The sequence below is a fragment of the Plecotus auritus genome (assembly GCF_963455305.1).
Source record: "Plecotus auritus genome assembly, chromosome: 4".
Taxonomy (NCBI): Eukaryota; Metazoa; Chordata; class Mammalia; order Chiroptera; family Vespertilionidae; genus Plecotus; species Plecotus auritus.
The window spans coordinates 169,333,454-169,477,632 of record NC_137775.1 but is presented as its reverse complement, the minus strand read 5'-3'; positions in this window follow the sequence as shown (position 1 = coordinate 169,477,632).

Below are 144,179 nucleotides of genomic sequence, written 5' to 3'. Positions count from 1 at the left end.
AGGCTTGGCTCTACTCAAGGCTACAATGTTTCAATTATAGAAGATAAATAAATTCCAGATACCAGGGCCTCCGCTTGGGTCGCCGGGGGGCATGGCTGGCATGCAAACCACCACAGGCCCCTTGCCCAGGCCACCCAACACCCCAAGGGAACCCACACCCTGATCCAGGACACCCTTCAGGGAAAACAGGCTGGCCCCCACCCATGTACCAGACCTCTATCCTATCTAATAAAAGAATAGTATGCAAATTGACCATCACTCCAACACAAGATGGATGCCTCCATGTGGTCAAAGATCCTGCCCCCATGTGGACACATGATGGCCGCCACAAGAAGGCCAGCAGGGGAGGGCAATTGGGAGGTACCAGGCCTGCAAGGGAGGGCAGTTGTGGGCAATCAGGCCAGCAGGGGAGGGCAGTTGGGAGGGACCAGGCCTGCAAGGGAGGGCAGTTGGGGGCGATCAAGCCTGCAGGGGAGGGCAGTTGGGGGCGATCAAGCCTGCAGGGGAGGGCAGTTAGGGGTGACCAGGCCTGCAGGGGAGGGCAGTTAGGGTTGACCAGGTCTGCAGGGGAGGGCAGTTAGGGGCAATCAGGCTGGCAGGGGAGGAGTTAGGCATCAATCAAGCTGTCAGAGGAGTGGTTAGGGGGTGATCAGGCTGGCAGGCAAAAGTGGTTAAGGGCAATCAGGAAGGCAGGCAGGTGAGCAGTTGGGAGCCAGCAGTCCTGGATTGTGAGAGGGTTGTCCGACTGCCCATTTAGGCCCGATCCAGGTAGGATCGGACCTAAACGGGCAGGTGGACATCCCTCGAGGGGTCCCAGATTGGAGAGGGTGCAGGCTGGGCTGAGGGACACCCCTCCCCCGTGCACGAATTTCATGCACCGGGCCTTTAGCAAGTAATAAAGCAAAAGGCAAGATCAGAGGTTGAGTGTTTTGTGTCTGTCAAAAATGAAATACAGTAGTCCCCCCCTTATCTGTGGGTGATAAATTCCAAGACCCCCAGTGGATGCCTGCAACCAGGAATAGTATCAAACCCTGTATATGCTACCTTTTTTTTTTTTTTTCTATAGATGCATGCCTTTTACTTAAACAAAGCACTATAGTTTCTCTTTGGCATATTTGAATTGCCAGCATCACTATTCTTTTGGGGGCCATTATTAAGTAAAATAAGGGTTAGTTCAATACAAACACTGCCATACCAAGATAGTTGATCTGATACCCCAGAGGACCACCAAATGATTAAGAGGTAGGAAGCATATACAGCCTGGATAAGCCGGACCAAGGGATAAGTAAATGCTGGTAGGGACAGAGTGGGACGACCAGAGATTTCATCACATTACTCAGAATAGCATGCAACTTAAAACTTAGGATGATTTATTTCTGGAATTTTCATTTAATATTTGCGGACTATGGCTGGCCATGGGTAATTGAATCATGGCAAGTGACACTGTGGAAACAGTGTTATCAGTTTTAGTGAAATTTTAAAAATTGTCTAGGGTAGCCGTGGGCAAACTACGGCCCGCTGGCCGGATCCGGCCCGTTCAGCTGTTCTATCCGGCCCGCGGAGCTGAAAGAGCGGAGGTTTCTCTTGCTCTCCCCTCCACTCCTTTACTTTGAATTTGTATTAGTTCCCACAAACACTCCATCCATGCTTTTGTTCCAGCCCTCCGGTCCAGTTTAAGAACCCATTGTGGCCCTCGAGTCAAAAAGTTTGCCCACCCCTGAGGGGATCTTAATTGCCCAAACTATAGTCTGGTATTATTTTTCTAATCAGGAAACATTTTGGTGGTCAGGTTTAGCACTGAGGGTTTTCAGAGTATCAGAGTGGCTTCCCAAATTTAGAGCCTCAGTTAGCAGTAGAGTGGAGACTGCCAAGCCTTAGGATTAATCTATCTCACTCGGTCTGCCCCTCCTGATGGCCATGGCTGTCATGGTGAAAGATGAACTCTCTTGTACTTGGACTGTTAATGTAAACGAGCTCTATTTCATTTTGAGATGTCTTGATTGAGAATTCTTGAGATGACTCAGGTCAATTTTCTGAGAGGTTACAACTAATTTAAAACTTACTAGTGAGTATAAATAGCTTCAGATGATCGTTTAAACATGACATATGTTACTCTTGGGTTGAATTTCATTTGCTGCTCCCAAACCAGTTATTTAGTTTTGTTTTCTTAAGTTATTCCAGAAACCTTACAAGGTCCCGACTAACCAATGCATAAATTTCCCTCTTAGTACAGACATTTTAGAGATACATTGAATTGCAGTGTGTAGTACAGTTCCCTTGAGCACCCCACTGGCAAATCTTTTGTGTCCTGAGAATTGCTTAATTATTCTTTTCCTTTTTCCCTATCTTTTAATCAGACTCTCGCCCTATGATTTCCTTGGTTTTATTAATGGAACTGCATGAAAAATGTAATCAAAATCCTCCTTTGCAAGTTTAAACAAATTAAACCTGTTTTCTCTTCATTGTATAATTTGTCTTTTATATTGTTTTATTTTTGTGGTGATCTTGTCAAAACACAAACTCATATTATGTTTTCAAAGACTTAAAATATATTGTGGACCTGAAAATTCACTCACCATCCCTGTTAACATTACTTTTCTGTCATTTAAAAAATATTTTTCTTTGGTGACATGAATAGTGTTTCATAGATATGTTATTGGCTAGAAAGAAGATATTTTTTTTTTCAGAGCAGGACTCTAGGTAAATAATTTTTGATTATTTGTTCTCACTGCTTTATTGAGGAGCACTCTATAAACTCATTTGACTTTTAGGAGTCTGAATAGGTTGCCATCCTGATATGCTCCCCTAGAAGGAAATCTTTCACAGAAGGTTTTTGCCAGAGTGTCTGTAGATAGAGAGTAGGGTATTTACTGAACCTAAAAGAATTTGTCATATCACTGTCTTTTTCCTATTAATGCATACACAATTGCCAGAACGTGGTCTAAGACTTGCTTTCATTGTAACACATCAACTGACTACAAAGGTGTAGAAGAAAGCATGTTAACGCTCCGCCTCAAATCACTTGAGTCTACTGACATTATCTAAAGAACTTGATAAAATTGGATAGCTAAAGTGGCCTAGATAGTATGTTATGTGCAACATACTATATATAGTATGCTAATATGGTATATACCATATCATACTATAGTATATGTCATGCATACTATGGTATATATCAGACTATACCATAGTATAAACTGCATGATTTCTGTCATATATTATTTCTACATTATAACATGATAGTCTACAATATGCTGATAAATGATTAACCCCTGGTTTGGGAGGAGGAAAGGAAATTGGACTGTTGGCAATTTCTGTGCCTTAGGTACTCCTACAGCCTGAGCTGTTGAAGTGACACCACGGCTCAGGGAGTTGGACAGAAGTTACATAACTGGCTCTCAAGGGCTGCTAAGAGCTGGCTCCAGTAAGAGTTGGCTCCAAAACACTACTGTTTGATTTTTTTTAGAAGCCAATTATAAGGAATAGGCATTTTCATTTTTTGAGGAGACTAATTTGAAAGTAACCTATAAAAGTTTCACTACCATTCAGTTAAAACTCAGGAACAAAAACACACATAAAATTGTACCACTTTGAACTTTTATCATGAAATTTGACAAGCATTCTTAGTTTGTCTATGTTGTTTCCCTATTTCCCCCATGTTAAAATAGAGAAAATTCATAAATACGTATTTCATTTTAATAGAAACATAATAAGAAATTGGTACATCACAAAAGTGTATTGTTGTACATTGTCACCCAATATAACAAATATATATGTTCCTGGCTTTGAGACAAGATCTTTTAGTAGAAAAGTGAAGACTCTGAAACTTTAATACTCTAAGTTACTCGAGGGGAATGCATTAACCTCCCCTTGTCACTCTGGAATCTTTGTGTGTCTGCCCCAGGCAACAGCACAAAGTGGTTGATAGCTACAGTCTGAGATATAGACTGACACTTTATGCGGCAGCAGTCAAGAATGAGTTATTTCAATCTGTGCTAGTGCGGCTGGAAAATTTACCTTCACAGGGCAGGAATCCCATTTCAATCTGTCATGATACACTGCACTGCTCCTGCATGAGCCTGAGCATCAATGCCACATAGTCGCTCACATTCCTAAACTCTCAAAATCAGCTGCCAATGCTAAATATCAAAACAGATAAATCATTTAAACATTAATATTTTCTTATGGGAATGAAAATGCTAAAATGAATTGAGGTGTGTGAGGACAAATGCATACATACCAGTGAAGATGTTCTTTTCTTCCTTTTATTTACAACTAGAGGCCTGATGCATGAAAATTCGTGCAAGAGTAGGTCTTCCTTCCCCTGGCTGCCAGCACCGGCTTCCCTCTGGCACCTGCGCTTCCCTCCTCTGGCTGCCGGCAGGCACCTGGGACCTGGGCTGGCATCCCTCCGGCCCCGGCTTCATCAGGAAGGATGTCCGGAATGATGTCCAGAAGACATCCAGTCTAATTAGCATATTGCCCTTTTGTTATTATAGATTACTTCTAAGCTTCATCAATGCTTGAAAATGCTAGTGTTTAAAATTATTCCATTCCTTATATGTCACAAATTTTAAAAACCATACATTAGTACAGCAAGAATTTAATCTGTATGCCAAAACCGGTTTGGCTCAGTGGATAGAGCGTCGGCCTGTGGACTGAAGGGTCCCGGGTTCAATTCCGGTCAAGGGCATGTACCTTGGTTGCGGGCACATCCCCAGTGGGGGGTGTGCAGGAGGCAGCTGATCGATGTCTCTCTCTCATCGATGTTTCTAGCTCTCTATCCCTCTCCCTTCCTCTCTGTGAAATATCAATAAAATATATTTAAAAAAAAAAGAATTTAATCGGTAACTATGTGAGATAAAGTAAAAAGAAAATAGTCACTTGAATAATTATTTAAAGTTACTGTTTGGATCATTCACTTCAGAGAATCTGCTTTGTCTAAAATTGCTGTCATTAAGTAACCTTGATATAGGTTTTTCTTTTGCTTTATTAGGGATTATTCATTGGGCCTCAACCCCAGAGTATGTGAATGGATTTTGATGAATATGTGAATATTTTAATTATATAAAAAATTTGTAAATATTGGTAGTTTTTGCATTTATATGAAGATATTTCCAAGCCTTTATCAGTTTATCACAGGGAAATGTGACCTTCAGAAGTTAGGAACCAATATTGGAGTCTGTATATCCAATAATAGAATTAATAGAATAAATGGCCACACACACACACAGAAATATGAGTACTAAATTAATGTCACCCATCAACCTGGCGTGATAGTATTTTCCTTTTTGCCTGGGCTGATAGTGCCACCAGTGAAATCATACCACTGATTTGGACAGAAAAGCCTGGGTACAGCTATTAGGAAAACAAAAGTAAAGCTGCATGAACATTAACAACAGAAAAGACACTATCCTGATTCCACTCGCACATTATCACAGATAAGCTTCCCAGCTGGGATAGTTAGCACTTCTGACACAAAAATAAGAAAATATAGGGCAATAGAGGACAATTGTAATCTGACTGAGGTAAAAAAAAAAAAAAAAAAAAAAAGGAGATTTAAGAAGTAAAGGGGTCTATGAGATCAAGAATAAGGCAAAAGCATCCAAGCATGGGCCTCATACAAATTAGAACAAAATAGTTCATAATAAAAAATTATTTAAAATGTTTGCCTCAGTTGGTTTATTAAAAATTCATTTAAAATTTGTACTGATGACTTATTAATTCTGACATTCTAACTTCCAGTTATTGATGTGACAAAAATCAATCTATTTTTTGCCTTTCTTTGGTTATTTCCTTGAGATAAACTAAACACTTCCTTTTCTCCCTCTCAGTGAGTATAGATGTCCATTCCATGGATGGAGGGCGTGGCAGGACACGAAACAGGATAAAATTGTGCAAATCCACAGCAGTTTCCTTATTTAATTTGAGGGGTTATGAACTTCTGCACTGTTCTACAGACACAGAAAATAAGTAGGGCATTCCAAACTCATAAAACTACCTTTCTTTGTTAGCCATGTTACACCTATGTTCCTGCTTGTGTCTAGTCTTATGTTAGCCCAGTCTTGCTTTAAATTTTAAACAGTCCAAATCCATAACCATTGACCATATGCTTAACATTTGAAAATATTAAATATTACTCTAGGGTAATAACAATATGGAATAACATGGCTTAAGGTCTTTTCAATAAAATATTTTGTACAGTTGTAGTTTGCTTTGGATTTGTTGCTTCTTGAATTAGGAATCCTTTGTAAATCCTATTGATACCGTTGTAATAGCCTGGTTATTATTTAACAGGAAAGGAGCAAAGGGGAGACTAGGTAATATAGGCATGCCATTTGGACAGCTCTGCCAGGAAGCTGCAGTTAACATTCTCCAACTCTGTTCCCCGCAGATTGCTGAGGGAAGGGACTGGACAACTGAAGCATGCCCAGTAAGGTCTGGGTGAGGTGGGAAGATGCTTACCTGTCAGTTCTCATGTGGGATCAAATCAGTGGCCAGAATCCAAGTAGCCACTGAAGGGTGCAAAATCTGAGATACTTGACTCCTGGAAAGAAAGTTCTCTCTCTTGCTCTCTTGGCTCTTGGTCCTCTTGCTCTGTTGAGGCTCCTGTTGCAGGAGGCATGCTCCCCTGCATTCGCCCACGTGGCTCATGGCCCTGTGGGACCCACACAGTGGGCTAATGGACCGAATCTAGCCTGATGCTCTACCAGACTCAACTCCACCGTGGAACGGGAACTCTGGACACTGGATTTGCTTCTAGCTTTCTTGATGCCCTGGATGCATCTTTTCCAGGACTGGGTTAAGGGAATGGGACTTTACAAAGGAGGGATATAATTTCATGCCAATAAAAACCACTCATTCTCCTGTGCGAGTCTTAGACAATTCCTTTTCTCAAGATATCACAAAAACCCCACTCCCACTAGTGACAGAGAAATTCCACCCACCCATTTCTCTAGCAACACTATGACCTATTTTTGTTTATGTCAAAAAAGGGCATTTTCATCCTAAGAGCAGTGTGATAATTTAGTCTACAATAGCTTTGATTCAGTCGAAGTTGAGCTTGAGTTCTGATTTTATGAATTCAGTTGCCGAAATAAGAGGCAGCTGGAATGACTTAGCTACTGTGCTTTACTAATTATTTCACAGACACACCATATAAACCAAGAACCTAAGGAAACACCATGTGCGTCCCATGCAGTTGCAAACTATTTCACCAGACCCACGCTCTTTAATGTTTGTGCCTTAAGCATTTTTAGCTCTTTGGAGCTTTATAGAGACGGAGAACGCCAGACTCCACTCCATGCAAATCAGAATCTGTTTCGTGACTAGATGTCTGGGGAGGAGACTAACCCTTTCTCACACTCACCAGAATGCAGCTCCTAAGCCCTTCTTCCCTTACATGGTAGTGATTCAGCCTTCACCACTGTCTGAATTCTGAGATATTGTTGTCGAATTGGCATCCTGGAAAGGTCTTCATTCTCCTGTGCTGTCTCTATTTAATAACTTCCACTTTTGTACATTTCAATTTCTGTGTGTGAACACTGAGATAAATAGCTGGAGTCTTTAAGCAAGGGAGACAACAACTAAAAGCAACAATGGGAACTTGTTCAGTTATAGCTACAGCAATATATAGGTCTTTCCAAAAGCAGCAGTTACATTGTGCAGGCAGTGATAAATGTGAAACGATAAATTCTGGAAATAGTGGTAGTAAATAGATAGAAACAAGAGTGGTTCACATATAAGGATATGAAGTATACTCTCTTTCTATTTTGCCAAAAATGAACTTCATATATTTTGTGGACTAGAGAGGTGTTTTAAAGAGAACAAATTCATAACCAATTGCCATCTAGAATTGTCTATATTTATAAATGGTCAATAAAGTACTTTAATTAAGACATATATCATTTTTAGCTTACATGTTTACTTCTTTGTATTATTTTATAAAATGTCCCAGATAAGAAAGAATATAAAGGCTTTTTTATTTCATTTAAAATTTCCAACATAATGTACTATACTTTTTCAAGTCTTCAGTGATAGTTATTTTCAAACCGCTTTAAGTGCATGTTTGTAAGTGTATTTATAATTTGCTCAATCATGTTTTTTTTATTAACTTTTTTCTTGGACAAAAAGAAGCTGGAAAAAGGAAGATAAATGCTTAACATATTTTCTAATTTCATATATATATTTTCTAATCTATCTATCTATCTATCTATATAGATTTATGCCTACATTAATACCTAAAATTAACAAGATAGAACCAAGAAAATAATTTGTTTCATCAAAGTAATTTTTGATGCTCTAATTAAGGTTTTAGTTACCTTAGTCAATCAGACATAAATGTTAACCAAAACTATAAAAATAAAATTACCTTATTTTCATTAGACTATAATTTGTTTAATAATGTTTGATAAATTTCTTAATAAAATTTATTTTTATTTTTGACCAAATAAATTATGCTATTAGTACACTTTATTTTTATTTTTCATTCTATCTTCTGTTTTTTCTCCTTCTAAATTAATAATTGCTAACAATTTATTTTAGTTTTAAGGTTTATGATACTATATGTAAACTAATTTATTTTTAAATGTCTTCCCTCTTTATTATATTTATTTGAAAATCATCTTCATCTCTTTAACTTTCTAAAACATTTAAAAAGTGGGAAATGCATAGCAAATTAGAGAAATGGTGTTGATGTCATTTCACTAAAGAGGACTTTCAAAGGGAGAAATTTATTTGGGAAAGAAATTGTTTGAGGAGTTACACAATATTTTGGAAAAATAACAAGGCCTACAAATTTAATTATTTTTCTTCCCTCAAAAATATTAAAAGATAGAATATTGATAAAGGAAAGAATGAGGGTGAGAAAGGTTAGAGGAAGTACCAAAGAGAGGAGAGAGAGGCAAGGAGACAGATGAGAAGGGAAAACAGGAATGTAGGCTCTGACCCTTTTAACATTTATTAATGGTGTGACCTTGAATAAGTTTCCTTGCTTTTCTAAACCGTTTTTGGACCCACTCTTATACTTTACCCTGCAAAAAACATAGGGAAAATATTTGAAAGTAGCATACAATAAGAGAAAAAGAGCAACTTAATACAACCTGTACTCATTGGTTGGAATCTATACTTTCCACCAATCAATATAGCAAAGTCAAGTTCTGATGGAGGTATTTCCATCAAACCCTACCAGAAACACTCTTCAAACAGCACAGTTTTCCTTATCAGTTAATTCTTTTCTAGAGTTTGTTACATTTCACACAAGGTCTTTCATATTACCTTTTCTCTTCTGGGGTTAAGCAATTTCATTTCAGAATGTAAATGTTTTTGTACTAATATAGAGCAATCCAACATTCCTCCTTTTGTGAATAGACTCTAGCTTTTGTTTTGGGAGCCTTCATTCCAAACCACACTGCAATTTTTAATTTTCTTACTAAAGTAAATGTATTAAATAATCTTATCCTCTTTAATTATTATTAAATGTGAAAATTGGATTCTGCTAAAAGTGGGCTAATTAACTATCCATGTCAATAGCCATATACTTATAATCAGTGTTATGGTACAAAGTTCATTTTAGAGTCAAAGGGATTCAGATTCAATTTGGGCCAAGCCAGATTGGTGGTTACAAAATAGTCATGGGGATGTAAAGAACAGCACAGAAAATATAGTCAATAATATTGCAATAACTATGGATGGTGCCAGTTGGTTACTGGAAATATCAGGGAGATCACATTGTAAAGTATATGATTGTCTAACCACTATTCTATACACCTGAAACCAATACAAAATAATATTGAATGTAAAATGTAATTGAAAAAATAAATAGAAACCAATATTGGAGGGTTCTGAAGATTAAGTGGGGAAAAAAACATATAAAAATGCCTAGAACAGTTCGTAACATATCATTGGCACTTGATAGTTATGAAGAAATGGCAGGGCAAACTTACTAGTATATAGTTAAGAAAAGAATTCAGCACAGGACTTGGGTCCTGTACACTTTTCAGACAACTTTTCTCTGTACAAGGAGCAATTCTTTATATACAAAGGTTGGTCTCCTGTCTCGCGCAGCTTTATATATATATATATAGACTAGAAGCCCGGTGCATGAAATTTGTGCATGGGGGGTGTGTCCCTCAGCCCAGCCTGAACCCTCTCCAATCTGGGACCCCTCGAGGGATGTCCGACTGCCGTTTCAGCCCAATCTCAGTAGGATCGGGCCTAAACGGTTAGTCGGACATCCCTCTCACAATCCAGGACTGCTGGCTCCCAACTGCTCGCCTGCCTGCCTTCCTGATTGCCCCTAACCACTTCTGCCTGCCAGCCTGATCACCCCCTAACCACTCCTCTGACAGCCTGATTGATGCCTAACTGCTCCCCTGCCAGTGGGTTTTCCCCTAACTGCCCTCCCCTGCAGGCCTGGTCACCCCCAACTGCTCTCCCCTGCAGGCCTGGGTCTCCCCCAACTGCCCTTCCCTGCAGGCCCGGTCGCCCTCAACTTCCCTCCTCTGCCAGCCTGGTCATCCCAAACTGCCCTACCCTGCAGGCTGATCGCCCCCAACTGCCCTCTCTGGCAGGCCTGGTCCCTCCCAACTTCCCTCCCCTGCTGGCCATCTTGTGGTGGCCATCTTGTGTCCACATAAGGGCAGGATGTTTGACCACATGGGGGCAGCCATCTTATGTGTTGGAGTGATAGTCAATGTGCATATTACTCTTATTAGAATAGATAGGATAGAGGCCTGGTGCACAGGTGGGGGTGGGGGCCAGCTGGTTTGCCCTGAAGAGTGTCCCGGATCAGGGTGGGAGTTCCCTTGGGGCATGGGTCAGCCTGGGTGAGGGGCCTGTGGTGGTTTTCAGGCCGGCCACACACCCCCGGTGACCCAAGCAGAGGCCCTGGTATCTGGGATTTATTTATCTTCTACAATTGAAACTTTGTAGCCTTGAGTGGAGACCAAGGCAGGCCAGGACTGCGCGAGCTTGGCTTCCTCCACCACTGGGGGCAACCCAAGCCTCCTGCTCTCTCTAGCTCCATGACTGCCGCCATTTTTTGTTGGGATTTATTTATCTTCTATAATTGAAACTTTGTAGCCTTGAGTGGAGGCCTGGGCCTGCCAGGGTGTGCAGAAAGCTAGGCTTCCTCCATTGTCGGGGAAACCCAAGCCTCCTGTTCTCTCCGTGGCCACAGACATCTTGGTTGGGTTAATTATCATACTCGCTCCTGATTGGCTGGTGGGCGTGGTTTGTGGGTGTAGCAGAGTGATGGTTAATTTGCATATTACTCTTTTATTAGATAGGATTACTAGAGGCCCATTGCATGAAGATTTGTGCAATAGGCCTTCCTTACACTGGCTGCCAGCACCAGTTTTCTTCCGGCACCCGGGACCCAGGCCTTCACTCCAGCCGCAGGGGAGAAGCCAAGCCTCTTCAGTCTTCAGTCTTCAGTCTTTGCTCGGCAGAGCCTTCAGTCTTCGCTCCATGCCTGCATATGCAAATTAACCCGCCATCTTTGTTGGGTTAATTTGCATACTCACTCCTGATTGGTTAGTTGGTTTCATGGAGGTACGGTCAATTTGCATATTTCTCTTTTATTAGTGTAGATATGGATTGTGGTCGGCACAAGAGGCATTTTGCAGGAAATCTTGGGCTTTTGCACTTTCCATTGAGGAAAATAAAAATGCATTCAATATGTTTCAGAGGTTAAAACACTGAGATTGGTAAACCTTTAAATTGCAGTTCTCCCAATTTTTTTTACAGGTTCTGTGATTTAAAAAAAGAATATTCAAATCTAGAGCACTCATACTTTTTACATTAAATCTATTGATTAAGCAATTCTTATACATGCACTGATTTATCAATCATGAGGCTTTTAAGATATGCACATGAACATTTAATGTGTTCTTTCTCAAATCAAAATGTATTCATTATTTAAAGAACATTGTTATAAATAGAAAATAGCAGCTAATGAAAGATGTTAAGTTATACAAAAAAGTTTTCATATAAATTTAGTCAAATATTAACACAACAAACCCTGTATTACCTAGAAGTCTGTTGTGAACATTACTAATTTCAAGTGTACCTATTTTCTTGATAAAAATCTTATTAAATACATATTTCCTTTCTGCAATGGTTTGATGTAAGTCACACACTCTTCTATGATTGGCATATTGTACCATATTGTCTTTAATTCTAGTCATTATAACGAAAGAAAATGGTGAATTCAGGCCAGACGTAAACTTTCAAAAACAGTTTTTTAAAATTCTACAGCAAAATAAGTCAGCCTTAGGTGTGTTTACCATACAGAGAAAACTATTTTCTAACTTTTAAAGTGGCATCCTTGACATCATGAGATACAGTGTGATTTAAAACCAGTGACTTTCGGTGTCTCCTCTGTTAACAGACTACAGGTAGGAGGGCTTAGGCTATAAACACGCATTCTAAACTTCCGTTACGATGACTTCATAAGAATACTTTTGATGCATCCCCTCAGATTCAGCGATAGATAAAATATAAGTAGAAACCAGAAAGAAATAGGCTCAGTATCGAATAAAAATAAAATGAAGCTACGGAATCATAAGCTGGGTTGAACCATGGAATCACAGAGTTCTTGGTTAAAAAACGACAATAATAACTGGTGTTTTCATTCCTTCAATGTAAAAATAGTTTTTATAATAATTTCCTGGTCCATGGCTTAAAGCTCAGGGGGACCTCCTTACTTGTGAAAGGGTAATGTTAAACAAAGAAAGAAAGAAACAAAAAGATACTGTTTCTTTTTTTAAAATATATTTTATTGATATTTTATAGAGAGGAAGGGAGAGGGATAGTTAGAAACATCGATCAGCTGCCTCTGGCACACCTCCTACTGGGGATGTGCCCACAACCCAGGTAGATGCCCTTGACTGGAATCGAACCTGGGACCTTTCAGTCCACAGGCCAAAGCTTTATCCACTGAGCCAAACCGGTCAGGGCCAAAAAGATACTGTTTCCAACCACCCTCTGGAGGTGGACCCAGAAAAGCAGGAAGACAAAGCCATTCAATCTAAAACTATACTGAGCAATCCGAGGCTGCAGAACCTAGATCTGAGCCAGCCTTGATTTAATCTCAGCACAAGAACCTCAAAATTCAACCTTAAAACCTGTTTGTGACTGGATGGTCTGGAGAGAAGATAGAGGGACCATACAAATATTAGAAAGGGAGAAATAAAAGCAAACAAAGAAAAGTGAATAGGAAAAACAACCTCCTAAACACGCCTCTTTACCAAAATTTGACATGTATAAAAAAACAATGTTTATAACAAATGTTTATAACAAAATCAACAATCTGAAAATGCATAAATTCCAGAAAAAAAATAGTTTTATAAAGATATATAAGACTTACATATGTATACATGTAAATTGCTCAATGAGATAAATTTAGGATGAGCTTCAATTTAATAGAAAACTACAAAAAAAAAGATAAACCAAAATAAAATAAAAGAAAAGTGAGATAGTTAGAAAGTTAATTAGAAATCTTGGGAAAAATATAAAAACATGCAATTAATAATATTTAATCTGTACTGGACAAATAAAGTAGTAGTGACTGGGGAAAATATAGGAATTAATTTAAAATGTACTTTTGAATTTGTCTAGAATTCAACATGTGTGGATAAAGTTAAATAAAAATTAATAAAAGATGAATCAATATTTTATAGCTATACTATCCAGTATAGCAGTCAGTAGTGACATGTGATTACTTAAGTGTAAATTTATTAAAATTAAATAAAATTTCAGCTCCTCCGTCATAGTAGTACTTTTTAATGCTCAATAGCTCTTGGCTAATATACCAGAAAACGCATATATAGAACATTTCCATCATCACTAAAAGTTGTTTTGGAGAATACTGCTACACAAAGAGTAGAGGATAAAATGGGAGATCCAAATGTCCATTAAAATGGATGGGAAAGATTGGTGGAGAAGTGATATTTGAGCAAGTGTTGTCTAGCCTTTTGCTATTGTGAGATTGAAAATAAATCTACATTTCCAAGAAGCAAAAGTAAATATGAATCTTAACCCAAACTAACTAATGAATATTATGATTAGGGAGAGAAATCTTGAAAGCTGTCAGAAGTTATGACAGAGCACCTAAGGAGCAGCAATAGGAAAGGCAGCTGATCTGGCGTTAGTAACCACCGATGCCAGAAAACTCAGTAGCAATGTTGTCAAGATGCTGAAGGAAATTACCTTCAGACTTAGAAGTTTATATGCAAGCAAACTAGTAGTCAAGGTTGAGGGCAAAATAAAGACATTTCCTACCATACACAAAGTATGAGAACTTTCTACTCTCAGACCAACACTAACAGTAATTTGCATTTTTTAAATGATGTATTTTCACAACTAATAATAAAACATAATAACAGTTAAGATTATAAAGCATGTACTATATGTCAGCCTAATTACCTTAGTTGTTCCTTAAAAAGAAAACACACACACATACACACAATGTGAGTTGGTATAGTACAATATTTTCTAGGTAAAGATGAAGACAGTAGGCATAGAGAATCAGCAGCTAATAATATATTGTGAAGCTACAATTCAAACAGACACCTAGCTCCACAGATAATTCCCTTTTCAACTATGTTAATTTACTAGAAACCCAGATGTGGTAGCTTAAAGGAAAAATGAAAAGACAAAAATTCAAAAATAAGCTTTTTAGGAAGAAAAAAACAAACCCAGAGATAAAAAGTAAGAATACTAAAATACTAATACTAATTCATATACTTCGTATCACTTGAAATCTTAGATGAAGAGTTCATGTCATGCTGCATAAAATTATGATTAAATTGACTTAAGAAAAAAAATTTGAAATGGCCTCTGTTAGTCAGGATTCTGACAGTAACAGTATTATGCAAAGGTCTAAGGGAACAGAACTTACAGAGTCCCTTTACAGAGACCTGGCAGGGGTCAAGCAGCCAACCCCAATGGGAAAGTCCACAAGTGGCAACAGATGGAACCTCTAGTGAATTTTAAATACATTGTTTACCTTTGAGTTTAAACATAACTGTAAATGTACTCTTCTTAAATGCAGGTGGGATATAAACCGTCATTGCCTATGGCAATTGTGTTCATGAAATCTTTTCTAATTTTCACTAATTCCTGTTTCTCAGAGTATGAGTTATCATTAATTATTTTGAAGGTTACAAGAATTAGAGAAAAATCAATCTTGTTAATAAATTGCCCTTAAAATTTGAAGTATTTAATTCAATCTTCCTTCAAGTTTATTATTTTGTATTATTAAAAAACATGCTGTTATAATTTGATGGCTTATAATTCTCTATAAAGACAGCTTGATATACAAAAAAATATATAGTCCATCCTAGCTAATGCTGGGTCCATAGTATAGATAAGTCTTTTTTCCCCTGAAACTCTGTGAATTTCCTTTCCTAGCCTTTTCAAGGACAATGGTAGGTGTGCCAAAAAGCACTGAGCCACAGCACATCCTTGATGGATTTCCCAAGTTCATCCTCTCTAAAACAAGTGTAATTCAGATTCAATTCCTTGACATGAAGCAACATTACAACATGCTTTGAGTAATTTTTACGTGTTATGTCAATTAGAGAGCTCAGGGTCACTGATTATAGAGCTAGATGTTACTAATTACAAAGCCTTCTAATGGTAATTAAAAATCTATTATAATTAATGACAAAATATTAAAAGGAGTCAGTTATCTCAGCATTTGGAGCATTTTACATAAATTAGTACACCTTACTTCCCATTACCAGTCTAAATGGATTAAACATCATCTTGAGGAAAGGTTCTATGGTTGAATTTAATGAAAAGTGGAATGGAGAAATGAAGCAAGGGTCTGAATAATTTAGTATCTTTGTTCTCTAATTCTCCTTGAAATATTGAGATATTTAGTATGTGTGTGTATATATACTGTATGTATATATATACATTCATGAAAATTCTAACATTATTTTTAACGTATTAATGCAAAATTTTATTTGTTAATTTTAATCATTTAAATTAACATATCTGTTTGCTCAATCATGAAGCCCAAACTTTCATTTACCTTTTACTTATCTGTACTTTCTCTAGGTCAGTCCTCAGGGACACAATTTCTGAGTTATGTGGGGAAAGTCCTTTAAAATTGTGTAATTGAAAGAATAATAAAGATTATGTAGGAATAATGAAATAGAACTAAGGCATATACCCAGTGATACTATCAGAGAGAAAACTCTGACTCTAAGAACAATTGCAATAAACTGAGTGAAAAACGTAAGGAAGACTTTTTTCAAGACTTTCAGAGTAGGGAAGAGAGATTGAATTCAACTCTCTTGAAACAAAAAGTGAGAGAGTAGTGAGCTTGGGGGAAGTACTGGAAGACTTTTGGGGTGAGGTAAGGGCCTCATCTTTCTTGATGATTACATTTCAAAGGGATGGAACCCAGGTCTTTGAAAATGATATCCCTAGGTTATAAACTAGCAAGAGACTGGGAGAGGATGTACATTTCAAAGGAGCAGAGAAACAATTTTTAATTGCGTGTGCCCTGAAGTAAATGACCTAAGAAAAGGGAGGCCGGGGACCTGGAGTCAGGAAAAAGGCTGTTTAAAGTTCAGTGGAGCTAAAGAGAACTCTGAGGCCCTCCTGGTCAGCTCTGGGTATTCACAGCACTCTCTAACTTAAAATAATAGTGGGTCTTCTTTCTAACAGGAGACAGTAAATTTCTTATCTGAGTGTGAATCAGCAATCTTCCAGCTAATTTACAAACTTTAAACATAAACTTTTGGACAATCACATAAGGATGTGGAGTTTTGTAGGAAAAGTCATTCAACTAAGAAATTGCTATTTTAAAATGAGTAATTCAACCAAAATTGACCAGAAAATTCATAAATACCCGGCCAAAGAACATCCGTCTTCCACCGTTACTCATTTTTTTCTAAGATTAGTACACATTATAAATAAAAATAAGGTTAGCATTTTCTGTGTTATTAACATTAGCATTTTCTGAAATAAAATAGTAAATTGATCTTAATTTTCATAATTGTTTCCCTTATTAATACTGGAAAAGCCCAGAAAATTATCTAATTTTGAAACAAACAAACAAAAATGTCAAGTAGAATATCTGTAGGAATATTGCTGCTACAAATTATTCAGGTTGGATTTTGATCTATTCATTGCTCCTGCAATTTCTCAATTCAATGTACACTTGTGATGTATTCTTGGTGGTGCAAATAAGAGCAACCCTAAGGAACTTTGAGTTCCTTAAAGTCTTTAATTTATTGGGATATCATCATGAAGGAAATGTTCAGAATAGACATAAGCATAGAGGAAGCACTGTGCGCCTTTCCCGGGATGGGGGACAGTCACAAAGATAATATGCAGTATATGAAGGTCACAAACAAGATCATTTTTGTGTTATATCAGGCCTGTTCTCATTCTTTCACACAGCTGTTTCCATTGACATAAAAAGTGCTACCTAAATACAGCACCAGGAAATTATTTCTGAAATGAAACAACATGATCTTTACTCAAGCACAGCAAGAAAGCATGATTGATATACTGCAACTGCCTCTGGTGAACGAAGGTCAGATGAAGAAATAACTACTAAGTTGTTATAAATGGAAAAAAAAAACTACAGGGAAAAAAAAGTTAGCAACATTTCATTAGAAGTTTCATCCCCAAATTAGGAGTTTGTCAGAACAAATTGATAACCATGTTTAAATTTAATTTTCTTTAAGTTTTAAAAAATTATGGCATAACAGGATGTTTAGATTCACATTAGGAAAATTTTCCAATATTTTGAAAATTGAAAATAAAAAAAGAAAGTCATAGATTATACATTATTGCTCATAAGGGAAAAGAATTATCTTGGCCATTACAATATAGAAGTTTTACTTTAAGGAACTTTTCTTCAACTAAAGATTTTAGACTCATATTTTAGGCACTTATAGTAACAGCTTTGTTTATTTATTCTGCTATGATTAACTACTGCCCATCATTAAAAAACATAATAACCAATAGTTTAGATAGTTCCTTTTAAAGGAAAGCTGTCCATATAAAAACACAAAGGAGATGGACAACACTGGGTGAAACAGTTTAACATTTACTGATCGTACTGGAGCTTATTTTTTCTCATTGTGTTATGTAATTGAAGGAGTTATAACTCTTCTTCAAACTGACTGTAATTATCAATATGACTCAGAAATTTTACCTTACCTAAAATGTCTACAGTAGAGTTATAGTTCTTTCTCAAGCATTGCCTCTCTCCAGCATCTTTATAGAAAACAACAAAAGATTCATAACATTACTTCCTCCAAGTCAAATCGGGTGAATCTGGAGACCAGAAATGTAGTTAAAACAGTGATTTATTAGCTATGCTGAGTGTTAGGCACTTGATAAACTTTAAAAACTTCCAATACCTGGTTTGCACTCAATTCCAATTAAACAGAACATCTGGACGTGGATGTGAGGCACTAGAGTTCTTTTGTAGGGTCTTCAGGTGGATTAAATATGAAATAAAGTATGAAAACCACTGAGTTAAAAGACATTTATTGAACTTCTAAACATCGAATGATAGAATAACCCTTATTTAGATATCGTGACACCTACATTTTTGGGGGATGCAGTTGTAAACTAGGTAACTAAGGAATAAGGATGCTACTAAAGGTTTTGATGAAATAAACAAGATGTATGGAAAATTTGCTTTAAACTTGAGTTCTTGATAATACATTGTATTTTATAGTAAAATATTCCCAAAATTGCATGGGCCAAACTTACATAAAAAACATACATAACCGTTGCTTATCTGAAATTCAAATGTTACTGGGCACCCTAATCCGTCAATACTGGCTTGAACACTTCAGTTATTATTATTATCATTATTATTATTTATTATAAGGTATGCTCAGTGATATCAATATAAATTACAAAAAGTGTCAATATCATATTTTTCCCTCAGTTACCTTTAAACAAACACTGCTTCAAGCCAAAGCATGAAATCTCAACTACTATCTGCTATTTAAATCCAATTTATGTGTACTTAGAAGCTTTATTTATAACTAGCCCTTAGTGGTATATAATCTCTGATGTTTTAATTAAATTTCAGTACAAACAATTTAAAATAATATTGTGCTACTTTGATTTCATTGAAGTATATGAGTCCTGCTTTGTTAGGGTGGAAAGTTACAGAGAAGCAAAAATTACCAGGCTTAACATAGATTAAGAACCCTGTGGCACCTTCACTGATCTTCACACCCAGAGCTGCCCGTGAAGTGGTGCTGCCGAGATTGGATTGCTCCTGCATGCTCCCTCAGTGATCTTTATTTTTTAATAAGACTGTTCATTATAGCTAGTTCCTCATGTTGGAGCCATTAGATATTTATATGAAATAGCAAATCATTATCTCAGTTGCATTCTGAACACTTGGGAATGCTTTTAAGTGAGGATGATTTTCCCGTCTTCATTTTGCACACATTAGTGCCTATGTGCCTGTTCAGCTTTATTTCTGTTCAGGTTCTTTATCCTATTTTTCAACTTTATTGTGTTAAAGTGGCTGATAAACAGTGTAGCTGACTGCTAGATAGGAGTGGCCTCAAAGACAGTAATTTCAAAAATATAGTGTCTTGAGAAGCAGACAGTAGTTGATATCTCAATTGCTCGCTCTCTCTCTCTCTCTCTCTCTCTCTATATATATATATATATATATATATATATATGATATATATGTATGTATATATCCTATATAATAAAAGGCCAGCGACTGTAACGGCGTAACAACCAGAATGACCGATCGACCAGTCACTATGAGGTGCATTGACCACCTCTTGGTCCCTCCCCCCAGCCCACAGGCTCAGATTGCTGGATGGCCAACGGGGAACCATGGGGAACCAGGGTGGGTGGTGGCGGGGTGGGACTGGGGACTGGCGAGAGGGTAGAAGATGGCCCTGATTGCAGGCTAGGCCTAGGGATCCTACCCACGCATGATTTCGGGCACTGGGCCTCTAGTATATGTAATAAAAGGCCAGTGACCGTTACGGCAGAACGACCAGATCGCCCTGACACTGTGATGCACATTGACCACCAGGGGGCAGAGGCTCAATGCAGGAGCTCCCCCCTGGTGGTCAGTGCGCTCCCACAGCTGGAGCACCTGGCAAGAGCAGCGGCAGTGATATAAGCCTCTTCCGCCTCTGTGGCAGCGTTAAGGAGCGGCAAGCCAAGCAGTAAGGAGCAAGTAGGTGGGCCGTCAGACATCCCCTGAGGGGTCCCAGATTGTGAGAGGGTGCAGGCTGGGCTGAGGGGCCCCCCTGCCCCAACATGAATTTCATGCATCAGGACTCTAGTTGGTTAATAAGATTAAATAGGTTTCAAGTGTACAATTCTATGATATAGCATCTGTATATTGCATTGTGTGTCCACCACCCAAAGTCAAATCTTCTTCTATCATCATGTAATTTTACCTCATTTACTCTTTACTACCCCACCCACCCTTCTTCCCTCTGCTATCATACTGTTGTCTGTCTATGAGAATTGTTTTTGTTTTTGTTTCTGTCTCAATATAACACAGAAGTTCTGTGGGAGCAAGGGCCTTGGTTATGTTTCAGTCTCTTATACATAGCCACATGTGTAACCTAACCATTGCACTGGAGGTGCTCAATAGCTTTCGTTGAATGAGTAAATGAATTAAGGAGCCCAAAACTACTATAAGATGTGGTGGGCTCCACGATGTGGCAGGCCAGGGCTAAGAATATCTCCTGTTTGAGAGATATTCCTTGTATGGTGTGAGTAGAAAGTTAAAAAGACAAATGTCAGCGCCCTGTTGCAGTAGGAATGGTGAGAGGTGGGAAGTTTTTCTAATGAACCAGTGTTAGGGCTCATCAGCTGCATTCTTAGCACAAAAGAAATGCAGGAAAAAGTTGCTGGTGGTATACCCAGCAGGGCAGAATGTGTCTCTAATTATTAGCCAAATCCTCAGGTACATTAAGGGTAGTTGGCTTTTGCTACTCCAGAGGACTGGGCTATAAAAAAATGATATAAAATACAATGGAAGTCTGTTGACATAGCAGGAATTCCAGCTGTTTGTATCTACCCTCCTTTGTTTTAAAAGACAGGATTTTTGCACGGTGGATATCAGTTCTAGTAAAGAAGCACGTTATGATGAGGGATTGGTATCCTGTATCCTAGTTGTGCTCTTACACTGATATTCTCAGGAAAATATCTGTTACAAAATGAACATTTTTATCTTGTCTGTATGACTATGGCACTAAATTTACATCCTCAAACACACATTCCACTTCAAATAGCCTTTCCACAAAGGTCTGGGCCTACATTTTCTTCCAGACTGAATCAGCTCTTTTGGAAATAATCATGCTTCTTTCCCTTGGCGATGGTGACAGTGATAAAGAGGAGAATGATGAATCTATAAAACCATATGTGCAGAGGAAAAAGTGCTACAGAGAAGAATCACTATCATAAAATGGACAAAGATGAAAGGTAGCAAAATGATTTAAGTAAAAATTAATGGTGACAATGTTAGAGGCGGTTTAAAATTTCAGCTAATGGTTCAAAGTCTGAGAAGTGAGGGGACAGGGGGTTCAAGTACACTGATGACTGGCTGTATGTCTGACACACTGCTAGCCACTTCACATGCATAAATCAAGGCATTTCAGAGTTATTGAGGTGAATATAATCACCTCTACAATATAGTGATTTAGGGGGAAAAGGGTGCAAATCCTTGAAATAACTTGTCTAAAGCCACACGGCAAATAAGTTGTACAGACAGGATTTAAATCAGGTAGGCAAGTGACTCCCAAATCCACCTTTTATACCACATTCTGGTGTCAATGTAAAATATGGCCTCACATCTTTGGGTTATAGTAATTTATTGACATCCAATAAAAGGTTTTCAAAGCTATTGGAAGTATTTTAAAATCAACATGACTCTCAATATATTCTCTATGCTCCTACTTTAGCAAGCATAAAATCACTTGAAAGTCATGTATGTAAAATAAAGGGAAGCCACTCCCCTAATATTAATTAAGGCATTTGTTCTAATCATATTCAATAAGGATTAAATTATTTTGTCTTTCACAAGTCAGAAAAAATAAATTTATAAGGAACTTTGAAGAGCTCAAACCTACTTGAACAAATCTGAAATATTCCCACAAAGGGGGTGAATTATAGATGGAATAATTAAGATTAACACTCAGAGACTCTTCTCTAGCAGAAAAGTTGTTAAAACATTGAAGTGGACTTGCAGGATGATTGTAGAACTCCGGGTCTGGAGGCCTTTTAACATACATCAATATGTGAGGGACGGCTTCTGACGTTTCACTTCGCTGAATTATCTTTAATTTTGCCTTGTGCTTGTACTGGCACAGAATAATTTACAGTAAAACTTTTTATTCTGTGCTCTTATTATTCCTACCTGTTCTCACTGGCATCATACTAGTTCTAATGCATTGATAAACTTGCTATTTTCCCTCTGGTCTCTCTGACTCTGGTCTGTCTCAAATTTTTCTTCCATTCTTTCCATATCACACCAACATTAAATGATTCCTGTGAATTCATTGATTTTATCAAGTCACTTGATTGTGTTAAAACCAATGGCTATGGCTCCTTATTGCCTACAACTATACTTGTTAAAGTTGTACATAGTGAGAACAGAAAAAAAGGGATAAAGTTTAATAGTCAAATGACTATGAGACTACTGGAAATTTTACAGTATAAATTCTTAGAACATTTAGAAGGACAGAAAATTATGTTTGGCTTAAGGAGACTTCATTCAAAAGTATCTACTGTATCTCCAAGAATTATTGATGTTTCACGGGGCAGTTTGGAAAAGGTGGGTTTCTAGATCTTATCATTTAGAATTTAAAGTCCTACCCTTCCAGTTATGTCTAACTTTACCCCTTTAATTTATCTTGTTTATTTAGTATCTTGCTGTCTAAATACATTTTGCAATGTCCCACCTTCTTATCTTGCACATACAATTTCATCTGTCCAGAAAGTTCCACCATTATCAGTTCTACGTACCTTTATTTTATTTTTGTTTGTTTGTTTTTTGTTTTTATTAATTAAAGTATTACATATAGTACATATCAGTTCTATGTATCTTTAAATCTCACCTAATTTATTCTTATTTATATAGTCTTTCCTAACTGGCTCAGTGACATCATTGTCTTTCCTAAATACTGAAACCACTATGTACACAGAATCTTGTAGTTATTTTACTATGTGTTTGCATCTGAGTTACCAGTATAGGTTAATTACCATGAAGTTAGCAACCACGCACAATGTTTTGTACATTTTCCATAGTTTAGTAGTATATTAGACCTCCAATAACTGAAGGGAATTAAGTACAATATAAGAATTTCTATTTAGATAAAATATTTCCAATTATTATTAGTATTAGATTAATAAGGTGATATTATATCATTCTAATTAAATTTTTAAAGAAAGTGTTAGTTATACTAACCAATGTCATAGAGAAAATATCTCAAAGTGTTTCAAGAAAAGTACTTTCAATAATTTCTACTCCAGGTTAAATTCTGACAACTTTTTTTATGATATCTGAGATAATTCACACATAGTATAGACATAGATTATACAAAATTTGCCTACAGTGGGAGTGAATATTTTTTTTTACTCATAGCAAGTGAGTGTGTGATGACAAGAAGAATAGATAGGAACATTATGAGCACAGAATAAAAAAATATCTGATAGTAAATTAAATATAAAAATATAAACACAAGGCAAAGTTAAAGGTAATTCAGTGAAGGAAAACATCAAAACTCGTCCCTCACATATCGATGTGTGTTAAGAGGCCTCCTCCGGAACAGGAGTTCTACACCCATCATGAAACTTCACTTCAATGTTTTAAACTTTTTCCTATGTGTTTCTGAGGAAAAGCAACTCCACAGACATGGTATATTTATGCAAATGCTGTGCAAAAGCTTATTTTATAAGAACAAAATATACACAATTACACTGAAGACTGATAGATGTAATAAAAAAGCTTTAAAATAAAAATATTCTATGCACCTTATATACACATATTCTAAAAAATTCATATTTTTGTAAATGTTGGTCTATTAGTTGTCTTTGAAGTTTTATTAACAAACCACTAACCAAAACAAACTTTATTAATGAAACATAACATCCAAAACAATTTTTTAAAATGACATGCAGGATTAACAGCAGACCTAGAACAAAATTTTATTATCCTGACATGATTACAATGCAGATATAATCTATTTATTTTCTTAATTGGACTAGACTGTAATTTATACTCTAAGGTATTTCCCTCACTAACAGGAAATCAAATTTATAGACTATCTGGAAAGTAGATATATGTGCTATACATTAGCACTCAACAACATTGTAAAGTTATACAGAGTCATATGCTGACATGTTTGGTTTGCTAATGTCTTGCCTCCATGAAAGTGAGTAGAAATGACATTTAAAACTCCAAAGCAACATCTGAATCTTTGTGTGTTTCACTGTTGTCATGCTCAATTTTGCTTAATCCTGAAAAATGTTCAGGTATCCACTTTTCTTTTCCATTTCATCTAGACATAATTAGTTTTCTATTAATTTTGGCACACAACTCAGTGACCTATGCTCCAAGGCTGCATCTCAAATCCCCCATAAATCAGTGATTGCAGTATTTCTAAAGCATTTTGCCTGTGGGACATTTATATGGAAGGTATTCTATTTCTTATTTCACCAATGGAAGCACCTTGTCTCACACAATAGCCCCATTTCTGAGGATGTTTGTCCCTTCAAATAGCATATCCATACCTCTTTTCAAGTGGTTCATACACAACAAAGGAATCTATACATATAAAGAGGTAATATGCTAATTGTCCATTAAGGTGTCCCAGTAACGACCAATTTGCATATTGACAGACCAGCAGGAGGCTGCGTGTGCAGCAGGAGGCGGCCAGCCGGAGCCAAGTTCCTGGGGGTCTGAGGAGAGTGCCTGACAGGAGCCTAGACTGCAAAGAAGGAAGAGAAAGCAGCCACGGGGAGCTCTTCCAATCCCCCTGTATGGACACCCTACCCCAGCCCCCGCACCCCCGGGGTGACGGGGAGGCTAACCAAATGGGGAGAAGACCCAGCCTCGGGGTAGCTGCAGCCCACACCTCCAACTCCAGATCTCTTCCCCTGCCACCCCTGCCAGGGGCGCCCACAACAATAGCACGCTGGCGACCACCCATCAGCGCCCCGGAGGCACCCGGGGCCTGCCACTGCCTGGCCCCCTCTGCTGGGGCAAGACACGCCTCTCCTCCCTACAACTCCAGACCTGGGTGGAGGCAGGGCTGAGCGGCCCCCCAGGGTCAGACCCTTCTCCCCAACAGCAGCAGCGCTGTCTCTGCAGCAGAAGTGCACTGAACCTCGCTGGGGGCACAGCTAAACCCGCCCTCCTAGCCCGCCTGGTCTGCCCTGGCGGGGCCCCCACCCCGCTCCAGGAGATTGGAGCCCCGCCCTGAGCAGGTACAGCTGCGAAACAGCCACATACAATTTAAAGAATGGCACCAAGTGAGAAGGTTTGACAGTTACACCCCCTTTGGCTTTGCCACCCCGCTAGCGCCTCCCATTACGCCCTGCCCCCCAACCAGCGCCTCCAAGGATGACCACCGCTACAAGGCTGCTGGCCAGAGCCTGCCCCTCCAAGGCCTGCAAAACCCTCTGCAAAGCTTCCATAGCTGCAGTCCCAGGAAACAATCATGCCCTCCTCCCCTAATCAGCACCTGCTACCTGCAAGGGTACCTGTGAGCTTAAAAATAACAATCCCTTCCCGTTTAGACATCACTTACTTGATGAAACATTTCTAGGTTTATTAGCTCAGAACCTCCTCATGACAACCCAGTGAGGTAGGTGGAGAAGAGATTACATTTCCCATGGTATAGGCATATGTATTCAGCAATGAAGCTCAGAGTGGAAAACTGTCAAGCCCAGTGGTTCCCAAGGTGCAGTACATGCCCCACAGGGGGGCAATTTGATTTTAAGTGGGGGCAATTCGAGAATGAGTTAACAGTGAAGTTTTTGCATTTTTTATGGTTCTAGGGGGCCTCATCTACAGCGTATCCTACATAATAAAAGGCTAATATGCAAATGACCGAATGGTGGAATGACCAGTCACTATGATGCACGCTGACCACCAGGGGGCAACATTCAATGCAGGATCTGCCCCCTGGTGGTCAGTGTGCTCCCACAGGGGGAGCGCCACTCAGCCAGAAGCCGGGCTCATGGCTGGTGATCACAGCGGCAGTGGTGGGAGCCTCTCCCGTCGCCGTGGCAATGCTAAGGACATCCTCCCAGGGCTCCTGGACTGTGAGAGGGCGCAGGCCAGGCTGAGGGACCCACTCCCCAAGTGCACGAATTTCGTGCACCAGGCCTCTAGTATTTTTATAATGTGGTTGTATCCTGTAAGAAGCTAGCACAGTCACTGGTTAAGAAACTAAAATTTGCTTTTTTTTTTTTTTTTTTTTGCAAAGTACCTCACAGACACTGATAACAGAGATGTAGGAGATATATTTAGTTTGAAGCTGAGAAGTCATGTTAAACAAGGGCAGGACTCTTCCACTGGATTTCTCAGAACCTCAGTTTTCTCATTTGTAAAATGGGACTATTAATATCTTCGTTATGTGGATAAGTGTAGCATTGAATGAGATAATGCAACTAAACCATGTATCAGAATGTCTAGCACAATATCAGTACTTAATAAATGGTAGTTGTCATAGTTATTCCTAGTAATATGGGAAGTGTGATTTAAATTATGTTTATAAGCTTTAAGAGATTGGAAACTATTTCATTACTTATTTGAATCAAGAATTTCTATTAAATAGACATTTAATAAGTATGAATTCAGATGTTTTCTTGGTGTTGATTAAGCAAAAATTATTTTGTTGAATTCTTGTGCTGCTCCAGGCAGCCTACTAAGTGTTTAGGATAAAATTCTGGAGAGAAATCCATCCTGATGGAAAGTAAGAGATAGACATTAATGATAGCACAATAGTATACAAATAACTGATATATAATTATAAATGCTACATATTACATATATGCAAATATATACAATAGCTACTAGGTAGCAAATATTGACTATGTGTGAAGAGCTATGCTAAATATTTCAAATTTATTACTATATTTACATTAACATGGCCAAAATGAGCAAAGGAAATTCACCCATTAATACTTCATTTAAAGTTGTCAAGCTTAAAAAATAGATATAGCAGGCTTTTTGCTTCAAATAACCCTGCAACAAGGCCATTTACTGCATGAATGCCATTTTAGTTTGACAATCACTAAAAATTATTGTCTGCACGTGATATAAATATATTAGGACCATATGCTGTGACCTTATGTCTATGTATTTTGTATTATAAGCACCGTAGACCATGGGTTCAACACACTCCTTATTTATTACTACCCACTTAAACCAGATAATTTTACTTTTTTTTCTTGGGTTGTTTTGTGGGAAACTATTGTAAAAATAGATCCTATAGCACCAAAAAGGTCTCAAACAATTGCTACTGCTAATCTTTCAACCTACGTTGATGCTTATTCATGTAGAGTCTTTTTGATCTCTTTCTGAGTGCCCTGAGACCAACATTTTCTCACTTCCAAAAAGAGTAGGAAGAAAACTCCTGAAAATGCAAATATACTAGCTATACTGTAGAATATACTTCTAAAAATCAACTTGGTTAGAAATGTAGACAAGTAAGTTTGATTTTGAAAAACTGAAATATTTGGGAAAATATTAAAAGGTAATAAAAATAAGATGAAATCTAGAGTTACATATATATTCCATGAACTTAACCTACACCTGATCTAAGCAGAAATTGTAAGATTTAATTTTTTTTTTTTTTTTTTTTTTTTTTTTTTTTTTTTTTAGGAAATGGAGGCACTTGGGCTACATTAAAAACTAGTGATCGGAAGACAGGTTTATTCATTAGCTTAAAAGACCTGGTTTTTACCTTATTAGTATTATTTTAAAGGTACAGCTAAGGACTAATGAACATAATTTTAGATAGTTCATTCTTTTCATAATAGTATTATATCCTCCCCATATTTTCTTTTATATAATTCTGGGAGAGATAGTAATGTTACTAACATTTTAGGAGACATTATTTTGGACAAAGGACCAGAGATATAGAGTTTTTAAGACTAATAAGAAGGGGAGGAGGCAGAGCTGAGAGAAAAAAAGTCTCATTTTATCCAAGGCTCAATCCATATAATTCTCTATCCTGGAAACATTGGATTTTGTTTTCAAAGTACCACCTATCCTTTCCAGATCACAGTAAAATCAGAATTCAACTGAAAAAGGCAATATTTATTTTGTTTGGTTACTTTTAAACCTAATCTTATATGTATCCTTTGGAATGTTACATATTTATGTTCTCAGGCATTCTAGAAATTTTAGTTCACAATCTTGGAAGGAGAGAAACGCATAATGAAAACAAACTCATTTAATTGCACGAGTCCTCTTTTGTGACTAACTTAATGGCTTCCATTCCCAGAAGTGCCTAATGAATTATGAAGGTATTTTTCTTGAGCACAATAAACAATGTCTAAGGGACACCTTATGTTCTATCCACACCCTAGACATCAATTAAACCTCTGTGAGCCTGGCTGGAAGTGGCTGCCAGGATCAAGTAAGACAAGATAGGAAGTAGTGATGGGAGGGAGACTTTACATAGTTCTCTTTTCAAAGGCAATATCTATCCTATTTTGTATTTTATTGGCTGTAACAGTGCTGATGCTTGACTGACCCAGGATTTCAGAGTGCGTCTCTGCTCACAAGCATTGTACAGAAAACCAGAAGCCACATTCTGCTCTCTGAACAATGATCCCCTTGTTTTCCAAAGTAGGATAGCTCAACATTTCAGACCTCTCTAATCTTTTCCTTATTGGTGATTGCATTTTCAATTTATGCCAGTGGGATTGTGGAGACTGCCTCTAAATCCCTGGGAGGGAAAAAAAATGAACTTCTTAATTTTTCCTGAACTCGGGTGACAAGCCAATTTTTCCTTTTCCATTTGCAGGTGACAAAAAGAGCCTCATGACTAGGCATTATCTTGAAAATCTCTGTGAATTAATAAATCTAATCTAGGTATCATAGAGCTATTTCACTGAGAGGAGGTGCTCCGCTGGCATAGACATTCAGCAGACAGTTCTATTGGAGGAGACAACGAAGCAAAAACCTTTAAATTATTTTTACTAGAAATGAATGGCTCAGAAGTTCCACACATGAATGTACACACACAGCATGCATAGAGACACGAACATATTGATAAAAGACTTCCTAGTTGTCAGGCACTATCCAGGGTTTGTGGGAGTAGGACCTTATACTATTAGGAGACACTCTTTGAAGAAAAACAATTACAAATGTAAACATATAAAATAAGATATAAGTATGTATTTTGTTCAAGTTTATAAATCCTAAGAAGTTGAAATTCCAATAAACAGGCAATATCAGAAATATTACGACATCCAAAAATAATGTATTGTTATTAATATTACTTAGTTGTCCAACATGTCTATACTTTTTTTAAGCTGCATATCCTTTGCCTCTTTAAATATTTTCTATCGAGAGAAATAGAAAGTAAATTCAGTCAAGTATGCTTGATTGAAATAAAAGTTATTGATAACTTAGGAAAGTCTTTCCTAGCTTCACAACTTTCTCTTGGTGATGCCACATCTTTAGTTGCTCTGCAGTTACTAGTTTAGGCAATGGTTCTTGCCCTGAGACTTTTCCACACATTTGATTTGGTAGTCGTGGTTTCCCATGACCCTTACAGAAGAGTTTGTTATCTTGGTCCTCCATTCTAACCCATTCCTATCCTAACCCCACTCTTGCCTCCCTCGGTTGATCTGCACAGGCCATTTCACATGGAACCTTAGTGGAGAGGTCTCTCTTGCTCATATCTTTCTCCGTGGGATCAAAGGGGCTCAACCCCACTTTTATCCCTTGAGGACTCACAGAGACAGATGATTATTAAGGACCTGGTGAAGACGGAGGCACTGGATGGCAGCCTCAAGATCACTACCAGGGTAGATAGACTGTGACACTGAGGGTGGGCAGTGTTTTGTATCTGGCACAGTTTGGGGTTTTTGCTCCAACCCTCCCCGCAACTGTCCCACATCCCTGGAGTAAAGCACGCTACTCTTTAAAGAGGCCTGTCCTAGTGAAGGGCTTTGAAATTTAAGCTTCATTAATTTCTCAGCAGATTCTCCTCTCGTAAAATTACTGGTAACAGTGTGAGGTCTCAGATGCCATCAAGTATTAAAACCTGTACTTTTTTTTTTAACCCATACCACATTAAACGTTGTACTACTGGGACTCACATCTCTCACGATTTGGTGGCTATTCCAATACAGCACAATGTCTCCTTATCTGGGACATTCTGACATAATGAACACTTGCTGGATAATATCTTTTTGAGAATTATCCTTATAGCTAGTGTTGTAATTATCGATGAAATCAGCAATGTGAACTGTGAATCAAAAGTGATTTCCCAAGGAACTGGTAGGTTTCTGATCTGGGATTAAATTTTCTCATAGTAAAGGGGGAGAATAAAACAGTCTATCAATAATAAAGTAGGAAATAAATTACAAGGCAAACCAAGAGTCAAGTTAGCAAGAAATATTTCCCCTAGTCTTCATTTCTACAAATGTGTGAGATTAGAGAGAAGACAACAATCATTGATCAGGAGTCATGAAATCATATTTTGTGACCTTCCTTTTTACTTTATAAGGTCTTTCTCTAACCCCCTATTGCATCCCTTTGTGAGCAGAAAATAGGTTATTCAACACAGACGATTATTATTAGAAAAGTAGGGCAGATGGTCCTCAATAAATGCCATCTCTTGGTATTCATACCCTTGTATATCCACTCCCCTTCTGTGTGGGGCAGACCTGTGACTTGCTTCTAATCAATAGACTATGGCAAACATGGTAGGACATTATGCCTGTGGATGGATTGTGTAGAATTCCGACAGGCATCTTGCTAGCACATTCTCTCCCTTGCTGGCTTTTATGAAGCAAGTTGCCATGTTGCGAGCTGCTCTGTGGAGAGGCACACGCGGCAAAGAACTGAGGGCATCTTCCAGCTGACATCCAGCATGGAAATAAAATACTCAGTCTGACAACCAGCAAAGAACTGATCCCTGACAACAACCATGTGACCTTCCAAATGGGTTCTTCCCCAGCTGACATTTCAGATGAGACCTGAGCCCTGGACAATAGCTTGATTGCCTTGTGGGAGATTCTAAAAACGGAAAATTCTGTGAAACTGAACTCAGATAAATGACCCACAGAAATTATGAGATAAATAAGTAAATTTTTCTTAAGCTGCCAAGGCTGTGGAAGTAACACAATAATATATAACTATTAAAAACCATTAGAAGTCTTCATAATACAATAACATTGAGTAAAATGAAATGTTGCCTTTGAGTTAGTTTACTATTCAACTTTCTAAACCATTCTTTTAGCAACTTTATTTAGCCAAGTTTCTTCTTTGAAGTTTAAGTTTTCCAATTGTTCTACTCTCTTTGTATCTGTCATTATACATTTCTATATCAACTGCTCATCTTCTCTAGATCTAGGCATGTAACTCACCATTGTCCTCTTTGACATATGATTGGCTATTATTCTGAACACGATTCATGTTCAACATGGATATTCCAACCTACATTCCTTCATCTACAAAGATCGTTACGCTCGACTTTAACAACTTTCCACAGGGTCACCTTTTACCAACCAGAAGCATTATAATTCAGGAGATATTAAAGTAATTAAAAGTTAAAAATCTAGATTCAAACAGGCCTAGTGTTTAACCCATGCTGTGACGTTTTTCTCATCATGTGCTATTTTGCAAATTTTTTAAATTATCTAAGCCTCTATTACTTCAACTATAATATGAGAACAATAACTATCTTATTAGACTACCAGAGGTCCAATGCACGAAATTCCTGCAAGGGGCTCAGCCCTCGCAGCCAAGGCAGCTTGCCTCAGCCCTCGCAGCTGCGGCTTCGTCCAGCTGTCCAGTCTAATTAGCATATTACGCTTTTATTATTATAGATTTATGGAATTCCATGAGAATTCAGTGCATTTATGCCCTTTACTTCACTGCCTGAATATATGTTAGCAAGGTTCTTTCTGAGTTTAGAGTTTAATGGGAATATTCTTTCTGTCAATGTCAGAAATAATACATTCTTCCATTTTTTGCACCATAAAGTTCTTTGATGGCTTCCTATTTTTCAAATCCAGAAGCCTGCTCTAAATTTTATCTTCTTTCCAATATTTGTTCAACTATTACAACTGTATTCTCACCGATATTTTGTTGTTTTTTAAAAAATATGTATTGTTGAAAATATTACAGATGTCCCCAGCTTCATGATCTTGTGACCTAGGGCAGTGGTCGGCAAACTCATTAGTCAACAGAGCCAAATATCAACAATACAACGATTGAAATTTCTTTTGAGCCAAATTTTTTAAACTTAAACTTCTTCTAACGCCACTTCTTCAAAATAGACTCGCCCAGGCCGTGGTATTTTCTGGAAGAGCCACACGCAAGGGGCCAAAGAGCCATATGTGGCTTGCGAGCCACGGTTTGCCAACCACTGAGTCCTAGGGCAGTTGTATGGCCACTTGCCTCTGTTTCTTTAATCAAAAATGGGGATTTGTTACCTCAACTTCATAGAGTTGTTTTGAAGATTAAACAAGCTAATATATTCAAAGTGCATAGAATTCTGTGTACTCAGTTCATGGTAAGTACTATATAAGTATTTGTCAAATAAGCTTCTAATTTTTTTTAAATATCCTTAATCATTTCATCAGTATTGAGAGCATTGAAAAACCAAAGTAAACTGGATAATTTCCTTGTTTTTCAATCTCTAGGCATCAAAATAGTAATTTAATTATAAAATCTCCATGTTATTTCTCAATAGAGAGGGTATTCCTTAAAAGAGAGATACTTATACAAAAAGATCTATTTTAATTAACCATTACCTTATGATATCTCAAATACTAAAACCCACATTTTAAAAGGTAATATTTTAATTAATGTTAATAAAAGACAAAATAGTTTATGAAAAATTTAAAAATTTTGGTGAGACATTACCATTATATATAGTCAATAATTTAGGTATTAAGTTAGATTTAATATCAAGGTTACATCTATTTTCTGATCAAAGAAGAAATTATATTTTTCCTTAGGACTTAACAACTTCTACTTTGGTTTCCAGGGGAAATAAAGTAGAAAACAAGTAATTAATAAGTAAATAGAAATCATATTATAAATTAATCTAACTTCATTATTAATTTAAATATACTTTATTAAGTTTTGAGTCAATACTAGTTTTATATTATATTATGATACTTGACTTTAATTATTCAATTCACTGAATTTCATCTAGGGATAAATAGATGTATATGTATATCTATATCTCTATACCTTCACACATTGTATTTAACCCAGACTTACTCATTTTTGGTAGCTTGTAAGTTTTATAGCTTGGTAGTTATAATAGAGTAGGACATCTTTCAGATATATGTTTTGTTCAGGGATCAATACAGATTTTTGGGCCTTCCTTTCATACTGCATGAAGAATTTTGTGATGCTAATATCCTTGTCTGCTTTCTGTGATTATTTTGAACAACTTTTCATTTTTCAAGTTATTCTATGAAAAGAAAATAGGCTCTTTCCCCTTAAAGAGAACTCCCATCTGATATCTGTCTTGCAGAAAAGAAGCTGTTTTAAGCCAAATCCATTGAGATCCAGTGATAAGATCCTCTTACGTGTCACTGGGGCCTGTTCAACAGAATGTAATATTAAAGGTTAGGTTTCATTCTGCTCGAGTAGAATATCTTACCCAGGAAAACATGAGCAAAGACAGCCTGTAGAGATTTGACATGACAACCATTCTCCTCTTATTGAAGTACAGCTTAGACTGCAGATGTCCATTTATGGCTTATTTGAAAAGCTTTAACATTCTTTGAAGCTTTGAAAGTATATTTCCCAGGGAAAAACTTTTTTAAACTACAAGAATCTTCTTACCATTTTCATAGCTACAAGCATAACCCCACAGTATCCTGTTTCTTATTTCAGGGGTAAGTCATCAATTCCATTGTATCTATATTTTGCTAATGACCAAAAGACAACAGACAAACTTGAAGTCCTATGCCTTGCTAAGGAACATGTATTTCATTACAGATATAATTACCTGAGAGAATCAGATGTTTATAGAATGGATAACATTCTTCATTTTCATAATTATTACTACATGTAAAGATTTAGATTAGTGTCCTTTCCAAAGATTCTGTTTCTACACACATTGTGTGAAAAAAACATCTGAGTTGAGGAGAACTGCAGTAGTAGTTTGATTATTGATTATCATGCTTTATTTTAACTCTCATATAGTACCATAAAAGGATTAAATACAGCTTAAGTAATCTATTATTTAATGTGGTGAGAAGTTTTTTGAATCCCAATAAATATTTCATGTGAACTTGAAAATGAGAAATCAGACCAAAAGGAAATAGTAAAAAAAGCAGTATTCCATTTCTTTCTTAGAAAATGGAATTCTTTTGTGAAGGTTCTATATATTCATGTCCCTAAAAAAATTCATTTTTTTTTCATTCAGCTAGGGAAAAAAGATCACTAAAATATGATAGATGTTATTTTTGAGTGCTCATAAATAAAATTCTGCTAAATTACCCAATATGCATTACCCAATATGTTCACAACTGTCCTAAGATACAGACATTATTGTCATTCCAAAGGGAATTTCCAACAATGTAAAATATCTGCAAATATAGTTTTAGTTCCTTATTTTTCTGTTACCTGCAAAAACAAATAAACAAAAAAACAAAACAAAGAGAATTTCTTGTTCTCTCATCATAAGATATTTTCCAGTAGTAAGAGTTAGTAATTGAATGGTTAGATAAATATTAATAGAGCTCTAATTTATTGCCCAGTTAATTTTGGACACTGAAAACATAGCTGAGAGCAGATTAAAGCAGCGATTCTCAGAATTTAGTGTGCATAAAATTACATTGTTAAAACACAGATCCTGGGTACCACAGAGAAATTCTGGTCTGGTAGGTCTAGATGCTCACAGGTTGGTCTCTGGACTATAAATAGCATTGGCCACTATTGCTACTCTCCGGGTGCTTATAGTTTGGTAGACTTTTAAATATTAGTAATAATAAAATAATTACTACTTCACTCTATTATATATATATATATAATAAAACAAATATATATATAAAACCTTTTTTTAATCCTAACAATGACTGCAACATTATAAGACAGGGATTCAATTATTATTATCACTGTATACATATATACATGAAAACACACTTAATTAAGTAAATGAAGTATCTCTCCTAGTCAAATTAAGTGGTAGCAGCAGAACCAGAGTTTAAACCTAGTCTTTTCCCCTCAAACCAGTGTCATAATGATTGCATTATTTTCTGCCACATTTTATATTTATTCAAGCTTTTCATGTCAAAGGTAAAAAAACAACGAACAAAACATTTTCAGTATTTGATATGCCCAAATGACTGTTACTACAATCAAAGAGGTCAGGTGTTAACAAAAAATTATTATGAGCTTATACATGGTAAATCATCAGACAAATATATATATAACAGAGATTTTTATTCTGTATTTGTGATTAAAAGTCAACCTCATCTCTATCTCAGTATATACATTTGATTTGTAACATCAATTATTCAATAGGAAGTTGATTTCCAGGAATTTTTTAAAAAATTAGCTAGAGAATTATTTGCAATGTTTCTTTTAGAAACTTGAGGGTCTCAGGGGCACAAACAGCTGCTTTTAATATTTTGTAACCCAGCACCTATTCTACTATGTGTTAAATGTTCTGTAAATGTTGACTGGGTAAGCAAATCAAATTAGAGCGGATGAGCTTCCCATGGACAGCAGCCTTCTCACAAATGTCCTTTGGTAGAAAGTATTTATCTAAATTAACTCAAAATAATTTTGCAATGATACTGATTTCAAACGTAAGTTACTAATATGCTGCTTTTTTAAGACAAACTTTTTGTTTCTTTAAGAATATGCTAGTTAATTTATAGGTGGCATAAGTAACATGAGGCAGAGCAGTTGAGAAAGTAATGTTTTTCATGAATAACGGAGTAAACAGGGTCATAAAATCTGTATAAATTGTCACTTCTCAAATTTATGGCTGCCCTGGGGCTGAAGCAATTAAAACTTGAGTTTTAAGGAAAATTTGTCAAGATCCTTCTAAGTTAGTCTATATTTGCTTAACAGAAACTTACTTTTTACTTTTTAAAACATTTTTGGTCTGTGTATTTCTGATTAACTTATCCTGTTTTGCAATGCATTATCAAATAAGGAAATTGTGAGAACCTGCTGTTTGAATAACAATTTGCCCAGTGCCTAAGTGTCCATTGCTTTGGAGTTTGTAAGTAATTCCGGGTTGGGATCAAGGCCTCTTCTATCTCAACTTTGTAATGAAAGGGCGTTATCTGTTATCCTTTGAGCCTGGATTAGTTATTTCTTTAATTATTTTCTACTTCCTATGGAATCAAAGGAAAACAATATCCATACGTGATAGATCCTCCCTTCCCACAACTGGTGGGTGGAGTATGACGTAACTGGCCTCTGACGCAGGGACATCCCCAAGATATTGAACCACCAATCAGCGTGTGCTGAGTGCCCTGGGCCCCACCCCCTTCCTGTTCCTCCCGCTGAAAAGGTGTGTTCACCACTGCACATGTTGCTGTCTCCCCAGTCTGTGAGGCAGTCTGGCTGGGTCCTCCTTCTCCTCCTCCCCCTCGTCTAATCCTGGTGTTTCTACCCTCCTCCATAATGAATCTCGCTTGTTAGTGCAGAATAAACTTCCTCCTTTAACATGCCTTGGTCTCCGACTCCCGTTTCCTGCGCCTCGAACCTTACAATAGGTTTTCACCAAGATATCCTTTTATTAATTACAATCACTTTATTATTTTGGTGAATTAGTGATTACTGGAGAATTGTCTTAAACAAAGGCACTTAATCCTCTTTAAGTATCTACTTTACCAATCATTAAATGCTTTACAGTCCTAGAAAGCTCATCTCTAGACCTCATCCTAGGACTTACCAAATTCAAAGACAAAAGGGTACTTTTGTTGTTCTTTACAGTCATGTTTTCCAAACATTGTATTACCACTTTAGTTTTGCCGTATTGAGTATCAGTTTATTCTTTGATTATTTTCTTTACATTTCCAGAGTCTCTTCAATGAAGAAACCAAAGAAAAAACTGTTTGTGCCTAGAATCTCTACTTCGTTTCCCTCCTTAACCCAATTTCTTCCCAATGTTTCCTTCTGAATTAATTGGTTTGGCATTTATATGTACAATGATAGAGGTACTTCATTAAGTAGGCTGCACATTTTACAGACCACAGAAACTGTTATTTTATTTGGTGGCATGATCTTGCTCCCTGGATAAAATGTCCTTTTAAAAAGGTACTTATGAATACTATCAGAATTTTATATTCACAGTCAAACAATTGTCTAGAGATTACATTGATATATTAACATTACCATTTCAAAAAGTGAGCAACTTTAATGTTTTCAGGTGTCAATAGTCTGTTTAATTTTCAGCTGTTATGAAGCTAATATTTGTTTGTCATGATCACCTATACTTGGTTATTCGATGATCACATATAGGCATTACCACTTGTATACTCAGGAGCTCTCTAGACTAAAGTAGAAAGTTCACTTTTCTAGAAAGGTAGTTAAGCAACTTCTTAGAAATGTGGGTATGCCACACATATATGTAGTTCAGTTTCCATGGTAACTTTATTTTACTTTAGCAGCTCCAAAATAATAGGCATTGCATATGTATAGATTCAGTTGCCCAAACTTCAACCAATTTTTATTCAAATATACTTTCCACTCTCTCTAGAATAACCAAATCTAGCCGTTTTATATTCCAAAGTCTCTGACTTCCCAGAGAGCTAACAGCAGCCCCACCTTGGCTAACTTCTGTCACTGAAGCTCCAGTAATGGCTCTCTTTCTGTTCCTCATGAAAATCAAGTTCCTTGCTGCCTTCGAGTTTTTGCACTTGATTATTTCTCTAGACTGTTCCAGTGACTGTCAGTTTCTTTTCATCCTAGTCGCAAGATTGTGTAATAGTGCTGTGGTTTGGATGAAGTGGAAATGTCTTTCATTTAGACCCTAATTCAAATCCTGGCAATAAGTCTCAGGAGTTGTCTGACTTGGGGTTAAATTGCTAATGTGCCTAAGATTTTTTCAAATCTACAACATATGGGTGTAATTTGTACTGTTGTGATTATTTAGTTACTAATAACAGGAAAGGAGCAAAGGGAAGAAGGTATAAGCATGCCCAGTAAAGGTGACATAGGGGAGGTATTTGCTGTTGGTCACACCTGGGAACAAGTCATTGGCCAGAATGGGCATGGCCACTACAAGGGTGTGAATTTTGGGAATTTAATCCCCTAAACAAAGAAGTTTGCTGCCTTGGCTCTCATGGGACTCCTGTTACTTGGGGCAAGCTTTCCTGCATTCACCCACATGGCCCACTGCCATTTGGAACCCCCCTGTCCCCGACACACACAATGGACTAATAGACTGAAGCTAGCCCGATGCTGAACTGGACCCGGCTGCAACCTGGAAAGGAAACTCTGGACGCTGGCTTGTTTTTAGTTTTACTGAAACCCCAGCTATGCTTCTTCTATGACTGAAATGGGACTTTGGAAACTCAGGCATATAATTCCACATAAATAAAAATCACTCATCCTCCCGTGCAAGCCTCAGAAAATTCTTATTCTTGAGATATCATAAGGACTCCACCCCCAGCACCTAGTGAGGAGGAGGACACTCCAATTTCTCTGAAAACAAAACCACAACTTTCAGGGAGTTGATGTGATACTTAAATGTGAAAACAAAACAAAACAAAACAAAGCACATTTACATTAAGAATATTGGCAATTAAGAATGACTATTGATCCATCATCTGGAAACATTGATGTATCTGAAGGCTCTTTAGTTACCTAATCACCTTATGTAAGTCCACTTGCAGTGCAAGCCTTGATAGTTGGCTTTTCTTTTTGTAATACAAGTGACTGATTTAAGCTTTGATTGCTGTACATCCTATTCAAAGAGGCAATCACTTCAAAGATGGCTATCTCCAACAAACACATTGCCAGCCATGACCAGATAAAGAGCCAAAGTGTTCCACACACCTTCCCACCCCCCACCTCCAGGATTCTTTGCTTTAGAGTTCTTGGTTAATTTTGATAACTGACCATTTGAGCCACTTTTTTTTTTTCTTCCCATTTTTGTAAATTTCCACTTTTTTTTTTTTTGTTTTAAATTCAGCAATTAAGAGTTAGCCCTTAACATCTTAGGCCTCCAACCTGGACTCCAATAAAAGTAGAACCCCAAACCCATTCTCTCTCTCTCTCTCCGGCTCTCTCTCTCTCCCTCCCACCCTCCCAACCCTGAATGTGATCACCCTGTGTGACAGGTATGGCATGTAATTTCCAGGATCTATAAGTGATAAACCTTTTTCTCCAAAAATTTTTTCCTAATTTCCTGATAATTATTACTGAGGATGCCTTGTGATCACAATAGGAACTAAAAGGACTGGTCCAGCCATAACCTTGGTCATCAATAGGCTGAGATCAGCATATGACATCATTCTACCTTGACAGTATATCAGGACCAATCCTCCCCATATCAAAAACTCACCTGTACTATGCATTCAATTTTCTATCAGCATGGTGCAATTTCAGTTAGAAATGTGACCAATAAGATACATCATATATATAGCCAACCCGTTTATACATTGCAGTTTGATATTCATATCTATATTTTAACTCCCAAATATTACATGGAAATATGTTTTTAAAACATAAACTTCTAGTCTTTGAAGATAGCCTGAGTCCATCTTAAAATGAACTCACTATTTCAAATTTACTGACATGTATTAATTCAATTAGCCATCGAGGAAATATTTATAAAGGACTTTCTAAAATGCCAGGTACTCTGTCCAGTAAGCACTAGAGTTACAATACTCAGGGTGCAGTAGTAAATAGCTTACTTGGCCTATGCCCTCATTCAAAGCACATTCTACTGGAAAGATACACACATTACATGAATTAGTAAACAATGATTTTGTTAATTTTGTGATAAGTTATATCAAGGAAAACTATGAGAGACAATGGAAAGGTATAATGGAGGAAAATAATTCAATTCGTTCTGTTGGGAAAAGCTTCCCTGAGGATTTACTTTTGAACTAGACTTGAAGTATGAGTAAGAGTTAACAAGGTGAAAAGTGCGGGAAGACTTTTTCCGCCATGTTTCAAAGGTGTTATGTAACTGACATCAAAATGGTATAACTGTAGGGAAAGATCCTTATTACCCTTAACAAGCTAAGAATATTTTAAATTATGTGTCCAAATTTTGGAAATTTTCTACCAAATATAATACAGATCTTGTAATTACCTATATGTGAAATTAAAGTTTTTCTAGTGAAAAGTGGAAAGAAACCACAGGATACCACTTGGAGTCCAGGTGAAAGTTAAATTCAGAGCAATTGGTGTGATGAAAATTTTGATCTACTAAAGCTGGGCTTTGACATGAATACTTTTGACTTCATTTGTTATGGAAAGCATTTTAAGTAAGCAATAACTTTGGCAAATTAGCTCTTTAATAGGCCAGTTCAAGAAGGGTAACTAGTCTACCTAACTTGGGGCTGTTGCAGCAAGCAAGGAAAATTAATATTTAGAAATATAAATAAATGTGCCCATGAAGACTGTTTCCACTTATTGTTATTTTTTTCTATTCTCTAAATACTACTAAGCATCAAATTTGGCAAAGTAAAACTATAATTAATTTAATATTTTTCTTGCCCCTTCATCTGCACTTGAAAATAACTGTAACAAGTACATTTATGTCTCTGACAAAACGCCTTGACTTCTAATCCTAGTCAGACACACATCTTCTTTACAGATGAGCAAAAAGAGGAAATCTATAAATATATAAAAAGATGATGGGCTCATGATTGATTCTTCTCTTCCTTTTTGTTTTGCCCATTTTTAAATAAATCTATAATTAACATGTATTACTGTTTCAAAATAAGGAAAATGCTATATTTATAAAAACTTCCCTTTATACATCTAAGTAATTTATTTTGATTTAAAAATTATCAAAATTCATCAAGAGTTACAGATATATTTTTCTTCTAAAAATTATTTTTGGGCGTCTACCAGGTTCTAGTATATACCAGTTATCCCCAAGGGAGGGCAGTTTGGGAATGTATAGGGTAATCTTTAGGATTGTTTGCAGTAGTAAACTTAATACAAAAAGAACAAAATAAGAGTGACTTAGAAAAAAACTGCTGTTAATTTCTCTATCACATAATAGGCAAGATTAAACTTTATTTTTCTATTACATAAAATGAATGTAATTAAGCAATGCAAGGGTTGTATGGTGTCTCCACAAAGTTGGCATGGACTTTTGAGGTTCACTGATCTGCAACAGCTCATCTTCATGATCCAAAATAGTGGCTAGAGCACTAGCTATTATATCAAAGCTTCAAACAAGAGGATGGGGGAAGAGAATGAAGAAGCTTTTGTCGTCCTCTTCCTCTAAGGATAATTCATGATATTGTCACAGGACACTTCTACATACAATTCACTGGCAATTCCTAACAATATTTAAGAAAGCCTGGAATCTTTAGCCTGAACCAAGACCGGTAAAAATCAGATTTATTATTACCAAGAGAAAAAGCGATATTGAGAAGAAAGTAATAGATTGTGACATACCAACAAATATATCACTATCTCTGTTGTATAAGAGCACAGAGGCTAATAGGAATTTTTATGTACTTTTCTATATTAAGTTAATGCAAATAGAAGAATTAACATTTGCTGAGCATCCTCTATGTCAGACATGAGTATCCAGGTAAATATTTGTATTACCTTGCGAGATATGTTAAACCAAATAGGTGGAAGTGAAGAAGGACAATTTGCCTCTCTTGTAGCCTATGAGCTTAGTCACTGCTGTACTCACATACTGCTCAGGAAAGAGATTTACTGTTGCTACTGTTCTAGGATTGCTGAGAACTGGCAACGAATGAGAGTGGAATGATGTTGATGCGTTCTTCTGTGTTTATCAGAGGAGTATGAATTTATCAGAGCTAAGATGTCTCCTTACTTCCAGTTTCTGTTTTTGGGTTGTCAAATTGAAAAGATGACTCAAAAGCAAGCAGAAGGTATGAGGAGCCAGGATTAGCAAATTATTGAGGACATCTTCTGAATTTTTATCAGATCATCCAACATACTGGTTGAGAGGACCACCTGCCAAAATAGTTTCCCTCAATTTGAGCTGAATTATCTGGTTAAAATTCATGTCAACCCCATATGGAAAGGCTGAGAACACACAGCTAATTCAGTTCATGGGAGAACAGGCCTTTTTAAGCTGCCCCCTCCTATCCATAGCGAGTAGAATACAATGCCCATTCTCTGATTTGTTATATAGACTTCATTTTTAGGTTAATGCCTACTCATATCTTAGAAAATCAAAACAAAAGGAAAGTTTTATTCCATGTGTATTATGTTTCAGGCTGTGTTTATCTAGGGAGGCCTTTACTTTGTCCCCACTCTTTCCTTAAGTGGCAGCTCTCTTAAACTCTTGACAACTGACTACTGACACAGCCAACATCGGCAGGTTGGCATCTGAACACCCAAAGAAATAGCTTTTCCATGCTGGTCTCCACTTTTCAATAACATACAAATGAAGTGACCATCCCATTTCTACTCACCTCTTCTCCAAGGGGTAAAAATATGTTCCAACTAGAACCAATTGTATGTATTAAGTCAAACCTTTAAGAGTATATGGCCGATGGAGAAGAATTGATTCTTTAAAGTAAACTTGCTTTCTTATCTTCCTTGACTATTCACGTGACTAAGTTAAGTAGTCAGTTTAGGCAGACCTTTCAAGTTGTTACTCCCATAGGTATTACATTTACTTTATTATATGAGGATTAAGACAACTGCTTCTCAATGTCAATTTTGGCTCTGGAGTGCACATAACTCTACCCAATGCACTATGGGAGCTATGCACAGTCCTTATCCTGGAAGATATTATCAGCAAATGCAACAATTAAAATGTGAGCATCAACTTAACAAAAGGAAGATAAATGATCCGATCAAAAAATGGGCAAAGGACCTAAATAGACACTTTTCAAAAGAGGGCATACGGAAGGCCAAGAGACATATAAAAACATGCTCAAAGTCACTAATCATCCAAGAGATGCAAATCAAAATGACAATGAGGTACCATCTCACACCTGTCAGAATGGCTATCATCAACAAATCAACAAACAACAAGTGCTGGGGAGGATGTGGAGAAAAAGGAACCCTTGTGCACTGCTGGTGGGAATGCAGACTGGTGCAGCCACTGTGGAGAACAGTATGGAGTTTCCTCAAAAAGTTAAAAATGGAACTCCAATTTGACCCAGTAATCCCACTTCTAGGAATATATCCCAAGAAACCAGAAACACCAATCAGAAAGGATATATGCACCCTTGTGTTCATAGCAGCACAATTTGCAATAGCTAAGATTTGGAAACAACTTAAGTGCCCATCAGCAGATGAGTGGATTAAAAAACTGTGGTACATCTACACAATGGAATACTATGCCGCTATAAAAAAGAAGGAACTTTTACCATTTGCAACAGCATGGATGGAACTGGAGAACATTATGCTAAGCAAAATTAGCCAGTTGGAGATAGATAAATATCACATGATCTCAATCATATGTGGGATATAATGCTCAACATAATTTGATGAATAAGAATAGACCCAGAGACCAATGGCAGGGGATGGGGGGTTAGAGAGCAACCAAAGGACTTGTATGCATGCATATTAGCATAAACAATGGACACAGGCACTGGGGCAGTGGGGGCTTGCCTGGGGTTGGAATGGCTGGGGGAGGGCAGTCAAGCGGGGAAAAAGGAGACATAGGTAAAACTTTAGACAATAAAAAACAAACAAACAAATAAATAAATATAAATAAATAAAATATGAGTATCAACAGACTATAAAAAAAAGTGAGATAGATGTAACCAGAGACAAATAGCTAAAGCACGGAAACAAATACAACAGATGAGAAATATGAAACAACGAGAGAAATGAGAAGAGTGAAGGTTTGGTGGCTCCAGTGTATTGGTGGGATTGACTAACTTGCAATTAATATCAGGCTTGCATATGGTTAAGCACATAGAATTGTAGTGCTGCATCATTGGATAATGACTGTTTGGCCTGACTAAAGATGTATGAATCTTGATCTATCACTATACTGATTGAATTGAAACTCAAATACACTGATTGAATTTTAATACAATGACTTTATAGCCAGGGATTTATTTTATTCATAAGCAAAAAAAGGTAATTCTTCCAAATCCATGGGCATTCTTCTTGGAGCTCTGTTTAATTTGTATTACTGAGGACATTTTGTAAGAAAGTGTGTTTTACCTTAAACAGGACATTAAGATAAGCAAGCACTTATGTGTGATGATGTGCTTAGCAGCCTCAGAGACCACATAGGTTATAGAAGCTACTTAGGCATTTATTTTTCCACCCTTAGACAATTCCCTTGTTCTGGGAGCATTCACAGAGACCACCTCTGGTAATTGCTTCAAATGACCAAAAGTTGCGGTCAGAACTGCTCTTAGAGTCTTTCTGGTTCCCTGTACTTACAAACACGCTAAAGGGCACTTAATGAATAACCTTTTACTGATGTACCACCCTTTCATTACCACCTGGGCTTAGAAGCAAAAGACATAAAGGTGAGAATTGTTTCCTTAGTGGCTCAGCCCAGCCCTTCAATAGCAGTGGCACTTTGTAGATGGCATCTATCAGTGGGAGGAAAATTATACCTTAGGTCACTTTAGGCAGAGAAGACCATAAAATGAAACACTATAAAATCTTTGGGTTTATAATAGTACCATGTTATACATTCTCCCTGTGGAGAGACAGCGCTGGTGCCTGCTTTACCTTTACAATGTACACAGTGGAACAATGCACTAAGAATATCCTAACTCAGGAATTGTTTTTCCTATATTATTAAAGAAATCACTTACATGGTTGGGCACATGGATTTTGGATCTCACTGTGGGCGTCTTATAGAGAAAATGCCACACACACACACACACACACACACACACACACACACATTTTAATAAGATGTAGCCTATTTAAAAATAATAAAAAAAACCCAAAAGGTTTCTTGGTTTAGAAAATCCAAATCATCGATTTGTCTTGTGCTTGTTTCACAATAAAAATTCCCTCCCTGCCACCCTCCTGTCTTCCTTCCTTCCTCTCTCTTTCTTCCTCTCTCTCTCTCCCCCCTTCCCTTTCCCCTTCCTTCCTTCCTTCCTTCCTTCCTTCCTCCTTCCTTCCTTCCCTCTTTCCCTCTCTCTTTCCTCCTTTCCCCCTTCTTTTTTTTTCTCTCTTTATTTGTAATCCCACATGAATGGATTGGAGGGTGAGATACTAAGAGTATGACTATTTAAATGTGCCATGACTAAGAAGAAAGGTTCTTAAGGAACTGACTGGTGTCATATCTTCATCTGTGTGGTATGAAAGTGATATGACACGCATGGAGACAAGAACCAAGATCAAGGGAACCTAAGAGGTAAATCTCTGGCAATTCACATCAACTTTACAGAGGAGCTTTGACTTCCATAAGATGTGGAATTGGGGTTGAAAAATAATTTATCAACATAAAGAGGGCCAGCTAATATATAAGTTAGTACATACAAATATTGTGTATAATATTTTGTGTAACAGCCAGGAAATTAGAGAAATACTCCTCAAAATAGACCAAGTAACATTCCTTTAGTTGTGTTAAACTACAGAGATTAATTAAAGAGTGCTGAGAAATATTTGCTATCTCATGAATCTAAGTTACAGTGTAAGAGAAACACAAAGTTAGAGTCAATGCTAATATTTGCATTTCTGTCCATCATCCTGTATTAGACTTCTGTTGTCTATGTCCCTTCACACTCCTGTTAATCTTGTAAGATTGTTAAAAATGTACCACATATAAAGCTTGCTCCTGTTTCCCCATATGGATTAGTTTCGCTTTTGTATTTGTTATCAAAACACATTATATAATTATTTGTTTACATATTTGTCTCTTCCACTAAACTGTTAATAGCTCAAAATAGAGAATAAAGTCAAAGGTGTCATATATATATATTTGTATACCTGGCACTTAATGTGGTCCTTCAATAATATCTGAATGAATACATTAATTTCCATAAATTCAAACATAACTCAATCTAGAAGACACAAATATATTCAAACTCATAAGAATTATGGCTAGTTTCATAACCATAATTTTGTGTGATTGCTTGAAATAAGAGATATAACCAAACAAATGTACTGCCCTGGTTCTCCTCTTCTTAAATGACCTCCTATTTCTCTTACAAATCTCTTCCCATAATCAAGAAAAGAATGTGCTTGCCTCTTACTTTTGGGAAAATTAAGATTTTTATCAATAGTATAAATTTCAAGTACTCTTGCCATTTTCAAAGTATGAATTTGTTGTACATGCCTCTAGGTATCTGAATGGATTACTAGAAAGAACCTGGTAAAGTAGAGGTGCCCCTACTGTATCCAGATTCCTGGGGAAATATTTCTTGCAGTGTATAAAACACATTAACATAAACATTTGGATTTAAATGCATTTAAAGTTCATGGGCCTAGGTGAGAGGCTTAGTGATTTACTGGTGAAGATTTAGAGTGTTTTATTATTGTTCAGTCACATGAAGATGTTTTGTAGTGTCCAGGCACAATTTGTCTGTGCTCAGTCTCAGGAGCCACCTCTTCATGTTTTTCCCTTTCAAATGTGTTATAGCTGGCTAATTTCATATCTTTCACCAGGTGGAAAAGGTAGCAACCTTGCTATTACTCACAATGTCATACTCTTCAGAACCTGTTTGTATTGAAACAATATAGATCTTCTTGCTACCATAGTTCCCTAATACCATTTATTTAGTTCTGGTTACATCATTACTCATAACGCTGCACCATCCATCATGCTGCCCATGGAACTCACTTCTGATGATTCTCTCAAAGGATGTTCTTATACTGTTTTGAAGATGACCAAAAATGCAAGTTTCACCCAGAGAATGCAGAAAATTGTGAATGATAATTTGTTATCTGATCAAGTTAAATTTAGTGTATGAAGTTTTATAGACTAAACGTTGAACAGCACATCTTCTAACCATTAAATCATGAGGCTGTGATTACTTTAATATTAAAATGTGATCTTTTCTATATACTACTACCTGGGGGTATAAATGAGGGGTCTGTAGGTGGAGAGAGAAAAGGGGTCCCATTCACAAAAGAACACAAAGTCACCACATAAATTGGAGGCAACAGTGGACATTAATGAAAGTCTATTGACATATGGAAGGAACAATGATCTGGAAAGTCACTGGAAAGAAGAGGAATGACAGTACCTGGAAGACCACCAACACACGGTATAAAGCTGGCTGAGGGATAGTTGCCAGAGTTGGGTGAGGGGGTGGGGGACATAGTACTGGATAGGGGATGGCCATCATCACTTCTACCGCTCCAGGATACTGTATACCCAAGGTGTCATTGTTCTTGAAACACATGGGTAAGAGCCAACACAGGGACCCATGTCAGATTCAAGCCTAAGAGTCTGTGGCAGCAGATCAGAGCCCTGAACTCTTCCTGTGGTGAGAGTTATAGGCACCCCAAGTCTGCATGTCAAAGTCTAATCTCCTGTGATCCTTCCAGAGAAACACAAGGAGTCAAAGGGAGCAATTCACATACCCAGCTGCCTTCCTGGAACCTGGGCCTGGTGACCTGGCCAGAGTACCCTGAGATGACCCCACAGTTGTAAATGCTGGAGTCCACTGGTCATCTGAATGACTATGGGCTTAGGGTGCTCCACCCAGTCTGGGAATGGGGTGTTTGAGTGCCACCAGCTCAGCTTTTTAGAGACACTGGAGCAGGATGTAGAACATTTTGAAAAAGGCATTCCAAAGATTAGAAATCACCTGTAGAATGGGGCTCTGTTTGGTGGAGTCTAAGAACACTATTGTCTTTAAATTCTATGTCACCTCCAGTTTCTTCCATGGAGCAACACCTGTCCCCATGCTTTCATTTTTTCACAGCCTCCTTTTCTGTTGCACACCATCTGAAGCTCCCTCTCCGCACCTCCAACATATTCACATACATCCTTTCTTTCTCTCTCATATGTTATTTATAGAGATTCTGCCTCCTATTTCTACTTTTCACTGTTCATCAGGCTAAAGAAAGGTAAGAAAAAAGCATATTTTATATTGGCCTGCACCTAATTTATTGGTCAGAGAGACAAATGGCCAAGACAATGAGAAATAGGGCAATTGAACTGGATCCTATTCAGACTAATTAGAGGAAAAAATAAAGGATCTTTGCAAGGCTTTTTTTCTTTTTGTTTGTGCATGTGTGTGTTTGTTAGAAAGAGATAAGGCATGATAAAAGAATAACATGCAGGATAAGAATTATGGAATATGGATATTTAAAACACAAGAGAAATAACTTGGAATTTGTATGGAATTTGCAAAATGGAGAAAAATCACAACTATTCTTATTTAAAGATGTATTTAAATTTCAAAATCCCAAATAAATACGATTTCTTTGAATCCAGCACTATATGATACATAGAAAAATATAAATCATAGGTAAATAAGTAGGAAGCAAGATAATGCAAATCTTCCAAAGAAAGTTAAGATAACAGAGCAAGAGAGCTAATGATCAAGAGAAACCCAGAGTAGAAATGTTCACTCTAAGTTAAAATATTAGAATTCTAATTTAAAATTAGCTTTAGAGCTAGCACACCATCAGAGATTGTAGAGAACAGTCTTGATTTGACCCAGCTTCCTGCAATGAGATAGCTGACTAATGGCCACTGCAATCAGAATTAATTAACATCAATTTGTTTTTAATAAAAAGCTTCTGAAGCCCATTTTGATAATGAATGCTGTCTAGAGAAAAGTCAAACAATGCTTTCTGATAGATGTGTAGCCACAGCTATACATACTTGACCCCTATTTTACACAGCTGTGCCTCATTGATTTCTTCTGTTAAACTCCTGGATTGAGCCCTGAACAATGGTGGGAGCACTCATATATCTTCCACAGACTCAGTCTATGAACTGTAACCCTGCAACAGGGCCAGAGTGTTTCTGCACCTCCAACACTGGCTGTCTGTCCCGATGACATATCACCCAGCTACTATCCTTAATCACAAATAACCTCAAAAGTGTGACCATGGAATCAGGTTTTATGGGTACAAACGAATATAAAGACTTGGACAAGTACACCTGAGCTTCAAGTTAGTTGGCTTCAAATTTACATCCACATATAACTGGCTGATTACAAAAAGAACCACCATATTTAAGTAGAATTCAAAATAAAACAGGAAACAAAAATACTTGAATGCATGTCACCACAAATATGGAGCAAGAAAGGCTTTTTCATTACAGGAGAAGCTTATTTGTCAGTATCTCCTTTGAAAATTTCCCAAGACTTTAGAAAAAGCAGTTTACCTATTTACATTAACTTTTCTGAATGATGATAGTAGTAATATGCATGAGTGACTTAAATCAAGTACATGCCATCTCATACTACATTTCCCATATTTATTAAGAAATATATATATATATATATATATATATATATATATATATATATTTGTTTTTTCTTTATCTTTTTCCAAAAAGTTAATTCTTAGATGTGGGATTATTTTCTGAGTTATATATTTTTAAAGCTGTTAATGAGTGATGAAAATACAAAATATTTTAATTTGTGTACAGGATAAATTGGCAAAACATTAACAATTTGGCTAAATATAAATATTTGCTCACAGATATATGGAAAAAATGCTGTGAAGTCATTAACAAACACGTGCTCAGAAAACACCTTACAAAACAAAAAAATGTAGGATAGAAAACATTAAGCATTTATGATACCACTTATATAAAAAGCCATAATATTGATGACCACTTAAAATATCCCTAGTGGTGTGCAAACTCCATATTCATGACCTGATTTAACCCTCATGACTTTAGGGGGAAAAGATTTTATCCTTGACTTACAGATGAGGGAACTGAGGCTTTTGATACAAATTATGATTTCTGCATTATTGCTTCTTCTAGTTATAAGGCATGACTCTAAAAGTAATTTGATTTGTAGAAATAATACTCTTGAGTGTTTGTAATATGATAGGTAGTTTTCATTTGCCTCTCCAAATTCACCTTCCATTCTCCACTCTGCTCTGTATCCTGCAAGCTGACTTGTATGGAGTACATCAACTGCTCCCTGTGGCTTTAATGTATGTTGTCAGTGAGAGGCATCAATAGAAGGACTTACAAAGCCTTCTTTATCCTTCACCATCAGGTCTCCTACACATATGTTTAATTACTAATAACCTCTGTAAATTTTGTTGTCTTATTCCCATGTGGACTAACTGAAGAATTTAAGTAATATAGTTGATGTAATAGCAATTTTATATATTATTTCTAAGATATTATAAAGGAATATAGCCTTCAATATTATTTGAACAAGGATTATTTTGAACTGGTTATGTTAAAAAAAAAAAAAAAGTAGACGGGAGAAGTTCTGAAAACCAAGTAGAAGTTACCCTTTTGTATGAGACATTTACTAGTACATTAGTGAGGAAAATCTCCATTTGTAAGGGTGTCTCTCTCTTTGTATCAGGAAGAGAAGGATGATTCTAAAACTTTAGAGTCTCTTGTCAATGGAGACTGCAAGGACTTATATCTCTACCAGAGGCCCAGTGCATGAATTTGTGCTCGGGTGGGGTCCAGCAGCCAGCCCCGATGGATCAGGGTGATCTGGTCAGGCCGACCTCAGGGAGAGGCTGCTGGGGGTTGGCAGGCCAGTCCTACCCCCGATCCCGGTGGGGAGTTGATCGGGGATGGGGCTGGCCTCGGGGAGAGGCCCTGGGCGGTTGGCAGGCCAGCCCTGCCCTCGGGTCGAACTCAGATGGAACTCCCAGTCGAGGGGACAATTTGCATATTACCCTTTTGTTATATAGGATAACAACCTTACCCTGGTTTACTGTGTTGCCTGATAACCTTCTATAACTAGCTCCTTCTACTTCTTTTATCTTTAGCTGATGATGCATTTAAGGTGATGACCTGAGCCATTCCAGGAGGTTATGCAGTGGTTTTCCTGGGACCTCTCATGTATACCAGGAAGTATACATTTTTATTAAGCACCTTTTGTTGTTTGTTTGTTTTTTTGGTTTTTTTTTGGTCTTTTTTTTTTTTTTTTTTTTTTTGCCTGTTAATCAGTTTTTTTCTTACAAAGGCATCTTATTCAAGGGTAGAGGAAAAAAATCATTTTTACTCTTCTATACATCCAATATTCTAAACTTTAAAATGTACAGAGGTATTGTGTCTATAAATGCTAAACTCACTGGACAAAAGTTAACCCCATCAACCTCCAGAATTTCAGAAAAAAAAATGTTTTAGGCTACTTGGTCTAAATAGGGTTACAGATGACTTTTGAAAAAGCCAATAGTTAACTAGTCCACTACTGGCCTGGCAAGCATAAATGCACACACCCTTGCTATGGACACCAGAAGGGGAGAACAGAATTCTTGCTGTATTCTCCTAGTCAGACACCAAGAATCTACCTGATAATGATATGAGAATGGAGAGCAACCCAATTCTGTTGCCTTCTTGGGCATTCACATATAAGCAAGGCACAGGCAGTCCTAGCTCCTTGGTAAATGGTAAGAACATGCAATGGATTCGCTGGTAGAGCTTGCACAGTGAAGGGTAATCTCTGCTAAATTGAAAGGAAGCCACAAGGAAGGGAGTTTTAGCCATTGTTATTCCACTACTTGAGGGCTAAGAATTGTGTAAGCGTGGTCTGATTTCACAGAGCTCATCTGAAGAGATGCTCCTGTCCTTCTTTCTGAATGCCCCTCACGACCTCTCTTAAAAACAGGAAACATTTATTTTTGGCTAGAATGCCCCACTGTCATTATGATAGGATAGGTTTAAATGGGAAAGCACTGGAAAATCTGATCTAATCAATGCATTATAAATGATACATTGGACTGGATTAGAAAAATTAAAATTGTATCTCATCCGTTTTTCGAATCTAATTATATTTTTGTTGCCAGTATACTTTTTAACCTTGAACTCATTTCTTGAATAAAACAGTTGAAAGTTATATGTTAAATATTATAGAACAAACAATACAATTTAGAACTTTTTTTCTATAAATTAGGTAGTAATGCTTTGGATTTTTAAAAAGAAGCCTTCTGGAATATAAAATAAAAATGGATTTCAGCGATTTATATTCCCAATGCTTCCCTCATTTCAGCATTTCCCACTTTCCATCTTCCAGTTTGTTATTCAGTCTTTGTATTTCAAGGACATGTTGTGGAGCTAATGGGGCTCAGCCCTCAGGTTATTAAAACTCTGCCTGTCTTTCCTTTTCACAAACGTAGCCTCTCCTAGCTATTTCTGTCACTCGTTAGGGCCCCAATGTGCTATGTGAGACAACACTATGTAAACAAGATGCAGAGGGTCAAATGCTATGTTACCAGTGAAGAAAGCAGAGAGACATCAGAAAACCCAAGTGACAAACTGCAGGGAACAATAAATATTCCACAAGGTCTGGGCCTGTGTGGGGCTTCCATGGAGTGGTTTAACATTCAGAACCCCTGGGTTGTCTCTGGCTGCATTCGCCAGCAAGAGCGCTGCTCATTCGCACACAGCACCTCTTCTGCAGGTTCCCCTTGTTTTCCAAGCACCTAAAAGCTCAGGCCCCGCACTGCAGCCAACAAATCACAGAGCATGCCTGCGTTCCACTATGTATCAAAGTCTCTTAATATGCCAACAAAGTTCTGCAAGGTCAGGAAAACAGTTTATCAACCTTTTCTATATCTTATAGCCGCAATAAATTTATTCTAGTGTGGGGCCTATGAATATTTCAGATGCTCTGTGAGAAAACGCTTTGGCTTAAGATGGTCTGTGTACCCCAGACTTTGTGCTCCAGACAGAGCCATTGTTCTGTAGCCCACACTTTGATGGTTACTGCGTGCCAGTTACGGCACAGCTTTTCAAGGTGCTTTCTGCAATGTTTGCTGTTTAATAAATACAATTTTCATTTAGGAAAACACAGTTTGACTTCTTTTGTACACTGGATTTCTCTTTTATTCCTTTATGATGATGTGCTGTATTAAACTTTTAGTTAAAGAAACACAGAATTTATGTTTTCTCTCTAGCATCCTGTGGAAAATTTGTTTCTGTGTTTTCAGTTTGTGTCTATTTGTTTTTTCCTTCTCCTCTATTAATGAAAGAGATCACATTATAATTTAGGATCTAGAGAATTGTTATGTACTCAAGTAAAAAGTCTTCTATCTACTTTTCAGATTAGATGATATTAATATTTTTTTTCCATTTTCCAGATTAAGAAATGAGGAAAGTATTGCTCCTAAAGCCACAATTCTTCAGCCTGAAATATATTATACCTGTGAGGGAAATGAAATAGATAAGAGACCAAGAGAACTGTAGACTGTTGCTGTGTGTGTGTGTGTGTGTGTGTGTGTGTGTGTGTGTGTGAGAGAGAGAGAGAGAGAGAGAGAGAGAGAGAGGAGAGAGAGAGAGAGAGAGAGAGAGAGAGAGAGAGAGAGAGAGAGAGAGAGAGAGGTGACGTATGGGAAAATTACAAGTGTCATAATTAGACTCTGATATTGGTTCAGATGATTTGATTCTTATTTTTCTTACAACTTCATCAGGTTTCAAATTCTGGGAACTTTTCCTTTTTGTTACGATCTGTTCAAATTATTATTATTGTAAACCAGAAGATAGAGAATGATGCTAAAAAAGATAGAGATATTTGCTAATACTATATCATAGTTGCCATGTGAAAATCACAAACCATTCACACCAGAGCTGAGGGGCATGAGGTAGAATGGAGGTTGGGGGGCCAAAGTAAAGCTGCAAAGTGAAAGGAATTCAGTATTCAGATCCCAGTAATGTGTCAGCTAACCCATTAACATATGACTATGTTCACCATGCTGATAGGACAGTGCATTGTCTCCTGAAAACTGACATGGCGAATGCCTTCCGAAATAAGGACACAGACAAAAATCCCACACTCTGTTACCAGAGAAGTGTGTGGCGGCCTTGGACTTTATAGCTCCAATTTGCCCACTGACCTAACATCACAGAGCAAAGAGTAAGGCATTAACAAAGTGCAATGGCTCATTAAGCACTCACACAGTCCCCTGGCAGTGTTAAAATCTTGCCATTTACTGTGTCATTTCAAGTGTTGTTTCTTTATCAGCAAGGAGGGCCACAGAGAATGGGCCCAGTGGAAAAGAGTGTATATATAGTCCTGCACCATTAACTTCAGCTGACGGAATCAGTCCATCATATAAATGTGGCCCTATGTAAACAGTCTAATTCATAACAGGCTATTTCTTCTCTATCTTGTGAGGGATAAACCGGGGAAAAATGGTCTAAGGAGCAAACATCATAACACTTGGTACGGGAAAACTGTTCTTTACTTATTTTTAAAAAATATATTTTTATTGATTTCAGAAAGGAAGGGAACGGGAGAGAGAGATAGAAACATCAATGATGAAAGAGAATCATTGATTGGCTGCCTCCTACATGCCCCCTGGGAATCAAACCATGACCTCCTGGTTCATAGGTCAGCCACTGATCCACACTGGCTGGGCTACTTATTTTTTAATAAAGTAAAAACAGCATTTATGGAAAATGCTAAAAAGATTCATGTAGACCTTCATGGCTTATCAAAGAAAGCGAAATGATAAATTTTCTCTGATTGCTTAATCTTACAAAAGGAAGAATCTCATTAGCTAAAAAGCATAGGAATGTATTTTTAAGAGAAGGATAAGATTAATAGAATGTGATCTAAGAAAAACAATTTCATGAAAAGTTTGATCTTCTGGACCCATAACTTAAATGGTCTGTCTTGAAATGGAAAACTGCCATTTTCTGTGGGAAAAAAAAACACACAGACATTTCCAGAAAATCTGAAAACTGAGGATGATAAATAAACTTGCAGATAAAAAAAATGACACTCTGAATTTTACATTCTTAAAATAATCTTTTTTTTAATTTTTTAAAAATATATTTCTATTGATTTTTTTACAGAGGAAGGGAGAGAGAGATAGAAACATCAATGATGAGAGAGAATCATTGTTTGGCTGCTTCCTGCATGCCACCCCAGGCATGTGCCCTTGACCGGATTGAACCTGGGACCCTTTGGTCCACAGGCCAACTCTGTATCCACTGAGCCAAACCAGCTAGGGCTAAAATAATATTGTTAAAATTCCTAGGCTATTATATGTTACACTAGAGGCCAAGTGCATGAAATTTGTGCATGGGGCGGGGGGGAGGAGTGTGTCCCTCAGCCCAGCCTGCACCCTCTCCAATCTGGGATCCCTCTCACAATCCAGGACTGCTGGCTCCCAACTGGTTGCCTGCCTGCCTTCCTGATTGCCCCTAACCGCTTCTGCCTGCCAGCCTGATCACCCCCTAACCACTTCTCTGCCAGCCTGATTGATGCCTAACTGCTCCCCTGTCATCCTGACTGCCCCTAATAGCCCTCCCCTGCAGGCCTGGGTCCCCCCCAAATGCCCTTCCCTGCAGGCCTGGTCACCCCCAACTTCCCTCCTCTGCTGGCCTGGTCACCCCTAACTGCCCTCCCCTGCAGGCTTGATTGCCCCCAACTGCCCTCCCTTGCAGGCCTGGTGCCTCCCACTGCCCTCCCCTGCTGACCTGATCACCCACAACTGCCCTCCCTTGCAGGCCTGGTCCCTCCCAACTGCCCTCCCCTGCTGGCCATCTTGTAGTGGCCATCTTGTGTACACATGGGGGCAGCCATCTTTGACCACATGGGGGCAGCCATCTTGTGTGATGGAGTGACAGTCAATTTGCATATTACTCTTTTATTAGATAGGATAGAGGCCTGGTGCACGGGTGGGGGCCGGCTGGTTTTCCCTGAAGGGTGTCCCGGATCAGGGTGGGGGTTCCCTTGGGGCATGGGACGGCCTGGGCAAGGGGCCTTTGGTGGTTTGCAGGCTGGCCACGCCCCCCCAGTGACCCAAGTAGAGGCCCTGGTATCTGGGATTTATTTATCTTCTATAATTGAAACTTTATAGCCTTGAGCGGAGGCCAGGGCCAGCTAGAGCAGGCAAGACAAGCCTCCTGCCTGCTCCATGGCTGCAGCCATCTTGGTTGGGTTATTTTGCATACTTGCTCCTGAATGGCTGGTGAGCGTGGCTTGTGGGCATAGCAGAGGTACGATCAATTTCCATGTTTCTCTTTTATTAGTGTAGATTACTCAAATTTTAATAGCCATAATAAGATTAAAAACAAATTTCACTGTAGACCAGTCACTATTCTATATGCCTTAGAAATATTCAAGAAGAAACTAACACAGAGAGAGATAAGCAGTTTGTTAAAAGTTACAGTTACAAGTAATGCTGCCAGATTCCAAATCAAATCCTTACTCTGGTCTACTTCTTTAAAAAACGGTAAATGTTTTCTGTAAAGGGTCATCAGGTTCTCTGGTGTAGCATGAAAGCAGAAGTAGACGTTACATAAGCAAATAGCCACATCTGTGTTCCAATAAAACTTTGTTTACAAACAGGGGATAAGCCAGATGGACTGCCTGTGAAGACTCCTGGATTACTTAGCGATATTTCCTCAGGCTGAGATTCAGACAATATAGCCATTATCATCCTCATAAGAAAGTATTTCTAAAGTATTATCAGAAACCTCTTCACCTTAGACTTCTCTTTTATTTGAGTGTAGATCAGAATTCATCTCACTTAGAATCTTAACCTCTTTGATATCCAGCTCCATTCTTATCCACACACCAAGCCAGATCAATCAATCAATTCTACCCTGAAGTGACAATCATAGCATTCAGCTCTCCTTAATATCCTTGTTATTTTCTTTCTCTCATTATTATTTTCCCATTAAAAAATAAAACAGAACAAAACACAATGATAGCATTGCCATCCTAATGGTAATCATATATAGTCTGTAAAATGCCTTCCTTCAATTTGAAATAATCTGGCAACTTAAGTAAATAAGTGGTAACTTCTGCTGTAAGCGCAGTTTTCCCTGGCATCACTTTCAAAACAAGTAAAACTACTTCGGTGTCACTAGATTTATCTCAATTACTTACACAGTCTGGACGGAATCACCAAATCCCTCAAAATGTTCCCACCATCATCTGCCATTTTGATGGTAAATATTTTCTGTGAGATATAAAAGGGACTCTGTATCCCCCTGATCATGACAGCAACATCAAGGTTAGCTGCAAATTTTTTTTAAATATATTTTTATTGATTTTTTTACAGAGAGGAAGGAAGAGGGATAGAGAGTTAGAAACATCGATGAGAGAGAAACATCGATCAGCTGCCTCCTGCACACCCCCTACTGGGGATGTGCCTGCAACCAAGGTACATGCCCTTGACTGGAATCAAACCTGGGACCCTTGAGTCCGCAGGCTGACGCTCTACCCACTGAGCCAAACTGGTTAGGGCTAGCTGCAAACTTTTAACAGGACTTTGCTCAGCAGCAGAAGAACATCCGTGGAATCAGTGTCCTTGTGGGTAGAAGAAAGAAGGAAACCCCAATTGTCCCTTAGCAGGGCCTTCAATACCATGAGAAATAGGCCTTTACCCAGCATTATGTAAGCAGAGCCACTCAGCAACAGCAGACTTTCTGAATTTCTGAAATGCTCAATTTCCTTTCATTTCTAGAGGAGAGGAGATGCAGCTTATGGCACCAAGAAATGTAAGACCATGATATTCATTATGGGAATTCATTTTTATTTATCTTTATCTAATACATTATTATTAAAAAGAGCTCATTTAGTGTTATGCCAAGGATTTCTTTGAGAACTTTGTTGTCTATGTCCAAGGCGTATATTGGGCTAGTGGCATCTAAGTGATTATATGTTATCAGTGATGGTTGAGACAACTACTCTTAAAGTAAATTATTAAAAATGAAAGACACGTTTGTATTCTTTCAATTTTATAAATTATTTTTAGATCACCACACCATTCAAAAGGAAAGCATATGAAGTACAATCATGTCAATGATAATAAGACTAACTAAACCGAACATACCATTGCCCACCTTTACAAAGGAACTTAGAATCTTCTGATTGTCCCTTTCTCAATGCATTCCTTATTAATCCCCTAACAGAAGCAGCCATTAAACTGAATATTTTCTTTATTACTCTCTGGCTTCTCTCTCTTTTTTTAAGTGTTTTTATTGATTTTAGAGAGAGAAGAAGGTAGAGGGAGAGAGAGATCAAAACATCACTGATGACAGAGAATCACTAATTGGCTGCCTCCTGCACACCCTCTACTGGGGATTGAGCTTGCAACCTAGTAATGGAACATAGGTCGACACTCAATCACTGAGCCACACAGCCACACTGTAGGGTTCTCTTTAGAGCAGTGTTTCTCAATCTTGCTTGCATATTGAAATTACCTGGGAAGTCTAAAAAATACTGATGTTTGGGATCTACACTCAGAGGCCCTGCTGTTATTGGTCTAGAGTACACAGCCTTCAGACCCTGTAGCTAACTGGAGGATAATATTATTTTCCACCTAAAGCCTTATTTTTCACATAAAGTTCACAAAAGTTTAATGGAAGATACAGGCAAGCATTGTAAGATGCTCTGACTTGATTCTCCTCAGATTCGATTATGAAAAAAAATAATGCTGAAGTCATCCTTTATTAAGTCCTCATCTCCTTCCCCTCTTTCAAATGAGATTGCCTGGAAAATCTGGATTCCTGTTTATCTTCTCTGTCCCCTTTTATCTTCCATAGTCATTATTCCTTCTTGTTATCAATATTGAGCGTGGAACATTTGGGGGATGCAAAAGTTGATTGGGAGAGCAGGTTGCCTGTGGAGGAAAGTAGCAGCCAATGAGTTTGTCAAGTAGGAGAAGACCAGTTTATGCAGGATTTTGCAAGCCATACTGAAAGGACTGGATGGATTCAGTTAAGCAAATGACCACAATCACTGAAGAAGCGTCAATGTCCTCCTCCAAAGACCGCCAGCAATATACCCAGGGTTGATAAGCTAGGTGTTTTGTTGCAATGTGGGGAGGGAGGGCCACTTAACCATGGAGAACCATGGTCATCTCAGTAAGGGGAGTTAGGAAAATTCTAAAATAAGGTTGGCAATTTTGAGTGTTTGTGGAAGTAGAAGTTCACTGTAGACTGGATGCTGTCTGAAAGAGGGAGCAATTCTGTGACTGCTCATCTCAATAAACCTTATTCCAAGGAAAGCGACTAGAGCAAGGACAAAGCTGCCCTTGGTAAAGCAGCAGCCGTCACTCATTGCAGCTGAAACAGATATTGTGTGGTTTTAGTGACTTGTGCAGTGACCTTGTTTTATATTACTCTACGATGGTCTCAGAGTGACCTTGCCTGATGTTTACGCTGTCGGAGATTGTTTATGTCCAATTGGAGAAACGTATGGCCTCATTGTGAGCATCAGGCCAGTTCCTGGATGTTAAGATTGTTTGTTTCAGAGTTTAAGTGATCAAATTAATGATTTAACTTATAGAAATGTGTAGAATGATTTGAACTAAGGAGAGACTAAAAACAGAGATGCCAGAAAGAGATTATTTTAACAGGAATTAAAATCTTTGAGGTTTTTAACATCACACACTCTTAATTTCAGAGTTTGCATGAAAGACAGCTGATGTTTTAATGTGATGTAGTAACAAGATCATTCATTAGTTTATTCATAGTATACAGTAAATTTTTCATTAAATACTGGCAATGTCAAGAATTTATGTATTCTGAGGAATTAAAATAGAAAGCTGACCTTTTGAAATTAGGTTATTAAATGTTTCTCATTTAACTATGTTTCACAGTCCAGCTAAGTGTCCTAAATAAAACATGGTTTATGTGTATATTTATCTGTAGTGTGGTAAATGAAATGCTCATTTAATATACTAGCAATTCAGTAGCATGGGGATATTTTTAGAAATTTATTGTATGAACCTATGACATCTGAAAATAGAAAAAAGGCCATTTGATTTAATATAGCTGCTTTCATCAGAGATATTCAATGTATTTTTTCACAAGGCAAATTAAGCGAACAGTTATACTGGGCCATTCAGATACTATCTCACTATTGTAAAATAAAAAAGCCTAAATGTATTGTCCAGGTAAAAATAGTGAAACTACATTTTATGCTTAACAGAATTTGGAAACTTAATTGTCACAGTTCATTTATTATAGAAGATTTAGAGAGAAAAGCATGGACTCACACTCTTAATGTTTTTATGCCATTGGACTATTTAAACAAATCTGATTCTATGCATTGGATAAAACATTAAGTTTAATATATACAGAACAATTCCTTAAGTGTGGGAGTTAAGATTTATGAAGCCTGAATGCTCTCTTGGGAAGATTCTAAAACTCCATATATTGGCTAAAAACAAATTTTTTAGTTTTATATAGCAATTGGAAAATACCTTGCACTCTAAGAATTTGTTCCTTTTTCCTGTCCAGTCCAAATATCCAGCAGTGTGATATTGTAAACTATCTGGTATAATATTTTTCCTTTGTATACTCACATTCACCAATTTTATATTCTGGATCTTCGTACAATTTATCAAACAAATATCTGCCCTGTTAAGAAGGCTTCTAAAAGTAGGAAATTCAATTGGAAATTATAGAAGCACATGTTGTCATTTTGGATAATGATTTTTGTAAAATTAAGTAGCTAAAATAGATATTCAATAAATTGTAATCTAATACAAAGTATAATAAAAATAATATATTTCTTCCATATGCTCTTTTTAAAAAATTATTTATTGTTTAAAGTATTACATATGTCTCCCTTCTCCCCCATTGACCTCTCCCCGGTCATTCCCACCACCTCAGCACATGCCCTCAACCTCCTACTGTCTGTGTCTATGGGTTATGCTCATATGCATGCATACAATCCTTTGGTTGATTTCTCAACCTCCCCCACTACGATCCTCTGAGGTTGGATGGTCTGTTTGATGCTTCTATGTCTCTGAAACCACTTTAGTTCATCAGTTTATGTTGTTCATTATATTCCACAAATGAGTGAGATCATGTGATATCTATCTTTCTCTGACTGGCTTATTTCGCTTAGCATAATGCTCTCCAGGTTCATCCATGCTGTTGCAAATGGTAAGAGTTCCTTCCTTTTACAGCAGCATAGTATTCCATTGTGCAGATGTACCAGTTTTTTAATCCACTCATCTGCTGATGGGCACTTAGGCTGTTTCCAAATCTTAGCTATTGTAAATTGTGCTACTATGAACATAGGGGTGCATATGTCCTTTCTGATTGATGTTTCCGTTTTCTTGGGATATATTCCTAGAAGTGGAATGACTGGGTCAAATGGGAGTCCCATTTCTAATTTTTGGGGGAAACTCCATACTGTTTTCCACAGTGGCTGTACCAGTCTGCATTCCCACCAGCAGTGCATGAGGGTTCCTTTTTCTCCACATCCTCCCCAGCTCTTGTCATTTGTTGATTTGTTGATGATAGCCATTCTGACAGGTGTGAGATGGTACCTCATTGTTGTTTTGATTTGCATCTCTTGGATGGTTAGTGACTTTGAGTATGTTTTCATATGTCTCTTGGCCTTCTGTATGTCCTCTTTCAAAAGGGATGTATTTAGGTCCTTTGCCCATTTTTGATTGGATTGGTTATCTTTCTTTTGTTAAGTTGTATGAGTTCCCTATAAATGTTGGAGATTAAACCCTTATCAGAAATAACATTGGCAAATGTTCTCCCATGCCATGGGCTTTCTTGTTGTTTTGTTGATGGTTTCTTTTGCTGTGCGGAAGCTTTTTATTTTGATGTAGTCCCTTTTGTTTATTTCCTCTTTAGTTTCCATTGCCTTAGGAGCTGTATCGTTAAAGATATTGCTACGGCATATGTCTGCTATTTTGCTGCCTATGGAGTCTTCTAAGATTTTTATGGTTTCCCACCTTACGTTTAAGTCCTTTATCCATTTTGAATTTATTTTAGTGTATGGTGTAAGTTGGTGTTCTACTTTCATTTTTTTTTTGCAAGTGTCTATCCAATTTTCCTAACACCATTTATTGAAGAGACTGTCTTGACTCCATTGTATGCTCTTGCTTCCTTTGTGAAATATTAATTGAGCATAATGGCTTGGGTCGATTTCTTGGTTTTCTGTTCGGTTCCATTGGTCTCTACTAGTATGTCTGTTCTTGTGCCAGTACCAAGCAGTTTTTAGAACAGTGACTTTGTAATATAGCTTGATATATGGTATTGAGATCCCTCCAACTTTGTTCTTCTTTCTCAGGATTGCTGCAGCTATTTAGGGTCTTTTTAAAATTTTATTCCATATGAATTTTTGGAGAGTTTGTTCTAGGTCTGTGAATTATGCTGTTGGTATTTTAATGGGGATTGCATTGAATCTATAGATTGCTTTGGGCAGTATGGGCATTTTAATGATGTTTATTCTACAAATCTATGGGCACAGTATATTCTTCCATATTTTCTTTTTATTTCCCTCCAATCTTTTGTTTATCTCTCTTACTCACTTTGTGTCTCTCTGCTTCTTTTTCTCTGTTAGTTTACCTCTCAGTTTTTCTTTAAAATTATTTCAAATCTTCTATTTTTATTTGCTCCTAATTTATGTTTATTATGTGTGACTCTCCCACTTCCATCTCTCTTTCCTCATCTGTCTCCTTGGGCAATATTTTCAAATCCATTTACATCCTCTGGAGGTACTTATGTCCTCAACTAAGACATCTCATTTCAGATGTTTTACATTATCCTTGTGGTTTTGTTTGCTTGTTTTTTGTTTTATATTGTGGATAAAAGGGAATTGACACTTTAGTAGGAAAATGGTAGTTATCCCAATTGGAATATTTCCACACACCCTCCTACAAATAAAAGAACTGAAAAGAATATAGGTAGACAGATAGATGTTATTTTTGTTGCACTATTACTATCACTTTTTAACCTGAAAAGCAGCTAGCAAAATTTTTTTTAAATTTAAAAATAAATTAAAAATCTAAAAACCCAATAACAGAATTAAAAATCATCTTCGGAAGCAGTGGAACTAAATGATGAAAAATGAATAATGGGAATAATACAGAGAAATTTCTTCCAGGGATGCAAAGAAAATGTTATAAAAATAAAAATTATCAAAGAAACACTGAAAAAAGAATGGAAAAGGAGAATTAAAATGTGGCCTATTATGTTACTAAGGAAAGGACACAACTGAATAAAATACAAACTAATCACAGATATAACATGTGAACTTTCTTGAGGTAAATACAATTCTGAATGTATAGATTTAAAAGCTTTATTACATTGTAGAATGAATCAATACAAATAAATACATGCAGACTTTTTTGGATCTCTTGTTCTTAACCTCATCTATACAGTCTTGCCCTTAGGAAAAGCACAAAATGTCACAAAATAAGCTATTAGTATGAAGGGATTTTTTTTTTCATATTTTGACTGGCTTTCACATAAGTAATGGAGGAGGATTAATTCTCTCCACAAACTTTCTGAATGTACTCCACTGAAAATGCTCAAATAAGAATCTACCCCAACTATCCTTGCCTCCAGAATACATTTCATAAGAGAATAATACTGAGGACCAGAAAATGTCCTTTGTATATAATATACATTCTTCATTATAGTTTCACCATTGTCCCATCTTTGGTAAAGACAAACACAAGAGCACATATTTGAAGATTTCTTGATGTACCCTTTGCCTTCTAGTTCCAGGCTTTTAATCTTTAATTATATATCTCTTTTGCCAAAACATTATATACCATTGGGATAATTTGAGACAAATATACAATTGTCTCATCCTACCTACAAATATCAACAATAAAATATTGGAAAAAGAAACCCTTGTTCATCATCGCTAGGGATTTTTTTTTTTTAAATGTCAGCTTTCTGTGTGCTCACAAAAAATAGGAAAAAGAAAATTTCTTGTTTCAAATTGTGAGACTAAAATAATTCCTTAGCCTCTAATTATAGTTTAAAGATGAAGACTGTCCTGAAAATATAGAGATGTGAATATCCACCAGCTCTTTTTTTTAAAAGAAAAAATTTGTTCAGAAAAAGAAAGTTAAGTGCCATATGGATATCCTTTTCATTCCTTTATCACTTCCTGCCTTGAATTCCCTTCTATGAATGTGACTTCATCTGTGTTCAGTGTACAGCAGCTCCCAATGATTCAATGAAAGTGGGCAGTAAGAATCATGCAGCTGAAAAGAAAAATGAGACACCATTTCATCTATTCCCCTTAGTAGATTTATTTTACCCAAATCCCCTCTAGAGTTTTCATAAGGTCCTTTGGCAGAAATGCAAAACTCTTAGGAGAGTCATCATGCTTTTCTAAATCTCCACCATGATATTTATAAACTATTTTCATATGTAAGCGTAGACTATTTACCATCTGTTGTTTTCAGTTCCTGAGTAAAAATTTAATTACCACCACAACTTAAGTTTGCATTTTTCAGTTCTTCCCCTTTATTCTTTCTGGTGTTTTATACAGGGTAATTCTGTGTACCTTAAGAAGATGAATACCCAGGCCTAGTTAAGAGAAACCATCAATTAACATAACTATTTTCCCAAATAGTTTTTGGGGAAAACTGCACATAGCTAAAGTATAAAATTTGATAAATTTTGATATATGGATGCATCTGGGAAAGCATCATCATAATCAAAATAAGGAACATATTTATCATCCTCAAAAGTTTCTTGATGCCTCATTACAATCCCTGTCCTACTCCATTCCTGGGCAATACTGATCTTCTTTCCCTGTAGATCTAGTTGCTTATTGTGGTTTTATATGGGTGGAATCTTTTATTATGTATTCTTTTTATGTCCTTTCACTCAGCTTAATTATTTTCAGATTCACACATATTGTTGCATAAGTCAATATTTTATTGCTGGTTGGTATTCCATGGTATGAGCATACACAGTTTTTTAATCCATTTGTCTCTTAATGCAATTCAATTTTTAGTTTACATACAGGACTGCTATGCATATGAGTACCAGTTTTTGTATATTTATATAGATGCTCCTCAGCTTACGATGGGGTTATGTCCCAATAAACTCAGTGTAAATTGAAAATATTATAAGTCAAAAATGCATTTAATGCACTTAACCTATGGAATGGCATAACTTAGCCTAACTTAAGCATGCTCAGAATACTTTTATTAGCCTACAGTTAGCCAATTATCTTGAGTTTCTTCTCAAGAGTATTTGCTGCCTTCTTCTCACCAGAAGCAGGACACATATCTAGGTATTGTGCAAACATGATGAAATGCAAAAACACAAAAAACAATATTAAAAAAACACTGGCAACATGATACATCATAGATTACTGGTTGTTGACCTGCCTCATGTTGCGAGTAACTGGAAGCTTCTGTGGGCTGCCGTGCCCAGCACCATGGACAGTGTCATACTACATATTGCTAGCTTGGGAATCCATTCAAAGAATATTCACAAAATAGAACTGACAGAATTTGCTAATGGTTTGAATTTAGAGTATAAGGGGAAGTAAGGAGACAAAGATGCCTAAAGGTTTTTGGCCTGAACACTTGACAGGATGAAGTTACTATTTTAGAGATGGGCAGACCGTAGGAAGAGCAGGTTTGGGTGGAGAACAGTTTCATTTGGAAATTGAAGTTTGAGTTGCTTATAGGCCCTTGTATGAGAGGATGCTACAGCTACTTCCTTTTCTGAATGCAGGTAAAATATACTTCAGAAAATCTGTCTATGAGTAGATTACTCAATGGGTACACAGATACACTCCGTGGGTATTTGGAAGATATAGATTATAGATGACATAGATGTAGATGTAGATGTAGATGTAGATATAGATATAGATATAGATATAGATATAGATATAGATATAGATATAGATATAGATATAGATATTCCATTCGGAGATGATTTTGGTTGACTTAATTATTCTTCAGTTTTTTTCTTTGAAACTTAAACAACTTAAATTTCATTAAATATGGCAGTCTTAAAGCATGTTTATAATAAATTTAAAAAATTTCATCCATATATTTAGTACTTCCAATATATGCATAGTGTTGAAAATGATAGTCAATAAATGCCAACAATAGTTATATCCTAGGGATAGATATCAACTTTACATATTTATTTATTTTTATGTATTTGATTTTTAAAAACTCTTCTGTATTTTTTGCAATACTTTTCTTTTCAAAAGAAAACATAGTTTGTACAGCAGCAGTACATATATTAGATGTGAAGGAAAGAGTAAAATAGCTGAAACACACTTTAGAGGTTATAATGTCTCTAGGGAAATATGATTAAGCACAAGAGCACTCAGGTAATCACCAAACATGCACCTGCAGGCTCCATGCCTTCCTGTTGGGGGCACAATCTTGCTCCAGGAAACAAGTGAGCACTGAGAATCATCACAGCCTTTAAAAGAATGGAATCTTCAAAATAATTACAATAACCCTATTGTTTATTCACATAGAAAAACTATAACCACAGAATAATCCAGAACTAAAGATTAGGACCAAGTTAGAATAATGTCAACATTTTATAATTAACTAGAAAGAGACTGAGAAGGAGCAGCCACTGAAGTGTGCAATAACTAAAATTTTGCTTTTTCAGTTTTTCCTTTCCAAACCAATAGAAATCTTGGATAAACATAACAAATAATTTAAAAAAATTGTAAGAAAACAAAATTCTCAAGTACCAGAGGCAACACAAAGACAGAGCAGTGATTAGTATTTGATAGTATATGACTCCCAGGGTATCAGCCCACATATAGGCCTTAAAACTGCATGCTGGGATTAAAATGGCCATGCAGGGGCCAATGAAGTTATGTCTTGCCTATATAAGTTGCAAGCTGTAACTTAGCTTTCTGCTTTAAATTGGCACCCGCAAAGGGCTATTTTGCTTGTTCAATGTATTGGAACACACAATATTTGCTAGCCCAGGAAAGCAATAAGTAAACTGAAAATCTTCTTGGGGTCATGGGTGAATGAGGGACAGGGCTAAATCTAGCCCATAATAGTCTTTATACAAATTTTTTAAAAGGAGTAATGTATCCATCCTTCTCTGGGTGAATGTCTTCCCACACCAGGACACATAGCTTGGTTAGTGACACCACACTGAGTTTCTGCCACCAGTATCCCCTCAGCTGGGTTCTCTTGTCCAGGGTACAGTCTGCACAAATGTACGTGGAGTCTCTAAGAGAGGTTCACTCTGAAATCAGAAGACCAGCCATACCTTATTCCTAATGTATAAGAGGTCTGAGCTGAGACTTCAATATAAAAATCGGTATGAACAGATTAAAACCGTAAGTGCTCATATAGACAGAGACAAATTGCTCTTTACATTAGACTCTAAAATCCAGGTCGCCTCCTCTCACGGAAAATGGTTAGACAGAATAAACTCAACATAGAAAATCACAAACCACACAGGGAAAAATCAGCAGATGCAATCTTTGAGAGTATTTATGGCCCAAATACTAGAGAATAAAATAATCTGAATGAATTTAAAGGTAAGTATACCTGAAATTTTCAATGAGGGAGATTGAAATTATGAGGCAAAGAGGCCGTAAGGAAAAAAATAAGTTAAAGTTGTAATGAACCATCTACAAACCAGTGATATAGCCATGGTCAGGGGAGTTATGGCAAGTAGTCAGATTAACATTTCTGAAAATAAGATTAGTAAACTGGAAGAGATATCTAAAGAATGGCCCGGGAGGAAGACAGAGAATTAGAAAATAGAGAAGAGAAAGGAGGAGAGACAGAAGATAGAGAAAAGTTCCAACATCAACGTAATGTAATTTTTAAAAAGAGAAAATAGAAAAATAAATGGGGCAGCAGAGTTTTCACAAGTAGAAACTGAAAATGGGACCAAAGGAAGATAACTTGGAAGGGTCATACCTAATCTCACCTAGGTACTCGGTAATGAAACCACAGTTCATTAAAGCCACAGGGAAAAACTTCAAAGTGGGGAATTTGACTTACAGATATAACAAAAAATGTTCCTGCCAATTACACTGTCAGTAGACTTTTCATCCGTAATACTCAGACGCCAGGTTAAAAGGAATTAATATCTTCCAAGTGTGAAATTAAAATATTTTCAGTGTGTAATTCTATGTAGAGCTAAACTCTTATTTAAAGATGAGGGTGAAATCGAAATATGTTGACATTCTCATCATTGAAAACATGCATTGTATATTTACTTCAAAGTATTAATAATTTCTCTTTTTGCGCTTTCCCACTTTACATTAGATATTCATTTGATGTTTGCTTGTGTTTTTGTCCTCTTCTATCCATATGTAGGCCTGAGCTTCAAGCCTCTTCCTTTTTGGTTATACTCTACAACTGAGAGCTAGCCAGCGGTGTGTTGAAGTATTGTAAGAGCGCTGTGTAGAGAAGGGGGCGTGAACTGTTTCACTGTTCCATCCAACTTTTAGTCTCATATACTCCCTCAGCAAGCAGTCATCATAGACTGACAACAAAACCTTTTTTAAAATATGTATATATTTTTTATTGATTTCAGAGGGAAGGGAGAGGGAGAGAGAGATAGAAACATCAATGATGACAGAGGATCATCATTGATCAGTTGCCTCCAGCATGCCCCCCACTGGGGACTGAGCCAGAACCCTGGCATGTGCCCTGACCAGAATGTAAGCCTGACCTCCTGGTTCATAGGTCCATGAAGTGCTTCCAGCTCTTCTGGCTCCACCTCCTGCCTGTTCTGCAAGGCTGAGTGAGAGGAACCAAAGATACTTCCCATCAGGGAATGTCTTGTCCATTCAAGATCTTACCACTCTAATGAAAGCTCATTAGAAGAGCATTTCTAGGCTGAACATTCCTTTTAGCTAAGTCTATATCCTTCCTGGTTTTAAGGAGATCTGTGTCAGCTTCTTGTTTTATCCCAATTTACCTGTTGGATAGATATTCTTCATTATAAGGGATTTCAATTTTAATAAATTTTTTCTCTATGAATATAGAGTTTGATTCTTTGTGTTTTATTCATATTTTGTAGTATTTAATGCAGCTTGAGGTGTGGGAGTGGATTAAAAATATGTATCATCTTCATTCAAAGCTACAGTCTTTACATTTTGAGGCTTTTTTTATTTGATAAATTTTTGTACCGTAATTAATTTTCAAAGGGCAATATTATCTCAGCCAGTGGTTCTGAAAAGTTAAATAACGGTGGAAAAAAAGTCTTAATAGCTAGGTTTGTTCAGTGCCTACTGTGTGCCAGTCACCATATTAACTGCTTTAGCTGCATTATCTCATTCAATCCTTAAAAATTCCAATAGCATCATTACACTCATTTCACAGCTATGATTTGAGCCTGTACAGTGATGCTGCATAAGTGGTAACCTCACTGGTGCTATTTTTTGCATGAGCCAAGGAAATATACCTATAATTGCCTTAGGTTAGACAGACATTCTCAAGTCTCAAAATAAAATTAATTTAAATTGACTTGATTTAATGCAAAAAAATACTTTTGGAGAACTAAGAAATAGATACAGCAAAATCAAACTAATCATCCCCACATCAACCCTGTGCTCCCCGTAGTTATGTCCTTCCCTTCCTCCTTTAAACTAATCATTGTGAGTTTTTTTTTGTTTTTTAATTTTATTTATTGATTATGAGAGAGTGAGGAAGAGAGAGAGAGAGACATTAATTTGTTTGTCTACTTATTTGCACTGGTTGACTCTTGTATGTAACCGGGAATCAAACCCACAACCTTGATGTACTGGGACAGCTCTAACCAACTGAGCTCTTCAGTCAGGGTTTAAACAACTCCCAGTTAATGAGAGTAGCTGACCGAGTCAGAAATGAGTGAGTCCTCATTCATATTTTACCCCTCTGGAGTTTGGAGAGGAAATCTTTAGCACATTTTTGCTGTTTACAGGGGTGGAAAAATTATAGCACAAATTTGCTTCCTTAGGTGAGTGAGTGGAAAAGTAAAAAAGGATTAAGTGTGTAAGTAAACACAATGGTGAAAGACAAAGACTTTAGTATAGTAAAATCTCTTTCATTCAAAATAATCCAGATTTCATAATGACTTGCATATGGGCTCCATTAAAGCTCATCTTTACTTTTAAATTATAGGAATTGCTAAGCAAATTAATTTTTTAAATATGCTTATAGCATTTCACAATGCTCAAATAATAGAATCTTTTCAAGTACTACAATATCATCTTTCTGAGTAAAATAATACTGAGCTAATTTTCTGATCCCGATAGTGTCAGAACCTTCCACTTCTCTCTACTTTGATCTCCATTTGTTTAAATCCCTCCCTGCATGAAAGTGAAACAAACAACACTGCCTCCTTGGAAGTATCTAATCCAAGGTTTTTATTGACTCAGAAAATTTTAATTACAAGTACTTTATATTCTGCAATGAGATTAGCATGCAATAATTCTTATCCCTCTACAAGAGAACAGTCCTCATCTTGTGAAGATTTTATTTAATGATTAATCCTGCTTCAGTGCAGCATAGCATAGTCTGTTATTATGCCCAGATGGTTTCAGCTGACATGCCTCAGGGACAGAGGTCTGGGTACAGGTCTTTCTGCAGGAGGGGATATAGGAGGCAAGAGGCAGGAGGATAACCCATATAAGGACTTACATTTTGATATAGGTCACTCTAAATCATAACATTTGGATACAAGACGCATTCCTGTCATTTACAAGCTAGCACCTTGAGTGAATAACTTCAGTATTTGAGTTTTTAGATTTTTCATCTCATCTAATAAATAAGAGCATCAACTTAAAAATATATTTAATTTCTATAATTTTACTAATGTGTCACTTTCTAAAAATAAAAGTGTTGATGTTTTAATCCATAACTAGAAAAGAAAAATAATCTCATCACATAATTCACATTTTTATGTTCAGAAAAGTTTGGGGAAACTACTGATTTCTGAAATCTGTAACCTGACTGATGGTGCATTGTGTCTCAAATCTCCACTTGATAAGCAAAATGCATGTAAGCTCATTCAGCTTAGGTTTGTTTTTAAAAATCTGTCAAAGGACCACTTCATTACTAATGATTTGTGTCCCTACTAAAGTGCATTCATGCTTAGAATATTGCTATAATATATTGACAAAGGATTTTATTATTGCCAGTGTGCTAATTGAAACTGTTTATACCACAGTTAAGTAAAATAAAATTGAATAAATCCAGCATAGTAATCCAACCAATAAAATTTCCCATATATTTCTGGCCTTCAACTTCATGCAATTAAAACATAGCAGAAAGTTAGGACATTATATGAAGAACACAGGAAAAGAAAATATTCAATGAACAATTTTTAAACTATCTGTGATATTTTGGATGGAATACGTGATTACTATCTGAGAATCAAATTCAGAGAATATTTCAAGATTCTAAATTAAATTATTTCTAATATTTTGGGACAATAAGTATATATGCATTCATTCAAAAAATGTTAATTGGCCAAAACCGGTTTGGCTCAGTGGATAGAGCGTCAGCCTGCGGACTGAAGGGTCCCGGGTTCGATTCCGGTCAAGGGCATGTAACTTGGTTGCGGGCACATCCCCAGTGGGAGGTGTGCAGGAGGCAGCTGATCGATGTTTCTCTCTCATCGATGTTTCTGACTATCTATCCCTCTTCCTTCCTCTCTGTAAAAAAACCAATAAAATATATTAAAAAAAATGTTAATTGAGCATATATAATTTTGGAGGATGTAGTGATAAGCAAAATGTACAAAGTCATTTTCATGGAGCTGATGGTATAATGAGTACAAGTCATATGAACAAATAATTAAAGTACAGTAACACAAGGATACACCGTGACAGTGTAGGATTTTGGGAGCACTTGGTCAGGTGTGGTAGGAGAAGAACACAGAGGAACAATTGGTTACAGGTCAAAAAATAATTGAGCACTAAAGCGACTCCCTAAGGAGGAGTGCAATTAAACAGTAGAGAAGGAGGGGGAAGTGTGTGAGGGTGATGTGGGAAACAAAGAGCATGTGTAAAGGCCAAAGAAAGCTTGGTACAGTCACAAACCGGACACAGAGAAGTGAATTTAGACTTTGGTGAGTGAGGGCTCAGGTTGGAAGAGTTGAGCTTGGGAAGTAAAAATGGTTACACTAAGAAATAAATACCAAGGGGTAGCTCATCAGAAACCATTGTATTGGAACGCTCCAATTAGTTTCAATTTCCTGGTATCCAAGCTAACAGGGGAAATATGACTTTATTGTGTAATAGAGTATAGAGACCAACCCAGAGCATGAGTGCGAAGATACCATAGAAATATAAAGTAGAATCAAAATACTATATTTCCACATATTATAGAAATATATAGGGGCGCTGAAAAATATAGTGGTTCATTTCTGGACGGAAGCTGTAATAAACAATTGTGATGATTTTGCTGTCCACTTCCAATGAGATCTTTGATTATAACAAATGCACAGTGTTTGATCATATTTCTGGAAACATTCCTATCAGGAGGTCATGGTTTCATCCCAGGTCAGGGCATATGCCCAGGGCTGCAGGTTCGATCCCAGTGGGGGGCATGCAGGAGGCAGCTGATCAATGATTCTCTCTCATCATTGATGTTTCTATCTCTCTCTCCCTCTCCCTTCCTCTCTGAAATCAATAAAATATATTAAGTATATATGGTGTTATTAATAGATATCCTTCATTTATTTTATCTGCTATATAATAGTCTACGAATATACCATAAGTTATTTGTTCATTCTTTTGTAGGTAGACGTTATTTTGCATATTTGTCATCGACATTTAAGAGTGCTGCAGCATACATTCTTGTAAATGTCTTCTTGTCACAAATGTAAAAGCTTTCAGGTATTACTGTATTGTTCTAAAAAAACCAGTTGTCTCAATCGTTGCTCCCACCAGCAGGGCATGAGACTTTGTCTTGCTTCCAAATTTCATATATATGCCAATATAATGTGTATGTGATTGCACCATAGGGGGTTCATATTATTATTAAGCTCTATAACAGGTTAAAAGAATGTTTTGGTTGTTCAGTTAAATTACAAACTATAAGAAAGAAAACAGGAAAACATTAGGTGTACAAATTCAAAGATTCATACAAAGAATATGAGCCCACCATAAAATTACGGTAAAAGAGAACAGATTATAAAAGTTTTTGTAATTATAAAGAAATTGTGTGTGAATGGGGGGAAATGTCCCCCCATTCAAGAGCAAGTAGAGAAAAGTCAGCAACAAGAAAAGAGGCGGTAAGAAAAGAGGTGATAGAAAGGTGTCATTTCCATCGTCTCTGCTGATTTTGTGAAAATTTACAGTCACTTAATTACTGCTGAGGTTTAATCCATATTTTAATTGGCTCTGTTTTTCTTCTTTTGTGAAGTGCTTTATCATGTCTCTTGCCTATTTGCTAAATTGTGGTGTTTAATTATTTCCTAGTAATTGAAAAACTCCTTATAAAATAAAAATATAGACAGTCTTCCTTTTATACATATCACAAATTATTTCCCAAATCCTTGTTATCTATTTGCCTTTTTTTTACAAGCTTCATATATTTTCTTTCTTTTACATTATGTTTAGAAAATCCTCCAACAGGAAAAGATAAAACAAATACACACATATATCTTCTCCTACTATATATATGCTCGCATATTTCCATGAGTATACTGACTTAAAACATGACTTTTAAAAAAAAATCCATGTTTTCCATGCTTTTAAACATTTAACATATAGCAGAAGTTAGTTGTTCCTTTAACTTTTGAAAGAAAACTGGCATTTCTTCGAAATAGTTCTTTAATGTAATTTTCTGTATTTGAGTTTTTAGGTGTTCTAGTTCATAGCTGGCTTTATTGATTTGTATTTCACACAAAAATCATTTTTTTCCTAGATTTTAAAGTTTATTACTGGATAAGTCTGAAGATTACTATCTCCTATTTTTAAAATGTTTCAAACATCTGTGTTTATCTCCTCTTTTTCAATTGCTTTTCTTTAAAAAAATACTGTTCTTATTTCCACTATTCTCTCTTTACAATTTTCTTTTTTGTCTTAATTATCCCTTTGAGGTAGATGGGAATGATATCTGTTTCTTCAAAGAAAATCTTAAAATATCTTCAATAGTAAGTATGCCAGTTTCCTTGTTTACTAATTGATTAGTTTCTGTCATTTATAATTTTGATTCCTACCTTCTACTTTCTTTTGTACCATATTTCTAAATTCTTGAGGTAATGACTCAGTTTACTATTTTTCTTTTACTTGCAAAACTGTAGGGACACTTAGGGCACACCACATTTTCTGCCAAGTACAGTATCAGTTGAACACCATAACATAAAATATAGTATTGTGCTCTAATTATTTTCTAAGTGGAGTATAATTACACCTCTCATTTCCTTTTCAACTATGTTTTTAAGAAAATGCTTTTTTTTATTTTCTAAGTTTTGAAATTTCGCGGCCCACAGGTTGAGAACCGCTGCTGTAGAGCCTAACACCATCGGAAAACACAGATATTTACATTACGATTCATTAACAGTAGCAAAATTACAGTTATGAAGTAGCAACGAAAATAATTTTATGGTTGGGGGTCACCACAACATGAGGAACTGTATTAAAGGGTCGCAGCATTAGAAAGGTTGAGAACCACTGTTCTAAACTGTGTTTAAATATTTGTGTGTGTGGCAGTTTTACATGCCAGAAAATTTGACAGTGCTTTTAAAGAGATTAAAAGATTGAAAGCAACATAAAACAAATCAGCTTTAATAAATGTAGCTTTACCATTACATTTGAGCAATATTTCATATTGACAAAATGGGATTATAATAATTAAGATTTATTGAGTGCTTATCACGTGGCAGACACACTTTGATGTGATTCTCATGTATTTAATCCATGCAGAGCACACCTATAATCCAAGCACTATTAGTTCTGGTTTTTTTGTTTGTTTGTTTTTCATTTATCTTTATTGTTGAAAGTATTACAGATGTCCCCCATTTTCCCCATTGACTCCCTCCACCCTGCTCCTGCTCCCCACCACCCCCATAGGCCCTCACAACGTTATTGTCTGTGTCCATGGGTTATTATTTTGTTCATTAGTTTATATTGGTCATTAGATTCCACATATGAGTGAGATCATGTAATACTTGTCTTTTTCTGACTGGCTTATTTCACTTAGCAATACTATTAGTTCTATTTTAAATATGAGGAAAAATAAGGCACAGATGTTAAGTCTAGTTTATAAATTTTGAAATAATGTAATAATTATCTCCTCATATTGTTTTTTTTGTTTAAATAAAGTTACTTAAATGAGAAATGATTGGCGAAATAAGATATGTTATTATACGTTTTGAAAACTGGAAAATATGATATACTCATTCAATTTTTGATGTACCATACATTTATTGGGTATTTATTATGTACCAGACATTGTGTTAGGCCATAGAAATAAAAATTATTATGAAAGCATCCCCACCATCATGGGCCATACAGAAAGAATTAAAAGAGAACCTGCTGCTTTGATTTCATTCGAGTTACTACAGTTGTTGAGAATGGGAACTTTGATTGGGAAGGTAGAACTGTACTAATATAAATTTCTCCTTTACTTCTACTCCTTTGAAAAATTTCAGACAAACCAAGTTCACCTCTCTGTCAGTCTCTCTCTCTCTCTCAAATAAACAAAAAGACATTATTTTCTTTTTTAGTAAATACAGTAGCCTCAGATAACTAAAGGTGAATGATGAATTTGCATCTTCCTGCAACAACTCCAATATTGGGTGATACTTTACAAAGTAACAATAATCTGTCAAACATACAAACATTTATTAGCCTAAGCACACATTCATAAAGTAATTTTTATTTTTTATTTATCTTATTATTTCTTTATTGTCTAAAGTTTTACATATGTCTCCTTTTTCCCCAATTGACCACCTCCCCCATCCCTTCCCAGCCTGGGCAAGCCCCCACCTCCCCAGGGTCTGTGTCCATTGGTTATGCTAATACGCATGCATATAAGTCCTTTGGTTGCTCTCTAACCACCCCCACCATTTGTCTCTAGATCGATCTATTCTTGTTCATCAAATTATGTTGATCATTATATCCCACATATGAGTGAGATCATGTGATATTTATCTTTCTCCGACTGGCTTATTTTGCTTCACATAATGCTCCCCAGTTCCATCCATGCTGCTGCAAACGTAAAAGTCATTTTTTAAATATACCCAATCTCTTTCCATAGACACTCTGAGAACTGTCACTCAAATTTGGTGCTGTGATTTTCCAAAGGCCGGACCAGCTTACATGGGTCAGGTAAGAGTTCTCCACAAACAAAGGGCACTGGGCAAACGAGAGCTGCATGGGACCAAGCAGAGCGTTTGAGTGCTGCTTTGATGTGCCTGGCCATTGGATCATGAGAAGGTCATGGCTCCTGTACAGTCCCTCTGAGTAAACAGAGCTCTTGAGCACCAGTCATTTTGCTAAAGAAATTTTTTTCTAATATCTGCATACTAACTACAAACAAAAACACCTCCCCTCAAATAGGACATATTTCAAGAACAACAGTTCAAATCATTCCATAACCACGTGTGCATTATGAATTCCAAATGTTCTTCAAATACTGAATACCTTAAGGGGCTTAATCACAAGGAACAACAACAGCCTGTAATTATTGGAATCGAGAGTCTAGGTATCGATTAAAGTTGCCTTCCACTCACAAATATCATGTTTATAATAGCATATAATACAGTCAATTATGATATGGGAAAATTGAAAGGAAACAGGTTAATCAATTTCAGGCCATTTACAACTTTTAGTTGGCTTCTCTAATTTTCCAAACAGTATGACAGGAAAATAGACAAACTTTCTTCAATGATTTAGAAGATTGTATCATCAATTTCAGGTAGGAGGAGAGGAATAAACAGGCTTCTCTACCTTCTTGATTAGATTGTCAGAGAAACTATAATTTTTTAAATAAGTGAGTAAAGAGAAAAATATTGAAAACTCGAAGATCTCCATATTAAAATGCATACAACACAAAATTCAGAATATTGAGTTATTAATAAAAATAAAGCACAGGAAAACAGCAATAACTCATCTGTCTATGGAAATATGCACAGAAAATATTCTACTAAATCCAAAAGAAACATATCTCAACTCAACATTCTTTCAGCCCATTCCAAGGATATGCATGACCATTCCAATGCCATGACTCAGGAGGGGAATGGTGATTACAAGAATCCAAGGTGCAAAGGGGGAATGGTTTCACATGAATTTGGCTAAATTTTCTTATTAGTGTTTGTTTTTTACCTCTGAAATCTTATAAATACAAATATTCATGTAATCACATTGACAGGGGCCTCCTGGGGCCTTGGGAAGGATTCATGTAACTGAAGTATCTGACATTTAAAATCTATATTTTATGCTCTGGTTTCTCTTCAGACCGTATAAATCTTTTGCCTTTTAAAATCTATATTTTCCTATTAAATCTACCTAGGTTTGAATAAAGAAAGTATTTAGAGCATTCTCTAGCTATTAGTTTTGTTGTTCGTAGTCTGTAATGAAAAACTATACTGCTTATTTGTTTAAATATTTTTATTACATTTGAAAAATATCTTTACAGAACATTATTATTTGGTTATAGGTATTTACTATATGTTTTGAGTGCTCAATTGTATAACTTCCCACGTGCTTAGAGTATGCAATGAGCATTTTTTTTCCTTCTGAGTTTCCACCCTAGATAATATGCAGTTTGTATCCAATGAGCATGCAATAAATATTGACAGAGTAACTAAATGGAAAAAAGTTACTGGAAGGAAATTTTCTAAAGAAATTTCTGTAACACCCATAACAAGCTGTGGTTTATAATAGATTTTCTGCTTTTATTGAACTGATTTGTGTCATTCGCCTGGTGCACATTTAGAGAACTGTATTCAGAATTGCTCTTGCAACTTTCTGAATAATGCTAGCTCCATTTTTATTTATTTTTTTTTAATAAATTGGAAAAGCTCTTGTTTGGGTGATTCACTTTCCTTTTTTTTTTCTTTTTTCTTTTCACCTCACCTTAAACTGAGTATAGTTGAGGAAAATGGTTTCTATTCTTTAAAGAAGTGTTGTATCATATTTTAGTTTATAAAATTAAATAAAAATGTATAAGAAGATTTAGGTTACGATGCTGAAATTTCTTAGAAGATTTAGGTTATGATGCTGAAATTTCTTAGGACTGAAGAATTTTATTGGGGGTTTCTCATTCAAAATACATAAAGAATGTTTGGCCTTAGTGCTTTTTTGTTGTTGTTGTTGTTTTTTAATCAGTAAGTATCAGTAAAGTACAATTAATGTACTTTATAATTGAATATCAAAAAACATAATATTCTACTTTCAATGTTTGTGTGTGTTTGTTTATAGATATTTCACAGAGAGGAAGGGAGAGGGATAGAGAGCTAGAAACATCGATGAGAGAGAAACATCGATCAGCTGCCTCCTGCACACCTCCCACTGGGGATGTGCCTGCAACCAAGGTACATGCCCTTGACCGGAATCGAACCCGGGACCTTTCAGTCCGCAGGCCGACGCTCTATCCACTGAGCCAAACCGGTTTTGGCTGTGTTTGTTTATAATAGTAAGTTAGTTCTTGTTGGTTTTTGTACCATGAATAAGTGATAGAGTAAGCAATTTGACCAGCATGAGTAAAAGCAGGAATGATAGGCCAGGTATGGAGTGTCACCAGAGCAGAAAGTCCTGGGTGTCTAGTAACAGGAAAAACTAGAGAACACAACTGTTGTAGGATAGAACCCTGACCCCAGGGCAGCCTTTCATCCCCTAGCAAGTCACTAGGCATGTGCTTTAGACTCTCTTAGAGAAGGAACAAGGGGGGCTTGGAGAATAACCTCATGCAACTCCCATACAAGCTCTTGAATGACTATTCCCTTAAACATTAAACCCTCAAGGACAAAGAGGTTCTGATCAGCATCAAATAATCTTAGGAACATGATTATTTGACCAGAGATAGAGTTTTCATCAAACTAGAGATAACATTTAAGCCTCAATTGTCTTTCAGCTCCACGATCAGAAAAGCAGAAAAACCAGACAAAGCAAGGCCATGGTCATCAGGACCAGATGCAATGACTAATGACTGCTGTCCCTAGCCTGACCAATTAATGGAGACCATGACTCTGAAAGGAAACACTTGGAATGCTGATGAGTGTTCTGAGACCTTCCTTAAAATTCATGCCTTTAGAAAACAGATAAAAACCCTAAGGCATGGACCCAGTGTTCATTCTCTCTCTTCTCTCTCTCTCTCTCTCTCTGCCCCCCCCCCCCACCAACCCACACTTTTTTCTCAGGTACATACCTTTGTTTTATTTCTCCTAATTTCCAAGGGCCCCCTTTTTGCTTCTGTAACTTGTTTTTTTAACCCACATAGCCCAGCTAGTTCACTTCTTCTGCCTCTGTAACTCTAAGTAAATTTCTTGAGTTAGAGTTCTTGGCTCTAAATTCTTTCTTTGCAGAACTCAAGAACAAAGGTCCAACAAAAGGAAGGTTTTTCATGGCTCGGTGTCTTCTGTACAAGTAAAGAACTGATGTAAAGTCTATTATGATGACTCCATTCCCTTCCATTGCTTTTGGATCCTGTCATTTTTTTAAGACAATAGCAGGCAAACTTTTTCTATAAAAAAGATAGAGTAGCCCAGCTGGCATGGAAAGCATCAACCTATGAACCAAGAGGTCATGGTTAGATTTCCAGTCAGACACATGCCCAAATTATGGGCTTGATCCCCAATGTGTGCGTGCAGGAGGCAGCCAATCAATGATTCTTTCTCATCATTAATGTTTCTATTTCTTTTGCCCTCTCCCTTCCTCTTTGAAATCAATCCTATCAAATAAAAGAGTAATATGCAAATTAACCATCACTCTGCTATACCCACAAACCACGCCCACCAGCCAATCAGGAACAAGTATGCAAATTAACCCCAACCAAGATGGCTGCAGCCCTGGAGCGAGCTAGAGGCTTGGATTTCCCTGGCAATGGAGGAAGCCAAGCTTTCCACACACCCTGGCTGGCCCAGGCCTCCACTCAAAGCTACAAAGTTTCAATAATAGGAGATAAATAAATCCCAACAAAAATGGCTGCGGCCACAGAGCTGGAGAGAGCAGGAGGCTTGAGTTGCCCCTGGCAGTGGATGAAGCCAAGCTTTCCACACACCCTGGCAGGCCCAGGCCTCCACACAAGGCTACAAAGTTTCAATTATAGAAGATAAATAAATCCTAACAAAAATGGCTGCAGCCACAGAGTGAGCAGGAGGCTTGGCTCCACTCAAGGCTACAAAGTTTCAATTATGGAAGATAAATAAATCCCAGATACCAGAGCCTCTGCTTGGGTCTCCAGGGGGCATGGCCGGCCTGCAAACCTTTCCCAGGCTGCTCCACGCCCCAAGGGAACCCGCACCCTGATCCGGGACACCCTTCAGGGCAAACCAGCTGGCCCCCACCTGTGCACCAGTCCTCTATCCTATCTAATAATCCTATCTAATAAAAGACTAATATGCAAATTGACCATCACTCCAACACACAAGATGGCTGCCCCCATGTGGACACAAGATGGCCACCACAAGATGGCCAGCAGGGGAGGGCAGTTGGGAGAAACAAGGCCTGCAGGGGAGGGCAGTTAAGGGTGACCAGGCCTACAGGGGAGGGCAGTTAGGGGCAAACAGGCTGGCAGGGAGCAGTTAGGCATCAGTCAGGCTGGCCGGGGAGTGGTTAGGGGGTGATCAGGCTGGCAGGCAGAAGTGGTTAGGGGCAATTAGGAAGGCTGGCAGGCGAGTAGTTGGGAGCCAGCAGTCCTGGATTGTGAGAGGGATGTCCGACTGCCCTTTTAGGCCCGATCCTACTGAGATCGGGCCTAAAAGGGCAGTCGGACATCCCTTGAGGGGTTCCAGATTGGAGAGGGTGCAGGCTGGGCTGAGGGACACCCTTCCTCCATGCACGAATTTTGTGCACTGGGCCTCTAGTAAAAATATATTTTTTAAAAAGATGGAGTAAATATTTTTTTCAAGCCACTAACAATCTCTGTTTCATATTCTTTTTTTTTTCTTTACACTCCCCTTTGCAAGTGTAAAAAATATTTGTATCTCAGGGGCTATACAAAAGTAAGCCCCAAGCCAGTTAGGCACATAGGCTGTAGTTTAGTTTGCTGACTTCTATTTTAGTAAGTCATCCTTGTTCAAGTGAAACATTCTGTAGATGAGGGTCAGCGAATGCAGCAAGCTCCCATGAGCACTCAGTCTAGTGCACCAGTACAGACTCACTGGCTTTCTGAGTGCTTATTTTTTTTGCATTAGTCATTATATTGCCATGAATACCAGAACAATAATACACTTAAGCTTATAGACTGAGTCTCAAAATAAGTGCCCAGGTCTGTATAAATATGCCAAGTGATCATGTCATATGATTTGAGGGACATCAAGTGGCCATCATGCATAAAATAACATTAGAAATCTAAAATAGTCTATCCTATCTAATAAAAGGGTAATATTCAAATTAACCATCATTCCTTCACAAAGATGGCAGTGCCCATAGCCACAAGATGGCAGTGCCCAGTCCTCTCAGCCCCGCTGGAGTCCCCCAGTCCTGGGGGAGGGGGCGGCTGCTGAGACCAGGCAGCGTGAGCGGCCTGGCGGAATGCTTGCTTCATCGCCACGCCAGGCTTGGGCCGGCCCCCTGGAGCTGGAGCGGACATGGACAGGGACAGGGGGGCTGGCCTGCAGCCTCCGTGGCTGCGGGAAGGCCCGGAGAGAAGACGGCAGGCCCACCTCCTATGGAAGCAGCGCGGGCCCCCCCACCCCCCCGCCCTGCCCCGCCTCCCGTGGAATCGGAGCGGGTCCCTCTCGCCTCCCGCAGAAGCCACAGGGCTTCCGTAGAAGCAGCGCAGCTCCAGGCATGCTGCAGTTCCCGCTGGCTCCTGTGGAAGCAGCCGGTGGCCTACTGAGCACAATATTGCACAATAGGCTACTAGTTAATAGTAAATGAACTACTTTTGTGTATGGCTTATTCCTTATGAAATGTCAAATGCAGATATGGTAGCCAAAATAATCTAAACTGAGTAAGCTTGACAAATGCTTTCCAGTGAGGCAAAAAAAGCTGAGAAAAGCCCTGGGCAATGGAATAAAAGGTGAATATTTTTGTAAAAGACTATGGGGAGCACTAGAGTGAGAGGTCCTCGTAATCTTAGAAACACTGACCTAACTGACATGTTACAGATTTGGGGGCTCCTAAGAACTCTGGAGAGTTGATGAAGGCCTTTGTCACTTCAGCAGGGACAGTCACAAGAGAGAAAAAATTTGAGCAGAGAGGGAACAATAGGCAAATGTTACACCGAAATCAACTTTGCTGAAGACAGGCATATAAACAATTTGTTGAACTTATTTTATACTCTCCTAGAGAATATTCCTTTTAATTTAATTCATTTTATGCCTCAAACACTCCTCAATTTGAGATTTTTGGTTGAAAACAAAATATTTCAAAATTCCCATTCAGGCAACCCACAAGCAAAAACCAAAGGGGGGAAAAAAAAATCTTCTTTTGACGTATAAAACACAAAGATACTGGATTTTGCCCAACATGGTGACAGAGTTGGAACTTGTGGAATTTGTCACAGAAAAATTCTTTTTCTAAGTATTACCCTCTACTTTTCATCACTTAATGTGATTTCAGGCCCACATCAATCTTAATTTGAGTTCAGTAGGCAAGGCTTTTAGGATGTCTGAGGAAAGTGTGAGGAAAGTGTTTTGTAATGCCTTACAACCCTGAAATTGGTGGTAATAATGACATTAATAAGAATCATTTCAACATATTTAACTTCCCCATCCTATTTTTTATGGTGAATGTTTTTCAGTTGACATGAGTTTTGTTATAAAGAGAAGTGAGAGTCAGGTGTTCAAGGCCAAAAGGAATGCAGCTTTGGTCAGGTAAGAAGGGAATTGTTTTGACTTTGATCCAAGCAGGCAATTAAGGGATGATGAATTAGAATCCTCTCGAAGCAGGAACCCTATTACTCTCAGACATGTCATGCACTCTGAAGTGTAAAATGCCTGATCATAAATAATAATGTCACTAATTGTGTAAAAAACCCTGAAACAATTACTGCTGCTATGTGTAAGTGGAATCTTTGATTGGAAAAAAAAAATGAACTCATCTCAAATTTTTTCACTGCAGTTGTAAATATATAATTTTACTCCTTCAATACTAAAATACAAGTGAAGGGACATGACATGATACTAAGACAGTATTTGCTGCTTTATCCAAAGACTTGTAATAGCCTCCAAATATTCTTGTCATCTGAGATATGAATCCAAGTAACTTTCTGAAAAATCAAATGACTGTATTACTATTTGAGTTAAAGTCTAAAAATGCCCAGTTGAGGGAAATAAAGTCAGACCTGATTATTGCCCTCATGGAATGCACAATACAATTATATTATACACATCTATAATTATCTATAGTAATATAAATATATATAAGTATAAATATATATGACTGCATAAGTAATGATAATACTACACCATGACCAAAATAGTGTAATAATGTATTTTGAGCTAGAAAAAGGGTTACTGCTTCTGGAAGCTTGAGTATTATCTCTTTAGTTAATAAAAAAAAGTGAAATTGTCTGTAAATTAGTTTTATTTAATGTATTTGATGGTTAGGATTTTATGTTTTGTTTTGCACTTTCCTTCCTAGCATAATTAGAATGATTCATCTATCCTGGCAGTGTTTTCTGTGTAATGGTACACACACACACATCTGTATACAAAGAGAGAATAATCTATTGGCAAAACACATCTCCAGCTGCTTTTTGTTTGATTTGTATTTGCTTTTAGGCTTAAAACATAATTCAGTTTTATGTGTTCATTTTTTAAGGCTTATTAAGAAGAACAAAAATAAATACTTTATAACTTCATTTTTACCATAAATGTATGTTCCCTCTTGGTCCATTAAACATTTTAACACATTAGTGGCTAGTTTTCCTCTGCCTCATCTTATTGAAGTACAAATATGCTTAGGGAATATTGTACATTGGAATTAATAATGATAAAAATAAAACCTAGCAATGAGGTAGGTTACTAAAGGAGTCCTGTGTAGAGAATTCAAGTTGGTTAATATAACATAGAGGCCCAGTGCATGAAATACATGCACTGGGGCGGGGGGGGGGGGGTCCCTCAGCCCAGCCTGTGCCCTCTTGCAGTCCGGGAGCCCTCGCAGGATGTCCAACTGCTGACCTACTTAGAGCTGCCACAGAGGTGGGAAAGGCTCCCGTCACCACTGCTGCGCTCGCCAGCCGTGAGCCCAGCTTCTGGCTGAGCGGTGCTCCCCCTGTGGGAGTGCACTGACCACCAGGAGGCAGCTCCTGCATTCAGCGTCTGCTCTCTGGTGGTCAATGTGCATCATAGCAACCAGTCATTCCACTGTTCAGTCGATTTGCATATTAGCCTTATATTATATAGGATTGAATCTTTCCTTCATGAGAAACAAATCTAGTTATCAGATACTTAAGTAGAATTAGATGTGTGTTTGTTCTCATTTTACATTCTAAACTTAAGATATATGTAGTGGACATGTGACAGCTATGCTAACTGAGGATGACAATAGGGTGAAGGACAAAGAAAAAGCCTTTTGTCATTTAATTTTAAATGGTCCCATCATTTATTTTTAGTTGGCATTCAATTTTCAATACATTCACTTTAAAATGCATTACTGTGTAGTTTTGAATGTTATGGTAATTCTGGAGTTGACTTAGCTTTCCTCAGAGTCACAGATATAAGGCATATTAATGCACATGAGTTCCAGATGACAAATGGTGCTTGAAGTTCCCATGTCTGCTAATTCATTTTTGATTATAACATGGATGTCTCCTGAAATATAAATGACATTTGCCTAGCCAAACGGTCATCTGATTTGAACATATGATGTGATGCTTCACTGATGTTTAAACTTGGGAGTTATTTCAAATTCATTGGTAATAGTGCCTATAAGGCCATGTTCCCTAACTCAGAATGAAATAAATGAAGACAATATCATCTGCTTTTCAGGGACAAATGTTCCTTTAATCTATTTCATTTACAGATATTGCTTCCATTTTCAAAACCAAGTTTAAATGGTCTAGATTGTATTGTGTCAAAGGATTCCAAATACAGTAGTTGTCTTGGATCTTAGTTTTGAATCAGATAATGACAACTTTTAATGTCTATTAGTGAAAAAAAAATTGATGGTCATCTAAAGGAACTTAAGTTTTAAAATGGATTCAATTTTTATCATTAGCTATCTAAATCAGCCTGATATTGAGAAAACGTGGTAAAAATGTTTATTTTTATAACAAATTATTTTCATAAATTAAAAAAATTTCTTATATATTGTTATTGTCTCTGATAAAACTTTTAAAAAGGTAAAATAACTTGTTTGGAAAAATTTAAAATCATACTCCTTAAAGTTAGTATTGTATTCTAATTTTTTAAAGAGAGCGACATAAAAACCACCACACAATGAGTTCACTAAGACCCAATGATGAATCTGAAGCCAGTTGTGTTGTGGTAAGTGGTCTCTTGATATCTTAAAGACAATAAAACTGACTAAATGTCAATTTTCTTTTTATTATTTCCATGATGCTAGATACTCAGAGATATACTATTCCTTCCTGAAATAATCTTTTGTTTATATAACCTCTAAATGGTTGCTGAGTTACAATTAAATTTTAATAATATATTTTAAGCTTAATATTTTAAGCTTTAACATATTTTATTACTTATATTTAATAAACATTATATCCTATTGGGAAGTTGATTTAAAGAAATTGTAGTAATATAGTTGACTATCACACTTAAGTACCAGGCCATGTACATTTGTTTTGAGAGAAAGTTTGTAATGTCTCCAAGATGTTCATTGCTACTGCTGTTCTCTTTCTTTTAGCATTTACTCAAGTTTGTTTTTCATTTTTTTTAAATAAGAAAATGTTCATGCATAGGGAAAAGAATCACTCTCCAATTGCATGTGTTTATGGAGATGCTGATTCTCTAGCCATGTTGGGTAAAAGAGTCTTGTTTTCCCTGAGGTCATTGAGTCTGAGACACAGGTAAAGTCTTCAGTGCCCTTGTTACACCAACATGGGGACTTGTAAAGTCAACAAAGATAGTGAGAAAACCTAATAATGATGGAGGTTGAGAGAGAGTTGGGAGGGAGATGGGGAGAGAGAGAGAGAGAACAACATCTTTTGATTTTTGTGTTTCATTTTGCTTAATTGGAGTTGAGTTTGAGTTTCTGATTTCTGTTACTTAAAACAACAATAAAACAATAGTTTGGCAAAGCAATCCTATGTAATAAAAGCCTAATATGCAAATTGACAGGCACTCCAACACACAAGATGGCTGCCCCCATGTGGTCAAAGATGGCCACCGCCTTGTGGGCAATCAGGCCAGCAGGGGAGGGCAGTTGGGAGGAACCAGGCCTGCAAGGGAGGGCAGTTGGGGGTAATCAGGCTTGCAGGGGAGGACAGTTAGGGGTGACCAGGTTGGAAGGGGAGGGCAGTTAGGGGTAATCAGGCCTGCAGGGAATGGCAGTTGGGGGCGACCAGGCCAGCAGGGAAGGGAAGTTAGGGGTGACCAGGCCTGCAGGAGAGGGCAGTTGGGGGGGACCAGGCCTGCAGGGGAGGGCAGTTGGGGGCAACCAGGCCGGCAGGGGAAGGTAGTTAGGGGTGACCAGGCTGGCAGGGGAGGGCAATTAGGGGCAATCAGGCCAGCAGGGAAGCAGTTAGGCATCGATCAGGCTGGCAGGGTAGTGGTTAGGGGGTGATGAGGCTGTCAGGCAGAAGCAGTTAGGGGCAATCAGGCAGACAGGCAGGCGAGCGGTTGGGAGCCAGCAGTCCTGGATTGTGAGAGGGATGTCCGATTGCCCGTTTAGGCCCAATCCCACTAGGGTCCCAGATTGGAGAGGATGCAGGCTGGGCTGAGGGACACCCTGCCCTCCCCCCCGCCCCCGTGTACAAATTTCATGCACTGGGCCTCTAGTTTCTTAATAATATTGCACCTAACTATGTTTGCAAGTAAATGCACCATATATATGTGATATCACAAATACACCTTGTTTCCTTGTCTCTATAAACAATAGGGTGTTTTTTTTTTTTCCCATCCAATCCCACTTATGGTGTACTTCTTAAACCATGGCATGCAGAAACTAGTATAGCCTTTTCTCTAATCATTCCAGATCATAAGATTCACAAGTATCCTTCAATCTCAGGCTCATTTCCTCATTAATTGAATGTCTTTTTTAGAGCAAATTATGTTTTGATATAAATCTAATTTAATATAACAGTGACTATTAAACATCTTCTGTGAGATAAACTCTTTACGCATGCATATCAGATATGCACATACATACATGTATTTGCATATATGTTTTTGTTTATATCACAGAAAATGACTAGACAAAAAAGAATTCTCTTCCAATGAATGCCTGAAGAAATATAGAGAGAAGATGCATGTAAGTAATGTAGACAAGTAGTCTATCTAATTTAATTTTCAATTATCTTTTCAGTTGATTATTAATGTGACTTCAAAGGCAGAGTCAATTTTTTTCTTCTGTTCAATCCATGTGATAGTTAATTGTGCTATTAACCATTATTATTTTTTTTTCTTTTACCATGAATATGTCCCTTTAAAATCCTTGCTTTGGACAATAAAATGTAAATGATGTTATTTCCATGTACAAAATTTAATAGCTTTCTGCCTGCATCAATAGTTGTGTAAATATTTTGAAAACTTTAGTAACAAACTGAGTAAACCTCATATTGCCAACCAGCAGTGAACATTAGTGTTAGTGAAAAGTGACACTTTTAAATCTCTGTGTTAAGCCACCAAGATTTGTTACCTATATATATAAAAGCCTAATATGCAAAGTGTCCCCTCGGGAGTTCGACCGACCGGGAGTTTGATCATTCGCTATGACATTCGCTGACCATCAGGAGGTGGCACAGAATGAAGGAAGACCCCAGCCAGCAGCTGGCAGCCAGGGAAGGGAGTCCCCAGCCAGCAGCCAGCAGCTGCTAGGGACCCTACCCATGCACGAATTTAGTGCACTGCGCCTCTAGTTGAAGTACAATATAGCCCACCATGATTAATGAATGAATTTTTGCCACTGCATGTTTCTTGGTCTTTATTATAGCACTTAACTGCATTTCATTCCATTATAATATTTGCATAGATAACTCCTTGTTAGATTATAAATGCCTCAAGATCAAGCATAGAGCCTGGCATATAACCATTAAAATATTTGTTGATAGAGTGTAATAAGTATACAATAAAAAGTGTAATGGCATATCATCCTTCTGGTCTAACACATAATACATAGCATACTAGGCATAATGTGCGTGGCAGGCATAAAATAAGACACAGAGTGGTTAGGGAGCAATTCAACATACTAGTAAGGTTAGCTGCCTGGCTATGTGATCATGTGAGTATTGTATCTTCTGTCAGCAACTGTGTAACTGAGGCAGGCTAACTTGTTAGCTTGCAAGTTGTGTAAAATCTCAAACTCTTGACATGTAGCAGATTATGTATATATATATATATATATATATATATATATATATATATATATGCATGTATATATATTTGCTAAATAGTTGTAGAAATTATTTTGTCTGCACAATGATTTACTATCTAAGCAGTAGGCACTAACTTAAATATGTCTTTATTTAGATTCGTTTTGGTTTTATTTGCTTGTTTGAATGGCATAGTGCAGATATAAATATTTCCATTAAATAAAAAGTAAAACTTTCATGGGTAAGAGAAGTTACATGAGGAAGTTAGAGTCTGGATAGAGTCTTGGTCTGTAGATTCCTCCAATATCATAAAGTATCTATAAATCTACCAATAATGTAGGATATTTGACTTTCTCCCTGTATGATATCACTGCAATTCAACAATAACTTAACATGTTAGGAACAAAAGAAACGCTAGAAGGAAAAATGTCACTCAAAATATTTATGTCAAAAGCATTAGAGCATACCTATTTTCCATTAGCAGTAAAACAGAAAGCACTTTGATGAAAGAAGATTTAAGATGTCTTTGAGGTGATCTCTGTTGACATTACAGATAATAAAGCACTTTGTTTGCAAATACCACACTCTGAAAATCATGTTACTGGCTACATTACAAAATTCAATTAGTTATTCTATTCTCTGCTGGACACCATTAGTTTCTACTGGATGAGCTTTCACATGGGCTGGCATTTTCAAACATACGCTTTGGTGAATGCATATTGAAATACTTAAAGTATGCTACCTAATGCATATTTAGTGGAACTCTGCACATAAAAACTATATAAAATTATTAGGACAGTAGAATACACCTTATTTTTGATTATAGGAATGATGTCCTCATGGAGAAATATTAAATTGCTGATAACAATTTCAAATATTGTTTCTCTTTCTGAATTCAGCACACAATATATGTTCCAGTAAAATATATCAAAACTCTCCATCTCTGCAATGTGACCTTGGACAAACTTATAACATAATGTTCCTCTAGCTAGTACCTATGTTTGAATGATGCTTAGAGTGGCATTCAATAAATGGCCCTTGATTGGCTGAAAAATAATATATCATGCATTTAAAATGTGATATTAATAAGAGTTGTAAAACAATTTTTGTATGATTTTTTTCTGTTTCGTCTTCAGAATGCATTAATTTTTGATTTGTTACTTTGTGATGACCCTAACACCAATGTCCTAATTCTAATTATAGCTTGGCTCTGAGTTTGGTTTTGGCTGTGAACAACACCCCTTTGTATATAGAGGAAGTAGATCATTATAAAAATGTAGAGCCATTACTCTCTATCATAAACTCAGTGCTAAAAGTTAGATACCCTAACATTATTTGTGGCGAATTATTCCATCTACCTTCTAGAGTAGACCATAATCCTTCTCACCTGATTCTCTTTGCCTTGGCTGACCTCCCTGTATGTCGCCTATTGGGTAACTAACTTTTGTTGCTTTATCTTTGTCTTGGCCAACTCTGTCCTATTTATGTTCTTTCAAAGAATTTTAGTAGATATTATTGTTTTTTAAACCAGATTTTTCATTTCAAAAGTGAGGTAGCAATCTCTGTCAAAACATTTCTAGAATAGGATAGAATTCAATAAGAAAAAGAATTTAGGTAATTTCTGCTTTTATAGCCTTACCCAAAGCTGAGAAGAGCAGGGGCCAGTTTTTAAAAGGACTTGTTATAATACTATAAATCAAGAAACTATATTTCATCAATTTACAAGAGAAAATTGAAATGACTAGACGTGAGAATTTCTTAGAAGAGAGTCATCAATGCCCTATTTCTTTTCCCCTTCTCCATCATTAGAGATTTGATGGGTAATGGGTTTCTCCCTCACCTTTAACCATGTCATAAAGGTTTAGGGAAAGGAATGCACCTTAGAAATAGTGAAATACGTCTTCTGGAATTGAGAATAAAAGGGATGTTATTTGACTTGCTATAAAATATCAAGGCTTGGGAGAGACTGGCTTGAGTTACCTGACTGAGAACAACAGAATAAAGTGTGATGTGGAAGATGCTCTTTCGGAGCACGTTGGGGCACAGATCTGAGTTTCTTGTGATTCAGAGTTGGACTCACAAGGTGGTTGAAAACACCTTTATGGAAAGGCAGAATCAGGGCTGTGGTTTCTGGTGCCACAGTTGGTGCCATGTACAGAGGTTCAAGTTGATATTGAAATCCAGCCTATGTTCATTATGCCAGCTTAGGTCTTGTCTGGCTGGAGAATGTGTGCCTCTTTCTAATTTACAAAATAACATATTAATGGATAGTGGTGCATCTGTAATGAAGTGACCTAAATGAAGGCGGATCCCCAGTGGCAAGATGCTGACAAGGTGGTGCTAAACCATCACTGGGATAAGGCTTCATCTGAAATCTTGGATTTAGATATGGAGTGTCCTGTTTTCTGAGGGTTTCTAAAAATGAGAAAATGAGAGAGATAGAAAAGGTTGGGAGAGGAGAAGGCCTGTGTGTGAAAGAGCTAGTGTTTGGATATTCTGTCAAGGAGGATACCAGTATAAGCCACATAAAGGGATTTTTCACATCTAACTCTCCTCTCCCCTTCCCTTCTCCTCAGACTGAGCCTGGAGTGAGATGGAGCTGGGAAAAGAAGCAAATTGACCTCCCTCCATCTTTCCTTCCCCACACCTTCCCTTCAGCCTGAGGGATATCCCACTGCAGATACAGTGGGGTTGAAAGTTTGGAAATAGAAGGGAGGAGAGTAGAGACATTTTAAATGACATGAATAAGAATATCTTTGATTATTTTGGACATTTTAATACCTGAAAAAGTGAGAGTATATGTTAATATCCGTCAATCATAGAGAAACCTATGGGCTCTGTCCAAGATTTTTCCTGGAATAGGAGAGAACAGCTCTGAGAATGTGTTCAAGGAAAACAAATGCAAGAACAAACAAACGTACTTTTTTTCCACACTCTGCTAAGATCATAAACACATTGGACCCACTGGTATAATTTCCATAGTTGTTTCTTCTTTTTTTTTTTTCCAAAACTGTGAATCATCTTTTATTGGTTTGTAATGCAAAAACAAATTCTGATTTCTTGACTAAACATGAATTAGCTTTTGAGGTACTCTGTTTAACTCTACAACCATTAAATCTATTAGATAATGTCTAAAGACACTAAAAAAAGTTTCATCTTGTTTACTTGATATTCTATCAATTAGAATTCTCTGTCAACTAGATGGACCCATTGCACATGTGAATTATAACAGTTAATTTATTCAGAATGATACTGTGACCTCAAAAGGTTTGTTTTGTACTATCAAAATGATGTTGAACTTTATTCAGAAGTAATTTGGTGCTTTTTATTGTATTATTTTAAAATAGAACATGCATATAACTTATGTGTTTTTGGTGATTGTGTTTCTCAAACACCAGATCAAGAAATACAAGTGATATCCAGGTAAGAGAAAGTAACTGGATTGCCCAAACATTGTCACTGGTTTGTTTCTGGTTCAATGCCTTCAGTCTAAAGAGCTGACACATACAATGTTAAAAATATGATGTGTATAGGGAATATATTTGAAATATGTAGGGCAAATTACTTCAAGCAGATGGCACTACAATAAATGCTGCATTAATACTAAAACCTTTACTTGCTTTTTCCTTGCTTCTGCCTTTTGGAGCTATTTTGATCTGAGTAATTTTAAAGTAAAACCTCCTTCATTAGATATTCCATTACCCAGTTTGTTTACCTAATGAAGACGTTAAATTCTCAGTCATATAACTAGAGAGACTCTGTCCACCACATTGCTTACTCAAAATTTCATAACATTAAGGATGTAGATCAGTCCATGTAATCATATTTCTGGGTTTTATTAATCCATAATTTTTGACATTTGAATTCCACTTATTTTTCCTTGACAGTGGCCAGTTATTTTCTTTGTTTTGTGCTTACTTTCTACTGCTGTCATTCATTAGACATGTGTTCTATCCTGCCATTTCTGGATTCTAACTCAGGAAGGAGACATTCAGGAATAGTTTGGAACACTAGCTCAAGCATGATCACAGTTCTTTTTTTAAAAAAAATATATTTTATTGATATTTTTACAGAGAGGAAGGGAGAGGGATAGAAAGCTAGAAACATCGATGAGAGAGAAACATCGATCAGCTGCCTCCTGCACACCCCCCACTGGGGATGTGCCCGCAGCCAAGGTACATGCCCTTGACCGGAATCGAACCCGGGACCCTTCAGTCCGCAGACCGACGCTCTATCCACTGAGCCAAACCGGTTTCGGCATGATCACAGTTCTTAATGGTGGTTTGAAATGATTCCAAATGGTAGTATTCATCTAAGAATAACCCAAGCATTACAGAAAAAAAAAAAAGTGTGAAATAGCCATAGAAACACTCCTAATACTAGTTCATTTTCTAATTTATGATGAACACCATTTATGAGAAAGCAGCAAATTCTTTTCTTCCCAGTTTAAAACAATTACTGGAATAGTTGAGCACCTATATAAAATGGCAAAAATCTAAGAGACAGAGAACTAAAATACATCTGTATACATCTATGCATTAAAAAGTAGCCAGACCTAATGTAGCCAATGAATGTGTGACTAAGTAAGGAGTACAAGTGCTCTTCGTCCGTTATAAATTGAGAATTTGGGAAGAGAAGAAAAATTCCAAGAAATAATGAACATTCTTGCCTGACAGTTATCCAGCGCCATATTAGCAAATGAATCCCTCACATATAATACTCTGTCACTTAATGATTTTCCCCTTGGCTATATTCACTAATTTTATCAGAGCATTTCTTAAACTTCCTATTTTAAGGTCTGGGTATTTAGATTAGTTGTCAATCATTTTTATTACCGAACAACTTAAGTTTATATAATATTTTTATACTTTGCTTAAGGGGACTCCCTAAACACAGCATTCCTAAGTTTTGTTTTGTTTTTCATGTCCTCAAGCTTGACATTTGAAAATATAAGGTAAAACACAAGATGAAAGTCTGATTTAGGTTTGCATAGGTTTTTTTGTTGTTTTGTGTTTTATTTGTGTGGGTTTTTTTTAACTCAGATTAAAAAAAAAACACACACTGCAAGTCATTCTGGTTAATTTTGAGGTTGTGAATTGTTAACAAGAAAAACAGACAACCTTAAGATGCTTGGTGAAGAACAGCAAGCTCTGTCCCTCTCAGGGCACAGGGTAATAGCCGCTGTTGCAAGGGGAAAGAAGTAGAAACCAAACCTCTTCCCCCAGGGAAATGGTAGGAAAAGTTCCGCAGGAGCTCCTCTGTTAGCAGCACTCAAGGTCTCAGCACTGGAGCAGGAGAAGGGCAATCTTTCCTGCAGGAGACCCACTACAGGTGGGCATTGGCAGCCATGCGGAGGAGGCACAGGGATGGTAGAAAGCCACAGCTATGAGGCCTAGGCATTCAGATACCGAGACTGAAATTGGACCGTGACAAAAGGGAGCTGTCTCTGCCCCCTGCCCACCAGCCTATCAGGCAATAAGCAACAAGCGATCATAGTCTTCCCTGGGGAGGGAGCAAGAGCCCTTCCTCCAGGAGAGGGACGCTCTGTGCGGCAGTTGTGCCAGGGTGCTGAAGCTGATGTTGGAGCAGGAACCCTGAGAAAACTCTCTATCTCTGGTAACTTAGGTCCCACCTCAAGCAGGAGAAATCACTTCAATGATTTGAATCCTGTTGGGCACTGAGGTAACAATAGCAACAATAACACCTACACACAGTTCAACTCCGGACTAGATGACTCAACATTTTAAACCAATATTCTGAAAAAAAGAAGAGTCAGGCTTATTTCCAGATATAAATACAAAAGATCTCAGTATCTACTGTTCTCCACAGGATATCAAGTATTCAATTTTTAAAAAATATGTTAACACAATAAAGGGAAAGTATTTCTCTTACTTTGCAGAGAGTTCTCTTTTTTTAAACATAAATAGATTTTGAATTCTTTTTTTTACCTTTTTATTTTTTTAATTCTTTCTTATATTACATAAGTCTCCTTTTCCCCCCATTGACCTCTCCCTAGCTGCCCCCACACCCCGGCACATGCCCTTACCCCGTACTGTCTGTGTCCATTGGTTATGCTCATAGGCATGCATACAAGTCCTTTGATTGATCTCTTACCCCCTCACTCCCTGCCTTCCCTCATAGGTTGGACAGTCTGTTTGATGCTTCTATGACTCTGGTTCTATTTTTGTTCATCAGTTTATGTTGTTCATTATATTCCACAAATGAGTGACATCATGTGATATTTATCTTCCTCTGACTGGCTTATTTTGCTTAGCATAATGCTCTCCAGGTCCATCCATGCTGTTGCAAATGGTAACAGTTCTTTCTTTTTTATAGCAGTGTAGTATTCCATTGTGTAGATGTACCACAGTTTTCTAATCCACTCATCTGCTGATGGGCACTTAGGCTGTTTCCAAATCTTAGCTATTGTAAATTGTGCTGCTATGAACATAGGGGTGCAAATAAACCTTCTATTGGTGTTTCTGTTTTCTTGGGATATATTCCTAGAAGTGGGATTACTGGGTCAAATGGGAGCTCCATTTTTCAGTTTTTGAGGAAACTCCATACTGTTCTCCACAGTGGCTGCACCAGTCTGCATTCCCACCAGCAGCGCACGAAGGTTCCTTTTTCTGTGCATCCTCGCCAGCACTTGTCATTTGTTGATTTGTTGATGATAGCCATTCTGACAGGTGTGAGATGGTACCGCATTATTGTTGATTTGCATCTCTCAGATGATTAGTGACTTTGAGCATGCTTTCATATGTCTCTTGGCCTTCTGTATGTCCTTTTTTGAAAAGTGTCTATTTAGGTCCTTTGAATGAAGTTGTGTGTGTGTGTGTGTGTGTCTATTGAGATAATCTTATGACTTTTGTTTTAGTTTGCTGATACAGTCTATTTCATTAATTACTTTCCAAATATTAAAACAACCTTGAATTCCTAAAATAAATTCCACTTGGTCATGAAATATCTATACTAATAAGAGGGAAATATGCAAATTGACCATCACTTCACGACACCCACCAGCCAATCAGGAATGAGTATGCAAATTAACCCATCAAAGATGACGTGGCCCCGCCCCCCAGCTGCTCTGGGCCTCGGGGCAGCACACATGCAGGCATGGAGCGGCCAGGCAGGGTGGGATGCTTGCTATGAGGGGAAGGGCAGGGGGGGCGGGCGGAGGGAGCTACAGGGCGGTGCTCCAGCTGGAGCAAAGACTGAAGGCTCTGGCCGGAGTGAAGACTCCGCCTGAGCAAAGACACAAGGCGGTGGCCAGAGCGAAGGCCTGGGTCCCTGGTGCCAAAGGAAAACCGGTGCCGGCAGCCAGGGAAAGGAAGGCCTATTGCAGGAATCTTCGTGCAGTGGGCCTCTAGTATTTATATATTTTGGGATTTAAATTGATAAACTTTTGTTTAGAAGTTTTGCATCTAAATTCATGAGGAACATTGGCCTTTACTTTTCTTTGCTTTTAAATACAAATTTAACTTTAATAAATACTGGCTTTGGACAGGGAAAATTTACACAGGATATATTAAGGGGAAACTGGTGTCTGGCAATATGAAAAGCTAATATTTACTTTTCATAATTGACATGGCTCTAATAAATAAATAAATTCCATATTTCAAATAACAAATCATAATATAGGTAAGTGCAGGAATGAATGCATAAATAACTTACTAGAGTCTGAAACTATAGGAAATTAACAACCTTAGTCATTCTATTAAGTGCCAGATACTGCATCTTATGCTAGACCTATGACTTCATTCAATTGTCTTAAGCACATCAGAGACAATGTTATACCTACATTTGCATATGAGGACTCTGAGTAGCATGAAGGTTAACTTCACCAATGCCCACACTTGGTGAGAATTGAGCTGAGCTTCAAAAGGAGGTTCCTTCCATTAAATCATCATATTAGGAGACAAGCAAGTCTCAGATAAACTTACTTTGATGTGATTTTTTCAGCTGAAAATATGTCACTTTACTCAACATATTATCTCATCTGTAAGGAGTTAAACATTAACTTTCAAGTTTTTCCTTTTGTGTTAATTTTAAAAATCATTACAAAAGCAGGGGGAAGGTCAATACAGATGTAAAAGGGAAAAGATAACAATGTCCCTCCCAAACCTTTCAACCCCATTCCACCTGAGGAAGCAATGTCAGTAGTTTAATGTGCATTCTCTCCATTGCATTCACATCCACAGGACCATAAGGGGGGAGGGTTGGAGATAGGGGTTACACAATGGGATCATGCACAAATATTACTCTGAAAATTTTTTGTTCTCTTAATAATACAGGATGCACAGTTCTCCAGCAGTTTTATGTTCATTGTTCTCTATTTAAAACTCGCATACTATTTCATAGTATGGCTATACTGTATTTTATTTTACTTATTTTTCAAATTTATCTTTATTGTTGAAAGTATTACAGATGTCCTGCTTTTTCTCCCATTGACCCTTTCCTCCCCACAAAAACAGCTTTTGTGTTTTCATTGATAAAATAAGTTTAATGCAAATACCTGTTTTGACCTACCTCGCAGTGGTTCAGTTAGACTCAAGTGAGCCATCACATAAAATTGACTTTGTAAACTGTTGCATGTAAATCTTGTCTTTGTTGCTTTCAAAAAATTTCAAATTGCATTTCTAACACAGAAACTAAGATGTGACCTACGGCTAATACCTTATTTTCTTGAATTAATGAATTCATATACCGGAAAGCAAACTTTAATATTTTTGTATGGCAAAGTACTCTCACTGTATATTATATCCATCCTTTTAATTTATGTTCCCATATACTTGGGAATGTAAATAGGGCCACATTATTTGGGATTTTCTGAAGGATAAACATAGTGACTGTGCATTCTGTGCACTATCTTACACAACAGGACAGAAGGCGGCCTGTGAGGCAGATGCAACTAGGTCTCTGGTTGGCTCGCACCCAGTCTGTTGGATTCACTGCTGCTCTGAAAAGAATCCCAAGTGCTTTTGCTGATGTGCGTTGGAGAGACTTGCCACAGGTGGTGGTCACGACTAATGTGTACCTGCACCATCAGCCTAGCATCCCATCTCTTCATTAGTTTTGTCTGTTTTATGGTTCAGTAATTAAACATATTGTTACAAGTAACTAAAAAATAGAAGCCAACAAGCCCATTTCCACAGCTGGCAGCCTGACACTTTAGAAGTTTAATTGCTAAAATGTTGTCAGGGGCCAAATTCTTTATTATTATTTGCCTAACGATTACAAACGAGTGGGTGGATAGAATTGGCACTTGGGGCACCATAGAATTCTTTTATGACTGATCCCTTGTCTCCCCCAAGTGTATTCTTTATAGTAGCTGAGCTGCTTGTGAATGGAATAGAATGGCCCATCTTTTGAAGCAGGAATGAATCTCTACAACTGTAGTACTTGCTGCTACTAAAGAGATTTAAATCATAAGAATCAGTCTGGCCCGGCTAGTGTGGCTCAATGGTTGAGCGTCCACCCATGAACCAAGAGGTCACCAGTTGGATTCCTAGTCAGGGCACATGCCCGGGTTGGGAGCTTGGTCCCCAGTAGGGGTGGGGGCAGGAGGCAGCAGATGAATGATTCTCTCTCATCATTGATGTTTCTATGTCTCTCTCCCGCTCTCTGAAATCAATAACAATATATTTTTAAAAGAATTAGTCTGGATACTTTCTCTAGAGAAGTATCAGATAAAGAAATAAGGATTGAATTCTATTCTCAGCCAAGTCCCTAGAGAACTGAACATCTTCCTATGAACTTTTCCATTTTACTGGGAATGGAAATCTTCCATACTGTCTGTCCTCTTTCTCTTGCCTTAACTAAGGACCTTAAAAATAATGCACAGCCACATCCTTCGGATTTACACATGCCCATCTCTGTATGAGTATTACAGCTTCTTCCCCAATTCTGATGCTGTTTCTAGTATCATTTAACTTCTCAGTTTTTTATACTTTAAACTCATATAAAGAGTCATCTCTTTTACTTGCATAAAAGTAAAATAGAAAAGTGTTTTTCTGTACAGACAAGAAAATAGGTAGCATTTATCTCTTTACTATGTTGAATAGGGTATGTTTAATGGGTCTTGAGGGTTTTTTGTTTTAAATTATATATATATTTTTTAGTATTAAAGTAATACATCTTTAGTTTAGAAAATTGGGGAAATATATAATTTAAAAAATAAATATTATTTAAAGGCTCATCTGGCATATTAGATTACTTCTCAGCAAATATTCACTCTGCTCCTTCTTAGGGTACAATGTACGTCCTGCCCCACTGAATTTGATCTTGGCCAGGATTTCCTATGGCCTCTGGAATGTGGGAAGAAATAAAGTGTTGAGTGAGGGCAAAGGTGCCAGTTCAGAGCGGGAGCTTTCAGAGGCTTACACTCTTTTACTCCTGATATCCCCGATGGCATGGCCAGGCCTCAGGCTGGCTCTATTTCTCCAGCCTGGGTTCCAGAATGGGAAACATGCAAAACAGACCTGCCCAAAACTTTGGATCTAATCCTAGCCCGATCTAACCAAGTTCCATCTGGCCTCTTTTTGAGTAAATGTCTCTTATGATAAGTCTTTGAGATTTTGAGGTTGCTTGTTACACAGCAAAGTTGACATATATGCCTCTATCTTTCAATGGAGATTTCATATATGTATGTATGTATACACACACTCATACATATATACATAATTATGGCATATTTTCTTCCAGACCACGGTTTCCTTGTCTTTTTCAGTGTGTATATATAAGATATGTATATTTAAGGGTATGTAAAAGTCATATCAATATATTGTATGTATGTGTACATATGTATACAGCAAATCACATCACACACTCATCAATTTAAAACAGATCTCTTATGAGGTGATGAATCAATTCTTGTCTGCCTGGGACTTGCCTTGTTTCAGTACCAAGAGTTCCCTGTCCTGGAACACTACCCAGTCTCAGGCAAAGGAGGATTGTTGTCACCCTACTTCTTACTTTTATTACTGAAAACACACACACACACACACACACACACACACTTCTAGCTTAGTGAATCTTGAATACAAGCTTTCAAATTCATTGCATGTTCATCTTAGTTTGTAGCAATTTCCTATGCACACACTGAACACCAAATTTAACCAGTCATCTGATATTAGATATTTAAGGTTTTTTTTGGTCATTTTTTCTTATAAATTTAAAAACATTTTCTTTGTAATCTTTAATTCAGTTGTAGTTTATTTTTCTTATTTTATCATACTTATTTATGACATATAATTTTGTAATTTGAGGAGCTTATTTATTTTATAAATTCACCAGCTTAATTTTGAATTATTTAATAAGATAAGATGTTTTTAAATAATAGCATACTTATAGTTTATTTTACAATATAGTTTTTATCAAGTATAAGCCTAGCAAATAGAACCCATTTGAGACATCTCAATAGCCATCGAGCCATGTGTTCTTTCTATTCAATATGTAAGTCTTAGTGTCATTTGACTTTCAAAAGAAATATATAAATAAGGTAAGCACATGTGAATGATAAATTACAATATTAATAACATGGGACATGAAAAGTGTGATACTAATATCAAGTGATCCGTGGTTTTGAGGGAGTAAATAACATAGTTTAGTGTGGTCAAGTAAAACTTCACCAAGAAGACAGGATAGGAAGTTAAAAGAATATTAGACATGATATATTAAACTTAACATCTATTTTCTAAATTATTTATATGTTGCAAAATAAAATTAGGACTCTACATAATAAAATTTGAATTGTGCAGTTAAGGGCCAGAGTCTCTAAAGCAGAGATAGATGTAAATTGAGTTGAAGCAATAGGGGATCCTTTGTGAGAGACAAGGTATATGAGCTGGATCACAAAGCATTTTTCAGACATGGTAAATAAGCCATTATAACTACAGTATTTACAAATATAGCAATAAATCAATGAATAAAAGTGATAAAGTTTCTGAGATGAGTTTTGAATGTTTTTAAGAAGACATATTCCATGCAAATATCTTGACAGGTAATAATATTACTATAAAAATAGACTGCTAAAAAGCCTTGTCAAATATAGGTTACCATAATTCCACCTTTGAATCTCTTCTTACATGCATATTATGTTTTAGACATGTCATCTTATTCTTTCTGTCTCAGTAAGAGTGTTTATGTATTTTGAAGTATAGTAGTAAAAGGGCAAATTTTAAGTCATATTCCTGTGAGTCTTATGAAAACATAGTATTCCCTTTCATGACATAAAAAAAAACCCACACAAAATACAGTAGTAAAAATACTTGCCAATACTTGCAAGGAGACGACATTAAAAATAAAATGCTACACTGCATGGAAGACAGAAAAAATAATACCCCTTTGTATCTTTATCCAAAGCAATTGTCATAGACAGGTGGATGTTGATCATAACAAGAATGAAATCGCTCCCAAACACACAATTTAAGTAAACCAAACAGCTAGTGGTATTGGCACTTAAAGGTGTCACATGTGTTTCAATAAGAGAAAATATCTTGTACAGAATATTTTCTGGATTGGGTTGCAGATTTATTAGTCATCCTCCAATACCTTGAGACCAATTCAATTTGTCAGAGCTCAATATCATTGTCATTTCCCACAGAATTGTGGCTTTTAAATCATGGCCAACATTGCAACTAACCTTGGAGTGAAAACAAAATTTATAGTATTGCTTTAGGTCCCATGTCTCAAAGGACTTTAAATCATTTGAATAATCTGTTCTTATTTTTTGCCCTAAAGTGTGAGAAGAGAACAGCTCCAAATATATTTAACATTATAAGTAATATTACATGAGCAGCAAGTAAGTTCAACAGAAGTTTGTTTTATGCTTATTAAATTTTGGGTTTAAATAAAGAAGAAAAATGTGTACATATAACTTACTTATATGATTGCTGAAGGAGCTGTTTAAATTTGTTTACCTACTCAGATTTATGGAAGAACCAACATTCGAGAAGCATCTTTAAAAAAAACAACCAAAACTACACACGGAGTCGTCACAGAGATCTGAGGTGGCTCATAATTCTCTTGTTATTCTAAAAAAAATGAAATACATTATATATATATATCTACTTTTTTTTTCCATTAGCGAGTTTATGCATTGGAAGAATTTCAGTATTAAGATCCATTTTCTCATACTCCAAGAATTAGATAGATTAGGGCATTATAACACATTACAAAGAAAACATAATTACACATTTGTCTCAGTTATCCAGATTTTTTAATTGAATTATAGTAATTTTGAATTTTCTATTTTACTGTGTAACTGTAGGAATTTTAAAAACCTTTCATTTAAAAAAATTATAAGGCCACTGTTCTGCCTACCACACAGTTTAAGGGGACCATCCAGCTTATAGTCAGCATCACCTGCTAGCCATTTGAGTAATCCATCAGGGATGTTCAGACCAGTAGCTTTCAGATAATTGCAGCTCTAACTGCCATCTAATTGCAACTAAGAGATCCCAAGTAGGATCTCCCAACAGAGACAAACCAACACAAAGAACCAGAAGAGATAATAATACACTTATGTTTTAAGCCCTGAAATTTTAAGATGGTTCACTACACAATAATAGAAAATGGAAATGTCACCTTGATAATTCAAAGATCAGTTTTCTTACTCAATTTCACTGAGCTATTAATCAGCATAATTTGACACAGTTCATACCTCCTTTTTCTTGGTACACTTTTAGCTTGATTTTTAGTACATCACACACCTCTGGGATTTCTTTGAACTTTCCGTTTGTTTTTGTTTGTTTGTTTTTTTTTTCAGTTGCCTGTGCTAATTCTTCCTTTTCTATCTAACCTCATAATGTTGGAGTGACCCAGTGCTCTAACCCTATTCTTCCTCTATGTCTACATTGCATTCATTGCTAATCTTAGTCGCATACATTTAGATGCCAACCATACATTAACTTCCATATTCATTCCTCCAATCTAGAATTCTTTGAAAAACTACCCTGATAAATCCAAAAGGCCTCCATGACATTTCAACTTGGATATACAATCACCATCTCAAACTTAAGTGCCCAAAACTAAACTCCAAATATCTGCCTCAAAATCTGTCCCATGCACAGCCCTCCTTGTCTTAATTGCTAGCAACTCCATCCTTCTATTTGCTCAGGACATGTACCTTGTAATCACTCCTTTTCTCTTACATCTCATATTTAAACAAAACTCCATCAAGAACCCTGAAGAAAAGACAGATAACTGCATGGTTAGGTATTGTCTCTTCACACTCCTGCCTCTGAATGACACATATCACTTCTACCCAAAGCTGATTGATTGGAGCTAATAATCTTTACCAATAAAATTTTGGCAAACGTGGAGGAGTAGATAGACTATGTGGGAAACACCATTGTCTCAACCACAACTCCTTTTTGTTCTGCATAAAGAATGACTGTATATAAATTTTACATATTGCTTCACTTAATTTTCTCTCAAATTCTAAGTTTACAGGGTAGGCTCTGTTGTCCCCAAGAACCATTTAAGTGATTAAAATGTAACTCAAAGTATACTACTAGTGATACCGTTGTGATTAGCTAATTATTAATAATGGGAAAGGAGCAAAGGGAGAAGCCAGCCATTACAGGCATGCCATTTGGACAGCTGCACCAGGAAGCTATAACTTTACCCTCCTCAGGAGTCCAGCAAAGGGGAGATAGATGCATGCCCAGTAAAGTCCGGGTGACATAGGGAAGGTACTTGCTGTCAGTCATACCTAAGCACAAGGTCATTGGCCAGAACAGGAGTGGCCACTGCAAGGGCAAGGAAATTTGGGATATTTAACCCCTGAACAAAGGAACTTGCTCTCTTGTGCTCTCGGGCTCTTGTACTTTCTGGACTCTCGGGACTCTTGTTGCTTGGGCCAAGCTCTGTCTCCTGCATTCGTCCACATGGCCCACAGCCATATGGATCCCAGACACAATCGACTATAATGGATTGCAGCTAGTCTGATGCTGTACTGGACCTGGCTCCAACATGGAATGGAAACTCTGGACACTGGCTCCGATTTTAGCTTTACCTGAAGGGATGTAATTCCATGGAAATAAAGCTTTCTACCATAGCTCATCCTCTTATGGGGGCTTCCCAAAATGCTTATTCTTAAGAACCTCACTTCCACTGATAACACTAGCAAGATGTAGAATTCACACACGCATCCTGCATTCTGAGTCCTATATCAGAGTCCCTTCTAATATGCTATTCAGAAGCACGGCTATGTAGGAATACTTCAAATTGATGTTTATTTTTTAGAATTAAGAGCAACTCATTGACTCACTTTTAGGTATTCTGATAAGGACATTTAAACAGTGAAACCAGTACCTTTAAAGTACAAATAATTGAAAAATATTTGCATTGATTTGCCTATGTCATATGTCTCTTCCTGTTTTAATGTCATACGTTAAGGAAAGGAACCTTAGCTAAGAAATGGCAAGAACATGCAAAATGCTTTTATAATAAACAAAATATTTTCCCATAAATATTTGTACTTTTAAGAATACTCGAATAAATAGTTCTAAGACAAATTCCCATAAAAATGTGCTTTCAGAGAAGTCCATAGATGTTATGAGGCCTCAAGTTTGCAAGGTAATATTTTTATTGGTGATTATATTTTGAAAGCACATACTAGCTTCTCTGGCTCACTCTACTTAATATGTATACAAGTTAAAAGCTATGTTTTAAGCAATAAAATGTCAATCCAAAAGAGAAAAAAAAAGAGTGGTTATGAGTGTCTACAGATAAGAGAAGTCACATGAAAACTCTCCCAATCTCAGATAAGAAATTCCGAGTCTACTGCTGGACTAACAGAGGGCGATATAAGGACATCTTCAGGTTCATCTGTCCACTGAAACACTGTTGTAGTCCAGAGTTGTAGTTTTTGCTATTTGACTTCAAATAACAGCTTTGAAATATGTCCTAAAAATTAAATTGTTAAGCATTCTGAGTATCCTTGTATGTTCTGACATAATAATCAATATGCACAACAATGACTGTATTTTTTTAATGAGAGGAATATATTCAGAGGATAGCTTGGTTTCATCAGGTCAGATTTAAAAAACTGAAAATTGTGTAAGAATATATCTTATCTCTTCATTAGGCAATCATTATTGTAGATATTTAAAATGTAATTACACTATCTTAAATAATAGGCTAGAAATTACACTAGTTATTTCCTGAGTTTGAACATCATCTCTGAGTCATCTCAAAATCACCTATGTCCAGGAGTCACTCATATAGAGAGAAACTAAAAATAATGACACTTATATGCTCAATTAAACTCTTCAAGAGTTCACGATGCTAATTTTCATAAACCCATGTATGTGAAGCCTATGTTGCAGTTTCTCCCATGGAGAGTTTTAGTTGGGATCACCAACTGAAGATAGCAGTATTATGAAGCCAGGCATCCCCTCTCCCCGCCGAAAAGAATTCTATTAAAATTTAGACATGGTGCCATCATTTAGGTTTTAATTTAGGAAGACCTTCATCATAGTGGCACTAATTAGTTCTGACTCTCGGAGGTAAATTAACTCTTCTCTAACATTCCCACCTCCCATATGAAAACCATGGTCTCAGAAGATTTGCAGTGGTTTTATGGCTACCCCGTAGTTTTTGCGCCCTCTCCTTTTTACATCCTATTGCCTATCACAGACACAGCATGCAGTCAGAAACAAAATCAGCAGCTGGCTCTCTGAAATTTACTATTCCCAGAGAGCTCAGTAATGTGCACATATATTTGAGCCCTGCCCCCAGTTTTACCAACTTGCTTAGCTCCTGAGTATCCCATATTGCTAAAAGTGCCTTGGGGGGAGTTATAATGACTATAAGTACATATATTTTTCATAAATAACCCAAGGAATTTCACTTACTGGTGTAATGCACACTCTCATCCCTAAAAATGAAAATTCCCACTGCACCTTTACTCTCCCACCCTTATGAGCACATCTACATTTGTGATGACAAATGCTACATCCATCATGGGATTTGCACTCGGTCTATGTCACACATGAGCCGGTGTCAGTGTTGCATGATTATTGCCCTTCACATAGTGACCATACATACATATCTCACTAATAAATATCAAAACATTGCATGCTTCTTGGCACAAACAATAAAAATATGTTGACTGAACAAATTAAAATGAAAATATTAAGTCTAATTTTGCTATATTGAAAAAGACAAGTCACTCAAGAATTATCAAAACAATGTAATCCTCCAAGATATACTACTTATGAACTCCTGATCCTAATCAATAACTTGACATACTCGCACAATACCTCACACAATGTTGATGTAAGAATTAAGTAAATGATGTACCCAATTCACCTACCTTCTATCTGATACATTGGAAAAACTCAATAGACATTTGAAACAAGCAATAGCATCAACAACGAAAATAATACAGCACAAATTTTAGAAACTGCATTGAAAAAGGCTAAGAAATGATTTTTCCAAACTACTAATTCTAATAACTTGAAAATATAATATTTTCAAGTCCCTCCCTAAATCTTTACAAGAAATATTGTTCCTACTTTGATAACTACACCAAACTTTGCTAGGTTATCTCTTCTAGATTCCATCAGTAAACAATAAACAAAAGAAGGAAAAACAATGTAATCAATGTACTTGAGCTGAATAAACTTGAGCAAGTTTAAGATTTTCCCTATTAGACCCTGGCTGTGTAGCTCAGTTGGCTGGTGCGTCATAAAAGTCTGCCAGGGTTGTGGGTTTAATCTCTGGGAAGGGCACATAGAAGAAACAACCAATGGATGCATAAATAAGTGGAATAAAAAAATTCATGTTTCTCTCTTAAAATCAATCAGTAAATAAAAGATGTCTTATTAATTTTATAAAATCTACAAATAAAGATGTGGCATGCATGCTATTAATTTCTCTGGCATGCTAGTTGTATGCCAGTGGTTATAGAATGTTTTTCACAAACATTGAGTACTGAAATAAATCATCCTCTTTTAATAAACACTGATTATAGGCTCTTTTTTCATTCTCACAAAGAGCTAGACACATACCTATTGTTCCAGGGCTCTAGGCTGTGTTCAACGGCGTACTAGGCTCCGACCCACATACTCAGCTTATCTCATATCAATCTCCTGGATCTGAAAAAGAAAATGACTGATTTAATTCAAGCCATCATGAAAGAGAGACTATAACTTTTTAAATCTGATCATTTAAAAATACATTTTAACCTTTTTGTGTGATTTCTATCCTCATTCCCTAGTTTCCTTGAGGTACTTTCCTTCTCTCTCCTCTCTTTTATCCTTGTGAGTTCTCAGAATATGAGAATATATGAGAATATCCTCTCTTCCAACCTTCATAAACTCTCCCTGAAACTTTCTCCTTTATTCAAGGCTCTTAAAAATAGCTTTACTTGCTAGTTTCTTTTATTTGTCTCACAATTCTTCTTCATCAACCAGTGTCTTGAAAGACCTATAGGTGCCCAGTCGATATTGCTCAGTGTTTGAGCTTCAACATATACACCAAGAGGTCGCAGGTTTGATTCCCAGTCAGGGTACATGCCTGGGTTGCGGGCTGGTTCCCCAGTGCAGGGCATGCAGGAGGCAGCTGATTAATGTTTCTCTCTCATCGATGTTTCTCTCTCTCTCTCCCCCTCTCCCTTCATCTCTCTCTCAAATAAATCAAAACATTTTGAGCCAAACCAGCGAGGGCCAAGCCAGCTAGGTAAGATCATGAGAACAGAAAGGAGGAGAACTTTCTTGAGCATAAAGTTTGCTAAATACCATTGTGAGGACAACAAATGCATAAAATTGCTACATAAAGAAAATCAGAAATGACTTGACCTTTTATAGTTTCCCCAATGATCTTACTGCCATTAGTGGCATCTCTCCCCTTCATCTATATCAGTGCTAGGATTGGATTTCTGAAATGAAAATCTTTATGTATCAGTACAATGCTGACATTTTTCAATAGTTTTAAACTGCAGATTGAAGTTCAATCTCCTTAACACTGTGCATAAGCCCCATTACCAGGACCCTACTTGCCATGTCAGTGAACTACCTTACCACATGCCCCCATCAATCAACTAGAATCAAATTCCTAGTTGTTCTCTGCCTGCAACAGGTGATTTCATGCACTGTGCTTTGGCTTATTGGTATCTGGACACCCCTGCAGTCCCTCTTCTAGTTGGCAGCTTCTTTTCCATCATAAACAATGTTACTTAGAGATCACTTCCTCTGCATAATTTCCTGACTCTCCTGACAAATTTATTTACACCCTTTTCTTTCTAGTCTTTCAACTTCTACTATGGCAGAGTCATTATACTTATTTGTTTGCTTGCATTTTACTGTACTGCAACGTAAGCCAGCTCTAGGCAAGAGGTGTACATTTCTTGTGTACCTGGGACACAAAATACTGACAAAAAAAATGGTGTTCAAAAATGTGACAATATTGTTCTATTGATCACTCCCCTAAACAATGTATCACATTGCATATACAGTAGGTGCTTAAAAGATGCCAGATTTTCCTACCCTTCCTTGTGCGGTGCCTCTGTAGTCAACCACTAGCTTTTCTTTGTAATTCTAAAACTCCCTTAATACAAAAGGAATTGGATAATACAGAATAGAAAACCAACTGATAATTTTTTTAAACTTAAATACCACAAAATCTTCTATATATATTTTGTTGTTGTTAATCCTCACCCAAGGATATTTTTCCATTGATTTCCAGAGAGAGTGGAAAGAAGAGGTAGAGACAGAGATAGAGAAACATCATTTGGTTGCCTCCTGCACATATCCCCGGCCAGGGTTGGGGATCAAGCCTGCAACTGAGATACATGGCCTTTACCGGGAATTGAACCTGCAACCTTTGATCTGCAGGCTGACGCTCTATCCTCTGAGCCAAACCAGCTAGGCCAAAATCTTCTATATTGAGCAAAGAATCAGAGAACCCAGCATTTCTAAGATCTCTGAAAACCAGAACATCAGCCTTGTGGGCCAATAGCCTCTTCTGTGTGCAGGCATTTGTTTTAGAAAGACTCACAATAGGATAATTACGTATTCACTTTAACAGTCTTGGCTATAGCTACCACTGAATCAATGTAAGTTAATGTAGCAGATCCAATTTTTTTTTTTTAGTTAGTTTTCTTCTTAAACAGTGAAAGATAATGAGTAATGGAAAATGAAAGCACAAATGTACACACACATCTAAAGGAAAATACTTTATCTTCTCACACTAAATATGCAGTAAATGATGCAAAACACAAAATACATTTTGCACAGTATTTCTCCCAGACACCAAATTCAGAAATAAATCCAGGCTACAGCTAAGACTATGAATTTAGCTAAGTTTAAAAACTAGAATAAGAAACTTACAGTCTGGGAAAATTTCCAGTCTTAGCAAACAACTGTGAGTAGCTTTATTTTCTGAGTTTTTATTTCAAATTACCTCAGAAGCATGCTACCTTCTTCATTCACCCAGAGTCATGGTATCAAACAAACTCCTTCACTTAAAGACATTAGAGACTCTTGAGAAGTCACAGACAATGGGTCTCCAGAGATCAAGCAAAGAAGATATTTCCTATTGGAATCTGACCCAACAGCAATATTAAAGCACATAATCATCCTCTTAATGTTTAATATAAAATAAAGTGTAATGTTACCTTGTAAAATTCATTTGGCATAATAATATCATGGATTAAGGTTTTATCTGTGAGTTTTGGTGAAAATAAATTAAAAGAATAACTAAAAACTTAATTTGTAATTAGGTTAACATTCACATTTATCTGCACCAATACAAGATTTATTGATTTTATCAATAAATTATTCAAATCACTCATTGGTGATAGAATTGCCCTGTCACAAAGCTATGGAAATAAGTAAGAAGCAATGGAAACAACAGAAAAGTGTCAATTTCCATAACTCTGATTGCTTTGTGAAATATCAAGCATATAGGTATGTAATAAAAGTGAGTAGTATCATAAATAATATATTATCAATAGGCATGAGACTTTTTTCATTATGGACAGTGTATATGAATTATAACCAATAATGACATCTAACATCAAAATCACCTTAGATCTGCACATTCAAAATATAAATAATGAAATATTGAAAACAGTCTTAGCCTGTACATCTCGCCACACAAAAATCAGCTGGGAGCACTAAAGAACACAGAAATTTATAATTTACTAGATTATGTATATGTGATAATGAATTGGGAAATTTGTTGAAATATCTGAGAAGCATGTCCTACGTAAATATTAGAATATCCCTTATTAATATAGGAAAATCATGTACATCCATGTGCTCATTACCTCAGTTACATAATTGTACACATTTTTTTCATATTTGTATATTCAATATACATGTTTGAATTGCTGACATTATGAATCTTCACTATGAAATATTTTATTGTGTTTGTGTGTGTGCATGCACACTTGTGTGTGTGATGCATGGTATTCTTTTTTTGCCCTATTGTTAGGTTTTTCTGTATTTCTTATTAATGATAAGATATTTGCAGAAGTTATTTTGAATAAGAGTCATTGGTAATCCTATCTAATAAAAGGCTAATATGAAAATCGACTGAACAGCAGAATGACCGGTTGCTATGATGCACACTGACAACCAGGGGGCAGATGCTCAACGCAGGAGCTGCCCCCTGATGGTCAGTGCTCCAGAAGCCGGGCTCACAGCTGGCAAGCGCAAGCGGTGGTGGCGGGAGCCTCTCCCACCTCCACGGCAGTGCTAAGAATGTCCGACTGCCGGGCTTAGGCCTAAGCCGTCAGTCAGACATCCCCCCGAGGGCTCCCGGACTGCGGGAGGGTGCAAGCCAGGCTGAGGGATCCCGAGTGCATGAATTTTTGTGCACCAGGCCTCTAGTATATACATATTAGCAATATCACCTCCACACACAAACACATAGTGTTTTCTTTTGATTATTAATGATACCATAACCTTCAACTACCCAATTTTTTAAAGTTTCCCTTATAGTTAGTCCTTTTTGTATAGTGTGTTGTGACCTTGAGTATGAAACTCAGCCTGGCAGAGATAGAGTTAAACTTCTTCATGGAATTTTCATATTATCCCAGGACTACTTATAGTTGTTGTTGCTGTTTCTTTTCTTCTGGGCCTGTCTCCCTGCCTTCGTCCTGTGTCTTCACACAGGTTTCCTTTTCCCTTTGTGTGTGTCTGTGTCTTAATAGCCTCGTCTTATAGGGACATCAATTATTTTTGATTAGGCTCCACCCCAGTGACCTTATTTTAGCTTAATTACCCCTTTAATGGCCCTATCTCCAAATACAGTCACATTCTGAGGTACTAGGATTAGGACTTGAGCATATGAGTTTGGGGCATACACCATTTAGAGAGTGGAATTTTTTCTTCTGAGAGTGATCCATGCTTCTCACCCCTAGGCCTCCAGTCTATGCCCCCTTTTCCTTAACGATGCCTCGACTCTACTCTAATATGGGTTCCAGAGCTGACTTTGCTGAATATTGGTATTTGTTTGCTTACATTTAATGTGAAGTTATAGTACTATCTATCTCCTAGTTATACATACACATAGGCATGGGTTATGGGTGGTTATACTTGATCTCCTTGTTAATAACATTTTAAGGTTGGGTGTCCCAATTCTATAATGTGCTATAAAGGTGCTTCCTGGCTGATCAAATAATAGCCTGTTCTTCAGTTCATCCAAATATTCTCTAAATCATCAGATACCTTGTAATAAATCACTTTCTATTTCAATTAGCATAAGTGGATTTTGTACTCTATAACTGAACATTAATTGAACAATAGAGAGTACTGTCACTATGGTTCACATCAAATTAAAAGTTTTTACTTCAGAGATATTTGTCCTCAGAAAATTTAATTTATGTAGACATTATTTTGTGTGATGTGTCTTTCAGTGGGAGAGATTTCTGGTCTCTATATAGCAAGAAAGAAAAATTTCCTTTCTTACTAGCAACATCCTATCTAATAATCCTATCTAATAAAAGGGTGATATGCAAATTGACTGTCACACCAACACACAAGATGGCCACCCCTGTGTGATCAAAGATGGCTGCCCCCATGTGGACACAAGATGGCCACCACAAGATGGCCAGCAGGGGAGAATAGTTGTGGGCGATCAGGCCAACAGGGGAGGACAGTTGAGAGGGACCAGGCCTGCAGGAAAGGGCAGGTGTGGGGGACTAGGCCTGCAGGGGAGGGCAGTTAGGGGGGACCAGGCCAGCAATGGAGAGCAGTTAGGGATGACCAGGGCAGCAGGGGAGGGCAGTTAGGAGCAACAATTCCTGCAGGGTAGGGCAGTTGGGAGTGTTAAGGCTTTCAGGGGAGGGAAGTTTGGGGGGACCAGGCCTGCAGGGGAGGGCAGTTAGGGGCAACCAGGCTGGCAAAGGAGGGCAGTTAGGGGTGACAGGGCCAGCAGGGGAGTGCAGATGGGGGTGACCAGGCCATCAGGGTAGGGCAGTTAGGGGCAATTGGGTCGGCAGGGGAGCAGTTAGGCATCAATCAGGCTGGCAGGGGAGTGGTTAGGGGGTGATCAGGCTGGCAGGCAGAAGCGGTTAGGGCAATCAGGAAGGCAGGCAGACGAGCAGTTGGGAGCCAGCAGTCCTGGATTGTGAGAGGGATCGGGCCTAAAAGGGCAGTCGGACATCTTTCGAGGGGTCCCAGATTGGAGAGGGTGCAGGTTGGGCAGAGGGACACACCCCCCAAAAACTATTATATAGTTTTATATAATAACTAGAGGCCCGGTGCATGAAAACTCATGCACTGGAGGGGGTGGTCCCTCAGCCTGGCCTGCCCCCTCTCACAGTCCAGGAGCCTTCAGGGGCAGGAGGTGACCTGGCTATCAGGGGAAGGCCCCATCACACCTCTGCTGCAGTCACTGCCAGCAGAGCAGGCCTCATGCAGCCCTGGTTACCTGAGCCTCAGGCGGCCCTGGGCAACTGGGCAGCCGCCATCCGAGGCTTGCCTGTGCCTTGGGCCGCCCCTGGGAGGCTGGGGAGATGAGGGGACTGGGGGACTACGGAGGCAGGTGTGTGGAGCCTTGCCATGAGCCTGCCACCCCGGCGGGGCTGAGGGGACTGGGCGCCGCCATCTTGTGGCTGTGGGCGCCACCATCTTTGAGGGCAGTGCAATCAATTAGCATATTCCCTCCTTATTGGCTATGGGCGCAGCCATCATTTTGATGGTGTGAGGTCAATTAGCATATTCCCTCTTTATTAGATAGGATTGAAAGGCCAGATATAACTTTAAAAATATTAAATTATATTGAGTTAAGAATTTCTATTTGGCTAAAGACATATCTGCAATGTCTCTCTTCCATTGTTACTCTTATGTCAGCCAATTTGTGCAAATTGATCTACATTGATCACAAAATATACACATAGTTATTTTTCTATGCATCAGTCTTTTTACCTTGATTCTGAATTATGTTAGGCCTCACCCCTGACCCAGTACTATAAGTGTCTAATATATGCTTATGGGTAATGAGATTTATTTCTTCAGATCTTAACACCTGAAATTAAGTCTATCTTCTTAAAAAATGGGATGAAATGAAACTTCCGATTACTTATTTTGGAAGCAAGTAATTTTTCTAGTAAGTTATCATGAGTTTGGTGTTATACAAAAATGTGTAAAAGCAATCACGTGCATGGGTTACTTTTTGGTTGCTTTGGAATGGCAACGATTGACTTTTCTTTTTGAAGGGAAAAAATTCACAGCTCTTTAGAGGTTTGGGGACATCCATTAGCCTTTATCTACTGATTAATTACTCTTTACACCAAACTGCTGCTCTTTCTGGGAGGCTTAATCAAACTGAACTGGATCTTGTGGGTTTCACTCATTTTTAATCATGAGATAACACAAGTTGAATGACTGGTGCAAGGTAATTTTCAAGTATATTTGAGAATTATCATAAGTGGCTTCCTGGGAAGCTTGTCAACAGCCTATGCCTTCAAAGTTCAGCTAAAATTTATAGGAAACACAGTCGGCCCTCTGTATCTGCAGGTTCCACATCTGTGGATTTAACCAACCTCAGGTCAGAAATAGTCTAAAAAAATGTTACATTGCTATTGACATATATTTTGTAGTTTGGCCTACCATGGTTGAGTAAGTACTAAACATGTACAGACTTTTTTGTTGTTGTTATTCTCAATATAGTACAGTGAAACAAGTGTTTACATAGCATTTAGATTGTTAGGTATTGTGAGTAATCTAGAGATGATTTAAAGTATATGAAAGGATGTGCATAGTTTATATGCAACTACTATGCCATCCTATCTAATAAAAGAGTAATATGCAAATTGACCATACCTCCACCACACCCACAAGCCACGCCTACCAGCCAAACAGGATCGAGTATGCAAATTAACCCAACCAAGGTGGCTGTGGCTATGGAGCGAGCAGGAGGCTTGGATTTCCCCGGCAATGGAGGAAGCCAAGCTTCCCCCACACCCTGGCCGGCCCTGGACTCCACTCAAGGCTACAAAGTTTCAATTATAGAAGATACATATCTTCTGATTACTAGGCCTAATGGTTAATAGATTAGGATTAAGCCCTAACCAGTTTTGCTCAGTGGATAGAGCATCGGCCTGCAGACTGAAAGGTCCCAGGTTCGATTCCGGTCAAGGGCATATACCTTGGTTGTGGGCACATCCCCAGTAGGAGGTGTGCAGGAGGCAGCTGATTGATGTTTCTCTCTCATCAATGTTTCTAACTCTCTATCCTTCTCCCTTCCTTTCTGTAAAAAATCAATAAAATATATTTAAAATAAACCTCTAAAAAATAGATTAGGATTAAAACATTGAATTTAAATAAATTATATAAAAGTACTTGACTGGTAGCTTATGTAATTTCTTAACTTGAACTATATTAAATGTATGTTTCATCATCAATCTACTTTTCAATGCTTAGAAAAATTTAATGTGTATAATTATATTGATACTAGAGGCCTGGTGCATGGTTCATGAAAAGTTGTGCACTCGAGGTGTGTGGGGGGGTCCCCCCAGTCCAGCCTGCGCCCTCTTGTAGTCCGGGACCCATCAGGGATGTCTACCTGCCTGCTTAGGCCCAATCGCTGGCAGTTAGGCATCCCTCTGGCAGCCTGGGAGCCCTCAGGGACGTCGGAAGCCGCAGTCAGACATCCCTAGCGCTGTGGAGGAGGCGGGAGAGGCTTCTGCCACTGCCTGGCTTGTGGTTGAGTGGAGTTCCCCCTGTGGGAGTGCACTGACCACCAGGGGGCAGCTCCTGCATCGAGCGTCTGCCCCCTGGTGGTCAGTGCACGTCATAGTGATGGGTCATTCCCGGTTGTTCCCTGTTTTGGGTCAATTTGCATATTACCCTTTTATTACATAGGATTATTTTGAGAACTATTGAAATTAAGGTAATATTTTAATAATGTGTGACATGCTTTTGGATCTATGATTTTAAAAATAAAAATAATTTAAAGTTTAAATGTTGTCTTGGGAAGTCACTTAACATACTATAAAAATCTTTTAGAAATTAAAAATTTTAAAACAAAAGTATATGTTTTCAGTTACATCTAACTAATGGCATGGACTATTTTTTAGGGCTTCTACAATTTACTATTAGGCTTTTTCATTGTATTTGGTAATCTGATTTAACTGTAGTCTTTTTGTTGTCATTTGAGCGAAACAATGTATTTTTAGCATCAGTTTCATTTTCTTTATATTCAATAGTATATTTAGCCTCTCTGTGCTGTCATTTCTCTTTATTTATACCTAGAAGTGTTTTGTCTGTGCAATGTTTCAAGCATAGCAAAAAGTCAGGACATGAGGCCATAATATCAGCAACGTGATCAACTAGAAGAAGCACTGCTAGTCATACATACACACACGTTCCTGGTTGCTCACTATCTCTCAACAGTTGTGATACTTTCAAAATCAGATTTTGAGGCAAATATCATTCTGTGTGTGTGTGATGACAGGAAACCATTTTAAGTTAGTAGACTAAGTCAATAGTGTGACTGATTTTTATACTTGCTTATTGCTCTTCAGTATCTTCCAGGTAATGTAGCCATTGACTTTAAAAATATTTTAAAATTTTGTTAGGCTTATTAGATAAAATAAAACAGAAATAAATTTAAAAATGAAATATTTTAAATAAAGCCAAATAAATAGACACTGAAGAAGGCAATAGTAAAAAAAAAAAAATGATGGTAATTTATAATCATTTTGGATTATTTACCATGCCTGTGGCCAACGTTAAAATTTTGGAGAAATTTAAAATTATTTTTGAAAGAAAATATATAAAATATTGATACATTTATTGGCTCTTTCACTCATTCATCATTTAATAAAAATTTATTTGTAAAATATTCTGAATGCTGTGTTATGAATTGGAGATTCTTTGGGGTCTTATAAGAGATCTATTATGTTCAATGGTATCTGTGCTATCTAGTTAGGAGACAGGATAAAAAATATATATATATATATAGTATATATATATATGTGTGTGTTTATATATTATTAGTATATATGTGTGTATACACACACACACACACACACATACATACATAACAAAAATAATAACCTGAAAAAATGCCTTCTTATTAGTGGTGCAAAGGAACAAAAATTAGTCATGTAATAGAGAATAATAAATTTCTTGTTTAAAGATATCTACATTTGGCCAAAATGGCTGGACTCTGGTACTCTTGCCATCCACAGTCATTATCTGGGGGCTGCCTGGGAAAACATCTAAGCCTGAAACTGAAGCAGACCTTGAAGGCACTGAAGCTAAATACTGTCAGCTAATTTCATTTCTGGCAGCCAAATGGCAATTTCTTTCTTGAACGGAGATCTGAGTGGCATGTTTCCATGATTGCTACAAATTAGAAGTTGGGCATGAAAGCTTAGAGCGGCTTAGATGCTGAGTAGATGAAAACAGAAAAGTGTCATTTGGATTTGGCAAAATAGAGTTATTTGATTATTTAAGAGTTATTTAAAAAGAGTGGTGTATAAGAAATTTTTAAAAAGACAGACTAGAATGAATTGAAGAATCTAGGAGACTTGAGAAATAAATTCGAAATAAAATGGTATGACAGGAAACAAAGAAATGTTATAGGAGTTAAGTGGGTTTGTTTGTTGAAGAAAAGGCCTTTCAGATTTTTATTTTTTTTCTTTAATTTTATAAGACACAATAAAATATGTATGATTATCAATTGGCTAACTCAGCAGAGAAAAAAATTAATAAAGATGCAGGAAATAAGAAAAATCACCAAAAATTATAAGATCTATTCAGAGAAGAGAGAAAACTAGTTCCAGGAATGAAAATAAGAGAACAGAATTTGAGTTGTACTATGTTTTTTATTATAACGGAAGAAAGGTCAGTTGGATACTTTTGCAAGAGAAAAATAGGTTTGCTGATGGAAAGATAAAGGAGTTTCAGATTCTGGCTTATATTCTCTGGATCACGAGGAAGAAGCACCATCACAGAAACTGGGAAAGCAAGCATCAGAGAAGAGAATAATTTTTTTTTTCAGGCAGTGTTAAGTGAACCACATAAAAACTCTGAACATGAGGAACATATATGGTTGAGATTTTGCAAAGCAGTTTAAATAGAAGGTAAGAGAAGCAAGAGAATTTCAAAATTGTGACTAAAATGATGAACAGTATAATTAAAATCAATACATTTTTATTTTTTTAATATATTTTATTGATTTTCTTAGAGAGAGATGAAGGAAAAGGGATAGAGAGATAGAAACATTGATGAGAGAGGAAGTCATCGATTGGCTACCTCCTGCATGGCCCCCACTGGGGATCAAGCCCACAACCTGGGCATGTGCCCTGACCAGGAATCAAACCTGAGACCTCTTGGTTCCTGGGTGGACGCTCAACCACTGAGCCACACCAGTCAGGTACAATCAATATTATTGTAAAGCCAAATAATTTTAGTTGTATATGCTCTGGAACAAATTATATGGAAGAATAGGAGATAGTTAGCGTAAAGGCAAAATATTGGAAACAGGATTTTCAAAAGTAATTTAACTTTTTAGTGTAAAATTGAAAATGGCTGACCAAGGTTGTGTTGATAATACTATCATTAGAAATTACACAAAGGAGTGAAGAAGTCAGGGAAATGGTGACAAGAGCAGGCATTAAAATAAGATTGTTATACAGGAGCTAAAAATCTTTAAGAAATGAAGTAGAATGGCTAGAAGGTTAACATGGTAAAGGTCACGGACTGTCAGGATGAACAGATGGCCCCCATATACTTTGAACAACAGGATGATTCCTTTTATTTCCTTCCCTACTTACTCCCCAAGAGGAAAGTGATGAAATTGAATGTAAAGTCTAATGGAGAACCAAAGGTCACGGACCTCATCTTACATTTGCTTACTGCTGAGTGTCAAGTTCATGAGGTGACTGATATTTGGGCAAACTTCAAAAGTTAGAGTACAATCAGAGAGAAAATTGTCCAGATCTAGTCTTTATAAGAAAAAATACACTAGTGTGTTTTGCTGAGCCATTGAAATTTAGAGGTTATTTAGTACACCGTTAATTCCACACAAGAGAAAACCAAAGCTTGTACAAATTAAGTGACTTTCCCTAGCTCACACAATTTGTTACTGAAAACATCTGTACTAACCCTATGTTTCTGACACCCATCCCATATTCTTTCCCCTGTTGGGTTTATTTTCCTATCAGAAGGATTTTCAGGAGATAGCACATGTACTAGATTAATTTAAGGACATACTGTAAAGTGTATTCTTTCATAAATATATAAAAAGCAGGAAGTATTTCTCTTTGTATATAAAGAGTATTTAGGGTTCTAGTCCAGAAGTATTCTTGACAATGAGCAGGCATTCTTTCATTTGAACAAAAGCAATTTTTTAAATTCTAAAATGTTATGGCATTTATACAATTTGAAACTAATAAAGCAAAAGGATAACCTCAAGGAGGGAATCCTTGCAACTGGTTGTTCTAACAGTTTTATTTCTACTTGAAAAGGTTCTTTGTCTGAATGAAAGTAGCTGGGAAGAAAACACAATGTGCTTCTTATTTGTGTTTTAGGACTGATCACAGCATTGCCACATCTATAAATAAGCTCCTATGCGAGTCCCAGAAGTCCTGCCACCAGTCCACTGTCACAGTTTATTGGCTAATCAGAAAAGAATTGAAATCTTGATTGGCTTATTTGTTGGCTGATTGAAACACTGAGATAGGAAGTTGTGGACAGATTAATTAATTTGTGCTGGGGATTCCAAAGTTAATCTAAAGAACACTTTCACTTTGATTGATAGCTGTGTGAGAGAAGTCTTTAAAAACCACCATGAATCGTCACTCTGTAGGCACATAAATACAAGCTTTTGTCTATTCAACTGATTGAATTCTTCTGAACAGTACTGAATACTAATGTTTTTGTGTGCATAACAATTACCACATGTTTTAAAAGTGGCTTGCACAGAACAGAGAATGGACAAAGGATATTAATAAAAACAATTGAATCTCTGAAGACTATCATGTTCAAGAAATATGAATTTCCACAGTACTATGATATTATCTATACATTTTTGTGAGATGTTTTAACCTGATTGGTAATTTATTTTATAAATTTGTAATATATTCTAATTATGAACCTATTATTATAGGACATTTTTTTTTAAATAACGAGAATAAGGTTTTCATGCTTACACAATCTTTAAGAAAAGCAAGGGAATATGAGCACCTACTATTAATGTTGAAAAAGCTTTATGAAGTGTACTTGACATACAATAAATTATACATGTTTAAGATATAGAATTAAGTTTTAGCATGTGTATACACCAGAGAAATGATCATAATCATCAAGACAAACAACAAATTTATCACCCTTAAAAGTTTCCTCCTATCCCATTTAATCCCTCCCTTTCTCCTCTCACTGGTCCCAGTCAATCCTGGGAAAATATTCATGAGATTTACTTTGCTGATAATTCTGACATCTATATTAGTTCTAGGTGGGTTTCAGATAATTGCTTCTTCTTCTCATCATATTTTCCTATTTATTTGGATTCAACTCTTCCATTAACACCAGGCTTACAAATTAAACTTTTTTTGTGAGCTAGGTACTTGTATATTCCTATAATATAATCCTATATAATAAAAGGCTAATATGTAAATTGTCCCCATGGGTAGGAGTTTGACCAACTGGGTGTTAGATGAGCGCTGACTACCATGGGGTGGTGTGGAATATGACAGGCGTCCGGGATGCGGCGCTGGCAGTGGGCAGTAGTGGAGGTGCTGCCGGCCTTGATGGGCCCCAACAAGAGCAGGACCGATGCGGGATGGTGGAGCAGGTGAGTGGGTGGTGCCAGGTCAAGATGGATGCGAAGGGAGGCCCCGGCCGGCAGCAGTGGTAGCAGGCAGTTGCTAGGGACCTTAACCATGCATGAATTTCATGCACTGGGCCTTTAGTAGAATATAATATCCCTATTATATTCCTATAATATAATACATATAGCTAGTATAAGTATAATATAATATAATATAATATAATATAATATAATATAATATAATATACATTTATCATACAATATATATGTGGAATATATATGAGGTAATATATAAGATATATTAGAATAAGTTATATTCAAATACATTATAATATAAATAAAATACATTTATTATATATCCCATATGTTACACCACATATATTCCACATATATAATATGTGACACATGTATATTACATTATACTTGTATTATCTATATTCATATTGCCTTTGTTCTGGGATGCACTAAATTTACTTGTTTAAAAAAGTAAGTTGATTTGTTAAAGAAGACCAGACCATTTAATCTAGTTCTAATTACTGCTTACCACTGAAGCAAGATCCTTCTTAGCAAACCAGCCAATCATCTGTGAATTCTGACATGTTCTGGTCTGGCTGGTCGAAGCAGGTATTATTCCAGTTGCTATATGAGTGCTGGGAGCTCTGTCTTATTATCCTTTCAGATGATTCTTTCTGAAGCTTCTGACAGTTTCCTTGCATGCATGCATGCTTTGATCATTACTCTGCTGAATGTTACGTTTGGACTCTGCACATCTCTGGGACTCTCACTCTGTGTAGCTCTCTTCTTATTGCTACTTTGTCTTAGGCATTTTAACCACCTTTTCCTTCAATTTCTGTCTCTCACTGATCCCTTTCCTTTGTTGTCTAATGTCTAGTGCCTTGACTTCTATCATTTGTATTTCATTGGTTTATTTTAGTGAGTTGATTCAGATGAGAAGGTCAATCCAGTCTCCTTGATTTCATTCTGACTAAAAGCTGAAGTTTCTTCTCTTACATTTTAATGTATCTAAAAGTTAGGTTTTTATATATCATCCAACTGATCAGAAAATAATCTTGTAACAAAAGCTCTGAGCCTTTAAAGAAAGTGGGAGACGAATTTGGAAACCTAAGTAAGTAAAATATTAAGCAAAAGGGCTATATTTTTTAAAAGGCAAATCGTTACATAATGCCATGCACAAGGGAAAGGAACAAAAATCCCCACAAGGGGAATTAAGAGATCAACTGAAGGACTTGTATGCATGCATATAAGAGTAACCAATGGATGCAAAACATTGGGGGGTGAGGGCATGTATGGGAGGGGGGTGGGGGGGCAATGGTAAGATATGTACACATATAATACCTTAATAAAAAAAATTAAAAAGAAAAAAAAATCCCCACAAAAACATAATTAAAAGAAAATGGAGATTTAATTTTTTTTTTATTTAACCCACCTGATTAAACCTAGTATGGAAAGTGACAAATATTAGTGATATGTTTTTGTTTGTTTTTTGTTCTTTTCTTTGCTGCATTGTGTTAACAGGAGTCAAGAGAATGCATTGAAGAAGAAGTTATACTCCTCCCTTACTATTCACAGTGAAGAGAATCGTGGCAAACCCACAGGTAGAGAAACAGCAAGCTGTACTAGGAACTGCAAACAGCTCTATATTGCGGAATAGACAAGGTATAAAGTGAGGAATAGTGGAAATACTAGACTGATGTTATTTATAATCTGAATCTTACTTTCAGTGCCATGAGCAAGAGTTTAAGATTTAGCCCCTATACAGGAGGAGAATCCAATGAAGTTTTCCCTTTGGTTTAAGTTTTGACATTTCATTGAAATATAATACACATACAATACAGTATACAAAACTGTACATCTCAGTGCATTTTCACAAAGTAAACTTGAATATGTAACCGTTATACTGATCAAGAAATCAGAGCAGTGTCAGTACCCAGAGGCACCCCTTAGGTCATTTCCAGTCATTACTAGAGCAGCCAATTCACAGAGTTCCCTAATAAACTCCCCAGGGGAAATATGTCTACTTAGAGGCCTGGAATATTAAAGCAAGTAGGTATGTTTTCCCTATGTTTTAGCAAAAAGGGAAAAGAGAAACATGACTGAAGTAGAAGCACATTCCTATGACAGAGTAAGTGAGTAGCAACTCTGAGACAACTAAAATTTATACCTTTGTACCTCTCTAAATTACTAGTATTTCATGCAAAAGGCTTCACTTTAGTCCTCAGAGACATTTTAAAAAACAACAACAGCAAAACAAGGAGGGTGATAAAGACTTCTTACATTCCTGTGCTATAAATCCTGAAAAGATGTTTCCAAATGTGACAAGAAATATTACGAGTGATTGCAGATGCATAAATGGAGCAAGTGTAATACTCTTTCCTCGCAGACACCAATAAAAAAAAGACTATTATAAAGCACTACAAAATAATTCCTTTATCCAAAAGCTCTGAAGCAGTTATTAAACCAGCTGTTTTCAAAAGTACACAAATATGCTAAGTTGCAGTTGGGTAACTGTTAAATGTTAAAGCAGTGAGTGATCAGCGTGGAGCAGATGGTGTGGGAATGGGTGAGAAAATGGCAATGTTAATACCATCAGTCTGAGATGTTCATTTGTGCTGTGGTATGCGCAGACTGGGTGAATAATGAAGGTTCTGTAATAATTGTGTAAATCCCAACATTATTAAATCGATTCAGCTGGGGTTTCTTAATATATGTGAAGCACTTGATATACCTGGAGAAATACCTCCTCTTTGGCTAAAGCTGTTCTCATTAACACACACCACTTTATTTGCGGTGACCTCGGTGTTCCCGTTAAGTAATGAGTGGAATAAGAATTAGAAACCCTCTTTCAATCTAAGTATGAGAATGCTAAGAAAAGTGTCAAAGCATGCATATTGGGCGAGATTCCCCCCACAGCCTTAATTTACCTATCAAGATCCGTTAGTGTTTGTTTTAGACTATTTAAGTGCTTATAATTCGGCTTGGACTTTAGGGGTTTGAGAAAGTAGTCTTTTTCTAGTCAATGTTTATTTTACCTGAAAGGGAAGAAATCCATATTAACATATCTTCTAGTTTTGATTTAAGCTGGGTATTCCCAGATTTTTACCATAATATCCTATCAGAGGTTTGTGGAAAAGGGTTTGTGAAAAGCACAGTGAGCTACAGCATTTTTTTTTCAACCTGAGCTCTACTGACAATAGTTTGTGTGCTTTCCTGTGCAGCCGCCCCGCCCCCTGCCAGTCCCCCAAATTGCAACAGCCAAAAATATATCCAGACATTACTAAATGTCCCTCGGTAGCAAAGTTGCCTCCATCCCCCATTCCTCATTGAGAACCACTGGTCTATAGGAAAGCAAGAAAATAATATGGCTCATTACCCCTGGTGGGGGGGAAAAAAAAGAAATATGAAAATACCATGAAAGTGTCAACAAAGAGATAAAAATTTTCATTGAACTTGGCTTTAAGTAAAACACCAGTACAAAGAGTCCCGTGATAAGATGAACACATATAACACTGCAGTTATTTGAGTGTGAGCTATTTGGTATTTCTAGTTGTTGGGGATGAAATTAGATTCAAAAATAAGTGGGAGAAAAAGAACATGCTACCTAGGTTTTTCAAAATATTCTCTGACAGTAGTCCATCAAGCTTTATTATTCACAAGTAAATCTGAATTTGAGCTATGCTATATATCATATCTTCACACTGACGAGTTATTTTGCCCAACAGCCTATTAAAATCTCTGAAGTGTCTTGAGGTTTAAAAAAATCCTCCATTATTTCCCTTGTACTGTATGTGTGTGTATAAGTGTGTAATATGTAACTTCTCACAGAAGTAGTGTTCTCCAGACTCATTTTAAGTAGTCACAGGGAAGTCACAAGTCTATAGGACCTGCATCCTAACGCTCACGCAACTTACAAGATAGTCCATTCTCTCATTGTCCAGAGCTTAGCTTCTGCCATTTAAGAGGTCACTGAACAAGCTGGAAAGTGGAGAGCATGCCTTTGCAGTGGCAGATGGGATGTCAGAGCCAGGGCAGGCAGGGGAAAGTGGTTGAAGATTGGCTCTTGTCAGATTCATTGAAACCAGGAGGAACTGACATTCCATGCAGAGCTGACTTGAACATGGGAAATCAAAGAACCACTGAAATATTAAACAAAAATAGTATTTTAACTACATATTAATAAACATACATATAGGAAGGCCATTTATTCCAATGTCAGTAGTCAATAGGGCAGCTAATGTGACCTTAACATGAACATATTCACTAATTAAAGCACTATGTTTTATCTCTGACACATCATACCTCTTCTGACTTTCAGATATTATAAAGATCTGTTCATACAAATACTGAACAAAAGAAATAATCTTGCAAAGATTGCTGGATTTCGTGAAATATAATAAAGTGATTTTAGAGAACAAATACAACCACATGCAAAGCCGTACAAAAATGAAGATGATAGGAGAGTTAGCATAATCACTGAGAAATGTAAAAGATGAGAAGAAAATCTACCTTTCAAGAGAAACTTATTTGAATATCAAAAGATGAAAGACTTTTTGTAATTTTGATGAAGAAAGTCTTGAAAATTATCGCAGAAATGATCATCTTCATCTTCGGACTGTTAATTCTAAACATAGTGCTATTAATTAATTTTTGTCAGAAATATCTCTTCCAATTAATACCATTAGTTTATTAAAAATCTAGTTTATATTTATAATTATAACCAAACTAGAGGCCCGGTGCATGAAATTCATGCACTGGAGGGGGGTCCCTCAGTCCGGCCTGTACCCTATCGCAGTCCGGGACCCCTCGCTCCTTACCGCCCACCAGCTCGCTGCTCCTTAGCACTGCCATGGAAGTGGGAGAGGCTTGCCAGCTGTGAGCATGGCTTCTGGCTCAGTGGCGCTCCCCCTGTGGGAGTGCACTGACCACCAGGGTGCAGCTTGTGCATTAAGCGTCTGTACTCTGGTGGTCAAAGCACATCATACCAACTGGTCATTCTGGTCATTCTGCTGTAATGGTCACTTAGGCTTTTATTATATAGACTAGTGGCCCACTGCCTGAAATTCATGCATGGGGGGTGGAAGGGGTGGGTTCCCTCAGCGCAGCCTGCACCCTCTCCAATCAGGGACCCCTTGGGGGATCTCTGACTGCCGCTTTAGGCATGATCTCTGTGGGATTGTGCCTAAACTGGCAGTCGGAAATCCCTCTCCCAATCTGGAACTACTGGCTCCTAACCGCTCACCTGCCTGCCTGATCACCCCTAACTGCTGTCCCCTGCCGGCCTGATCTCAACCCCAACTGCCCTCCGCTGCTGGTCTGATCTCGTCCCCAACCACCCTCCCCTGCTGGCCTGGTTGCCCCCAACTGCCTTCTTCTGCTGGCCTGATTTCACTCCCAACTGCCCTCTCCTGCTGGCCTGATTGCCCCTAACTGCCTCTGCCTTAGCCCCCACCTCCATGGCTTTGTCTGGAAGGAAGTCGGACATCTGGAAGATGGCAGTAGACCAGGTCTAATTAGCATATTACCCTTTTATTAGTATAGATATATTATATAGGATAGGATTGCTTAAATGGGGTCGGGGGAGCCTTTTTCAGCAGGAGGAGATGCTCTTGGCAGACAAAAACACATAATCCCTATATCTGGACTGATAGCCAGCCATATGCACTATACTGCCAAACCAGTCATTAAAAAATTGAACCACTTTCTTACACCTTACACCAAACAGCTATTGCCCTTAAAACCCCTCCTCAGCCCCCACCTTAGGTTCTGCCTTCACAGTTCACCCAGATTAGGTTCTGATTGGTCGGTTTCTATGCCAGTCAGCATCAAAAGTTCCGCCTCCTAGGCAGCCATTGGTTCCTCGCAGTTTACCTAGATTTGGTTCTGACTGGTCGATTTATATGCCAGTAGGTGTCTCTGGGCCTATCTCCAGGCCTGATCAGAGAGGCAGGGCTGATCAGCAGTCTCCGTGGAGGCTCAGAGAGAAACAGACAGGGCTGCTGGTGAAGCAGGAAGAGAAAGAAAGAGGCAACGGCTGACCAACAGCTGCCACAGAGGCTGCAGATCAGACCCTGCCCCCCCCCCCTCTCTCTCTGGCCTCTCTCCAGGCCTAATCCGCAGCCCCCTCAGCAGTCAGTGCTGGGTCGCTGCACCTGTACCAGTGGCAGTCAGTGCAGGGCAGTCAGTGGCAGTTGGACCCTGGGTTTTTATATATTAGGATGTGACATAATTCAAATAAACAATTTATATGATTTTTAGTTTTATAATACAAACCAACCAGTTAGAACAATTCTCAATATTTATAATGACGTTTTGATCCCACTTTTGGAAACCTTTCTGAAGGTGACATTTTCTGTACCTTCAACAAGAGGAACTTCCTGAATCTCAGGAGCTATGAGGAACTCTACCTTTCAAAGGCCACATAGCTGTGCTGAGCAGTCAAAGGGAAATCACCAAATCTATAGGACATGCAACTTACCATGTTCTGTTTAATTACACTTATAAAGAACTAAATTTTCTATGTGTTATTGCACACTTCAATTTTTATAATGAACATATTAGATCACTTTCAGAAAATAAGAAATGGATCATTTTGGAAGCTTTTCCTTTGTTATTATATTTTGTAATGCTTCAAACCTTAAAATTAGCTATCTGAGAACACATTGTCTCATTTTCTCACTAAGTCACATACATAACATAAATATTTTTTTCTGATTAAAAAAATCCCAAAACATTCTTTTCACAGTGTGGAAAATTTGGAAAATGGCTTATAGATAAACTGGAGAAAACAACCACTATTTTTAATACCCAAAGACAAAGACATTTCAGATTTTATGACTGTTTTTCTAATCTTCCATGAGTATTTATCAATTAGATTACATCAAAACCATGTTCCCATGATAATGAAAGCCTTTTACAATCATTTTAATGTTACTTATGCATGTAACATACTTTACTAAATATTCTCCTTGGATATTTAAGTTGTATAAGTAGACTATTATAAAACAACATTGTGTTGTTGTTGTTTGCATAATTCTGAATGTGAATTTTAGATTATCCTCTAAGGATAGATTTTTGGAAATGAAATTGTCAGATGAAAGACTATAAACATTTAAAAAATTTGTATATGAACTGTCAAAATATAAAAAAGCCTAGGAAAATATTAACACAAATATGTAGGACTAGTATAAAGAAAAATTTAAAACACTTTTGAGGGACAACAGTGATTCCCAATAAAGAGAAACATGTAACTTGTTCTTGAATTTTAAAAAATAAACATTGTACGCTTAATTTTAATCATTGAAGATCAAACACATGTATTTATCTATAAACCCTCCCAGAACTCTACTAAAATGATAGCAATGGAATAAAGCATATAGGAATCCTCATAGCTTCCTGTCACATACAAAGAAACAGAAAGAGTTACCAAATGTAATTTTATGGACTACAGAGAGTGAAAGTCAAAGTTTTGCTGCTCCAGAGTATGTGTGGGTGTGAGAGGAAGCTGTGCCAGGGGGCCTGAGGGGATAATTAAATAACATGCTGGCTTCTGCAATGAAGGGTCAGAAATCCAAGGCATCAGGTACATTTGAAGGCAAAGGTCTGAAGTAGGGTTAAAACTGAGAGGATGTTTGAATTTATACAGAACACTTAGACCTTGAAATCTCTTTCATCTGCTCAAGTAGCCGGTCTCTGCTTCTTCCTAAATTTTTAGAGGGTAAACTTCACTCTGAAGTTTTTCCTGAAGTCTTTGTATTCAACATAATCAGAAACAGGTTAGGGAATGTTCTCTAGTTACTCTAGTCCATTCATGTTGATAGCTGAACTTACACTCAGGAGGCAGAAGAATTTGATTGATCTTGTGGGAAACAGACTAAGAAATGAAGCAATAAAAATACCAGTCAATAAGACCTCTATACTCCAGCCCTATTAAATGTGTTGTTACTAAATATGAATGGACAGTCAAGGACCATCAGATATCTGATAAAATCCTCTGATATGAAAGGTAGAAATAAAAGTATCAAGTAGAATGAAGGAAATCAGAGGAAAGATAAAACTCAATCAGGAGAAGAAACTTGGTGGGAAAGGCCAATAACATTATATAGGAGAAAAGATATTGCATTATGTAACAAAACAAAATACTATTGAGAAAAAAAGAACATTCAAACAATGTAGTAAATGAAATGTTCCTAGAAATCCAAGATATGAAACTTAACTTTAAAAATGTCACTAATTTTTTTCAGAAAAATATGAGTTTGTGGAATCATGAAGTCTCTAGTACAATGCATTAAGAAATACCCACACAAGGTACATTGTCATGAAATTAAAATATTGTAAGAAAGAGAAAACCTCAAAAGTTTATATAAAGAAAAAATTAGACCCTTGCAAACGTTTGGAATTGAGTATAGACCCCATAACATGTGAAATACTATTTATCCAGAAAACAAACCTCAATCTAGAATTTTAAACCCAACCAAATAATGAATCCAATGTGAGATTAGAATAAAGATATTTCAGATATGCAAATTAAAACAATTGATTTCTTACAAGCTTTTTCTCAGCAATCCACTGTAAATTATTGGCTCCTGAAATAAGATAGTAATCCTCAAAGAAGACATTAGTTACCAGAAAGAAGAGCTCAAACATCAGAAAGAGGTGAAGGAAAAATTGAAAGTCCCAGAATGGCAGCCACACCGGAAGTTTCTAAAGGGGTCACAGAATCAGGGATTCTAATGGGACGGTGACAACAGAAAACAAAAAAAGCAATAAAAGGAACTGATAGACTATTTGATTTGTTTGGACATACAGGGAGTTTTCTATTTGGGATTATATAAAAAATCTGGCCCTACAATAGAAAAAAGCTCAAACAAAACAGAACAACAAAAATACCCCACAAATAAATGCTAATTAAAGAAGCTATTAGTAACGCTAGAGAAAATAAACATCTTGATAAGAAAAGCAATGTAATCTTTAATATGTTGGCACTTGTGTGGAGAAAGGATGTTGCCAAATATTTCTGGAAGAAAAATAAATTAGTATAGCATTTTTTGGTAAACAATTTATTTAACAGTTATCAAAATATATATTGTGAATAGCCTTTGTCCTAGCAATTCCTCTTCTAAGAAATATAACACAGAAATATGCCCCAGGGATTTCTTGAGTATATTCACAAAGATTTTTCATGGTAACTAACAGAGAGTGATAAAGAGAGATAATTTATATATTACTAGTATTATGGAACACTATATACCTATCAGAGAGAGAAAAAGTTATATGTATTAATGTTCAATTATGTTCATAATATATTAAAAGTGGAAAATTGTAGATAATTTTGTCTTACTTTAGCTTTATAAAATAAATAAATATGCACATACATTAGTGTGTGTATGTGTGTACAAGTGAGCATGTGTGTGTATGGATGTGTGATCTAGAAGTATACACACTTAAGTATTTTCAGTGATTATTTCTGGGACTTAGAAATGGGGAATGACCTCAGTGGTTGAGGTCATAGTTTGATTCCTGGTCAGCGCACATGCAGGCTCGATCCCCAGTGAGGGGCATGCTGGAGGCAGCCGATCAAGGATTCTCCCTCATCATTGATGTTTCTATCTCTCTATCCCTCTTGCTTCCTCTCTGAAATCAATAATAAAAAAAAGAAATGGGAAATGGAGCAAATTTGTACTACTCTATATAGGTAGGTGCTACTTTGTAATAAAAGTTAAAAATTAAAATACAGAAAATAAAACAAGAAGGGATCATACCACAAGGCATCTTTGCTTCTGTCAATCTACTTTTTTCCTTGTATAACTGTACTCCACAAAGTATATAAGTCTGTTAGTGAAATATTTATGTCTAAGATCCATCCAATCTGTTATTTAAAAACTACAGATTTCTGGGTATATATAAAAGTGTCTTCAGTATATAAAAAAAAAGGATATACAATTAAGGTCCCTGTTATTTCCACATGTTAAAAAGCCACATTCAGACATTTAAAATAGCATGATTGGCTATTTAGAGTTCAGATGATTATATGTTGGAAAACATGTGCACGTTCCACTTCCTAACTAACGGACATTACCATCCAGATGGACCTGGCTATAGATAGAAATGTTCTCCCAAGTGGTAATCAGTGCCTTTAGATAACACATAAAATTACTCCTTGGTTACCTCAATTTGAGCTGCTTTAGAGTCTTTCCAAAAAAAATCTTTGGCAAAAGAGCATACTAAGAAATGTTCAAGAAAATTATATATATATATATATATATATATATATATTTTTTTTTTTTTTTTAAAGTGGAGATTCTTTGTAAAGTAGAATCTAGTGGCAATGGGACGCTGCTTTCTATGATTCTAGAATTTTGTTTACCATCCATATTTTTAACATATATTTAAAATATTATAAACATATTTAAAATAGTTAAATATTTAATGCATTTATTTTTTAATTTATCTGTATTGTTGAAAGTATTACAGATGTCCCTTTTATTTTTCCCATTGACCTCCTCCAACCCGCATTCATCCTCCCAGGTCTTTACCACACTATTGTCTGTGTCTCATGACTGGCTACTTCTGATCATTCAGATCTCAACTCATGAGCAGCTCCCCAGAGTGTACTTTCCTGACCATGCAATCTCAGACCTGCCTCAGACTACCACGGCCAGGTGTTATTCTATTTTCACCTTTTTATTTATTCATAGCATGTATCATTTTTATGTATATATTTCCTTGTGTATTTATCTGTCTAGTTTTCATACCTGTCAGTTAGTAGACAAGATAAATATTTAACATGAGTGGCTTTAGTCACTGGGATTATAAACTAAACTAAATACTGCCTTTGTTCACAAGTTTATAGTCTAACTAGAGGTGCAGTGCACAAATTCACGCATGGGTGGGGTCCAGCCTGCCCTACCCCGATTCGAGGGGCAGGGGTGATCCGGGATGGACCAGCCATGGGAAGGGGCCCCAGGCAGTTGGTGGGCTGCCCTCCCCCCAAGTCAAACTCAGGTCTAACTCCTGGTCGAGGGTAGAATTTGTATATTACCCTTTTATTATATAGGATTACAGATTCATATGCAAAAGCAAAGCAAGTCTATACAATTGATTACATGTTTTTACAGAAATTATTTTAAAAGTTAAAGGAATTCTATAAAAGTTTAGAGAGAATAAAATTTTGCTCTTGAATTTAGAATGTTAGTATAAGTGTGTCAGATAAAGACTGAAGAAAGAATTCTTAAGAGAAAGATGGATTAATGTAGTATTCATATTACTACTACTAAAAAATATATATACACAAGACATGTGAGTATATATATTACATTATATATTAAATTTCATTATACAATATATTAAGTGGTAGTAAGTGCTATGAAGTGAGATAAAATGGTAAAAGAGTAAAACAGATGGCTCAATAGATGAACCCACTAGGCATTTGCACTTCCCCACCTCCAGGTCTCATGTGGAATGATTGCCCGCTACCTTCCCTTACTTATTACTCTCCACAGTCTCACTGAAGTATCAAGTAGGCATTTTCCTCTCATACATTACTTACATCTTTATAGTATCATCCTGGCCTAATAATTCTGTTCATATTCAATAAGCCACTGTAGAGTGAAAGAAAGTATCAATACCCTAATGTCTCCTGACAGTCATATATACTCTCTCTGAGCTTCATCTCTGAACATTAGAAGTAAGCCTCATATTCCCTTTCCTGTCATTATCTTTTGGTGAAAGACTTAAGTGATAATGAGGAAATAACCTTAATGAAGAGAATGATTAAACTGCTGGGGTAGATTAATCAGAAAGTGCCTGCATATAATAAATCAATGTTTAACTACAAAGGTTTCCCATTGTTGAAAAAATATTCAGGGATTCTTCTAAAACAGAAAATGTCTTACACATTTGAGAAACCCCAAATTGGTCCTGAATATTCTAACCAGAAGCAATACTTAATATATTAATTATACATATTTTTCCAAATTGCATTAAAAAATGAGTATTTTCTTTATTTTTGACATTTTCTTCCTAACACATGGGTCCAAATGACTCTGAAAGATTGTAGACTTTAGGAATTTAAGTAACAAATTCTTACTGAATAACACAATGTAATGAGATAGAATCTCTACCTTAAAAACGTGGTGAGATTATTTTCCAGATTATAATCTAAAGGTGGCATATTTTATTTTTAAATAAGTTTTTATTGATTTAAGAGAGAGGAAGGGAGAGGGACAGAGAGAGAAGCATCAATGAGAGAGAAACATCGATCTGCTGCCTCCTGCAAGCCCCCTGGCATGTACCCTCACCAGGAATCATGACTTCCCGGTTCTTGGGTCAATGCTCAACCATGAAGCCACACTAGGCAGGCAAGTGGGAATATTTTAAACCTTACTGAAAATCAATGAAAAAAAAAAAAGAAAATCAATGGTTAAGAATAATATGATACCGAGTCATAAAGTTTTATTTTAATTTAAAAATATGCTGGACTCTGTAGTAAAAAATAAAATTAAAACCATAAGGAGACTTTTTCTCATTATAAAAGTGGTTGCTATTAAAAATCAAATATTTGCTCCTAGAGCAATGGAAACTAAAGAGAAAATAAACAAATGGGACTACAGCAAAATAAAAAGCTTCTGTACAGTAAAAGAAACCATCAACAAAACAAGAAAGCCCATGGCATGGAAGAACATATTTGTCCATGTTATCACCGATAAGGGTTTAATCTCCAACATTTACAGGGAACTAATACAACTGAACAAAAGGAAGATAAACAACAAATCAAAAAATGGGCAATGGACCTAAATAGACACTTTTCGAAAGAGGACATAAGGAAGGCCAAGAGACATATGAAAACATGCTCAAAGTCACTAATCATCTGAGAGATGCAAATCAAAACGACAATGAGGTACCATCTCACACCTGTCAGAATGGCTATCATCAACAGATCAACAAATGACAAGCGCTGGCGAGGATGTGGAGAAAAGGGAACCCTCGTGCACTGCTGGTGGGAATGCAGACTGGTGCAGCCACTGTGGAGAACAGTATGGCGTTTCCTCAAAAAACTAAAAATGGAACTTCCATTTCACCCAGTGACCCAACTTCTAGAAATATATAATCAGAAACTATAAACACCAATCAGGAAGAATATATGTACCCCTATGTTCATAGCAGCACAATTTACAATAGCTAAGATTTGGAAACAGCCTAAGTGCCCATCAGCAGATGAGTGGATTAAAAAACTGTGGTACATCTACACAATGGAATACTACGCTGTGGTAAAAAAGAAGGAATTCTTACCATTTGCAACAGCATGGATGGAGATGGAGAGAATTATGCTAAGCAAAATAAGCCAGTCAGAGAAAGATAAATATCACATGATCTCACTCATTTGTGGAATATAATGAACAACATAAACTGATGCACAAAAACAGATCCAGCAACAGAGAAGTATCAATCAGACTGTCAAACCTCAGAGGGAAGGTAGGGGAGGGTGGGGGTAAGGGAGAGAGATCAACCAAAGGAATTGTATGCATGCATATAAGCCTAACCAATGGACACAGACGCCCAGGGGGGTGAGGGCATGAGTGAGGGGGTGGGGAGGGCAATGGGGTGGGGGTAAGGACACATATGTAATACCTTAATCAATAAAGAAAAAAATAAAATAAAAATAAAAATAAAAAAATTGAATATTTATCCTTCAGCCTGCCATTTGCTCTTTGTGCCTGCTGTCTTGCCTTAGGGAAAGCTCACTGTGCCACTGGCATTATCTCTGATTTGGACTAAGCCACTTTGCTTGCTTGATACTAGCTAATCCTTCACATTAGTGACCAAATTCCTTTTCTGAGAAACAAATTTGAGATGTTACTCCCTGCAAAAACAAAAAACAAACAAAACACCAACTACCCAACACTGCTTCCTACACAACACTCTAAATTTCAGTCACACTTTAATTCCAGTCCCCACGTCCTCTGTTTTCCACAGGCTGTTCTGCCTTCCCAGAGCTTCCATCGTCTCTCCCGGACTCACAGTGCCTGCTTTCCCTCTAACACCAACTTCAAGGACAAACTTGTCCCAGCTTCACTCCCTGTTCTGTGCTGTATGGTCCTTACTCCATTGTGATACAATTATCTGCTTAATTTGTCCATTACTATTGTTATTTTATTTTATTTTTTTTACTAAACTGTTGAGTTGTAGCCTCTGGCATAGAGTACAGGCTCAGTAAAGGACTGCTGAGTGAAAAAAAAAAAAAAGAAGAAGAAATAACAACTAACAGTTATAAGGGAGCTCATTAAAAGCCGAGTGCTACTTTAGGTTATTTATATTAAGCTCATTAAAATTTCACCACAGCACTATCAAGTAGGTAAAATTATTATTTTCATATTATAGATAAGGACATTGAAATACAGAGAGGTTAAGTAACTTGCTGAAGGCACACAGCTAGTGTATGAGCACAGCATTTGAACTCAGGCTTTAGGCATGGGGTTCTTAAGAACTATGTCTTACCACCTCTCAGTGTACCTCAAAACCAGGACCCCAAATGAATTAGTTTTTGTGAAATCCTTGCTTTTAGGGAAAAAGTTCGATTACAAGGAAGTTAAATAGAAATGCATGTCTCAAAGGCAGTTTCTAGCATGTATCTGACAGTAGGAAACAAAATTATTTCTTTACTATGACCACAACATATCATAGCATTAAATGCAGTGTACATTTAAAAAATTACAGAAATGACACAATTTCCAGCGTTTCTCTGAGGCTGGAGCTTCAGTTGCCCACTGTGGTAGATGTCTTCATAATGGCTTTATTTTCTGGCTCCCTTTCCTCTGTCATCTGTTCCCTCTATTCTTTACAGATTTCCAATATATCACAACAAACTGTTTTCCTTGGAATACTGTTCTCAGAGCCAGCTTCTAGAGGAACTCAGCTAAGACAATGATGTTTATGATTTTACCTTGGTTGCTAAATGTTGAATGAAAAAAGCTCCACCCATGTTAATATACTAACAAGAAAGAGTTAAAGCACATAGGGGAAAATTCTCTTTTACAGTCATTGATCATAAACTCGCCTCAGAACCCTGCTCTGGGCCTCTGGCACTCTGCCCACTTTACTGTTTCTATTATATTTAAGCCAAGAAAACAAAACAGCCACCTCAACACAAACACAGGCTCCACCCAACCCTCCTCTTCACGTGATAGATTCTTTCCAGTATAAACGAAAATAACATCTTCTCAGACACCAAAAGCAGGGCTTGTCAAGGAAAGAATTTCCCTTTATCTGCCAAGGATCCAGGTGACTGCAACTAGAAAACAACTTATTTGGGACTTTCAAACTCTTCTTTGAGTGGATTGTGGGGTCTTGAGTGAGATTTGTCTTTGGGCAAAATTTTTCCTGAGGCATCCAGGTACAAGGTAATAGGACTATAGTCATTATTTCTTTAAAATATATCTTATTGATTTCAGAGAGGAAGGGAGAGGGAGAGAGGGATAGAAACATCAATGATGAGAGAGAATCCCTGATTGGCTGGCTCCTGCATGCCCCCGCCCCCCCGGGGGATTGAGCCAGAAACCCATGCATATGCCTGGACCAAGAATCGAACCATGATCTCCTGGTTCATAGGCTGATGTGCAACCACCGAGCCACGCCGGTCATGCCAGTCATTATTTTTAATACTGTAATAACCCTAGTGGAAATCATAGCATTTACCCACAAAAGTCATTGTCCAGGATAACCAAAGGGTCAACTATACTTGCTTTCAGTTCGAATTTTGCTGTCTATCTCATATTTGTCTAAAGCTCTGACTGGAAGTTAGTTTTTACCTTTAGTAAAAATGGAAATTCGTTTTTTTGTTTCATAAAAGTAATTTTGTAAATAAATAGCTTAGCGACTTAGAGTTAGAGTTGGCAGAAGAATGGGGGTAGCAGGGTCCTGGCTGGTCAAAGAGATGGGAGTACCTCACCAAGCTCACAGCACAGGGCCTGATAGTATGAATGAAACCCAAAATATATATCTCGGAAAAATAATTCTAGTTATTTTGGGATATATTTAAAATGTCAGTTATAAGTAGTAAAAAGACATATTGGAGTCATTGTTAGAGCATTTCAGTTCAATACTACAGATATAAGCTGAGTGCCTGTTAATTAAATGCTGCTCCAGTTAGAAATACCAGCAAAATACAGGGCCCCGCAGGAGGGTACTGAGGGAAAGGAGGAAGGCGTGAAGGCATGTGTGGGATCCAAGCCCAGTGCATCTGGTCCTGGAAGAGATTCATGTGAACTGCATGCTGCAAGGAAGACCTCCCAGACCTGGAGACAGCCAGATGCACCTAACATTTGTAGATAGACGATCAGGCATTGTCACCAGGCAGTATGCAACTAACTTAATTATATAATTTTTTATTTTTTTCTGATTTCTCGGTGGAAAAATAAAAACAAACAAATAAATAAACAAAAGCCAGACTCAGATAAAGAAGAAATTAATGCTTCCATCCAGTGAATTAAAAAAAAATCACTCAATATTATCTTAACCACTATTTCATTTTGGTCAGTTTGGTCCATTCATTTCTCTATATTTCTATTTTTATGTATTTGTAATCATGGTATGCATGCCATTTTTGTACCTGATTTTTTATTTCACATTAAAAGCATTTTTTTCCAGATTAAAAAAATAGAATATTTAAATGGTGAATGAGAAAATGTACCTGAAATTATATCTAACAGATTAGAGACAGTAAAATTCTTCTAAAGTAATAAGTTTGGCTGTGTATATTAACATCATAAATAATTCTAATTTCAGAAATTCATTCTAATAAATTAATAAAATATTTTCAATAAAATTTGGTATAAAATATTATTGAAAAATGGGGAATAACTTAAATGCTCACCATTAGGGGCTATTAAATTAGGTGCATTCATTGATGACATTCTATGAAGCCATGAAAAAGCTGTTTTGGAAGGATATTTGTATTTTATTTACAAGGCACAGTCTTCATAAAAATCATTGCTTTATGTGTATTACATATGTAATGGTTATACATTTGCAACTTTAAAAAGTCAGTTTCTTTTTAAATATGTGGAACCATGTGAGCTCTAAATTCTCATTTTAATGTATAATGAAAACCAATTTTTAAATAAATATTAACATATAAGAACAACAGATTTTGCTTGTTTTGTTTCTCCAATATGCCAATCTGAATTTTTGTCTAATCAAGGGACTTCTTTTTAGAGGAAACATTAAACATTTTCCCCAATAATCCCTCTGTGTCTATGCCTTATTTACTCTTTTGTTTCATTGTTTGGCTCAGACTCTCTCTTCACATTTGGTTGACTAGAATTCTGTTTTGTTTTTAAAATTGAGAAGTGATAAGGCCTTTTGCAAATGTTATGGCAATCCACAGCAAACAGCAACATGGGGAAGAAAAGAATAGAGCGCCATTTGGTATTGCAGTGATTATCATAAATGTGCATGTTCAACACAGCACACTCCAAATCTACTTATTAAAATGAGTAAAAGGATAAAATTCTATGGTGCACTGGGCCAAAGTTGGAAGAATAAGTGTTGTCAGCTGAAGGATCATTTTTGTCTTAGTTTCCCTCAGAATACCGGTGAATGATACACAAAATGAAGAATGAGTTAATCGCTTTTCTTTAACTCTGCCCCTTTCAACCCAAACTGTAAATTAAAGCTGATTATAAATGACCTTGTAGTGATCCACTACTTAAAGTCTTCCTAAGAAGATGTGTAACATTGATACCAAAGAATACATAAGGAAAGGAAAAAACTATAGACAAATGTAATTCTGAATATCAATGAAAAAGTTCAAATTAATTACAAAACAGCAGAGTAATTACTTTCATTAAAAGAATTATGCCTTGTGAATTAGTAAAATACCCCAAATGATTCAATATTTATTAAGAAAAAATTGCCCTGGCTGGTTTGACTCAGTGGATAGAGTGTCGGCGTAGAGTCCGAAGGGTCCGGTTCGATTCCGGTCAAGGGCACGTACCTCAGTTGCAGACTCCTCTCCAAACCGGGCTCTGGTCAGGGCCTGTGCAGGAGGCAACGAATCATTGTTTCTCTCACATCGATGTTTCTCTCGGTCTATCCCTCTCTTTTTCACCTTCTCTAAAATCAATGGAAAGTATCCTCGAGATAAGATATAAAAAAATTAATAAAATTCACAGTATTTGAACAATAATATGATAATCTACACAAAGATAAATAAAAAATATGAAAAAGTTAATTTTTAGTAAAAAAAAAGTAAGCAACTAAAATAAAATGAATCTTTAAAAACTGAACTAGATGGATAATTTCTTTAAAGTATTATTTAAGAAAAGAAAGAAGGAATAAATATGATAGAGGCCATGATTCTATATAAAAATCATATATTTTGAATTAATATATTAAAAAAGTTTAATAATGTGGATATTATCAAAGAAAAGCTGGTGTTCATTATCTATATTAGACAAAATAAATGCTTTATGACTAAAGAATGATTAGGATAAAGGAGAACCAAAAAATTAATGATTGTTGACATTTTAGAAATGTGTTGACAAAGAAGTCACTGTCAAATTTTGTAGTAAGTAATCATTCATTACCTATAAGGTAGATACTACCTTGAATGAATGTGGACAAAGAATACTTAAAATTATATATTAAAACAGAAATAAATGTATAGGTATATACATATGTATTCAACAAAAGAGATTAGAAAAAACAAACATCTATATCTAAGAACAAAATTAAAAGAAATATAAAAGAAAAAATACAATTAATATAACAGAAGTTACTTTAAAAAACAGTGATAAAATACACAAATCTCTGGATAGTTGACCAATAAGAACTCAAAAGAGAAGTAACTAATGAAGATTAGTAAGAATAAATCTATATATATAAAAGTATAATATGCAAATTGACCAGATGGCAGAATGACAGGTGGCTATGATGCTCACTGACCACCAGGGGGCAGATGCTCAATGCAGGAGCTGCCCCCAGCCCACAGGCCCTGATTGCCCGATGGGGGCCTGCTGGCCATTCTCTTGGCCCCTCCCCCAAACCAGGAGGCTCCAATTGCCCGATGGGGAACAGGGAACCAGGGGTTGGTGGCAGCACACATGGGTGGTGCCAAGCCCAGGTGGGTGTCAGCGAGGCCCCAATTGCCACGCTGGTCACCCCACACACAGAGAGTGAATGGCAGCAGTGGTGGGGGGCAGGGCCAGCTGTGGGCAGCCGGGGAAGATTGGCCCTGATCATAGGCCAGGCCTAGGGACCCTAGCTGTGTACAAATTTCGTGCGCTGGGCCTCTAGTATTACACAATTAGAAAACTGAAGATATTAAATATTTATGTCGTTATGCTAAACTTTTAATTTGCTGACAAGTTTTAAAATTTAAATAAAACTGATGATTGAAAACATAATTGTAAATATGGACTAAAATGAAAAAAAAGTAAACTTAAAAACATTAAAGAAATTTCATCAGCACTCAAAAATTTCCCTAACTGTAGGTTTACAAGCTAATTTTATTAACAGAACTATATAAATCCTGGTGTAAACAAACTCACATCAACTTTTAGTACCTTATAACCAAATGTTTTTCTAAATGATACATTCATTCACCTGGTGGTCTGCTATCCATTTTCACTCATATTCAGTTCTCTGGAGCAGCTACTATCTCAAACCTCTCCAATGACCATGGCAGAGAACAACAGGTAGTTCTAAAGAGTCTTACATCATGAATCATAATACCCATCTCAATATCACTTCTACTCAAAACTGAATTTCCAGAAGAAGCCATATGACTCTATCCCAATAAAGGTGTGTTCAAAAATGCAACAATAGTCAGAAAACACACACACACACACACACACACACACAGAGTTAAGAACCCTCAATAAAATAAAAATAAAATTTCTTCTTCGATGAGATCCATCAGATCACTTGCAGATGATACTGAGGATAATTTAAAATAAAAAAGATTCAAAATGGCGAACTACTCTTACTAGTTATTTGAATATATTATTCCTAGTAAATAATATAGCATGATATAAATTCAGGTAAGCGGAAAAAGTAATGGACTGAATAAAGAGTCCAGAAGTAGATGTAAGCAAACTAAAGGAAATATATGAGAAAATAAGGCTGACCATTCAAAACAGTGGGAAAAAATAAGGCTTTTCAATAGCGATGAGATGATTAACTGGCAATTTGAAAACAACAGTTAATCCCTATCTCTCCTTAAAAAATGTGAACTTTAAAAAATCAGATGTACATATTTAATTAAATGAAATCATGAAAGTCATAAATAGTAGAAAAACTTTTTAATAAAATGCACTGAGACATAGTGATTCAAATTCTATATAGCCAACTATTAGCCAAGTGATGTTATGTTACTTAGTCTCTCTAGACTTAGTTCCTGCATCTGGAACATAAACATATAAAAAATAACTAATTCATTGAACTTTTGTGAGCATTAAGATAGAAAAATCAAAATGTCTTTTATTAAAACATAAAAATCAAGGTACCATACTGTCTACCACAAAGCACCCAATTAATTATTCTAATTATTATTATTAATATTATAATAAGTATTATATTATTAACAAGACATTTATCACATGTGGCCTAGACTCAAATTATGGAATTGCATTAGGCACAAGTTCCATGACACCTTTCTTGTTGAGTGAAAGATAATTGAATGGAATAACTAGAAGTTTCTTAAAATGTAAAGAGCTTCATTTTCTCGGTCAATATTCTAAATTAGGCAGTTACACATCACTAAATTAGTATTTATGAAATTAAATTAATAATTCATCCCCAACACATTCACTTAAATTTCTTTGGAATCACTGCATTTATTCAGTGAGGAGTAAAGTAATTTCATTTGCTAAGCTTTGCCAATAACGGTAATGTCACTCTCTTCATTAGAAAGAAGCATTTCATGCAAGCAAATTGAGGTCACTCGGGATGAAGGAAACACTTCTCTGTGCAAATTGTGTGCTTTGGGATTATTTTTCTAGTTCCTCAACCATCTATTATTGATCTAAGATAGAGGGCATCTACCTGCCTGTTTTCCTAGAGAAAAACTAAAGGATGAAGCCTAGAAAAGACTAGTAACTTCAGTAACATTTTGAACAGCTTACCCTAATGAATGCCTTGTTTTGTGATAAATTATTAAAAGAAATCAAAAGTTTATTTTTTAAAATAATTTTTATTGATTTCAGAGAAGAAGGAAGAGGGAGAGAGATATATACTAGTAAACCTCAATGATGAGAATCACCGATTGCCAGCCTCCTGCATGCCCCACACTGGAGATCAAGCCTGCAACCTGGGCATGGGCCCTGACCTGGAATTGAACCATGACCTCCTGGTTCAACTGTCAATGCTCAATCACTGGGTCACACCAGCCGGGCAAAAGTTTATGTTATTGGAATCTTTTCCCATGAAATTCTAAATGTCAGATGCCTTTATACTAAAATAAATACCTGTTTGCCCGTGCATTGCATGTTGCAGATTTAGGGACAGAGAATTTCCAAATTGGTCCATTGGATGAAGTTAAATTGATTTTACTCTAGTGTGTGAGAGAATCAACAAGCTGAAGACACATAGCTGAAGACATGCCCTAAATCAGTGAGTGATAGTAATCTCTTCAAGATTCCTCTTCATATTCAATGCAGTTTTATTAAATATGTAAGATATGTATGATATGCAAAGAACTAGGGAACTCAACCTTTGATGGAAAGAGAAGGAAGACATGGAGACTGCCCTCAATTTGCCTAAGGTCCAAGGCAGAAGGTCAGCACACAAATAGAGCTATAAACTTACAGCAAATGGAACAAAAAAGAAATTTTTGCTAAAGAAGATCAAGAAAAGTTACCAGAAGTATCTGATTTAGAATTAGACCCTAAAAGATGAATAAACTTTCCTTGATTGTGATGAGGAAATTTGAGGCTAAAAGACATAATAATCAAGCTGATGATTTTTTTAAAAAGGTAGAACATGGAAGGGGGTGTGATAAGGAGAATGTATGGTTCACAGAGAGTGTCAAAACGTGATGGGAAAATGGTAGGTAGAAGTCAGATCTCCGAGGATCTTCAGTGTGATGGAATTTTGTGCTTTACTAGGTAGAAAATGTACAGCCATTAAAAATTTTTACACAAAGGAAAAAACAAGGTTGCTCTTTATTAACTAGCCAGAATAAAGTCATGCTTTAATATTCCATTCATATCATTTTCAGAAAACATAGTAATTGAAGATAGGTAGCATTTTACTCTGAGGAAAGAAATGTGTTCAAGGGAAATGATGGCAATTACATTTTGAGGGACATAGAATTCAACGTAGCAAGATTGGGTGGCAAGGATCTGCTAGAACCTAGAGTTAGCTCTAACAAAATGATTCAGGGGGCCCTTAGGGGAAAATATGAAGTTCATCAGGCAAATCATCTTTTTAGAGAGTATAAAGCAACAATGAAGAAGTGATAGTTTGAGGTAAGAGCATAGGGACTCATGAGGTAGACAGGAACATAGACCTCAGTTCTCAAGGAAAGCCCCCCAGGTACAAGTTAGGGACCCAGTCATAAAGGTCTTAGCTTAAGAAGGTTCCCACAGCTAGGATTTGGACACATGGGGGGATATCTGTGAGGTCCAGTTATGAGAACCGGAATTCATCATAGTTAGGTGAGAAGCCAGAGAGATAGTACAGATACCTTGAAATTACACAGGCCTCAATTTTTTTTAATCAGCTGTGTTCTTATGCACACCTATTACTGGTACTTGGGGTTTTTAGAAACATTGGGAATTTTATTGAGGCAGGATTACTAGATTATACTCTTAGCACTAAGGCTTTTATTACCAGTATAGTTGCATTTCTTTCTGATGCAAATTAGGGCAGAGAATTGTAAGAAAAAGTGGCTTCAATGGAAAGAAGAGCGGAGTTGGGCAGGGGAAATAGGCAAGACTCGACAATGACCAAAGAAGAAAACCTAATTTCAAAATAGAGACTCATTTCAGTTATGTACCCAACTTAATGTAATTATTAATGATACGGTAGTTTACTTGCCTCGCAGGCAGCTTGGAATACATTTGTGAGAGTAAGGAAAGAAACTCCACTTTTTAGAATGCATCTAATGTTCCATCACAGAATGTACACATATATTCAAGGAGAGAACATTAGTTTTAGGATGTGTGTCTTTGATTTTCTTTCAAGTCCACTCAGGGTTCTTTTATCTGAGAAGCAATTTGCCTGAAGAATCTGAATTTCTCATATTCTCATTTTGGATTTTCTATTTTCAGATCAAAGAGGCAATCTCTAGTTTCGCAAAGGTTTCTTGGTTTATCACCTTGATAGATGTTCCATTTATTAAGTGCTAATCCTCACAAGCTTACAAATAGCTGAACATATAATTACCACCATCATACTTCATTCGGAAGCCTGCGTAGTTGGTGTTTGATGTAGCCGAAGCTGCTCCCTATAGAGTGGTCAGCTGCTTTTCAAGGAGACTCTCAATTCTCCTGATTGAAGTCTGAATAAGAGAGACTACAGACTCCATTTCAAAACCCTGCCCATATCACACGATCCTGTACTATGCAAATGATGTCAATCTTGATTCAACTTTTAGAAAGTCTGACCTGACAAACATCACCAGCCTCAAGGTGCACAAAAGTTCCAAGAAAGAAAGGGGGTAGGCAGGTAACTTTGGTTGATATTTTGAATTAAATTAGTGGTTAAATAAGTAAAAAATGTGGGGATCTGAACATACTCCTTTTCTGACACACCAATGCAATCTCTTTATTAACTGGGTTGTGTTTTCTATACACAACCTATTACTTGGAATTAGTAGTCACTTTGGGAAATTCATTGAGATTTCTTTCCAATGAGATGGTATTTACCAAATGACTCTTACAGAACAAGGTGGTTTTTTTCTGATAGTTTCATGCCTTTCTGACTTAAAGTCATTTAAAAAGTTATAGTTTTGAAGCTCTGCACTTGTATCATAAATTACTGTTTTTCTTTAAAAAAAGAAAACACCTTCCATATATTGGTAGCCACTAGGTGTGCAGTGGAAATGAACAGTGATACTGTTCAGTTAGGAGTTTTATGTACCCTGGTAAAGACTTTAGAAAGTCTTAATCTATGGTACCTCATCTGTGGTACAACTCTTCTGTGACAGCTGACTGGGTAGTGGTACCAAGAACAAGAGAAAGAAGACTATGTGACCAGGTAGTCTAGAAGGATAAGTGGACATGGGTCTGGGAAGAAAGAAAAAGGAGATAGAAAATAA